At 42.9% G+C, this 144,179-nt stretch overlaps 1 protein-coding gene across 2 annotated transcripts; it reads right to left on the reverse strand.

Annotated features, from left to right (window-relative positions):
* Positions 1-16,681: 16,681 nt before the first annotated feature.
* TNFRSF21 (TNF receptor superfamily member 21) lies at positions 16,682-81,699 on the reverse strand. Of its 2 annotated transcripts, none has more exons than XM_027127455.1 (6): positions 81,169-81,699; positions 62,364-63,015; positions 60,323-60,817; positions 42,310-42,575; positions 19,472-19,700; positions 16,682-18,130 (listed from the first exon to the last, which is right to left on the reverse strand). In XM_027127455.1, exons 1-6 carry the CDS (start codon positions 81,253-81,255, stop codon positions 17,901-17,903), a joined length of 1,959 nt encoding a protein of 652 aa, XP_026983256.1. In that variant the 5' UTR covers positions 81,256-81,699; the 3' UTR covers positions 16,682-17,900. The 2 variants fall into 2 exon arrangements, with proteins under 2 accessions (XP_026983256.1, XP_026983255.1); XM_027127454.1 differs by lacking the exon at positions 81,169-81,699 and adding an exon at positions 66,020-66,268.
* Positions 81,700-144,179: the final 62,480 nt, after the last annotated feature.

Consider the following 144,179-nt stretch of genomic DNA (forward strand, 5'->3'; position numbering starts at 1 on the left):
AGTTCTAGAATTCTATTATTTCCTTCAAGTGTATACATCTATCCAAGGCCCAAGGAAATCATTATTATTCACCCATGTTGTTCCACAAACATTTATTAAATCTCTCTTTATACTGGGACCTGGGGATAAAAAGAAAAACAAGACATAGCCTAAGGCCCGAAGTAGTTTCCTGTTCATCTCATGACAATTTATACGTTGAAAATCGTTATTCGTACAGTTTTCTGTATTTGTTCATGGACCCTTGAGGTTCACTATAAGAAAACAATATCTTTTAAAAAGTATTTTCTTGTAGTTACAATTTGAGGAAGATGTTAGCTAAGTGACCTTGAATCTCAGTTTCTTCAATTCTAGAACAGGATTAATAATATCTCACTAATTTGTTGTGAAGATTAATATGATAAAATGTGATGACATGTATGAAATGACATAGTTGGTTACAGATGCCCAGTAACAATCAGTAGATCTCAATTTGAATGTAGTTTATAACTAAGTATAGTTGATGAGCATTGATTTGCCTTTATGGTGTATATTACTGATATACAAAGTAGAGGAAAAATAGATCAATTCATGATACGTTGAAATCTAGCTCCTGAAAGTTCTAAAAAGTGTCATCATTTTCACTTTCTTTTTTATAGAATTCAGGCAATTAAGACCCTCAGAAGAAACTCTGTACTTCAGAGATGTCAGAGAACTAGCTGGTGTTTATCCAAAAGGACTTCTGATTAACCAGACAGATGAGTTTCACCCCTTTTGTTTAAAATCCAGAACCTACCCAGAGCTTGAACTGGAAATGAGGTTCCTTGCAGTTTCCAAAATTCAATTCAACAGATATCAGAGACCGTGATGGACTGCCTTTGAAGTCCGCAGCTTCTTCAATGGGAGGGCTCACTCAGAGCCTGAAAGCTTTCTACACGTGGGGACAAAGAGAGCAGCAATCAATCTGTTGATATGAGGCATTGTGTCTGCTTTTTGTTTATCCACCAGAGCTACCAAAGGGTGTTTCTCTGGAAACTCTTCAGGTAGAGATTTGAAATGTGAACCAAGATCTCACTGTGTCAATAAGTACCAGGCAGGGAGGAAAGTCTGCTAAAGGTTATTCTGTCACCTTATCTACAGATGGGGACATTCCTGCTATTTACTGAATCATCACTTCTCTGGGCATTAGAACTTCTGCCCTGTTCCTCACCCTTCCCCAGCCCAAATCTAAGTGGCTTCTCACTTGTCTCTGAATCAGGTAAGCCTTGGAGTTCTAACAAGGCAGTATAGTCCCAGGTCCTATGAAGTGAGATAGCAAATCAAAATAAGAATGTCATGAGCACTTCGATGTTGAAAACTTCAGCTAAAGAAAAACGCACAACATGAAAGTTGTGAGTTAAGTTTTATTCGGTGACCTTACTGAGCACTCAGTCCAGACTTCAACCTCTCAGCGACTGGCATATAGTAAGTGCTCAGTAATTTTCCTGGAATGAAAAAGAGTGAGAGTAGTATGTGACAGGTGACAAGTAGGTTGTACAGAAAACAAGATAAGAAGAGTGACTGAAGAGTTTGAGAGAAGGAGGAGATCATAGTGGGCCGGAGCATCCAACAACATCCTCATTTTACGTAAGAGAAAACTGAGGCACAGGGAGGTTAAGTATGTTGCCCAAGGTCACACAGCTAGTAAGTAGTAGAGGTAAGATTTGAATCAAGTTGTCAGACCCCAGGCTCTACCTGTATAAACCTTTTGTATTTTAACTGTTATGTATTTAATTTACAGAATACAAAAATACAAATATGAACCAGTGATTTCATGGATATTCTTGTTTAAAATGAGGATAAGAAAGCAATGAGTCCATTTAAAGAAAATAACAGAAGGAGAGTGGTTGTCTGAAAGGACAAAAATCAGGAAGGTGGAATGCTAATGAATAATTAATGATTATTTTTATAAAACACACAATTAACTATGATAAAATGTAACAGACCTGTAGTTTACATACCTGCACAGATAGCTGATGAGGTGTGTGCTCTATCTTCAGGTTGACTTGACTCAGTGAAAATGTATGGACTGGTTAAACTTTGTTACTGTAACCTTAGGACCTCTCATTCCACTGTCAGTAAATTTCTTTACACTTTGGACCTTGGCCTTAAACACTTCCACCTTTTCCTCCCCTTTCATTTCTCTGCACTACTGAACACCCACCTTTCTCTTTAACCTAGCTTTTCACCCTCTCAAGTAAAGTTTGCTTCCTAATTTCTCCTATATCTCAGTAAAGAAAGGGCACATTCTCATTACCCTCCACTCCACTGTTGCTTCTGGATCATCTCTGCATAACTTTCTACCTTTTAAACTCAACAGTCTCTCCCCTCTTGAAACGCATGTCAGACTATAACTTTCTCTCCATCTTTGCCCTGCTGTCCACCAACTTTCAAGTTACTTTTCCACACTCTGAAGACTCTGACCCCAACAATATTTGTGACTACCCTTCTTGAAAAACGTCTTCATCTTTTCTTTGCTGACTTTGTGTTTCTCCACTGAAAAGGAGAGATTTCTTCAAGGTCCCCCTCTTTCTCCTTTCTCCTCTCTCCCTGGTGACCTTCATGTCTTCAAACATTATTTCTTGTCAAATGTCTCTCAAATCCACATCTCTTGCTCAAACCTCCTCTGAGCTACAAGCTGGAATTTCCAAATGTCTCTTTGAAATATCTCCAAAATATCCTGTCAGCTCAAACTGTATATGAAAAAAAAAAAAAAAAAAAAGAATGAGCTCACTCTGTTCCTTCTGATCCTGGCTTTCACTCTGTGCCCCTTGTCCCAGTGAATGGTAGTGGTATAGAAGAGAATACATCCTCTCTTTCATCATCCCCCAACATACCTCTGGTCACTATGCCTCTTCAGTGCATCATCGTCTTTCTGTTCTTACAGTCGCTCAACCAGACTACCCTATGTGCCTTACTTCTCAGGTCATACTGCACCAGTTAACAGAACAGACTACTAGACTAACGCTAGAACACGGCATACTCTTTCTCAGCTCTCTTCCAAGTGTCAATTTTGTCTATAGCACGCAGTTAAAATGTTTTGATTTGAAAGCCAACAATCTCTCCCAACCTATTTGTCCCCTCCTCTCTTTCTGCATACACCCTATTGTAACCAACCCAGAGTTCCTGATGTCACCTGGAGAAACCATTCATTCTTCAAGAAGTACAAGAAGTATTTATTAAGTGCTTGGTATTAGCCCACATCTGTCCTAAGTGTTGGCAATATAATGGTGAACATGACCTCTGCGTTTAGATTTAGATGATACAAGCAATGAAAATACAGTGCTGTAAACACCAATCTAGGAAGATAGCTGAGTGCTATGGGCATTCATCTAGAGGTTCCTGACTACACCGGGGCAAGATCTGGGGAGTAGGAAGATACGGAAGACTTCCTGAGCTGAGACCTGAAAGGTAAATAAGAATTATTCAGATATAATATGGGAAGGGAGTGTCTACTACAGGAGAAGAAAGTGTATGCATAAAGAATTGGGGCAAGCAGGGATGGCCAGAGAAAGGGAACTGAGAATAGAGATTAGAGAAGAAGAAGGAAACACAAGGTGTTGTAGAAACCAAAGGAGGAGTGAGAAGACAAGAGCAGACCACAGCGTCCATGTTGCCAAGAGGTCAAATAAGATGAGGATTAAAGAGTGTCCATTGGATCTGGAATGGAGAAATCACTGATGACCTGGCCAGAAGCCCTCTGAGCAAGTATGTAGACAAAGGCTAGAACACAGTGGAGAGAGAAATGAATTAAAAGCGAGGCATTGGAATTACAGACAAATCTGAGGAAATTCAAAAACCACTACATCTTTATGCTGTATCCTCATTTACACCACTTTCCTCCTCTCCTGCTTCTTTCCCTATTTTACCTAGACTGTCATCCCCAATTCTCTTCCTATTGAAAGCCTAGCCATTTTTTTAAAGATCAAATCAAATAAAATCTTTGAAAATTTTTTCCATCTATTGTATTATTTTATTTTATTTATTTATTTTTTAAATAACAGAACATACTTTTTAAAAAAAATTTATTTATTTATTTATTTTTGGCTGCTTTGGGTTTTCGTTGCTGCACGCGCGCTTTCTCTAGTTGCAACGAGCGGGGGCTACTCTCTGCTGTGGTGCACGGGCTTCTCATTGCGGTGGCTTTTCTTGTTGCGGAGCACAGGCTCTAGGTGCGCGGGCTTCAGTAGTTGCAGCACGTGGGCTCAGTAGTTGTGGTGCACGGGCTTAGTTGCTCCGCAGCATGTGGGATCTTCCCAGACCAGGGCTCAAACCTGTGTCCCCTGCATTGGCAGGCAGATTCTTAACTATGCCACCAGGGAAGTCCCCAGATACAATTTTTTTAAACATCTTTATTGGAGTATAATTGCTTTACAATGGTGTGTTAGTTTCTGCTTTATAACAAAGTGAATCGGTTATACATATACATATGTTCCCATATCTATTCCCTCTTGCGTCTCCCTCCCTCCCACCCTCCCTATCCCACCCCTCTAGGTGGTCACAGACCTACTAGAGAATGGACTTGAGGATATGGGAAGGGGGAAGGGTAAGCTGTGACAAAGTGAGAGTGGCATGGACATATATACACTACCGAACGTAAAATAGCTAGCTAGTGGGAAGCAGCGGCGGAGCACAGGGAGATCAGCTCGGTGTTTTGTGACCAAATACAATCTTATTTTGAGCTTCCCTGCACTCCTGCCAGTTAAAATGGATTACTCAGTACAGGCTACATAAATCTTTGCTGAATTAGCAAACTGTTCCCATCGCACTGATCATATGGAATTTCCTTTGTATGTCTGTTATAGCACTGACTTCTTATTACCTCGTAATCTATTTAGTCATACACACCTGTCTCCCTGACTATACAACTTGATGATGAACTAGCTGTGTATTAGTCACCTTTAAACCTCTCATAGTTTCTAAGTGCGTTGGGCAGTGGCGTCATCCAAATTGAACTCTACTGACTGTTCTCTAGCTTGCATTGATGTAAGCACATGTTATGGATGCCATGATCTTTATCCTTGGAGACAGTGGTTTTTAATGGTATCTATAATCCTAGGATTTGCTAGAGTCATCTTTAGCCTCTCAAAATCTTTCCACGATTATTCATATGCTTTACATATTCTAAATTCTATACGATGTTATCAGATTGGATCTCTGTATGAATGAATACTCTACGAGCCAGCTTTGTGATTCAAGGGAAACAACCCACTCAACTTTCAAGCTCAGAAGATTCAAATAGCAACTCATTAATGAAATTAAGTTAATATTCACACATATCTCTCTTTCCAAAGAACAACCTAGGGAATGTTAAACCAAGTCAAAATAGAAACATGACATTGAGCTTTTGGGTTTCTAAGGACGAAAACCAAAAGAATAAGTCATATTCTTAAATTCTAAGTACCTGATGAGTATGTGGATTTGATTGATTTGAAAAGGGCAAGGACCATACAGTGTTCGATGGATTTATTATGTTGTAGGCTGAAAGACTTCCAAAACCTTTCAAAAATTTAGTAGTTGGGGAAATTAAGAGCAACTTAAAGACTGTTAAATTCATACAATTGATAAACTCCAGTTGTAAAATATTTTAGAATTTCTATTAACATGTTACATAATTCTTCTGCAATGGAATCTGGAACTCTTGTCACCTCCTCCCTTTCAAAGCCCCACCTTTCACCGCATTTTAAAGAAAAAGCACAGAAATAGCCAACTCATCTCATCATTCAATAGAACTGGGATTAAAGTCCAAAGCTCCATTTCTTTAGAAAACAAAATTAGGAAGCAACTATGGTTAAATGTTAATATCTGACAAAACTGGGTAGTGGGGACCCAGACAATTGTGATATTACTCTCTGTTCTTTTCTCTTGGTGTGAAATGTTTCATACCTTTAAAATGAGAGGGAATATATCCATGTCATCCAAAATTTCTGGAGAACTCAATAACAAAGAATTTCTTGTACTGATTCTTAGTTACCCAATTTCTGTACTTGCCCCATGAGCACTTAGGGCAGAGCTATTTCTTCAGTTTCCAGAGGAAGAGACAAAAGTAGTTAAGAGAAACCAAATGATTTTGGAGTAAGGGTAGGTACAAGTTCAAGTCGGAGTTAAAATTCCTGGAGTATCAAAGGACAAGAGGCTACCTCCAAATACTGAAAGCATAATAGACATTCAATTAGCACTTATTTGATTAATTGGTTGCTTGTTTAACAGGAACCAGAGCTCAGCTCCTTGAGAAAGATGGCAGATGTCACCTTTCATTCATCACTGACCACGGCAGTGCTGGACCAGACTCAGACAACCTTTGTGTAACTTCAGGAGTGGTGAGAGTTTAATGTGGAAGCAATCACACTCTCAAGGGGCCATGCATTTATAAGGTGACTTACCTGGGGTTATGGGTACTGTTAATAGCCTCCTTGTGGAGCAAAGTTAATAAATCCAATGGTAGGGGCTTCCCTGGTGGCGCAGTGGTTGAGAGTCCGCCTGCCGATGCAGGGGACACGGGTTCGTGCCCTGGTCTGGGAAGATTCCACATGCCGCGGAGCGGCTGGGCCCGTGAGCCATGGCCACTGAGCCTGCGCATCCGGAGCCTGTGCTCCACAACGGGAGAGGCCACAACAGTGAGAGGCCCGCGTACCACAAAAGAAATAAATAAATAAAAAATAAAAATAAATCCAACGATAGGAAGAACTACAGAACCTAAGGACAAGAAAGAGCAAAAATATCCCCAAGGAAATTAACATCCAATCTCCCTCATTTTGCAGCATTTCTGTTGCCGAAGAGGTGACTAGATGGTGCTGATTTGGTTGAAGAGTCCACCAAACAAGAGAGAGAATGCATGGTGGTCCCAGTCCAGCTCTGCAAATCTTCTCTGTCCTTCAGTTTAATACAGCAGCATTTATTCAGCACGAGGTTTTACTGAGCGCCAACAGTAAGATACTACACTGTCTTTTCTCCCTTACCTTCTCAATGTGTTATCTCTCTATCAGTCCTCAATCAATCCCAATCTCTCTCTCTCTCTCTCTCTCTCTCACACACACACACACACACACACACGCACACACACACACACACATTCCCACTATTGCTAGCAATTTGTTCTGCCTACAGGTAACCCATGTTCAAAGTCTATGAGGCATCACTTTAAGCAGCTGTAGGGAGTTGAATGAGCCAAGGAAGGCCAACCTCAACTATAAGGAAAGATATTGGCTGAAAAAACAAACTGAGCTCTAGTCAGTGCTCACTTCCTCGAGGCTGTCTTCTTAGGATTCCTTCGCCGTGCTAACTCATAACTAAGTCGCTACAATCAGCTGACCTTCCTCAGTGGCGACGCACACAACCTGGGCCCACCTTTCTAGGCGCCAGCCGTTCAGCTCATCCCCAGCGTCCTTGACTGATGCCTCCTACTTCTCTCCAACATCATCTCCCACTGCCCATGAAACCCTGCCTCAAACAGGCAAGGCCAGGCTCATCTTGGACGTCTTCTTTCTCACATGCCTCTCGGTTCATGTTCTCCTGGGAAATCTCCCTGTATCCACCCCACACAAATCCTCCCAGTCCTTACATCTCCACTGCAGGCACAACCTCTAGCAAACTTCCCTGGACCTATCAGCTCCTCGGCTGAAAGGAGGACCCTTGTGGCATTGACAGCCTCTCCCCCCTCTGGGGAGTTACTTCATAAGCCTCTCTGCAGGACTGGTCACCTGTCTCCCTTAACCAGACTGAAATCTTCCCTCAAGCTGAAACCCTGGCTTGCCCCAGTCTGGAACAGCACGGTGGGCCATCCCAGAGTCGCCAGTACTCGACTTACCCATCCCCTGTTGGCTATTGCTGCTGTGGGATGAGAATAGCAGAGAAGAGGGTGTGACAATTCAAGCATATGGGGCAGATCCGAGGATCCAGAGATGCTATGACTTAGGGACCACATGAGTCCATGATACATATAGAATTTCCCTTAGCTTTGTCTTAACCAGGGGCCATTACACGTTGCAGGAGGATTCTAGTGACAAGGGCACAGGTTCACTGAAGCTTCTTGGGAGAAGTGTAGTTCAAATGCATCCTCTTAGAGAGAGAGCGGTCAGAGTCACGAGAAGCAAAGATGTGCGTGTGTCTATGTGCGTGAGCACGTGTGTGACTGCTGTTTGCGGGAGTGGTTCTTACATGGAGGTGGCATTCATGTGCCCTCTCTGGGCAGCCACAGCCCTGGTTGGAGCCAGGATTCCACCCCGGCCAGGGCTGAGGATGGGAAGGTCCTCAGGGAATCCTGAAGGCTGCAGCTGGAAAGGACTTAGCAAGAAACCCAGGCCCTGCCATTGCACAATGGAGAGGTAGGACCTGGAGATGATGGTGAGCTTGGACCAGACTCTGGGTGAGCGAGAATGTCAGCTCAGACTCTGTTCCTGACCTGAGTGGGGTGGCGCACAAATGCTCGCCGGGAGCCTACTTTGTCACCTATAAAACACCGCCAATGCCCGAGAGGAGGAATCATGAGGCTCGTGCTCTCATTAAGTCACCCTCCCAGGCTGGGCCGTATACTGTGTCTTTCCAAACCTTGCCCCTGGGACTGGCAGTGGAATTTCTCCTCCACAGATCCATGAGAAGGAGCCAGAGAAAGTTAGAGAAGGTTTCAAGAAGGGCAATGAATGAACAGGTAGGAGAAAGGGCTGCACAGAGGATAGGGGGTATAAGATGAGCCAAAGGGAAGCCAAGGTCAGCCCTGGACACATGACGGCAAAGACCAAGTTGAGCAATGCTTTTGTCCTCTCTGCAGGGGAAGAGAGCCAGACCAGGCAAGTTCTGGGAGTTGCCTCTGAACGCCCCGGCCTGCTGAGTCCTTTGGTTTCCGTGACCTGGAAATGGTGGGTGAGGGGGATGGCATGGAGGCAAAGCTGGTGGTGGGATGGGTCCCAGACACACACAGTCAGGGCCCCCGAGTGAGTCCATCCTTCCTAAGCAGGCTGCCGTCACTGTGTCTGGGGGACCAACGCTGGGCCAGACCTCAGAATAGGATACCTCCTTCAGGACTTCTCGTCAACCTTTGGTCTGAACTTGCCTAAGACCAAGACGTCCTATGCCTCCGCCAGCCTAATCCTCCTAAAAAATGCTTTCATCTCACTGCTCCCGGGATCAGATCACTCTCCTGGCTCCAGAGTGCCTCCTGCTTCAAGTCTCAACTTCTCTGCCCCCTTCCAGGCGCCCCTAGTTCAGCCCTGCCTCCTTCCCCATCCTCAGATCCCTCCCCTCGCTGCACACTCACTCTGTCCGCTCATTCCTAACTCCCTTGCCTTTCTCTCACCTCTCTTATGCAGGAAATCCTGTCTTCTCCCTCTGCCTAAAAATAATCTGCTTATCCATTCAAGCGTGGCTTGGGCTGACTGCTCCCATGAATCCTGCTTCTTTACGAGTTCACATGGATCTCTCCCTCCTCAAAATGTCATTGTAACAATCCGGAGCACACCCGGGAATGTAGACTCTGAGCTCTGGGGAAAGACAGCTCCCAGGCAGCAAGATGAAGAGTCAATGGTCTGACTCCCAAGTCTGCTGCGCAGGTTCACACAGGGCATCTGATAGTCCGTATGACATCTTTGTGCCCATTAGAAAGAGGTGACCCCACCTGCACGGCAGCCCTGGTGCCAATCCCTCGCCTGCTGCCCACTAGCTGTGTGCCCTGAGGTAAGTGCTTAATTTCTATTAGCCTCAGTTCCTCATCTGTAAAATGGAGGTAATAGTGCCTACCCCACTGGGTTATTCTAAGAGTTAAGTAGGAAAGCTGATATAAAGTGCTCAGCCTTTGAACCCATGGAGCAGTCACTAAATGTTAGCTATTACTGTCGTGAGCCTTCACTACCTCTTTGATGAGCTGTCTCTAGAAAAAGGAAAGGTCTTCAGTAATTTTTTAAGACAGCAACTGATGCCTCTGCCTCTTTCTCTTCTTTTTTCTTTGCCATCATATCACCACATCCCATAATTGGCAATTTCAAAGACCCTGGAACCCAAAATAATATAGCTGTGGGGAAAAATTACATCTGAGGAGTAAGAGGAATCAGATTTAACCTAAGACAATCCAGGCATCAGGAGTACAAGAGAGAGAAAAAATTAACCTCTAACATGGGAGAAAGGGAGTGAGCACATTGTCCCTAAAGCCAGTATTCGAGAGTGGGGAGGTATGAGCACAAATGAAATGGATGTGATTATAGGGCTGACTTGGGCAGTTCTTAACGAGTAAATGAATTGACTTTGGAGTTTGACACCATAGGGTTCACATCTTCAATTTGCTCCTTACTAGCAGTGTGATATCGGACAAGTTGCTTAACCCCTCTGTGCCTTAAATTTCCTTTCTAGGGATAGTAGATGAGTAGAACCAATTAAGAGAGATAGCATGGTAAGTGTCCCCATATCTGATAGCTATTGAATATGTAAGAGGCCCTCTGTGACATCCACTGAGAGGAGAAATCTCTGCCCATTTTTCGGCCATGGGATCATTAATAACCCTTACCATCTCCTCCAGAATAAATCATCCCTGAACTGAGTCAGGGTTCAGGACAACCAGGATTCACGTTGAGGAGGAAGCAGGAAACACAGGGACAGTTGCATTTACCACAGTAAATATGCGATGTCTTGTCAAGTATCGGACACATTAACTTTTGTTGAAGGCGTGCATAAACAAGCAGTTAGTATATAATTCAGCCTGGAATATTACTTAACCAGAGCAGAATTCATAATCCTGATGAGGATTTCTTTTGTATTTTTTATTATGAATAATTTATACAAAAGTAGAAAAGTTTCATAAACCTCAGCGTATTCATCACCCAGATGCAACAACAGTCAACTCATGGCCAGGCTTGTTTCACAGACATCCTACTCTCTCCCTGCCCAAAGCCAAATTATTTTGAGGCACATCCAAAATACCATAGCATTTCATGATGAGGATATATTTTTTGTAAAGGAAAGGGAGAAGGGACACATACCTTTTACATAAGTTTTGGGCTCAGAACCTGTGTCCCCTGCATTGGCAGGCAGATTCTTAGCCACTGCGCCACCAGGGAAGTCCCAGACCTTATTATTTTTATCTATTTCTTTTACTTGGTGCAGCAAAACAAATGCTAATTAGGATGGAAAGGAGGTGATGTGGACAAATCATTTTTATGGTGGCTGTTTTTATTAGGTTGACTGTATCTGTAATGCACCTGTGGAAATATATCTGGAAATGTTCACTTCATAGCCCTTGAGCTGTTTAATCGTGTAGCTGAGGCTTTGAGTTAGGTTTGTAAAACTCAAAATGAAATCCATTGACCACTGAATTGGAGTGTGTAGATATCATTGCCATGGAATTATCTATTCTTTCGTCACTTCCCCAATTTTCTTGGCAGTTGAAAATTCCACACTTTACACCTGAGTTGTTGCACTTGACTACTTTTAGAGCTCAGGGGCTGGAGGGTTGTTTTTAAGTTTCATGGGTCATGAATTTAAATTGCAGTGAAGTATGCAATAGAGCACTTTGGAGTGAGAAGTGTGATTAAATGACCTCTAAGGTTCCTTCTATTTACATGATATCTAGTTCCTGGACCATAGAGATCTGGAGCTACTAAATTTAACTATTTATAACTAGATCTACATCTATATCTATATATTAGTATTATCACTTTTAATGTTCTATAAAAAGGGAAAGGCTATTTGCTACCTAAGCCTTAGTGTGATCAAGAAGAGACCGTGTACCATGGGACAAGCTGCTTTCTGATGGAGCCCTCCCCTCCAGGGGTCGGGGGCAGAGCCAGAAGTGGGCTGGAGTTAGAATTAAACTAAATTTCAGGAAGATGACTCAACAACAAGTTTGGATGGTAGAGGTAAGAGTTTGACCACGTTGAGATCTAGTTTCATATTTTATGATATTTACATTCAGGGACCACAAAGAATCTTGTTCCAGGACAATCCCAGGTCCCCTGCATCCAGAAGTGACTTCATTTCCACTCACTTGCTCCCCCTTGGAATCAGGGGCTCACTCACCTGTCTCCCTCAATTCCCGTGGTTTTTTATGCCCTGCTTGTCTTGTCCTGCTTGCGTGCCGTCCACTCACCCCTCATCCTCATCTATAAAGGCAATTGTGTCCCCAACTCCAGAGATAGATCTGATCTTAGGGGAGGAAGGGCTCTTTGGGGGAGAACTTGGAGCCTAAAATCCCTGTCTTTAAATCCTCCACTGTCAAACCATCACGAGTGGGTTTCCGCCCCTATTTCCATCTTTGAGGGGCTGCTTGCCGAACCCATGCTGCTGGCCTTCTAAGTATTAACATCCTACTCTCTGGGCTTTGGCTCATCTCCCACCCTACTCCTGCTTCGGGCCACCACTGATTTTAAATTGGGAGGCCTTGAAAGTTGTCCTTGTGACCTACGAGTTCTAGATCCCTGGGACACACACCCTCTGGAACCCTCCTCCATCTGTCTCCCAGCTGGGCTCCCATGTGGACCTTCGGGTTCTGTCTTGACTCAAGCTAAGCTCATAATCCATAATTCCCTAGTCTGTCCCCACCCCTGCCAGGCCTATGACCCTGGACTTGGTTTCAGGCCAAGGATAAAGTGAAGGTGAAATCTCTGGCTCTGCCAAAGCCTTGCCTCGGTTATCAGCTCCACATTCTCACTTTCTAATTGCTTTTCCCTGTATCAATTTTCTTTCTTATATGTCCTGGTCTCTGGTCTCTGGTCTCTGACCCAGAGCCTGACCTGACGATCATGGTAACAGTGTCTGTCTTATGCTTCTTGCTTCCTTAGAACTCTCAGGGCCTCTTTAGCCACTGGGATATTCCCTTACTCTGATAGATGGCTCAGATGTGCTCAAACCTCCAGCAGCTGTGGGCTAAGGACTTCTGACCCCAAATCCGGTGTTCTTTCTAGGACGCCACAATGTTATGATTTATACCAGTGCCCTAACTTCCCACCTGAAAAACCACAGTCTCCCTGGATGATGTCCAATGTTCCCTACAAAGGTAAGGGCTACCATTCTGCTAAACAAAAGATCACATTGACTTTTCTCAAGTCAAAGGTCAAGATAGGACCTTGCTGCATCTACAGGACTGTACAATGAGATGGAAGCCCCAGTGGCCCAGGTGTTGTAAAAGTCTGAGATTCTATGATATAGTCAGTGCAGGTTTATGACTCATGATACCTTATTTCATTTCTTTGAAATTGGCGAACCTTCAATCAAATATACAGATAGAAACATAAATCAGGATAACATCACTTCCCAAGTGTTCTTGTTTAATCATATGTTCCTAACATCACTTCCCAAATATTCTTGATTAATCATACCTTATATATTATGCTCAAAGCCATGAAGAACTGATTAGTTGCAGGTGGGTTCTTCAGTGTAATTAAGCCATAAGATGTTGCCCCAACTATGCTTGGTAGTGTATCAATTCCTAGCAGTTACATAGCATTTTTAAAATTTAATTAATTAATTAATTAGTCTGCACTGGGCCTTTGTTATTGCACTGGGCTTTTCTCTAGTTGAGGCGAGCGGGGGCTACTTTTTGCTGTGGTGAACGGGCTTCTCATTGCGGTGGCTTCTCTTGTTGCGGAGCACGGGCTCTAGACGCGTGGGCTCCAGAGCGCAGGCTCAGTAGGTGTGGTGCACGGACTTAGTTGTTCTCCGGCATGTGGTATCTTCCCGGACCAGGGCTCGAACCCGTGTCCCCTGCATTGGCAGGCGGATTCTGAACCACTGCACCACCAAGGAAGCCCGCTAACAGTTACATAACATTTTACAGCAGGGTTATGTGTCCTAAAGCAAGTCTGCAGGGTTGAGTGGGACTGGCTATAGCAAAACCACAGTTGCAGATCCCCAGGTTACCTCCCTGTAGGATTTATCCATCAGCTCTGGGGTGAGGCTCCAGAAGCAGTCTCTTCACGAGCTCTTAAATCAGCAGTTGTGCGAGCTGTCTACACACCGGCATCTCCTGGGGAGCTTTAAAAAATGCTCATGTCGGGGTCCCATCCCTGAGAGGCTGGCATAATTGGTCTGGAGTTGAGCTTGGGCACTGGATTTCTCAAAGCTCCTCTGGCTGATTCCGGTAGATTCTGACCAGGATTGGATTGCCTGATGGTGGAAATCTCTTTAGATCATCCGAGATTTTTTCCTTCTCTCCTGTGGAATTGGTGCAAGCTTCTCCCATATCAGTGCTACTCTTTGTAAGTCCCTTTGAAACCGAAGCTTCATCTCAGGCTCCTCAGTGTGATCTGGGGGCCAGCAGCATCCATGCCACCCAGGCACCCCCTCTCCCTGGCCAATAACTGAAAAAGAATCTGTGCTGTAACAAGATCCCCAAGTGCTTCATGGCTTATTAAAGTTTAAGAAGCACAGCAAAGTGGCCTCAAACTATGCATTTCTAAGAGCTCCCAGATGTCGTTCGGCTGGTCCCCAGTCCACAGTGGCAAGGATCTAAAGCACTTTTCTCAATGTGACCCAATGAGGGTTTCCAGAAGAATCGTGTGGGAAGCTCGATCTCCACGTCACCACAAATCCCCTGAATTGAACTTTCCGGGAATCTGTCTACGTAGCAGCCTGCTGATTCCCAGACGACGCTTACTTACGTGAAAGGTTCAGAAGCACGGAAGCACGTCCAAGTTCTCCTCAGAGGAGGAACCATTTTCTCTGAAAACCAGCCTCACCTAGTTGTGTCAAAGCTCCTCTGCATTTAGCCTAAGTTGGCCTAGAGAAGACAGTATGACTCTCTAAAGAAAAAGAGTCTCTTGCTTAGCCTTTCAAATCACTGAAGGTAGCCTTTCCCCTGCCTCCATGGGTCTTCCTCATCAAGTGTAGATTTCCCAGCCATTGCTCCCAATTCTGTTTCTTACTCTTCCCCCCTAACCCCACAGTGGAGACCTTCCAGTTCAGCAGATCCCTCAAGGCAGGGCAGCTCCAATCGGAGAAAACCTCCAAAGTGATCAAGATAGTATACAAATGAGATTATCATCAGCTCCAATCAGAACATTCTATTTTTATTTTATTTTATTTTTTTTTGAGGTACGCGGGCCTCTCACCGCTGTGGCCTCTCGCGCTGCGGAGCACAGGCTCTGGATGCGCAGGCTCAGCGGCCATGGCTCACGGGCCCAGCCGCTCCGTGGCATGTGGGATCTTCCTGGACTGGGGCACGAACCCGTGTCCCCTGCACTGGCAGGCGGACTCCCAACCACTGCGCCACCAGGGAAGCCCAGAACATTCTATTTTTTAATACTGCAGTTAAAGGTTGCCTTTTTTATTTTTTTTTTAAGAAAAGCTATATGTCATGTTAATTCAATATTCAGCTTCTGTTTAACCACAACTCCTATGTCCCTTTCCCCTGGATCATCAAGAGATACCACCCCTTCCCTATATTTCCACAATTATTTATTGAACTTAGGTATAGGGCTTTCCTTATAACCCAGATAAATGTTATCACCATGATCTCTGTGTCCACTGTTTCAGCCTGACAAAAGAGTTCTGGATAAACAGTCCTGAATAAACAGTCTTGGGTTCAGATTCAAGTCTGATCTCTACAACTCTGCTGTTGGCCCTTAAGCAAGTTCCTTAGCCTTTAAAATAAGCCTATTTTTCATCTATAAAATGGGCACAAATTATAGTCCCTGTCTTATAGGATAGTTGTGAGGATTCAATAACATAATATGAAAAGTACTTTGTAAAGTATAAAGCTGTGTAAAAGATTAATAAAAGCATCTCCAAGCTATGAATAATTTACAAATTACCGTTAACGCTGCTTCATTCATTTATGATGTTCTCAACCCCACATAAAATAAGTGGCAGTCCTGAAATCCTCTGAGAAACAAAAAAATCTGTCTCCTCCACTACCATCCAGGACCCATTCCGGGTTGTTTTCCTTTTGTGAAGAGTTTCTATCTTCTGGTGACAAAGAGGAAAGGAAACTTGGCCCGAGAACCATGAAACCAAATCCCAGGATGGCGCTCTAGAAACCAGTCACATGGAAGTGGACAAAACCAGAAAACCCCTTTCATGTCACTGACATGGGTGTCAAAGTGTTCAGACAGGGTATCTACTTCCCATTTCTCACTGAAAGAGGAACTCAAAGTTGCTGAACCCTCAAAGGGTTCTGGCTGTGGGAATTCTGTGGAGCCAGGGTTCCCAAACTAAGGGAGATAAGCAATGAAATATAAAATATAACATAATAGATAAAATATAATGTAATATAGCCCACCAACATAAGATGCTACCCTGCCATACTGCCAAGAAAGCCCCCTGAGGTTAATCAGGGGCAATAAGGTTTCATATAGAAGCCTATGAACTTGTGTAGACAGGCCCATGAACTTGTATAGTATTAATTTCCAAGATGGAACTGAGTTAAGAAGAATATAATCCAAAGCCTAGTCAGCATTTATCCCTCTCCACCTCCAAATCCTCATTTCTTAAAGCAGAGACAATCTCAAAAGCAGGAGCCTCGGATTTACCCCCAACAAACTAGGAAATGCTTGTTCATCCTCAATGCTTGGAAGTCCTTCTCTATGAATCTCTAGGTACTTTTCCAAACACAAACCTTCGCTACTGTGCATGGTTCACAGATTAGAAACGCTCAGGTTTTAGAATACACTTTTCCAAGAGACTAATCAAAGAATTATAACATGAGCACACGAACAAGGCAGGGATTAAATACACTCAACTACTCAAGTAACAAACACCTAATATTTATTAATAAATTAGTACACTTGAAGGCAGTTTTCTGATATCAGTCCCTCACCACTACCCACAAACCCCACCCACACAAAGGGAGTCCACACCACCTTTGCATTAGAATTCAGCAACTAAGCATCAAAGAGCACGTGTATAAATGGGAGCAGAGTTGCAAATAGATCAGACAAGAGTTCTTAAAGCTGCAGCCATTTTTAACTAAAGTGATTGAATGAAGGAAACCCCCCAAGACCGAGGCCCTGAGGGCAGACCAGACCTATCGACTATGTGTGTATAAAAAACAAGACATCTTGTAAAGCAAAGCTGGACAAATTCCCTTTGGAAAAGGTGTCATTTGTCACCAGCACTTCAACTGTGACTTTCCAAAGTGCAGCAATATGTTCCAGAACAGCTCAATCTCTAAAAGTTGAAGTTCAAGTTCCTTGGTGGCCCAGTTGTCAAGCCACTCAAATAGCAAGTCATGATGGCTTGTGAGGATTTCATGTCTCCAGCCCAGAGCAGAATAGCGTAAGGGGAGCACACGTAATCAAGCATTCAACACGGTGTCCAGGTGAAGACCATACAATCAGCAACAGTGTGGTCAAGTTTCAGCCATAAATATGAACTACCCAACGAGGCATGTTAAAAAGATACTTCAAGATCTAATTGCGTTACAGTAACTCAATGGGGTCTTACGTTTCTTGAATCCTTAAGAAAATTCATAAATGGCAAATAATAAAATAGTAATAATAATAATAATAATAAAGCAGATGTGAATGTTGAGACATGAAGACAGCTTATAGCATTCACAAGATGCTATGACACTTTTAAGAAGTTAAGAGCCTCATAGTCCAGTGTGTGGGAAAAGCCGCACTGTATTTGTGATACATTAAGTGAATTTAAAGTGCACAGAACAATTTTGAGAATACATACGAAGGCAAGACAGAGAAAATATGGAAACTAAAAAAACTTCAGTGGTGGATATTCTGAAACAGTTGAAAAGGCTTATATGCTAACTTCCCAGGAGGGTTTTTAAAAAGAAAGAATGAACTCAAAACACTGGCCATATACTCTGTTAAACACACACGCGCGCGCGCACACACACACACACACACACACACACACACACACCAAAAAACAAAAATTAAAAAAAAATAAGAATAAAAACGCCACCCTGCCACTAAATTGAGTAATTTCCAGAGTGCAGTATTCCTCGTGTTCTACAACAGGTCGGGAAGATGGCTATAAACAGAGTCCAGGAGGGTCTGGCTGGCTTCCTGGCTCTTGACTCCAATGATCTCAAACAGCCGGTCCAGCTTGTCCTCGGCCTGAGGAATCTCTTCAATCACCCGCAGCTCCTCGGGATTCAGGATGTGGAGCATGTCATCAAAAATAGGCTGCAAGTCGCAGGGGTCCAGGCGCACCTGTCGCAGCACTGTGTCCTTCTTTTCTGCAGGGAGGAGAGGAGAGGGGACAGCTGTAACGGGACTGTATTGGGGGACGGAGGAGAGCTAAGGTGACAGCGACCCTCTCCCCAGGCTGTCCCCATCCCACCCTGCGAGGTGAGGCAGTGAAGCTCAGGCACATTTTTAAACACCACCGTGGTTTTTACCGACGTGGCACGTAAGATAACAAACAAGATGTGCGTAACAGAGATCAGACAAGGATCTGCTTATCTGCTTGAACGCATTGTTGATGGAACATGACATTTGCCTAGACTCGAATGACGTCTCCGAAACTCTCCTAAAACTCAGGAGAATGCTGAAATACTTAAAGAAACTTTAAAAAAACAAAAACAAAAACAAACCGTCACTACTTTCCCCATCTGTAACATGTTAGTAAGCAAAGATATGAGCCCAGCCTTTCCCCTCAAACATTCCAAGTCAATAATCGGCTTATCTGACTTCCTAATTACATTGTCATATTTTAAAATTAAACTGCTTGGAGCAAAAGCACATAAATAAGACAATATTGCTTCTTGGGTCATATCTTACAATGGAGTGAGGAACTATAACTTCTACTACCATTTATAAGATGTATTCTCTAAAATATAATATGTAACATAAATTATAAACTAAAATAGAAATCTTTATATAAGTATAGAGATATATGAATATATAAAGTATAAAATATAAATATGTGAAATAGAATTATTTTATAAATATATAAAAAACAACATAAAATATACCCCTTTCGGTAAAATATAACCGGTGTTACCCAAACTAGGAAATTCCTAACAAAAACCTGTCATCAGTATAGTGTACATGCTGATTCCCTACCCTGCTATTCAAAACTGCAAGTGGCAAATTATTTACCCAAAGTACCAACCCATGATGTTTAAAACATTGTTATTTGCAACCAAGCTTAACAGAGCGAAATTTAATTTCAGTCACTAAAACCTCTACCCCAGACTCTCAAGATAAGTTATACTTTAAATCCCTGGATTCTGCAAGCCTAGTAAATAATTTGCACACACACAAAAAAAACCTGCCAGACTACACATTATCGGACCTTCCCCGAAACACACACTCGATAGCATCATGAGGATCAAGGGTGACCGATACTCCTGGACACAGGCTCCCGGCCAGACAGTCGGGGCTGTAAAGATTTTCTAGGCAGGTCCCGACTGGCTAATGACGTCGTTTCGCGCAGGCCAGCCTCACCTCGAAGTCCAGGGCAGGTCATTTAGATGACCCAGCCCCTACTGGAATGGGGAACTGATGGAGGGAGAGATGCCACGGGCTCTTTGAGGGGAGGCTGAAGAATGAATGTGGGTCCGAACCATCCGTACCTTTGGTTATAAATGATCCGGTCCTGCTCAGCGCCGAGGAGCCGCTGGACGTGGAGTCGCAGCGAAGGAGGGGCTCGGACTCGTCCACGAAGAAGCCCTTGTTCTTATCCAGTGGGGAGGGCTCCACCGTCAGAAGCGTGGAATTCTCAAGTTTCGGGTTGGGGCTGGCGACCGGGCTCGTGCTAAGCGGGCTGGGGCTCCTCGGGAGAGCCAGCTTGTCAGTTTCCAGCTGTGGAAAGAAACCATTTTGAATTATATACTTCAAAGATTATAGAAACTGGGACTTCCCTGGTGGCGCACTGGTTAAGAATCCGCCTGCCATTGCAGGGAACACGGGTTCGAGCCCTGGTCCGGGAAGATCCCACATGCCGCGGAGCAACTAAGCCCATGTGCCACAACTACTGAGCCTGCGCTCTAGAGCCCATGAGCCACAACTACTGAGCCCACGTGCCTAGAGCCCACGCTCCGCAACAAGAGAAGCCACCGCAATGAGAAGCCCGTGCACCGCAACAAAGAGTAGCCCCGGCTCATCGCAACTAGAGAAAGCCCGCGCGCAGCGACAAAGACCCAATGCAGCCAAAAAAAAAAAAAAAACAAAATTATAGAAACCAAATGGAAAGCATCTGAAAAAGAATATACACATATGTGAATAACTGCATCACTCTGGTGTACATCAGAAACTAACACAAGATTCTAAATCAACTATACTTCAATTTTTAAAATAAAAAATAAAGATAGAAATAATTTTTAAATTAAAAAATTATAGAAAAAAATGAAATTAAAATCCCTTCTTGGATGCTTTTTTTGGGTTCCATTTAGTATTTTGTGGATAAATTCTCCCATTTTGACAGTCCATCACTTACATTATTGCTAGATACACACACACACACACACACACACACACACACACACACACCCTTCAAAATGCACGAGAGGATATGTGTGAACATTAAAAATTAGGAGGCATACGCACCAAGCTGTTACCTCATAGGAGTGAAACTGGGCAAGAAAGTGAGGAGGAAGATGTCCAACAAAAATATAATTTCGTACCTGCTGGAAATGGTCTTAGATATCATCCAGCATATTCCCCTCTGTTTTGGGATGAATTAAGTGCACCCAAAATTCGTATGTTGAACTCATAACTCCTTGTACCTCAGAACATGACTATATTTGGAGATAGGGCCTTTAAAGATGTAACTAAGGTACACCTGGGCCCTCATCCAATATGACTAATGTCCTTATAAGAATAGATTAGGACACAGACACACAGAGGGGAAGCCATGTTGAAGACACAGGGAGAAGATGGCCATCTTCGACACGCCCAGGAGAATCAACCCTGCTGACACCTTTACCTCAAACTTCTAGTCTCCAGAATTGTGAGAAAATACACTTCTGATGTTTAAGCTTCCCAGTCTGGTAGTTTATTATAGCAGCCCTTGCAAACAAATACACCCTCTCTTTACAAGTAAGGAGACGGGCCCAGAGAAGGTAAGTGACTGTCTTTAGGGCACCCAGCCAGGAAGTGGCAGAACTAAAACTAAACCCTCCATTTCCTGATTCCCATTTCAAACTAGCTCAGGAAGTAAATAAAACTGCTTGAAAAAAATGAGAACAGGAGAACACCAGAGCAAAAGCGGCTGGAAGGAGAGAGGGAGAACCACCCCGCTGGAGCCAATGGATAGGCTCTTCAGGAAGTAGGGGAGACCGTGAAGCTTGCATTCCAGGGCAGGGATCAGAGAGAAGATAACAAGAAAGCAAGCAAACAAGATGGTTTCAGATGGAGACAGTGAGCATCATGACCGCTCTGGCTGGTGCATGGAGGCTGGATTTTAGGGAGGTAAGAATCAACACAGGAAGACTAGTTAGGATGCTGCTACAGTGAGCGGGCAGGTGACGTGTAATCATGGCTTGTACCAGGGTGCACAGTGGAGATGAGCGTAAGTGATGAGTGGTATCACCCCGTTTTGCAGGTGAAATGACTACGGCCCAGAGACGGCACACAAACCCAGGGAGAAAGTCAGTGCTCAACTCAGGCCAGCTGGACATCTCTAGTTGCCCCTGTCATTTGACACCATACCCTAGAAATCTGGCAGACACTGGTGGCATCTCCTAGTCGGTTGACTTATATTTTTATTGGTTCTTCTGGCACAGAGGGAAATCTGGGAGTCAGGTGGCCAGATGACACGGGGCAGGGTGCAGACAGTGATGTGCACTCTTCCCGGAGCTGTTAATCACCGCTCATTAGAAACCTCATGACTAGACTCCCACTTGTCAAGAGAAACATTTTCAAGCTCCTCAATCAGGAAGACATTGCCCCTTGTTTCAAAGGATGACGTTCACCAGTTGTAAAACGCACAAAGCAAAGCACAACTGCCTCTTTTACAAGCTTTACAGCCTGAGAAATTCTTGCAACTGTGCAGATTCTGAAGGCCTCTGACACGGCACATCTAATGTTCCAACAGCATTTTTCCCTTGTACAACCACCCACATCCTGCTTCTGCTTCCAGTGCAATCTTAAGGCTTGGATATCACGCATTCCTACCAGCCCCCTTCTGATCCACAGACAAGTTTTATGGATACGTTTTTAAGATTTGAATTCATTAGGCCCTGGCATGCATGTGCCCCTCCTCCCTGAAAATGCACATGGCCATTCATGCCAAAACATGTTTTTTATTCACTCAATTAGACAAAGAACACTTGTCTACGCTCTGGTTCTCAGGGACAGTACATTGGATGACCCGGCCAGTCAATATAGTGCACTGTTCTTGCTTAAAAAAAGAAATTCCTGTCCACAAATCACATGCCAACAGCCTAAGAAATCCACCCACCTATTTCCTGAACTCAGTTCAAAACTTTCAATATTTAATATTCCCCCCAATTTTGCCAAAGGATATTATCAGTGGAAATTAAGTACATGACTTCTAACATAATTTGGAAGGCAGAATGCTGAACTGATGCTGTCCGATCATTAACAGTGAGTCAAGTGAATGGGAAAATGCCGCTAGGAATGGTTTTAGAAGCTCCACAATGGAGCTCACAACCACAGCTAAAGCCAGAGACCATTTGACAAGCATCTTTCTAGAAAATCTATTCCTCTACCAAGCATAGATATCTGTCACTATGTACAGGATACACAGTAGCTGGTTGCATTGCAGATTTCTCTAAAGTTACTTGCATTTTTTTCCTAGAAGGAAAAAAAAATTTGCCCCTAGAAACTTACTTCTTTCCTCCCTTTACCTTACTATTGACAATATCCATCAAAATTGTTTTGCAGGGCTTCCCTGGTGGCGCAGTGGTTGAGAGTCCGCCTGCCGATGCAGGGGACACGGGTTCGTGCCCTGGTCCGGAAAGATCCCACATGCCGCGGAGCGGCTGGGCCCGTGAGCCACGGCCGCTGAGCCTGCGCGTCCGGAGCCTGTGCTCCGCAACAGGAGAGGCCGTAACAGTGAGAGGCCCGCGTACCACCAAAAAAAAAAAAAAAAAATTGTTTTGCAGCACTGCAACTCAAGCATTGTGTTACCTGTGACTTCTCTAATAAGAAATTGAAGCCTCAGGATGTGTGGAATAAATTAATTCTTTATTTCCTTAGTTCAGAAAGTTCACGGTTCAGTATTGAGTTTAGAGCAAATAAAGAGCACTTATAATAAGATTCAGATACTAAAAGAGAAGACAAACGCTCTAAACAAGAAAGCTAGATGTCCACAGAATCAGGTTGTATCCTCTTGGAAAAGATTTGAACATAAACTTATCAAAATAGTCACAAAAGAGATCCTGAGTGGATGAATTTATTCCTTTTTTTCCTTTAAGCTTCCCCAATTCTCTACAGGGCCATATTAACTTTTATAATTAGAAAAACAATAAATGTTATTTTTAAAAGCAGTCACCACTGATAAGTATATTTTCCCTCTGTTAATTGGAAAATGTGGCCGCAACAGCTCTTATTTATATTGGTAGCCAAGGAACGGGACAGTTGGAAAATCATCTACTTGGCTGAGCTCCTCTCTTTACTTTTTTTAAGCATTCACAGGCACAAAAGGACAACACTCCTCCCAACTTACTGTGGTGAAGCAAATAGTAAGACTTAAACGAAAGGCCTCTGGGAAAACTTGGCCAGTGAAGGCAATGGATCCACCAGATATCTGAAGTCCCTTTGGAGAAACTTGAAAAGTAGAGTTCTTTTTGCTCTATAGCCATGTTGTAACCGTGCTAACTTAGAAGACTCATTTGAGAAATCAGGGTGAGACAGTAAGACAGACCAAAAAGGGGGCGAAGGCAGGGATCCTGAGGGGAGAGCTCCCTAAGTAACCCAAATCAGTACGAGTCTATTGTATGAACTTCAAGACCATGAAATTTATTTTGGCCAAATGAGCCCCAAATGTCCTCCTGATTAGTTTCCATACAAACACACTCTGTCCTTCCAGGTACTGTATTTATTGGTCTAAGCTGATAAGAAAAGAGAGATAAGTGGTTCACCTTACAGGACAGCTGAGTCATACCTAAAACTCCATTGCTGACCTGACTATTTTCCTTTCCAGATTCCCAGAACCACTGAGTATGAGGAACCATGCAAAGGGATTAGGTAAACAAGCTATTGATTAAAATTCATGGGCTTGAATGCCTCTGGGCTACAGAGGTTTGAGCAGTATCGGTGAGAACAATGATATAACTTGTCCTGGGTTGCACTGGAAAGAGCCATTTCCAGCTGTGTCCTTGCAACTGTCCACTCCTCCCTCAACCAGCTCCCCACACTGACATGCCCGCTTTGGGTGCACAATCAAATCACAACCTGAAACTGAACCTCAAAAATAACTCTCCTCTTAACAAATATACACTACTATAGATAAAACAGATAATCAACAAGGACCTACCATATAGCACAGGAAACTCTACTCAATATTCTGTAATAACCTATATGGGAAAAGAATCTGAAAAACAATGGATGGATGTATATGTATAACTGAATGACTTTGCTGTATACCTGAAACTAACACAACATCATACATCAACTATACTCCAATATAAAATTAAAATAAAATAAAATAACTCTCCTCTTTTAACATCAAACAAAATGCACTTCCCTGTTGACTGGACTTTCCGAGGATGACACACTGTGGAAGGCTGAAATGTTTCTCCAGCCCTGGGGATGGTGGAGCCGTGGACGCTGAAGCCATTGCCATGTCGAGGGTGGCATATAAGTGAAACAAGAGTGTGAGACGACTTTGCTTCTCTCCTATGATGGAGCAGCATTTCTGAGGATACTCTGCAAACAGGCAGGGGTGGAAGACTCCAGCCCCAGAAGCCTTCTTTTCAGCGTGTTTCATGATCTTCATAGTCAACTCCTAAAACTCAAAGTGATGACAATCCTGGAACATCATGGCAAAGGAAGAAAGGAAATCTACCACTAACTAGCTGTGTGGTCTTAGAAAAACCACACCCCTTTTCAGATCTGTTTCCTCATTTCTAAAAGAAGAAGGTTACTCTAGGTCATCTCTCTTCAAATTGTCTTATTGTTTGTCTCACTATGGCTCTTTCATTCTCCCCACTTCCCACCTACAGACCCCAACTCCCTTTCTCCTTCCAAGTTACTTCCACTGGTTCCTCAACTAAGGTTTACCACTGAGTTATTTTCAATTACTACCTAATTACAATCTCCCTGTGGTCGCACAATTTGTTTTCATAAAACTAATTAACAACTTTGATGCATCAGTGATCCCCTGAAATGAAGCCTTAATTACCCAGCCCTGATGCCCCTTGCCAATCTGCTAAAATGGTTCAACTTAACCCCTTGGTTCCTGGCATCACTCAATCAGATTCCACAAGATCCTTTTCTCTCCCCTCTGTAGCCAGATATGTCTGATAGACTCAAGAAGAAAGCACCTTATAATTAAAAATCACCTTCCTACTGAACTTTCCCTCCAGACCTCATCCAACACTTAGAAAGAAGGAAGAATTCTTATGTTACATTTGTGAAAACTTCTGTCACTTTAATGATGGTTTTCGAAAACCCATTTGCTAAATTCAACGGAAACTAATTGCTATTCCATCTGAGTTGACCCGCTTGTTACTCAGATCCAGTAAACAAAAAGGGGCTTTAAAACATAAGCCATCATCAGTACTCTGCTAAACAACTCAGCATGAAATATATGGAATCCATTTGATGTTAAGGTAGCTCTTATTAGCTCCATTTTACAGATGAGAAAACTGTGGCTTTAAGAGGTTTAAGTAACCTGCCCAAGATCACAGAAGCCAGGACTCAAGATCAGAGGTGGTCTAGTTTCCAAGTAATCCTCTTTGCTGAGTCATGTCACTTCCCTGTCTGGACCCACTGCAGTTACAGAAATTGACAAACCCTGTAAACTCAATACAAAGACATCACATGACCACAAGGGGCTGCCCTGGCCCATACAATCTGCAAGGACCTGTAACTCAGTGGCAGATCTTGAACCTCAGCTGGATGACTGCCCTGAGATAAAGATGAGAGATTATGTAATGAAACTTAAAAGCTTTTGCACAGCAAAGGAAACCATAAACCAGACGAAAGGACAACCCTCAGAATGGGTGAAGTCATTTGAAAATGAAGCAACTGACAAAGGATTAGTCACCAAAATATACAAGCAGCTCATGCAACTCAGTATCAAAAAAACAAACAACCCAATCCAAAAATGGGTGGAAGACCTAAACAGACATTTCTAAGACATACAGATTGCCAACAAACACATGAAAAGATGCTCAACATCACTAATCATTAGAGGAATGCAAATCAAAACCACAATGAGGTATCACCTCACACCGGTCAGAATGGCCATCATCAATTAATCTACAAACAATAGATGCTGGAAAGGGTGTGGAGAAGAGGGAACACTCTTGCACTGTTGGTGGGAATGTAAATTGATACAGCCACTATGGAGAACAGTATGGAGGTTCCTTAAAAAACTGAAAATAGAACTACCATATGACCCAGCAATCCCACTACTGGGCATATACCCTGAGAAAACCATAATTCGGAAAGACTCATGTACCACAGTGTTCACTGCAGCTCTATTTACAAGAGCCAGGACATGGAAGCAACCTAAATGTCCATCGACAGACGAATGGATAAAGAATATGGGGCACATATATACAATGGAATATTACTCAACCATAAAAAGCAACAAAATTGAGATATTTGTAATGAGGTAGATGGACCTAGAGTCTGTCATACAGAGTGAAGTAAGTCAGAAAGAGAAAAACAAATACCGTATGCTAATGCACATGCATGGAATCTAAAAAACGGTACTGATGAACCTAGTGTCAGGGCAGGAATAAAGACGCAGATGTAGAGAATGGACTTGAGGACACGGGTGGGGGGAAAAGGAAGCTGGGACGAAGTGAGAAGGTAGCATTGGCATATATACACTACCAAATATAAAATGGATGGCTAGTGGGAAGCTGCTGCATAGCACAGGGAGATCAGCTCGATGCTTTGTGACCACCTAGGTGGTGGGATAGGGGGGTGGGAGGGAGGCTCAAGAGGGAGGGGATATGGGGATATATGTACACGTAGAGATGATTCACTTTGTTGTACAGCAGAAACTAACACAACACTGTAAAGCAATTATACTCCAATAAAGATATTAAAATTAAAAAAATAGATAAAGATGAGAGACTATGTAAATAACCAGACACTTCAACTGTGGCCAATAACTGTTTTCTATTAGAAAATATTTCCGATCCCAACAGACCAGTGACTATTTAAAAAAACACAAATTCAATTTCCACTAAAGGTTTATCTCAAAGGAATTACAGTCACAAATAAAGACATGACTACAGCTATTTAAGGATGATGATATTATCTGAAGCTTGTTCCCCCATTCTCCCAGCTGCCCGTGTAATCAAGATCAAATTAGATTTCATGACCTCCCATAGGTCCATGTAGGTATGTAAGATTGGGCTCTGATAAAAACGAGCACTTTCCTCCTTGCTATACAAATATCTCTTGATATCTGGATCTATGTAGTTCCTACCTTGAGAGAACAGGATTTCGGATGATAAGAAACGCTTTGTCATCCAAAGCTATGTGGTTCCAGGACTTCAGATCTACATGAGGGTTCAGATAATGCTGGTTACCAGCCTTATCACAAAACATGTACCTGAATCTATTCAATTCCTAAGTTCAGATACTAAAGAATACCTGTATACGAGGATTTCTCCCTAAAAAAAATAAAACAAATACACCGCCTCCAACAGAAAAGGGGGAAAATAGGAGGGTTTCTTTAAAGTTCCAGCTGATAGGGGACAGACTTTAATAATTCTTCCGAGTGTGAATTCTTGTTCAATCCAACCCAGAGAAACGGGTCTTAAGAAGAACGACCCAAATTTACTCAGCAAAATTTTTTGCAAACAAAAAGAAAAAACTTAAGAGGAAATTGAGAAGACGCTGATTCCTAAACCTTTAAAAGAAGGGTTATCATTTATAAGAACTTTGGAGGGAAGTCTTAGAAACAGGAATATGGACTGGAAATATATACACACATATATAGATAAAGCAAAGATGTCAAAATATAATTGTTGAATCTAGGTGGTAGGTTCTGGGTGTTTGTTGTACTGTGTTTTAACTTTTCTTTGTTTCCTAAGTCTTATTTTTGAAAGTTAGGACAATAAATAAATTAACAAGAAGGCTAAGGGCCAAATAACCTGAAGACAGAAATTCCCCAAACTTTTCCTAGGCTTCTGATTATTTAGTCTTTTGTTGACCTTCCTTCTTTCTTCTCCGGCCCAGCCCAGAACACAGGAAAGGGAAGCACAGAGGGGCTTCCATTGCATAAGTAGGGAACAGTGCTAACACTTAAACGTAAATCATCAACTGGCAAGCGGACACTGCAGCGTTATGCTGTCTAGATCTCCCTGGGTTCACTGGAGGTCACGGGATGGAAGCAGGAACAGGAGTACAATGCCAAGATGCCCTGTTCAGCTTCCCTGGGAACCCCTGAGCTAGACCACAGAGGCAACAGAGCTGAGTGAACACTGAGCTATGCACTGCCCAGGTAAGCTGCAAGCCAACAGCAGCACCTGCAGAACCAAGTCACCCACCCTCAGGAAGCTCACAGGATTCACGTGACCAAAAACTGCCCAAACCACTGGGGAATTATTTTAAAAGACACCCTGCACGCCCCCTACATCTGTCCAAGCACAGGATAATTCAAGAATTTTGCTTCAACTGCAACCTTACTTAAGATTCCATTTAAACATTAGCCCAGGCGAGCTGGCCATGGCTGGGTTCTCCTTTAAGTATCTCAAGCCCCAATCAAGGCAGTTGTCAGAGTCTTGTGTATATATGTCATCTGCTAATTCTGATCATGTCTAAGAGTTCATTTCAAATCCACCCACGTTTAAGCCAAGGTGTGGTTGGTGGCCAATCCTTGCCTAGCAAGAGGACTAGGTGCACGGCGGGGCGAGGGGGCAGCCACAGGAAGCCACAAGCAGTGCTGTGCAAAGCTGTCAAAACTGGTAAGAACCAGCTGGCTCCGGAGGGAGGAGAGGAGGGCGTGGCCACCAGCTGCTGGCACATGTGTCTGCCAAGCAGTCCAGGCTGCTGACATCAACCGTAATGTTGCAGCCCTGAGCTGACTCACCCGCTAGCTTTCTCAAAAAAGGAAGTGAGGAGAGATAAGTCAGGGGGCCCCACCATTATAGGAGAAGATTGTGCTGTTGGAAATGCCTCGGGTTTTCGTAAACTTCACTCAATGAGACCTATTAGGAAGCCTTTCCCACAAAAAAGCCTTTGGACAATTCTAATCATGAAAAAAGGTTGCAAGAATCATAAGCTTGCCTTAAGACAAGATAGAAGTATGCAACTATATAAAAGGAGGTCTTGTGCATTTCAAGTTTGCAAGGCACCTGTGTACTTAAGCTATGTACAGACACTAACTGTACAGTAGCTTTGACCCTTTATTTGGGGTACATTAATCTTACAGTATTTATCCACCCAACCCCAGACTGAGATACTGGTCCAAGGGGCCTTCAGTAGCTGCCAGTAAGTTATTTTAATGGCTGTCTTGAAGTTAACAACTGTTATAATGAAATAGCCTACCTGGTGCTAAATAAAGCCTTTAGAATGTTTTTTTAAAAAGTATGGAGGATAGAAAATAATTTCACAGGAAATGCATGACCTTGAAATAAGAAGGCTCAAGCCGACCTTTGTGACTCAAGTTTTCTGAACGTCCCAAATTTGATTAAATTAGTGTTGTTTAGTAAAATCATTAATTGGATTCATGCCACTAGAATTAGACTATACATGGTACACAATGCCACAGGTACAAAAGGGGACCCTGAAACTACTTCCCCCTCACTAAACCCTGACTTTAGCTTCTCCGTACCTACCCCCCCAGTGTTAACTGTTACCAATTCCCCGTGTATTCTTCCAGACATTGTCTAAACTTATACCAGTTGGTAGGTACACATATTCTCCACCCCACTCCAGACCTTCTCTTTCATGTTTTACAATTTTTTTTTACAATATGGGGTTAAGGTATACAAACACACTGTCCTGTACCTTGCCCGTTTTTGTTTAAAAACACTTCTTGAGGTTAGCACATAAAGAGCTGACTCACTGTTTTTGATGAGTGTATACTGTTACACTGTATAGATGTTCCACAGCTTACATAACCAGTTTTCTATTGAAGGGCATTTGTGTTGCTTCCACTCTTGTTATTAATGAGGGACACTACAATGAATACTTATACTTGCGTCACTCTGCACACATGTGGGATGTATATAAGGATATATGTAGGATGGGGTCAGGAAGGGAAGGATTGGGAGTTCGGGATTAGCAGATGCAAGCTATTATACAGAGAATGGATAAACAACAAGGTTCTACTGTATAGCACAGAGAACTGTATTCAGTATCCTGTGATAAACCCTAATGGAAAAGAATATGAAAAATAATGTGTGTATATATATATGTATAATTGAATTACTTTGCTGTACAGTAGAAATTAACACAACATTGTAAGCCAGCTATACTTCAATAAAATAATTTTTTTTAAAAAACAATATATGTAGGGCTTCCCTGGTGGCGCAGTGGTTAAGAATCCGCCTGCCAATGCAGGGGACACGGGTTTGAGCCCTGGTCCGGGAAGATCCCACATGCCGTGGAGCAACTAAGCCCCTGCGCCACAACTACTGAGCCTGGGCTCTAGAGCCCGCAAGCCACAACTACTGAGCCTGCATGACTAGAGCCCGTGCTCCACAACAAGAGAAGCCACCGCAATGAGAAGCCCAAGCACCGCAACGAAGAATAGGCCCCGCTCGCTGCAACTAGAGAAAGCCTGCGTGCAGCAACGAAGACCCAATGCAGCCAAAAACAAAAATAAGTTAAATAAATTTTAAAAAAGAATATATGTAGGACGTACTCCTAAGAGTGGAATGTCCATGGTCAATGGACACGTCCTTAGGTAGAAGATGCCAGATGGCCCTCGGAAGGGGCAGGGCTGATGTACACACCCATTGGTGTACACACCCTTATTCCCTTCACAGTACAAGAATGGTGTCATACCTTTCCCTCTTTGCCAGTCTAAAAGGTTAAAGTTGTATCTCAGTGTAGGTTTCAATTTGAATTTTTCTTATTTGAGCAAGGTAAAAAATAAATAAATAAATAAAAATCTGTATACCTTTAAGAACCTTCAGTGTTTCTTTTCTGTGCACTGTCTTGTTCACAGACTGCCCATTTTGCTTTTGGATGGTTGGTTTCTTAATTAATTTGCAAAAGCTCTTCATTATTAAAGGAAATTAACCCTATATTGCAAACAACTTTCCCAGTTATTATTTTGTCTTCGATTTACATATGGTGTTTTCTGGCTTGTATATATATTGTTAAGTAGTTGAATCTTTCTTGTATGCCTTCTGTGTTTTATATCATTCTCAGAAGAGCCTTACTTATTGTTGTGGTTATAAAAATAAAAACTTTCCTCCATCTTTTTCCCTAGTACTTTTTTCCCTAAGCCAATTCAATGGTTGGTCATTCCAGCCTGCCCCCTGACTCAGCCCAACTATGGATAAATCAAAGTTCCTTCTGTAAAAAAAAAAAAAAATTAATGAGGAATTCACTAGTGACAGCTGTCTCTCCTAAGGAACTGGTGAGGAATAAGTGATTAAAATGTTGAAATTAACTAGTGTACAATAAAACCTACTGCCGACTGAGATACAATTCCTTATCAGTAAGTGTACGTACTTTTGGAACTTGGGTTATAACAGATGAACAGACAGTCTCACAAACACAGGGTGGAGAAGCTAGGCCAAAACTGAAAGGTATTAAGCTTCGTCTGAATATAAGTTTTGGCTTTAAAATGAAAATAAAATATGATATCCAGCACTGGTAATTGATTGAGAAAATAAGCTTCTTTTCACAATATTGATTCTGATTTCCTTCCAATGCACATTTTGAGAAAGCCAATAAGGGTGTGGATTAAAGGGGTAGAAAATGTCATCAACTGATAGACGCAGACTTTTCTGAATGTTGAGACACTGTGTCTCAGGAAAAAAAGAAAAGCCCACTGCAAGTCCTCTATGAGGCAGTCTCACAGAATGTATTCTAAAGTTTGGCTCACATACGCATCCCTCCTATAAAACGGCCAGCATCCTGAGAGATGATTCCTGTTGTGTTTTCGCTTTGTGTGTGTGTGTTTTCTTTTCTTTTTTTTCTTTTTTATACTATTTTGAAAGGTTACTTTCCATTTACTGTTATTACAAAATATTGGATATATTCCCCATATTGTACAATGCAACCTTGAGCCTATCTTATACCCAATAGTTTGTACCTCCCATTTCCCACCCTTATATTGCCCCCACATTGGTAACGACTAGTTGTTGTTGTTGTTGTTTTTGCGGCATGCGGGCCTCTCACTGTTGTGGCCTCTCCCGTTGTGGAGCACAGGCTCCGGACGCGCAGGCCCAGCGGCCATGGCTCACCGGTCCAGCCGCTCCGCGGCATGTGGGATCCTCCCGGACCGGGGCACGAACCTGTGTCCCCTGCATCGGCAGGCGGACTCTCAACCACTGCGCCACCAGGGAAGCCCTGTTGTTATTTTTTTAACATCTTTATTGGAGTATAATTGCTTTACAATACTGTGTTAGCTTCTACTGTATAACAAAGTGAATCAGCTATCATATACGTATATCCCCATATCCCCTCCCTCTTGCGTCTCCCTCCCACCCTCCCTATCCCACCCCTCTAGGTGGTCACAAAGCACCAAGCTGACCTCCCTGTACTATGCGGCTGCTTCCCACTAGCCATCTATTTTACATTTGGTAGTATATATAAGTCCATGACACTCTCTCACTTTGTCCCAGCTTACCCTTCCCCCTCCCCATATCCTCAAGTCCATTCTCTACATCTGTGTCTTTATTCCTGTCCTGCCCCTAGGTTCTTCAGAACTGTTTGTTTTTTTTTTTAGATTTCATATATGTTAGCATACGATATTTGTTTTCCTCTTTCTGACTTACTTCACTCTGTATGACAGTCTCTATGTCCATCCACCTCACTACAAATAACTCAATTTCATTTCTTTTTATGGCTGAGTAGCATTCCATTGTATATATGTGCCACATCTTCTTTTCCATTCATCTGTTGATGGACACTTAGGTTTCTTCCATGTCTTGGCTATAGTAAATAGAGCTGCAATGAACATTGTGGTACATGACTATTTTTGAATTATGGTTTTCTCAGGGTATGCCCAGTAGTGGGATTGCTGGGTCATATGGTAGTTCTATTTTTGTTTTTTTAAGGAACCTCCATACTGTTTCCCTGGTGGCTGTATCAATTTACAATTCCCACCAGCAGTGCAAGAGGGTTCCCTTTTCTCCACACCCTTTCCAGCATTTACTGTTTGTAGATTTTTTGATGATGGCCATTCTGACTGGGGTGAGGTGATACCTCATTGTGGTTTTGATTTGCATTTCTCTAATGATTAGTGATGTTAAGCATCCTTTCATGTGGGTAACGACTAGTTTGTTCTCTATATCTGTGAGTCTGCTTCTTTTTTGTTATATTCACTAGTTTGTTGTATGTTTTAGATTCCACATATAAGTGATATCATACAGTATTTGTCTTTCTCTGTCTAACTTATTTCACTAAGCATAATACTCTCCAAGTCTATCCATGTTGCTGCAAATGGCAAAAATTTGTTCTTTTTTATGGCTGAGTAGTATTCCAATGTATATAGTGTGTGTTTTCATTTAGTATATCCGGTGCCTGGTACAGGGCTTGAAACAAAATGGGTGTTCCATTAATGAATGATAAATAAATGCTTGTGTTAAGCTGTCTCATCTTTAAAGGCTACTAAAAAACACAAAAAGCATGTGTAAGTCTGTGTGTGTTGGGGAGGGAGGGTATATCAATCCCAAGATCCCAAGAATCTGTTTCCCAGACTTTTCCCCCAATAACCTGTACTCTTCAAGCTCAACTACCATATTTCATTAATTCTACAGTGGATATTTCTTTTCACATTTTAACATCTCTGAAATAGGGATGTATCTAACAACTATAATTAGCAATGTTTTTATTGCTTTCTTAGTGGTACCTATAACAACGGTACATACATGGTTGCCATGGCATTCAACGAAATACAGAAATATATCTTAATTCTAATACTGACCTATATCTCACAGGGCCATGAAGCTTGCTAGATAAAAGCAGATGCAAAGCACCCAATGTGTTTGGGACACAATAGATACTCAGCAAACACTGGTCCCCTTTCTCCTTAATCTCCTTTCACAGAAAGTAGAGTGGTATTGCTCTTGAGTCAAAAAAGGAGAGTGTAGAGTTCAAATTCCAACATGGAAAACAGTAGCTATGATTCACTGAGCCCCCCTAGTAGATGTCAAGTGCAGGACTGAACATCTACAATCATTACCTCTACTATGTACACTCTATCTCACCAGATGCTTACAAGACGGCTACGATTTCAAGAAGTAGGGAATTCCCTGGCGGTCCAGCGGTTAGGACTTGGTGCTTTCACTGCTGTGGGCCCAGGTTCGATCCCTGGTCAGGGAACTAAGATCTTGCATGCCGCATATTGTGTCCAAAAAAAAAAAAGGAAATGTATATGTATCTGTTCTTATTTTCTAGGTATATTTGGGTGGGTCGCATACCCCTGCCTTCTGACGCTATCTTACAATTCCTCGCGCACACTTCTATTATACATTTGCTTATCCCACTGGATTGTCATTATTTGCACGTGTCTCATCTCAGTGAGTGAGCTATTGAAAGGCACACACCTTTCTTCTTTACATAGTACCAGGAACACAGCTGGTGCTCGACAAAAGATTGTTGACTAACTGAATGAAACCTTGGAATATGATAACAAGTAGAATGGCCTGAAATGTCATTAAAAGTCTAAAGGCTTATTCATAGACATGGCTCCTTTGTACACAATAACCACCTAAAACACAAGCATCACTCAATGTACTCGGGCCTACTGTGTGTCAGCAACGCCTTTACAATGTCCCCTTCTCACCACCTCACAAGTTCCCCAGAGCCCACAGTCACACCCTGCAAATTAAGTAACTTGACCTGAAATGACCTTCCACACAGTGGTCACACAGAAGTCAGGGGCTCGACACACATGAGTTTAGCTAACATCTTAAGGCCTTAGGACAATAATCCCTGTTTTCTAAGAGATGATCAACTGGCAAGTTAAAGACAGATTTGAAAAGCCAAAAAGTCAACAGCTAAAGGTACAGCTGGTATTTGCCTCCACTCACCCTCGCTATATTAAATTTCTGAAAAGAGCTGGTCTCAGTCACACTGTAGATAAAGACAGCTGCATCCTGCAGCTGGTAAGAAAAACAACAAAAAAAAAAATCACGTAGTTCCCTTTGCAGCAAAAGCAGTGGTACCGTCCTCGCAAATAGAATGCCCACTGCTTGCCTCACTGGTAGATTCTCCCTGTTGATTATACAGAGCAAAACCACTCAATCTCCAACACAGAGTCCACTATAGTTGAGAGAGAGAGAGAGAGAGAGAGAGAGAGAGAGAGAGAGAGAGAGAGAGAGAGAAAACTCTGTCCCTGGGATGTAGGTTTCCTATGTGGTTTCTGGAAAGGATTAAGAATCTCTAACAAAGAATCATTCTACTACCATAGAAGTTAACCACAACAATACTGGCTTCAGAGTCACTGGTTGGTACATTACAGTGTAGTTTTAATCTAGCTAATCGAAGGAGGGCAGGGGGGATGAGCTACCCAAACCCCCTGCCTGATCAACACCAACTCTTTTCATTTATGAATCTCTGGTCAAAGCAGGAAGCTAAAGTAACACTTTATATTATTTTAAATGACTGTGGTTGTTTTTAATATGATCATTTCTTTTTATGGAAGTGTAGTTGATTTACAATGTTGTGTTAGTCTCTAATGTACAGCAAAGTGATTCAGTTATACGTAGATATATTCTTTCTCATATTCTTTTCCATTATGGCTTATTACAGGATATTGAATATAGTTCCCTGTGCTATACAGTAGGACCTTGTTGTTTATCATTTTTAAATGTACCTAAAATTCCTTTTGCCTCCCTTTCTCAAAATGAAACTATAAAGGAATGCTGGAAAATTCAAATCACCACGACTTCCGAACCTAGCCAGTAAGCATCACTTTCATTACCTCATTTTTTTTACATCCCACAGTTCAACAAGCCGTTATCTGATTTAATTCTGAAAAGCACTTGAATTCCCATTTTAAATAGAAAACTCTGAGTCAGAGAAATCATTTGCCCAAGGTTTCCTAGAGAGAAAAAAACAAGTCCAAAGTGAGGGGGAAAAGAAAAGAAAATGACAGTACTGGGTAAGCCTATTTGAATATACAAAGTCCCCCCCCCAAAAAAAAAAAGAAAAGAAAGTAAGGAAACCTAGAAATCCAGTTGCTCAATTTCATGTCCTTTTTCTGACAGCCATTGAGAGCAGACCTGTCTACACACACACCATCACCTTTGTTTCTTCACTAGAGAAAACATCCCTGCCAGCCTAGGAACGCTCACTCAGCCAGTAAGGAATAAATATCTACAACTACTAGAATTTCCAGTTCTTGGGCACTGAACGCAGATGGCAACTCTGGTGCTCAACCATCTACCTGTCAAGCAGTCTTGGACTTGGCTGTCCCTTCCCATCCGACACTGAGCAACCCTTGGCGTTCAGGATTTAAAGGATCCACCATGTGAGTTGGAGCTGGTCAGGAACATTCTTCCACCTCTCTTGCCTCTAGAGCCTGGGAATAACTGCAATGATTCATGGTAAACATTCACCAAGAGCTTTCTGTGGGTCACACTGACCTAATTTCACAACAACTCAAAGGACAGGCACTAAGGGTGCTCCCATTTTCTCAGGAAAAAACTGAGGCAGAGAGGTCAAGTAATTGACCATTGAGTCCCCAGTGTGACATGCTGCCTGGACAGAAATTTAACCCGGTACACATCTCCACACTGACATCCCGATTTGCAGCCTTCATGTCGATAAACTGTATATCCACCAATTCCCTCCTCCCTCCCTCCTGGGTTTACTCCCTTAGATTAAACATTGATATGTATACGTTTCTTCCCTTCAACGGTAAGCTTCCCTGACAGCAATGACTCTGTCCTCCTTGTCTTTGCATTGCCCAAAGTCCTTGGTATAATATTGCACACGTAATTCGTTATGTAATATAGATTTAAAAATAAAATCACATTCCCCTCCTTTGCTATTTATTTAGCAGGGGAAACTTAAACCCACGCAAGAAAGTACTGAAAGAAAAATAACTATCAAGCTTAAGTTCTACTCTCCAGCTCACCTTCAAAAACAAAGGGCAGATAATGCAATTTATTTTAGTCAGCGGGCATTTTCCAGATGAAGAAAAACAGTTTACTGCCGGAAACCTACACTGCGTATTATTTAGGCCAAAGAAAAATGATCTCAGGCAGAGATGGGGAATGAAGAACAACAGAAAATATCAGTGAGCAGGTGGGTCATGTGGACCTTGACTGTGTAAAACCGTAATAACTGTGCCTTTGGGAGGTTTAAGAAATGTGTAATGTTAAAACGTATGACAACAAAAACACAATACCAGAGAAGGAATAGGATTAAAGTCTTTTAAGGCTGCCGTGTGGTCTGAAAAGTAGTCGAAAATACACACTTATAAAATGGCTCATAATTTAAGTAGGCGTGTTGTAACCTCTGGGGTATCCATTAAAAGTAAAGAAAAAATGTGTAACTAAGAAGTTAAGAGGAAAAGTAGAATAATAAAGAAATGCTTTATGAACAAGAAAGGAAAGGGGGAAGATAACAGATAGGACAAATACAAAACAAATAATAAGACGGCCAAATACACGGGTAATGACGTTAACAATGTAACCACACTGAAATTCTCTAGTTAAATGACAAAAACTGTCAGAATAGATTTTTTAAAAGCTTGACTATATGCTCCTTACAAAAGACTTTCTTGAAATAAAGCCACAGAAAAGAATCAAAGTAAAAGGATGGAAAAAAAGAGAGAACATAAAATTGGGAAGGCTGTGTTAGGTTTTTGTTTTGTTTTGTTTTTTAAAGAGTTTCGGCAAAGTCCCAGTAACTTCTAAACTATTGTCCCACTGCTTTACTGCTTCTCCCAAAAGCTCATGACCAGGAAGGAAAGAATTCAGACGATTCTGGAAGGCTGGGTTCAGTTTTGATGTTGAACTTGAAAGAAGAGCAAACTGAAAAACCCAGCTCATACCTCAGAGAAGGAAAGAGTCGGGGAGGTCAATGAATACATAAAACTGATATATCCAGACAACTGAATATTATTTGGTGCTTAAAACAAATGAGCATTCAAGTCATAAACAGACACAGAGGAAGCTTAAATGCATATGACTGAGTGAAAAAAGCCAACCTGAAAAGGCTACACACTCTATGATTCCAACTATATGACATTCTGAAAAAGGCAAAACTGTAAGAGACAAGGAAAAGGTTAGTGGTTGATGTGGGAGAGAGGTGGGTAATGGGGAAGAGAGAAATAGGGAAAGCATAGAGGATTTTTTGAGCAGTAAAAGTATTCTGTATGATAGTATAGTGATGGACATATGTCATTATACATTTGTCCAAATCCATAGCACATGTACGACACCAAGAGTGAACCCTATGGTAAACTATGGACTTTGGGTAATTATGATGTGTCAATGCAGGTTCACTCTTGGTAAAACTGTACTATTCTGGTGAGTGAGATTGATAACGGGTGAGCCTGTGCATGTGTGAGGGGAGGGGTTGAGGCTGTGCATGTGTGAGGGGAGGGAGTATACAGGAAACTCTGTAACATCCCTCTCAATTTTGTTTTAAACCTAAACCTGCTCTAAAAACTTGTTTAAAAAAAAATGCAAAGAACAGTACACCAAAAAGTAAATTTTACTGTATAATTTGTTATCCATAAATTTTTTTTTAAAGTAAGACTCTGGATGTGTTTAACTCAAAAATGGCTAATAGGCCACCATGGTTAATAATGGACCAGCTGTCCCTGAGAGAGGTAACTAAAGGGAACACTGGGGCTAATCCTTCGAGTGGAACATAACATAGGTGTTCTCAGGCTCATGAATAGGAAAAAACATTAACCATTTTAAACACACACACGGAGTCATTTTTGCATATTATGAGCCCATTAACTCCTGGGGCAAAGTCTCAAATTGTCAGCAGTACCACCGTACACGCAGAATACAGGTCCACTAGAAAATGGAAACTAGGTCTCAATTATGCCCCCTGCGTTTTGATTCTCTTGTTTGACTCCACAAATCTCAGAGATAAACTATAAGCAAACTGTGCAATCAATAATAGCTGGCAGCCAGAAATCCATGCTCGTTGGCTGCTAAAATTAGGGCAAGAGCTGGGTCCACAACACTGCCAGACAATGATGGACATGATTAAAACATGGAACAAGAAGCTTAATACCGCCTTCTCAGCCTCCATCCTAACATGCAGGTTACACTAGAACCAAGAAGAAGGCTACAAGATATCTTGATGTCACTGTTTCTTACAAAATAAACAACAAAAAATAGATACTAGAATCTTTTGTATATGGAGGAGATAAGAGGAAGGAAAAAACTAAAAGGAACAGGAGCTTGGCACTTGGGGACTAAGGGTTTTGGTCTCTTATTCATTGACCCAGTGATTTTTGCTATAATCACTCTCCCTGACATGTAGTCTCCTCCATGGAGTCTGCACCTTTGGCCCACTTTTCCCAGCACCTAGGACAGTGCCTGGAATAAAGCAGGTACTCCATAAACATTGATGAAACTCAATGGTACTGTAAGAGAAACATACCAACGTCATTTGGTATAGACAATATTCTACCACCATCATTACCACCATTAAGAAGTACCTTAAAGACTAGGCCCAAATTCTAAGTGATTGCTGAGTGTACACAGAGAGAGGAGACAGATCTGCAGAACCCGAAAGTAAAGTATGTTTTAGGCAAATATGACCCAACATAGCAAACCTCAGCCAGTCCTCAAGGAAGAATGGATGGCGCGTAAACCCCTGTCTGCTTCTCCTCAATTAAAATGAGGATGGTTCCGTCTTTTAATTCAGCACAGTAAAACAAAGCCCTACCTATCTTTCCTCGTGGGCCTTTTCAGCTGTCATTTAAAAAAATGTTTTAAACCACAAAAGTAATGTTTTCATTATAGAAAATAATTTTTAAAAAATCACTGCTAATTCAACCACCTAGATTTAATAATATTAACATGTATGCATTTTCCTATGTTTATATTTGTTTTTTCTAATGACAAACCTTTGAACCTTTAACAATACATCACGAACCCTTAACAATACATCATGATCATCCTTCCACCTTATTGAATATTCCATTGAACCGACATCAATTACATTTTCTCTTTTTGGAGGAACATCGCATCGATTACATTTTCTCTTTTTTGGAGGCATTATCAAGGCGATCCAGTGGCTTATTCGCAAGCATCTAAATCCTTCTTCAAATCTTCTGCTCGCCCTAGCAGTTCTTTCCTTAAAGCCAGCACTCCAAGGAAGCACGATAATGTTTTTTTTGTTTTGTTTTTCTTTGTTTTTTTTTTTGCGGTACGCGGGCCTCTCACTGTTGTGGCCTCTCCCGTTGCGGAGCACAGGCTCCGGACGCGCAGGCTCAGCGGCCATGGCTCACGGGTCCAGCCGCTCCGCGGCATGTGGGATCTTCCCGGCCCGGGGCACGAACCCGTGTGCCCTGCATCGGCAGGCGGACTCTCAACCACTGCGCCACCAGGGAAGCCCCACAATAATGTTTTGCCTCTTGAGATCCTTTGTTTGAACTGCAGCCATTTTATTCAATTGGGGGCCAAGCATCTCCCCTCTCCTTTCCCCAAATCCAGCTACTCAAAGCCTCGTTTTAGTTGTGAACCATACTTAATTGAGATCATTTCGCAGAAAGTCACAAGACACTGGTGTGTACCTTTGAATAATTACCCCCGACTCTATTAGTAAGTCTCTTTTCTGAAATTCCACATTTCAAAAAAGTTAAAAATACACCAGGGGCTTTAAAGACTACCTTTAAAGTCAATTAGCACCGATGAACTTTTATCTAGTCACTTAGATAAAAGATCCACCTGATGAATGTTTATTTCAATAATGAAGAAACACTACACTGTTAGTATAGAAAGATAAAGGCACTTGGACTTCTTAAATGTATAAAACTGAGTCCCTTGATACACAACTGTGGTACAGAATGATAGTAGATTAGAGTGGACAGGGGGAACATCTCTCCCTTGCACTTTTAGGTAATGAGTTTGGACCACTGGAAAAGAACACAGGCTGAATTGCCTTTTAAATTTTAAGTGGGTTTTATCAAGGCCCAAGGGCAGCGTTTTTCCTTTGGGAACACGTTACAAAACTTCAATCGAAGTCTAAGAAATATGATTCAATGGCCGAATTTGTATTTAATTCACGGCCTTTCAGGGAAGCACCTTATGATTAAGGAAAGGCTAAGTAAAATGAGTTACATCATGACCATAACTACAATTTACAGAACACCTTCAATGTGTCAGGCATTTTATATACTTTATTTCCAGTCTTAATTAACCCTATAAACCTGGCTTACAACGGAGAGAACAGAGGCAGAGAAAGTTGAAGTAATGTTGGTCACCCAGCTAGTAAGTGTCAGAGCCAGGATGCCTATGCAGTGCTGTCTGACTCCAAAGCCAGGGCTCATGGACCAACGATTATAAATAAATCACACTCCGGGGTCCCCTCAGTTTCATCTGAGGCACTGATTGGACAAGCCCAAGAAGAAATATCAATCCTATTACTAAATACTGCCAGTACCACCTGCATCCTTGCGGGTACTCAGGAGTAAGACAGAGCGTTCTGAAACCACATCACAGAAAATATCGTCTGGAAGGGAAAGGGAATAGAAAAAAGTCTTCCTTCTTGCTTTTGTTCAAAATGTGTTATGCAACATGAAACTGTAAATTGGGTAACAAGGAATAGATCTAGCCATACAGTCTGATGACAGAATCCACTCCAAAGGCAAAGATTCTCAAGTTTGCACATTAGAATCACTTGGAGAGCTTTTAAAAATACTGATTCCTAAAAATGCTGGTTCCTAGTCCTGTCCCTAGAGATTCTACAGTGACTGGTCTACAGTGGGGTCCAAATACCAAAATTTTTAAAAAGTTCTCTAGATGATTAATGGAAAACCATTGAGAAGTACTGCCCTAGAAGAGGGGTGTGTGTGTGCGTGAGTGAGACAGAGAGACAGAACCTAGACACCGACTCTCAGTTCTTTCTCCTTATTACATATACCTGGTAAAGTCTGGAGCACAGGGACCTAAAGGTTAGTGGGAAAGACAGACAATCCGGGCTGCATTACCTGGGCTGTATCTTCCATCAGGCCACGGATCTTCTCCACGACATCGTTGCGCCGGTGCTGGCGCAGGGCGCTAATTAACTGGGCCAGGCTGGCCTCGGGGCCCCGGATGGTCCAGTGCTGCAGTGCTGCGTAGGCCCGCTCGTGGTCCGCCGTGTACCCGTTGGAGAAAGCGGCCACCTCCCTCTCGCTGGCATTGCACAGAAGCTGATAGATATCCTTCCACTGGCTTCCCACTTGGGCTGCTACAAGCTTCAGGATGTCAATACCTATACCAGACACAAAATAAAATAAAACACAAATACAGATATGTGAGGTCTTTACAGAAGGGCAATCTGTTTTAATGAACTTCAAGAAGCACGCTTTCCCATGGCTCTCGTCCATCAAAGGGATGCAGGGCCTCCTACTGCACATGCAGGCCATCCTGGAGACTAGTTAGGTACCCTCCTGCAAATGTCACTTCCAGAACGTGGAACCAGAGGAGCAACCTGGAAGAAAAATAAATCGCCCCTAAACAATATTTTGAAAGTCAAACCCAAACAAAGTACTCAGAGTGATTCCTTTATCGCTGCTAAAAACTGGAACCAAATAAACTAGAGACTCTCAGATGAAAAAAGTGGCGACTTTATAAAATCTAGGAAAGGTAAACCACAGGTTCAAACTGCAGTGGAGTTTGTCCAGCAGGGCCTGGGTAATGGGTGGTGAGGGTCTGGCTATGGTGTCTTGTGTATCAACTGATGAAATTCCCAACTGATCCAGCCCAATGGGGGCATTCCTTCAGAACTTCTAACTTCCCATGCTCTAAAATCCTATGCTCAAGAGGCAACTTTCTGATCTATTAGTCAGTCTCCTAAAGTTGACTTGCACAGTTATAATGAAGACAACAGCAAAATGACAACATACTAACACTAGCTATTATCTTCCAGGTATTATGTGAAGGCATTCGCTCATTAACATTCCAACTGCCCGGGTAAGAAAAAAAAAACAAAACAGAAAAGTCAGGCAACTTGCCCAATATCACAAAGGTAGGTGCGTTGGGTTTTGAACCCAACTCACTGGATAACGTTATAAATGGAGTCATTCTGGCTCATCAGTTACTTATAAACTCAATCAGCATGGGTCTGCAGTCCCCAGATCTGATGAACAGAGGGTGAAAATGCCAAAATCAAATCTTGGGATTTGACAACTCAGGATAAGCGCCTGGCACCGACCCTCTGTGAGGTGGGGTTTTCCCTGAGTGGCACACTTTGGTGTCTTCCTCTTTAAGGTACCGTCTCTCTGCAATTACGTATTGGCTTTTCCCAAATTTATCCAGGGAGTGTATATATAACCCCACAGTAAGGGCTCTGGTAGGTATCACAACAGGTGAATGAGTCTTCTGAATCAATACCGCCGTATCTTTGAATGAGGCCATACTCACAAACCCAGATACCAGAGTTATTATAGTTAACAACGTCTTGGCTAACTATAGCTAACAAAGAGGATACACAATGGAATACTATTCAGCCATAAAAAAGAATGAAATAGGGACTTCCCTGGTGGTGCAGTGGATAAGACTCCGAGCTCCCAGTGGAGGGGGTCCGGGTTTGATCCCTGGTTAAGGAACTAGATCCCCCATGCATGCCGCAACTAAGAGTTCACAAGACACAATTAAGGAGCTGGTGAGCCGTGACTAAGGAGCCTGAAAGCTGCAACTAAGGAGCCCGTCCACCGCAACTAAGACCCTGTGCAGCCGAATTAAAAAAAAAAAAGAATGAAATAGTGTTATTTGAGCAACATGGGTGGGCCTAGAGATTATCATACTAAGTGAAGTGAGACAGAGAAGACAAATACCATGTGATACCACTTATATGTGGAATCTAAAATATGACACAAATGAACTTATTTACAAAACAGAAACAGACTCACAGATGTGGAAAACAAACTTATGGTTACCAAAGGGGAAAGGGAGTGAGGGAGGAATAAATTAGGAGTTTTGGATTAGCAGACACAAACTACTATATATAAAATAGATAAACAACAATGTCCTACTGTATAGCACAGGGAACTATATTCAATATCTTATAATAAACTATAATGGAAAAGAATCTGAAAAAGAATATATATGTGTATAACTGAATCACTTTGCTATACACCAGAAACTAACACAACACTGTAAATCAACTACACTTCAATTTAAAAGGAAAGTTGAAAAAAAGTCTTTAAAACATTTACTACTCAAAAAAAAAACAAAACAGGGGGGTATTCCCTGGCGGTCCAATGGTTAGGACTCGGTGCTTCCACTGCAAGGAGTACGGGTTCGATCCCTGGTCGGGGAACTAAGATCCCACAGGCCACGGGGCGAGGCCAAAAAAAAAAAAAATGAAGTCAAGTTCCCAAGTGAAACTTGGGGAAGAAAGCAAAAGAAGAGAAGAGGAGCTTACTGTGATGGTTAATTGAATTTTTCAATTAACTAGAGGTTAGTTGGGCGGGAAAGAAAAAAACCTTTTTTGCTCCAATCAGTTATTGGGGAAAATATTTATAAAATGAGCTATCAACTTTTGCCTGAGAAAAGAGCAATAACAATTCCCGAAGTTTCCTTGTAAATGGAGGAATTTGTGGTTCCTCCATGGAAACCCTTCCTCTGCCACGCAATCCCATTGAAGCAGATGACTTGGAAAACTTGCGTGTACATCCTGAACCAACCCCCTGAAAATGGTTTCGGAAAGTAAGTTCTGGGTAGCAGGCTGCTTTCTTGTCAACTGTAAAAGTAGAATGCCACAGACTGAGACCCGACTGTACTTCCCACACTATTTTCCCCGGCAGTGTGAAATACACTTGAACCCGCTGCTTTTCAGTTTTCATAGCAATGTTTAGCCAGATACAGAGCTTCTGATTTCAAGCAAACAGACACCTCAAAAAACAACATATCTTATTTAAAACCCCACAGGTAACTTTCAGAAGCAAGCCAGCTCTTGGTGGTTGGTGTGGTCGATTCTTCCAAACACCAAAAGGTTTCTTAGCCCCCGAATCTTAATTTAGGTCAGGTTAACGAAGGCCCACAGTGTCTTACATGGAAACATGACTGTTTTCTTGTATGTGGGCCCTTTGCTCAAATCTTCGTAGTGCCAGTGACAGTGCGGCTTTGGGCAAACCACTAACTGTCACGCTCATTTCCTCATTTGTACAATGCAGATACTCAGTGTGGTCCCTGGGGATGAGCTGATTAACATTTTCTATAGAGTGGATTTATTTTTGGAAGTACCCCATCATTATAAATGTTCCATACACTGGGCACTACAACTTAAGACTAAATGCATTTCTGATGGAAACACACAGGCTTTATAGAGTAATTACAGCGTTTAAAAGGCTTACGCTTAACAATAGCTCCTTCTTCCAAAAGCCAGTATTTATACTTTTTTTCTGCCACAAAATTTTAAAAAAAAAAGGAAAACATGAAGAATGGGTGCAATGAGACTTTCCTTCAACTAAAATTGACTGGAGGCTAAATTTTAGGTCCACGAATCAGGTTTCACCTTATTCTTTTACTACGTAAACATGGAGTCAACTTTTGTGAACCAGCCTGGATCAACAAGGTTCCTCACCACGGGCCCCTCCCCCTTCGGAGCTGATAAATACAAAGACAACCACTACCTCCGGAGACCCCAGCCTCTCAGCCCAGCACAGGATCACAAACAGCAGGAGGAGGGAAGACCAGTCTGAACTAGCCCACGACTTTGGTGTCCCCTGCCCCCGACCCCACTATCGCCACCAAAGGGAAAAGAAACACCTGCGGAATATTTCCAGAGTATTTGTTGGGCAGCCACTGTGTGTGTTAACTTTGTTTGCTGGACTGAAAGCCCTTGGGAGATTTTCAGACAAAGAGTTTAGCACCAAGAAAATGAAGTCACACTGATGAAGTACAAAATCTGATGGGATCTGAAAGTGCTCTTCGTTTAGAAAACAAGTTTCAGGCGACACTAAACAATACAACTATAGAGCAAAGCAGTAGAATGATTAAACTAAATTGAGATAGCTACCGTTGGGGAGGGGGGGGGTACGGTAGCTGTCCCCTCCTGGATAGGTGCACAGAGGGGACTTCAAAGGTATTCCTGAGGTTCAATTTCCTAAGCTGGATGGTGGGGAAATGGGTCTTCTTTTTATTTTATTATTGTATTTGATATTTATGTTATTATTCCTTTTAAAGCTACATACATATATATAACACACATATATAGATATATTTGCATATACTTCATACCTATACATACTATGATGTGGGATACGTAATTTTTTTAATGTTTAATTTTATTGGTGAGGAATCTCAGGTAGAAAGGTTAGTGACTAGTTCAAGGTTGCCCAGCTAGTTAGTGGTACCTCTGTTGTGGTTAATAGGGAATATGGTATCGCAGAGGAACATTGCTATTCACTGGAATGATGCTCCTAGGGCACAGTCCACATATGAATGCACTCGGCATAGACCATGGTGTGTGTACTTCTTCCTGGCCTGTTATTACTGACCAAGCAGATGCCTGGAAAGTTTTTCTTTAGGGCTAGCAAGTGTAGCTCTTTCCTTTAAAACTATGGTACCCTTTTTTTTTTTTTTAAAAAAAAAAGGAAGTTTCAGCAAGCTTTTTCTGTACAGGGCAAGAATAAGTATTTTAGGCTTTGAGAACCATACAGTCTCTGTTGCAAGTTCTCAACTCTGTTGTTAGGTGACAGCGGCCATAAGCAGTACAAATGAGCCCACGTGCCAAAGTTCTCCAACCCCTGAAACTGTAGCAATTTAAAGAGACCACAGCTAGACTGTCAAACGGCAGAAAGATTTAGAAAAGCATTGTTAAAGAAACACAAACACACACAAAGCCCCCAAAATGAAAGTTCCTACCCCAATGATCAATCTCAATGTGAAATCCTAGTAAAATAGAGACCAAATCTCTGCGTGGCCCGGTGCCCTGGTCACCTGTCCATCAGCGTTCCGACAATTTTCATCTAGAATGGAGACAGTCACCATGTGTTGAATTAATCTAACTTGTTAAGCGTGATGCCAAAAATCTCTTTTTTCTTAGGTTGAAAAGAGGTTGACAACCGTCAACCCACAGAAGTGCTGATTGATAGGCAACGAGCTTAACTTCGCTTTTCTTGTGATGGCAGGTCCTGGAGCTCTGGAGAATGGCTGAAGTTTCCAAAGGAGTCATGACGCAGCCCAGCCCTATAAACCAGGGGCTGTACTTGCCAGGGACTGTGTAGGAGAAGGTGGTTCTGGCACCAGGGAAATGGCTTGTGACTTTGAAGGTGCAGGTAGTAGAAAGATCATAAACTTGCTAATCCCAAGATACAGTTTCAAACTCCATGACTTGTTAGTTGTGTGACATGGGGCAAATGACCTCTAAGATTTCAGTGTCCTCATCAGTAAAACGAAAATACCACCTCTTATCTCACAGGCTGGGTAAGGAGATGTACGGGGTCAAGTATTAAATCTGTAAAGCACTTTGGTTCTCCTTCCTCTGTCCCCTCCACTTCTGGACAAGAGTCACTGGGGCAACGAAGCTGACAGGCGGAAGGAGTTCTGCATAGACATCGGTTTTAGCACCAGGACCACAGGCGCTGAACAATGAGGCCGGGCACCAGCATCCTCGCCTCCTGGGTTTTTCAGAACCTCACCAGTATGTGTCCGAAGGGGCACCTCTGCACAAGAGGGGCACCACGCACAGAAAGTCACATGTGAGAGGTCAACACTGCCCCCCGCCACACACAGGGCATCATAACAGGACTCGGGGGGTTCTTCCGAATGAGCGGACTCTGCCCAGCTCTGCTGTGAGGGAGCTCAAGGAAAAGGCACGAGGTGAGCAGTTGGGTTATTGTGGAAGACATGGCATTTTCCCATGCGTTATAAAACCCTGAATCAGATATAATCTGGGTGACAACCCTCATCGGAGGCTCAATGTCAACGTCAGTATGCAAAGAAAGTTCCTCCTCTTTTAATACGAACCTGAATTGACCTTTTCAAGAGAAGGTATTAACGCTCCTTCCTTTTGGAGATAAATATCTGAAATGAGTGCCATCATTAAGAACCCATGGTGGGGCTTCCCTGGTGGTTGAAAGTCCACCTGCCGATGCAGGGGACACGGGTTCGTGCCCCGGTCCGGGAGGATCCCACATGCCGCAGAGCGGCTGGGCCCGTGAGCCATGGCCGCTGAGCCTGCACGTCCGGAGCCTGTGCTCCGCAACGGGAGAGGCCACAACAGTGAGAGGCTCGCATACCGCGCAAAAAAAAAAAATAAAAGTCTGGCTTTAGCATGCCATGATGGCCTTCCCTGTACAATGGTCATGTCCTCAGAGATGCCTTTTCTGGCCACCTTCTGCCCGAGCCCCATGTCTGCTTCGATCACCATTATCCCCAGCTACTCCCGGAGCCTAGCACATAACAAAAGTACAATGAATATCTCTGAATGAATGAATGAGAGCCTTTTTACATCCCTCCCCTCTTGCCTGAACCTCCTCCCCACCATTTGTTACCCCATTAGCCCCTGTAACTTAAGTCCCTGAAAGGGACCAAATGCGCATCCTTGCCGTGTAGCCCTGCCGGATCTACAGTCTCTATGACAAGAAGAAAGGCCCACGTGTGGCTGCCAATGGGGGAAACGTGGGCTTCCTGGCACAGGAACCCAGCCGTTGTGCAATAACCTCTCCCTCTGCTGGCGCCCTCTTCCCATTGAGGGCGGTCCACTGAATCCATGTGAGGGCCCAGAGCGCACGAGGCAAAGAGGTCCCACCATGGCGGAAACCTCCTCCAGAGATAAGCTATCCAGGCCACGGTCTGGCTGGCCTGATAACATAGTAAATGCTCCTAAAAGCAACAACCCCACATGTGCATGGGTTTTTTTTTGCAGTAACCAGCATGTCATAGGATGGTTAAAACATGCTCTATCAGGACTTCCCTGGCGGTCCAGAGTTTAAGACTCTACGATTCCATTGTAGGGGGCATGGGTTCGATCCCTGGTCAAGGAACTAAGATCCCACGTGGCCAAAAACAAAAGACAAAAAACATACTATATCTAAAGCGATCACTCCCAAAGCATCACACAGGAAACTGCTTCATCCACGCCAGGAACTTGGTTGGCCCCAAGTTAAAAATACTCCTTCCCTATTGAGGTAAAAAGTTGGAGGAGCTGTTTAGATTTCATCTGAAACCCCAAAAGTGATTTCCAAAGCTGAATTCATCAGTATCTTGTTGAAGGTTCAATGGGCAATCATTACAAGCTCAGATGAATCTCGGGAGCCGCTAAAGCCACCGTGCAAAGGTCTCGCGGTTAATGGAAGAACTGTTTACCAAGGGCAAACTCTATCAAAGCAGTAGGAATGGAAGATATAAATTTCACTGAGGCTGTGAGGACAAAACTAATAACCTTTTCTTTCATTCCAGGAGGAAAACAAAACAACACAAAATGCCCTCTTCCTCCCTGTCTCAGCCTCTGTGTGAAGCTGTTCATTTATTCATATAATGAAAATGTACTGAGCCCTTACTGAGCATCAGACATGATTCTGGGCATTGCGGACGTGGCAGCGAATGAGGCAAAACAAGATCCTTTTTCCTGGTGAAGTCTGCATTCTGTTGGGGAACGCGGGAAGTAATAAAATATTCCATACGTTGCACAGCCAGGAGTGCTAAGGAGTAAAAGACAGCAGGGGAAGGGGACCGAGGGGGTAGGGCTGCAATTTCAAATATGGGGCCTTCTCCCTGATATCTCAAAGAAGGCTCCACTGAGCTAACGTTGGAATCAAGCCCTAATGGAGGTGAGGGAGCAAGTCCTGCGGAGGGAACCGCAGGTAGAAAGGGAGGATGGGTGCTGGCATGTACAAAGAGGGCAGGAAGACCAGTGTGGCTGCAACAGTGAGTGATGGGGAGCGTGGTGGGCGTCAGAGGCTAGATACGAATGGCCAGGAGGGGAGTACAGATTGCACTGGGCTTTCAGGCTGCCGCTCCCCGTGCAGTGAAAAGTCACTGGGGATTTTGACGTTTCAAGGACAGGACTGCCGCGATGTGACTTACATGGAACAGGATCACTCTGGCCGTTGTGAAAAGAATAAACTAAAAGGGGCACAGGCAGAAGTGGAGCAACCAGTTCAGAGGCCATGGCAATGATCCAGGAGGGAGGTGACAGTGCCTTGGGGCCAGGGTGGTGGCTGTGGAAATGAGGGCAAATGGTGGCCTTCTGCATCTATTTTGAAGGTAGTGCTGATTGGATTGGCTAATGGCTTGAATATGGGGTGAGAAAGCAGGAAAGGAGTGAAGGATGATGCTAAGGTTTTGCTCGGAGCAGCAGGAAGACCAGAGGGGCCATTTTCTGCGCTGGGCAATGGATGTGAACAGCACGGTTCGGGATTCAGGCTTTCACATCTTAAGTGGGAGGTGCCTCTTGGACATCTGGGTCCATCAGGCAGGTGGGAGGCTATCTGTATGTTGAGTTCGGGTACAAGATCCAGGCTGGGTAGATGCACTTGCGAATTAGCAGAAGATAGATGGCATTTAAAGCCATGGGTCACCCAGGGAAGGGGTGTGTAAGGGTAGAAAAGAGGGTTGAGTCCTGAGCCCCCGGGCTCTCCATTATTCAGAGGTGGGGTCCAAGAGGAGGAAATAGCCAAGGAGCTGGAGAAGGAACAGCCAGAGAGGTGGGAGGAGAGCAAGAGAGGGTGGAGTCCAGGAAGCCAAAGGAAGGAAGTGTTTCAGGAAGAAGGGAACCAAGGGACCCAGTAGGCCGTAGGGGAAAACTCAGAACCGAACAATGCAGTGAGAATCGTGCTGTCAGACTACGTGGAAAAGAGGCCAGATTGGGGCTAAAACATTGCTACCATATTTTAGAGGTGCTAAAACATCTAAATACACTTTTTAAAAACCGAAATAAAGTTGATTTACAGTGTTCCAGGTATACAGCAAAGTGATTCACATATAGGTAGATTGATAGATAGATAGGTATTCTTTTTCAGATTCTTTTCCCTTATAGGTTATTACAAGATATTGAATATAGTTCCCTGTGCTATACAGTAGTAGGTCCTTGTTGGTTATCCATTTTATATACAGTAGTATGTACCTGTTAATCCCAAATTCCCAGTTCATCCCTCCCCCACTCCCTCCCCCTTTGGTAACCACAAATTTGTTCTCCAAATCTGTGAGTCTAATTCTGTTTTGTAGATAAGTTCATTTGTATCAGCGTTTTAGATTCCACATATAAGTGATATATATGTTTTTAACCAATGCCTTTCCGTAGCTTGGTTGCAGTGTGCTTTTTTCCTTAGTGGTGTATAAAATAATGGTGCGTCTTAGATTTGACGAAATATAGTGAGAACTATTATTTTTTTAATTTATAAACTTGAACTCGCCTAACTTTTACAATCTGACATACCATCAACAACCTAATACGACAAATTCTGTTCATACGCTGCAAGGGTAACGACCAATTACTCGTGAAGAACCATCAACAGAATTAGAGAAATTCCTCCTTCTCTGCAACATCTGCTTACATAATACCTGACCAGGTTGATTCAAGGACACTCATTTGTAAGGATTTTCTTTTCTACTTGTATTTTAGCCCTAGGTGGGGAAAATGCTTATGTGTTTTTCAGTATCCCAAACAACTTAAATTCAAAAGCTGTTCGATAAATTAGAGAAAAAAATATACATTTAAAACATAAACATCTGTCCTCTAAAGCCTAGAGGAAGAAGCCATTGGTGGGTGGGCCTGGGGAGGACAACAGCCTTCCAAGGGCAAAGGCCACACCTTTCTTTTTTTTTTTTAGTGCTTTATTTTTTTACATCTTTATTGGAGTATAATTGCTTTACAATGGTGTGTTAGTTTCTGCTTTATAACAAAGTGAATCAGGTATACATATACATATGTTCCCATATCTCTTCCCTCTTGCATCTCCCTCCCACCATCCCTATCCCACCCCTCCAGGGGGTCACAAAGCACCTAGCTGATCTCCCTGTGCTATGCGGCTGCTTCCCACTAGCTATCTTACCTTAAGTTTGGTAGTGTATATATGTCCATGCCTCTCTCTCACTTTCTCACAGCTTACCCTTCCCCCTCCCCATATCCTCAAGTCCATTCTCTAGTAGGTCTGTGTCTTTATTCCTGTCTTACCCCTAGGTTCTTCGTGACTTTTTTTTTCTTAAATTCCATATATATGTGTTAGCATACGGTATTTGTCTTTCTCTTTCTGACTTACTTCACTCTGTATGACAGACTCTAGACTCTGTGCACGAGATAATGCTTTTGAGGCTGTCGCAATAAGAGGCTTTTCTACTGCAGTGGTTGTGTGTGCTTTATAATTCTCAAACATCTTAGAGCTTCAACCGAAAGGTGCCGTCGGCTGGAAGTAGCATTACCGGAAGCAAAGGTGGCAAAGACCGGGGTTGGGGAGCGCGGGATGGAGAACAGCCCGCCTGTTCCTGCCTGCTCCCAGAAAATGACTGCGGCCCTGGGGGCAGAGCAAGGGCACAGCAACCTCTTAAATGGAATAATCTGCTCCCTTCAGCCCGGCTTCCCGGTGTTTACACTTCAAGTCTACTTCCCGTAGGAAATTTGGGCTGACAGACAGGATGACTGTCTAGAATCTGGAGTCCAGGAGCCTTTTGGCAAAGGGAGGAGGGTTTCTTCGGTTGCAGCTGCTGCTGCCTGGGGCTGAGAAAACTACCACCAAGTTCAACAGATGTGAGTTCCAATTAGCACGACTCCATCACCTCTGACTTATCTGAAACAGCCTTTATGTTTTCAAACAGCCCTCAGAGCCTTCAGCCATTGGGTATCTGGCTTTAGAATTTTTCCATTTCAAGCAATCCAAGAAAACAGTGAGAAGTAGGAAATCGGGGTGACTTCTATGGAGGAAAACTCATCATGGGTGACAATTTTTCAGTTGTTTTATTTCAGAACAAGCTGGGTTTTGCTAAGGGAAATAAATTTTTCTTGATTGAGCACAATTTTAAAAAATCAACCATAGAAACTAGAAATTTCTAACATTGGAAAAATTAAAATCCAGATTCCAAGAACCAGAAAAATAAATCCAGATTCTAAGAATCAAGGGGCAGTGTCCAGAGTCAGATCAGTGCCCTTTTGTAGCTGTGCGACCTCGGGCAAGTGATTCTCTGTACCTGAGTTTTCCCACCTGTAAAATGGCAATGATAGTGGCCTACCTCATATGGTTAAGAAAATTAAGTTAATATTTATAAAAAATGCTTAGAACAGGATATGGCATTCAGTAAGCACGATACAAGTCTTTGTTAAAGAAAAGTAGACAATGAAAGCTTAATGGGAGCAGAAACCTTTCTTATAAGGTTAGAAAATTATATTAGTAAGTCACGGTTTATTCCATCTTTTGCACCCCAAAATCACCTCAAGACCTTGCCTATGTGGGTGGTAGCAAACACTCCCTAATCTCACTTTAGAAAAATGTAAAGTGGAAAAGTACTTATTATTGAATTCCTAATGCACTTCATTCGTTCTTCATTTCTCAACACTGCTTATAGTGGTTTTAATAATTCAGGCAAAATGTTATGTCATTCCTGAAACCTGACTGAAGAGTATATTGATGTTGTTCCAATGCATCCAAGGCACAGAGGTCAGTTACTCAGCATCTGTCCCTAACCAACCCCTGCAACCTCGGGGAAATATTTATAAGAGACACACAATCACAATTCCGCTCTTACAATTCCATGGCATCTTCCTGCTTCCCCTCGAAAGAGGATGAAGTCTGCAGAGCTGCAAAACTGAGGGATGGTTTTCCTTCAAAAGCCCCAATAATAACCGCTTCTCCCACATGCGGCCAATCCTAAAGAAGGAAGCAGTTTTTCTCAGCCTATTGCTGGGATTCGTAAGGAACCAGAATTCTGGGAGGAAAGGAAGCATTTATTCTCAGCCTATTGTTGGGATTTGTAGGGACCCAGAACTGAGAACATGGTCGTTACTGAGTAAAACCTAAAGACCACAGAGATGGGAGGGGATGTGTATCTGCTTGTTTGCTGGGTAAGGCAGGATGATGTCCTGTTTTGCTTTGCTTGAGCAGTGAGTTGTGGATGGGGGAAAGGATGGAAGAAATAAAAAGTATATTACCAGAAACTCAAGATCTAAAATAGAGCTCAGTGCCAGGACAATATGTGAACCTTTTAAGTAAGTGCACTAAGCCAGTTCTGTCCTGTTCCTTAAGCAGCATTGTTTTCCCTAAGAACAGTCTTTAGGTACAGATTGGGACGTCAAAGTTATGCAAAAACATGGATGGACCTAGAGGTGCTCATACTAAGTGAAGCAAGTCACACAGAGAAAGACAAATACCGTCTAATATCACTTATATGTGAAATCTAAAAAATTATACAAATGAACTAATGAACTTATTTATGAAACAGAAACAGACTCACAGACATAGAAAACAAAGTTATGGTTACCGAAGGGGAAAGGGTGAGGGAGGGATAAATTAGGAGTTTGGGTTTAACAGATACAGACTACTATAGGACCTAATGTATAGCACAGGGAACTATATTCAATACCTTATAATAACCTATAATGGAAAAGAATCTAAGAAAGAATATAGATAGGTAGGTAGATAGATAGATAGATAGATATAACCGAATCACTTTGCTGTACCAGAAACTAACACAACATTGTAAATCAACTATACTCCAATTTAAAATTTTTTTTAATTTAAAAATTTTAAAAAAAGAAAGAGCATCTTAGTATCTCGTTCTACAGAATGAGCCCTTTGCCTTTTTGCCGCTGCAGGTACAAAACAGTCTGCTTGAGAAAACATCCACCAGCTACCTTCACAATCCCTCTTGCAGTCCACTGAAAGGAGACGTTGTCTTTATATAACACGTGCTTTAAGAAACTACACAGGGAAGGATTACTGTCCCCGTCAAATGCTTCCGATCTCCCTAAGATCCAGGACTATGAATGTGCCCATCAGGAACTAAGTGCAGTTTTAACAAGGTAAGTCCAATTCCTTTGTCTCTCACCCTTCTTTCCCCTCATTTTTCTTCATAGCCTGAAGTCTGAAAGAAAAAGGGAATGTGACTGAAGAGAGACATTGTCCGTTTTTTGCTCCCTTTCTCACTATCCAGAACCTCCTCCACAAGTATTTCAGGGCAATTTCCACGCCTCACCTGCTTTCCAAACTTCCCCTCAAAATCCCAAGGGCAACGGGGCTGCTGGGAACCCAACTTCATACTCATCACAAATAGTTACAGGTCACAAATAGGAAGAGAGAGAAGTGGGGAAGGCAGAAGGGAGGAGAGGAACAAAGGAAGGAAAGTCAATAGCAAGGACCCATATTAGAAACGGCACCGAGAGAACGGCACTGGCTCCCGTTCTCAAGCCATCTCTGTCCTTAACTGGGACAGGACCACACTGCTCTGTATGATCCATAATCCTAACGAAGTGAATGAGGTGACTGTTTTAAGATCACTTGAGACTTTCTCAGTGCAATGGACGGCCAGTGCGTACACGCTAAGTGTCACTCTCCTTACTTTGGTGCTTTTTGTTTCCAAAGCGATCAGACAAAAAAAATATTGTTTTCCATGTAACTTCCCAAATAACATGAACCCACATTAATCTTTAAGTTGAACAATTTGGACCCCCACTTGCCCCATTATGCTTGGGTTATATTATCAAAAGAACTAAAATTTTTAAAAACGACAAAAAGGGACTTCCTTGGTGGCACAATAGTTAGGAGCCTTCCTGCCAATGCAGGGGACATGGGTTCGAGCCCTGGTCCGGGAAGATCTCACATGCCTCAGAGCAACTAAGCCTGTGTGTCACAACTACTGAGCCTGCGCTCTAGAGCCTGCAAGCCACAACTACAGAGCCCGTGGGTCACAACTACTGAAGCCCACACGCCTACAGCCCGTGCTTCCAACAAGAGAAGCCACCGCAATGAGAAGCCCGCGCACTGCAACAAAGAGTAGCCCCTGCTTGCCGCAACTAGAGAAAGCCCGCGCGCAGCAACAAAGACCCAATGTAGCCAAAAAGAAAAAGACAAAAACATGGCACATTAAGCATTAACAATAGACTTACATCTTGATGATACTTGGACCTAGTAATAAACTCTTAAATAAATTCTGAATGGACATTCAATTCCTGCTGCTGAAAAGGACATATTATAGGAAACCACAGTACAGTCCCAATCTACCAACAGAAAATTGCTATGACTCCAGAAAGGAAGGAAACATACAAAATGCCACAGCCCCTCAGTCTCCCATCCTCCTGGCCACATAAGGTCTCGTCATGTGTTTCCAACACTAGGATTCCATGGAAGTAGGGAGGCAGTTTCGTGGAGTTCAACTTTAAAACCGTAAACCCACGGAAGGCAGAGAGGGATGAGTGGAACCAAAAGAGGCTCTTGTTGGTGAGAAAGATGGGAACCACTGGGCTGGCTTCACAGTGCTGGGGGTCTACAAGGCATTCAGGAGCACGGCACCATCTGCTTAAGGCGGGTAAGGGTTAAGTGAGGTCCTACACGACCTCTTATACAGAATACACGGGACTAGGCGATTTTATCCCCACCCTCATCCTCTTGAACAATTCAGTGTGAAATGGACGAGGACCAGAAAACGATCTTATTATACAGGATTATCTGCTGCCCAGAACTCACTGCAATCAGATCAACACGGTATTGTTTCCAGAGGCCTCTCTGAGCACCTGGAATGGTTTTTCTGAAACAGAACCTCTCTTTGTTATGGGATTTTACCTGGGTGTACCTTTGAGAACAGCAATTTGGAAACAGACCTTCCTTAAAAAAACACCTTAAACATAAACTTCCCAATGCAAAATCCCGGGGAAAAAGGTTCAACTACTGGAAGAGATAATAACATCTGAGCGAGACGACTGTGATTTAGCTGGAAAAGTGTATTGCTGAAATACTGCTTTCTCGGAAGGTAGGTTCAGGTTTTGTTTAATTTAGCACTTCCATTCTTTCTACAAAATAGGATTGCTTCAAGGACACAGACATAGTAGTTTACAAGGTTACAGTGGCCATAAGAATGCCTAAGATCATGGTATTAAATTGCTTTCTGCTGCTGGACCAGATTTACTTCTACAACTCCCTGTGTTCTCAAGAATTCTGAAAACTGCACTGCAAGAGAGTTTAGAACTATAGCTGACCATAATCTAATCTATAAATCCAGCTACTAAAGCAATGGAGTCGTTTCTTTAATAAAGTGAGGGCTTCCCTGGTGGCGCAGTGGTTAAGAATCCGCCTGCCAATGCAGGGGACACGGGTTCGATCCCTGGTCCGGGAAGATCCCACATGCCCTGAGGCACCTAAGCCCGTGCGCGCCACAGCTACTGAGCCTGTGGTCTAGAGCCCTCAAGCCACAACTATTGAGCCCGCGTGCTGCAAATACTAAAGCCTGTGTGCCTAGAGCCCGTGCTCTGCAACAGGAGAAGACACCACAGTGAGAAGACCGCACACCGCAACGAAGAGTAGCCCTGGCTCGCCACAACTAGAGAAAGCCCGCGTGCAGCAACGAAGACTCACGCAGCCAAAAATAAAATAAATAAATAAATAAATTTATTAAAAAATAAAATGAATAATGAGAGGAGAGTTCCAAATATTTACATAATTAAGCACAATGTGAACATTGTTTTCTGCTAATTAGATATATTAGAACAAGTGTTCTGCCTGGCCACCTTAAAGGACAATTTAATGAAATATAGGATCCTAGGCAGAACCCTATACCAGAGGAAAAAGTATGCTGTTTATCAAGGGCCTTACTGGGTCAACTGACAACTATGGAATATGGACAGCAAATTAAAATACTGCATCCATGTTACATTTACTGAAGTTGAAAACTGTGCTGGTTTTTTAAGAGAATATCCTTATTGTTAGGAAATACATACTGAAGAATCTAGGCATAAATGGTCACAAAATGGTTCAGAAAAATTATTTTATGTCTGTATATATGTGCATATGCATGCTATATATTGTGTACTATGGAACATTATATAACATTATATATAACATAGATTATTCTACATGGCACATTTTATAATATAAAATTTATATTTTTATAAAAAGAGAGCAAATGATAATGCAAAAGGGCAAAATGTTAACAATAGGTCAATCTGGACACAGGTATATAGATATTCTTTGTACTATTTTGGTAATTTTTCCATACGTTTGAGATTATATCCAAATAAAAATTTTTTATTAAAAAGGAGGAAGAATTGGAGCCTCCCTTGCCCAGATGGTTGCCTGCAAAGGGTTGTTTTATTCAAGTCTGTATAGGCTCATCCCAAGTCGGAGGTTCACCCCAGTCTGACTTTCACTTGGTTTGATTGTTCATATAAATTAGCAAAAAGAAGCAAAATGAGTTGTTCTTTTAAACTTTCTCTACATTTCTGATTACAAAAGTAGCATGTACTTATCACAGAAAATTTGGGGAAAAGACAGAAAACTAAAAAAGAAGGAAAAAAATCCACATAAATCTCACCAAATCCCACCAAACTGGAAGAAACATCGTCATTTTGGCATATTTCCTTCAGTCTTTATTCCCAAATTTTAAGAGAACTAGGATAATATTCTATAAAGTGTGTAGTGTGGAGCTTTTTTTTTTTTCCCATTCTTTAACCTAGTATAAACATTTTCCTATGTCATGGGTAAAAAGTAAAAAACTTCATAATAAAATCTTCAGTGTCAACATAATATTCTACTATATAGATATGCCATAATTTACATAGCCATTTCCCTAAAACCAGCCCTTTGAGTATTTCCAGTTTTTATTTATTATAAATAATGCTGAATTAAAAGTTCAAGATCTTTGTGCTTAAATTTTTTTTTTAATATTTCTGGTTTATATCTTTACGATAGATTCACAAAAATAGAATTGCTGGGCCAAAGAGTATAAACATTTTTAAGACTCAATACAAAAGGCCAAACCACCTTTTAGGAAGTTAAGCTTACCCCTTTACCTCTTTTTTTGTTTGTTTTTTGTTTGTTTGTTTTGCGGTACGTGGGCCTCTCACTGCTGTGGCCTCTCCCGTTGCGGAGCACAGGCTCCGGACGCGCAGGCTCAGCGGCCATGGCTCACGGGCCCAGCCGCTCCGCGGCAAGTGGGATCTTCCCGGACCGGGGCACGAACCCGCGTCCCCTGCATCGGCAGGCGGACTCTCAACCACTGTGCAACCAGGGAAGCCCACCCCTTTATCTTTAAGGAAAACGATCCCAAATGGGATTATCAAAACTTTGAGCTGAAATATCATTTAATATTAAAGAAACGGAAGTTACTGCCACAGTCTGAAAACTGTAGTCTTCAGAACACACTTAGCTGCTAGGACAAGTTCTATAAGCTATTTTTTGCCCTCAAAAGAGGAAGAAATGAAATATTCCAGCCTATATCCGCACACACTGACAACTAGGAAAAAGATACAGGGCCCAGCCTCAGATGATAACCGATATACTAAGCTTTGGGTGTCTAAAACCCAAAAGACCTTTCGATCTTCCTGATAGAAATGCGATCCTAAAAATATAAGGGGGAAAAAGTACATGTGAGAAAAGTGATAGGAACCTAAAAGCAAGGCTCAAATTCAACAAGGCAAATTTAAGACAAGTTGTTTTTTTCCTCCCTCAATTTTCTGAGCAGTCCCCTGTGAAGACGCAAGGGCTCCAAAGTCAGGAGACATGGATTCAGTCCCATCTGTCCCGAACAAAAGACTCCCCTGGGTCAACGCAGCCAAACCTCTCTGAACTTGATTCCCTCCCTTGTTAAATGATGAGGTTGAACAAAGTCCGTAAAGGTCACTCTCACGTCTCTGATGCCAAAACACTGTCCTCTAAATGTGCCATGGGGACAGGTGACAGAGGAGTTCTTCTCTCTGAACGTTATTATGTCGAAGGCTGACCACCTCCTTTTTCGGAACACGACTGAGATCAAACAGCACTTGGTATTCAAAGGAGATTCCAGAAACTTTGCATTTCCCATTCCTTCCGCCCACAGGGACGAGGGAGGGAGAGGCGGGGGATCTGGAAGCAAGGGGAAAGGTGGGAGGCTTACCGTGGCCATTGCAGTAGTAGACCCACTTCTCCCGGTTCTGGGTGGGGGCCATGGATTTCTTGAGCCCCGCCTTTTCCACAATGGTGCTGGGATCCTGCCGGGGCCCCTTCTTCAGCGTCCTCGAGCTTTTCCGGATACTGCACACCACGATCACCACAAGCACCAGCAGCAGGAAAAGCACGATCATCCAAGGCAGATGCTCATTGATGTCAAAGTGCTTGTGTGGGTTCTGCCTGGGATGGCCCCTCTTGAGGCCTTTGATGGGCGTGCTGGACTTCTCGCCCCCGGTGGCCTCCATGGACGGCAGCAGCTTCAGGATGTGTCTGTGGTGGGGGCCTTGCTGGTGGTTGACTACCTGGAGGTTTGGGAGGGTCTTGTTCATACCTTCCTCCCCCTTTGCTGAGCTTGTGTTCTCAGGGACTGTCCCTTCCTGGATGCCACTCGGCACCTTTGGTCTAACAGAGGCAGAAGAGTTGGATTCTGTTGAGTTCACGCCTAGAAAAAAGAGTAAGGAGGGGGGAAGAGCTTTTCTATATGTGGGGCTCTATACATTCCCTCCTCTTCCTAGACATCTCCAAACCAGGCCAGATAATCCAAGAAAAGACGACCTCTGGAGCTTAAGAATAAACGGCATTGTACATTTTCATAAAGACCCTGACAGCACCTTTATGGAGAAGGTGAAAACTCAGCTTAACAGCTACGCTCACTTCCTCACGTCAAAACCAAGGGCATCCTCAGGGATCCAGTGTCTGAGCTTCACAGCAGCTTCTCCTGTGCTGCACATACTGAGTCAACCCTTAATTGTTTTGATTATTCAGAAAACTAGTTCCAATTGAATTCCTTTGTCCTTTAGTTTCGTTATTGCTACTCTCCCACCACTTGGCTATTTCACGGTGCAGTGGTAAAGTGGAGACTATGACTAAAATAAAGAAAAGAGCTCGAACTCCAATCTAAGTCTGACTAGTGAAAGGTTCGGTGAGACAGGTCAGTGAGTAAAATCAGGCGGGACTTGCTTAGTATGTGCTGGGGTAAGAGGAACAAGATTTGGGCAGGCAGCTCCGTGGACTGCTTTCGGAGAAGCTTCCACAAGCATTCTCTATTAAGGAGGGAAAGCCTGGGAATTTGTGTCCCAAGTGACAGGACCTGGCCTGAATCAACCCCTGAGGAAACCTGGGCAGGTGATGGGATCTCTCTGAGGTTGTTTCTTCATTCCAACTGGCGGTTGTGAGAAGGCCCTCCTTATGGAGTCATCAGGAAGGTCAAACGTCACCACACGTGAGAGTCTGCTGGAAAGCACAGCTCACACTGGCTGTCATCTCATGAAAATTAAATTTAATCAAAAAGGACATGAAAATAAAAAACAATGTTATTCTTGCCTGAGGTTCAAAATGAGTTCTGAGGAAAACTGGGATACACTTAATGGAGGACATAAAGTCCTTTGAAAAAAAGAAATTCTTTTCTAGATGTGAACGCTAGTTACCTTCAATGTGACACGGATGTGCTTGTTTCCTGAAGCTTCTGCCTTACTGTCCTTTTTCTGGCCCACCTCAGATCCAACATTCATCCCTCCCTTCCAAATGTCATGGTATTTTTCTCCCCTTCTCCTTCTGACCTTCAGGCTGTGTCTCCCCAGGATTGACTGGGTGTTGGAAAACTTTTCATCTAGAAGGGACCTTAAAACAGCTAAATCACTCATTTATGGTGTCATACGATTGACAAGTTTGCAACCAAGGCCTGGAGAAGTTCAGTGACTTCCATAAGGCCACACGCTGACCTCGTTTCTCTCAGTTTTGATTTTCTAGCTTGATGTCACCTAGTTCTCAGATACTTGCTCCCCCCAATAGATAACTTCTGAGTCTCAATGTTTCTAACAGGTCCAAAGAAGCTAGACTTTAAATAGCCACAAAATGCAAGCCCTTTCTTCAAGGGGTGGCTTTGGAATAGACCAGATGGAGAAAATATCCTGGGTCCAAGCCCATTCTCGGTACCTCCACGGGGCACAAAGCCTTCCTCACATACATAACTCATGAGGTTAAGTTACCTTTGGGAACATAAGTGGAGGAAGGGACTTCGTGGGGTTCCACGTGCTCAGGGCGGGAAAGGCTGATGGTGCCAGGGGAAGGAGGGGTGGTGCTGGAGAGGGGCGGGAGCGTGCCACAGACGTTGTCTGCCTCCTTGGTCCCCAGCCTGATCACCACCAGGTTCTGACTCAGACAGTCTGTGTACGCTCTGCATCTCATCACACTGGAAGGCACATCAGAGAAGGTCCCCCGAGCACACTGCTTACACCGCACGTCCTCCGTCTCCGTCCCCTTCTTCCGCACCCCCCAACCCACAGGGCACACCGTGTGGGGGGCGCAGGTAGCATTTGACTGGAACATGCCAGGTGGGCAAGTGCATTCTCGGTCAGTCAAGGCAGCACAAGGTAATTTCTCAATCATCGGCCGGGGGCACGGCTGACTACACTCGTGGCATTTCTCAATGCCGTTCTCGTGTCTGGTAAAGGTCCCCGTGGGGCAGCTGCTGCAGACACGCAGGCTTGTGTTGGTACAGTGCTCAGACACATAGGTTCCTGCCGGACACTTGTCGCAGGTAAGCACCTGGCCGGTGACACGGTCGACATGGTGGTATTTGCCAATGAGACTTGGGGCCTTCTGTTCCGGCTGAGCCCTGGTGGTACTGAGGAATCCAAGCTGAAAGAAGGAAAAAGCAGGTGGGGGGACAAAAACCAAGAAGGTGTTACACGGGAAGAGGAGGAGAAAGGATGGAAGAATCCCAACCCCACCATCATCATCATTCCCATGAAAGGTCTGACCCGTTCTGTACCCTTTTAACACTGCGGCTGCAACATAACAGAGAGAGAAACAGACTCCAGTTCCGTATGGGGGCCTGATCTCCTGGCTGTGAAGCTTTGGTTTTGTTGCCTGACCTTTGCCTCAGCTTCCTTTTCTTCCATCTGTAAAATGAAGTTGACAGTACCTCTCGAACTGATTGTAAAATCAATGGAGAATATGAATGTGAAAGCACTTTGGGACTCGCATTAAAAACGCTACACGGAAGTCAAAATCCTAATGCAAGAGGAAAATAACTTGCTGAATAGTGTCCTCCTTCTATGACCCAGAGGTTGCGTGGCCATTTCTTGATACCAGGACAAGTCAGCTGAGAAGCAGCGCGGCAAATATTTGAGCTGCTACTTCCCTAACAGGTGACCCGGTTGGAGTTGACCAATAGACAAAGGTAAATGTTTTTTGCTTGTATTTTGTAAAACAGAGGCAGGCCCTTGGCATTCTTAACGAGCTTTAAATAACAGAATTAATGTTTTTAGATGCACATCCTGTTTGTTGAGCCTCTGAAGGCCACAGTCAACCTGCAGCCGCCTAGGAGCCCAAGCACAAAGCTTGGGGAGGAGGACAGTCAAGTTCAAAAACAGTATTTAAGGGACTTCCCTGGTCGCACAGTGGTTAAGAATCTGCCTGCCAATGCGGGGGACACAGGTTTGAGCCCTGGTCTGGGAAGAACCCACACGGCGCGGAGCAACTAAGCCCATGTGCCACAACTACTGAAGCCCACGCGCCTAGAGCCCGTGCTCCGCAACAAGAAAAGCCACTGCAATGAGAAGCCCATGTACTGCAACAAAGTGCAGCCCGCTTGCCACAACTAGGGAAAGCCCACACGTAGCAACAAAGACCCCATGCAGCCAAAAATAAATAAATTATTTAAAAAAAACCAAAACAAAACAGTATTTAAGAATGTTCCCTATAAAATGTAAAGACAAATTTAGATGATACCGAAAATCTGATGTTAGGGAAAACACCTGCATCGAGAGACACAGTCACTGAGAAAAGTTCAGGAGAACAGGAGCCAGAAAACCCGAAGCTGGCTCTCCCTGATCAAGATCCTTACTTCTCTCCTTGATACAGAGGCAGGGAAACTAAATCAGAGCTTCAGACAAAGACTCGGGCCTCAAACGCAGCATCAAAATTACCTGAGAAGTTTTTTAAAAGTCCACATCCCTAGCCCATCACCTGGTATCATGTGGATCTGCAGTGTGGCCAGGAATCTGTTTTGCTTTGGTTTGGTTTGCTTGTTAAGCTTTCCAAGTGATTCTCATCCCCAACTAAGTTTTAGACCCCCTGAACCATGACGGGCCTCCTGGGGCTCTAATCACCTATGATTCTGAGACAGCTCAGTCCCACGGTCAGAGCCCTTCCCTCTGCCTCTCACCCAACGTGGCACTTTTTACTGTTTTAATATTACTCTTTTTTCATGATTCTTTTTATAACAAAAATAAACATTCTTGTCACAATTTTAATAATTATGAAATAGAGTGAAATGTTTAAGTCTTTGCTCAAATCCACCCATTCCCCAGAGAAACGCACTGTTCATTCTGGTGTGCACCATTCCAGACCGTTTTCTGAGCATTTACGCACAAAACACACATACGTGCTTTCAGCTGGCCAGTTCAGCTACTTTGGGTTTGGGTTTGCTTTACGTATAGAAAGGGGACAGGCCACACCCACTATTCTGCGACTTGCTTTTGTTCACCTTCTAATACTGCATCACCGAAATCTTTCCCTGTCTGAACACATAGGTACTTCCTTCTCTGTAACGGTCAAGCTCTCTTCAACAGTATGGCTATACCTTTGAACATGCGCGTGGTAAAGAATAGAGATACTTCCTACTAAGGACACGTAGACTGCTTCTCTGTCCATGTGTCAGTGTACGCATGTGTCTTTCTATAATCCGTATTCGCCTCCTTCCCTTCCCACACAACACCCCAGTTTCCCTCTTCTTTCCTTCTCATCCCAAACGACAGCTACAACTATGCTGCCCTCAGTCTTTCGAGAACCCCTTTCTTCAAGGACCAAAGAACTAGGAACCTCTCACTCCTTCCCCTCTTTATTACTATGAATTTACTAGATACGTATTTTCAGCCTACGAGAGCACCAGACCTGAAATACGAAGAATACCTGGGCAAAGATTTAGAGAACGGAGGACTTGTGTTCTTGTCCAGACTCTGCCTTAAGATCAACTGGACCCGGTTTTACATGCTTGTAAAATTATCAGGTTGGACTAGGTTGTATTCAACTCTAACCTCTTCAAGGTGTCTGTGATTGTTTATCAAGTTCCACCTTCTCTATGAAGCCTTTACAACCATTCCTAGACACCCAGATGCCAAGCCAATGAGCAAATTCTTCAACACATTTCCTGCTTCTTCTGTTCATCGTGTTGGTGCCTAACGGACATATTGCCTTGTAATGTTAGTTGACGGCTTCCTCAGTGTATATACTTATCTTCCCATAATGATTATAAGCAGCCCGAGGCCAGGGTCAACCACGTAGATTGCATTTCCTTCCTTGCTCAACCACCTGTGACGAAGATCATGGAAATGATAAACAACGTATCCTCTGAGCCAAGGGTCAGCAAGCTACATGCCCCCTGTTCCTGTAAATGAGTGTTATGGGAACCTCGGCATTCATTCAGGTACTGTCTATGGCTGCTTTCATGTTATTCACGGCAGAGTTGGAGAGTTGCAATAGAGACCATATGGCTGCAAACTTAAAGTATTTACTATCTGGCTCTTTACAGGAAAGAAAAAAAAAAAAAAGAAGAAGCCTGCCAATACCTGTGCTCAGCCGTCAAAAGAAATGTCAAAAAATTCAGGGACCAGGAGCTCACTCACAGAAACACTCATACCTCCTCGGAGAGTCCAGCAGAGTATGGAGTTCGTGGCTTCCTTTCTTGACACCCATTGCAACGGACACGCCAAATCTGATCCTTCCACCCCCTGCTTAAAACTCTCAATGGTTCCCCACATGACTTACGATGGCATGCAAAACCTTTACCAGAGTTAGGGCTTACTTGGAAATGCCACCCCTGCCCTCCCCTCCCCAACTTAAAACTGGTCTCATATTCTCCCCTCATATACATTTTTTTAGGCTAATAAATGTTTTATTTTTTTAAATTTATTTTATTGAAATATAGTTGACTTACTATATTGTGTTGTGTTAATTTCTGCTGTCCAGCAAAGTGACTCAGTTATACATATATATACATCCTTTTCCATATTCTTTTCCAGTATGGTTTATCACAGGATATTGAATACAGTTCCCTGTGCTATGCAGTAAGACCTTGTTGTTTATCCATCCCCTCATTCCTGTTTTTCCTATACGACTACCTTTATTTTGTAGTTACACATTCATCTGCTTAGTGTTGTCTTCCCCTCTGGACCACAAGCTCCACGAGGATAAGAATAGACTCTGTTACATTCTGATGCTCTGCAAGTCCTTGAGGACAGTACCCAATGTGTGGTATAACTGGCGAGGGTTTGTTGGCTAAATGAATGAATGGCTTTGCAGACCGTAAGTAATTAGAAGCAGCAAAGTAGAAGGTGGGGATGGAAGAGGTTGCTGGGCATGAGCACGGATATAAAGGCAAGTGAGAGAAAACCAAAATGCCTCCACCACGTAGCCATCATCACTCAAGAGATAAAGCAGGTTGGCACCTTTCGGTGGAAAGGCAAATAGTTTCGCCTCCAAAGCCCCTGAGGATATCACTCTGTTTTAACAGAACCAAAACTGGCTTATAAGAATTATGCTTTGTGTGGTGCTTAAGATGACAAGCAAATGTAACGAAGAATTTAAAATACCTCCCCTTCATTTCATAAAAAGATTACACTAACTTGGTGCTTGGAATTAGAAGCAGTGTAATGAGATTATTCTCCGCAAGTCACCTATGTCCCATCTTAGCTTCAACTTTAGTTATTTGAAAAATTTCATGTACTTAGGACACTTATTTCACCACCAATCATGGTTAAATGAGCAAATATCAGTGTACCACCCCAAACTGTACAGGATATGGGAGCACTGTAAATACTTATGAAGTGATTAAAAGGGAAAACCCAAGACAAAGCAAATTTCAAAGGAGGGAAGAGGTAGCTCTAAAACGACCAACTATAAAGGCCTCCACACTCACCTTGGTGATACACATCACACCTGTCCTGTTATATCGCTTCTACTCTAGGGCACAGAGATGGACCCAAGAAGCACCAGCTGTGCTGATACATGTCAGAATACTGATGCCTGTTTCTCTAACAATTCTTATCCCGTGACGTCGTCCTTCAAACAAATGGGGAAGAAATTCCACGCAGTTTATAAGTACAACGTGTTTATGTCATTCTTGTTCCCTATCAAATTCCAATCACTTTTCATGGAAAATGAGCAAACTCAAGACAGTGATAAACTTTTGTCTATTCGTAAGGGATCAGCAGGAAGACCACTTGTGAGTTTGCTATAGAAAATGCTTCAATGCTGCCTAAAACTAGTACATCAAAAGGAATCTCCGCTACTGTGGTTACGATAACAAGGAAAAGGGAACCAAGTTATTCCTGAGATGGTGACTATAAGACATACTAATAGATGCTCAAACAGCAAAAACCAGGCAGGGTAGAAACACCCCCAGAAGTTCTGACCATTTTATTTTCAGCATCACATTAAATTTGTAATCGCAAGACACTGACTGCTGGGAATTCTCTAGACTTGAAGAAAGAAAAAGAATGTACAAAGAGAAAGGCACCAGGGATAAAGCTTCTACAAAGCACGGACAGACCTGTTCTCAGTTGTGTTATATAAATGTGGTTGGCTCTGGCACTGTCTACTATCCTCTCTGATATAAAAAAGCCTTCTGTTGCTAGGGTAAAAGCAGGGACTGCTGTTAAAGCTGGCAGATCTAGAGAATGCTGAGGCTAGAATGTGCTGACAACAGGACCGGAAGGAGGCAAGCTCGGGGCACACAGGGGAAAAGGGAAAAAAATGGGTAAGACTGAACTAACCCGGATGCTGTCTTCCCTGGAACCTACAATGCAGAAGAGTGTGTACTCAGCCTTCAGGCCTTGGACCACAGAAACGCATCTCCCTCCATCCATCACGATGGCTAATTCTATAGGCTAAGACCCCACCTACGTGGAGAAGTCAGCTTATAAATAAGACAGGTAAAGGTGTAGGGGAAACATGCCTCTGGGCTCACTAAGAATTTATAGAATCCTCATATAAACCAAGGCAAAACTAACACCACCAGCCAGGCCAGCAACTCCAGCCTGAAAGTATAAACAAAACCTAATTTAGCCTGAAGCATCTGAGCAAGCCCAGCTCTACCAGATCCTGATTTGGAGCTGGGGGTGGCAGGGGGGGAGGGAGGAGGGGGGAGGGTATGGAAGTGGTTTGACCTGTGTCTCCATTTCCTCATTAATATAATGGAGATAATAATAATACAATTAAATAATTTTAATAATAATGCAGTAAAAATAATACATAGGATAACAATCCTAGGGTTGTTTTCACAATTAATTGTTACCACACATAAAGCAGGTAGAACACGCAAGACCCAAGGAAGTTCTCCATGAATGTTAGTTATTTTAATCATCACTCCTTCTACTGTCATTTTACTCTAGTTTAGCTTCAGTCCCTTGGGATTAGACAACTTTTTAAAACACCTCAATTAAAACACAAATATCCAATAGAGAACAAACTAGTGGTTACCAGTGGAAAGAGGCAAGGGGGAGAAGCAATACGGGGATGGGGGAAAAAGGGTTACAATGGGATTATATGAATACGAATCATGTGTATGAAACTTTTGAAAATTGTAAAGCACTACAGAATTTAAAGAAACTTTCATTCAATAAAAAAAAAATAATACCTGTTTTTTTACAACACTAAAGAATAAATGTGTAGCCTCCTTTTTATTAAAAAACAAAACAAAACACGGGAGTTCCGTGGAGGTCCAGTGGTTAGGACTACGTGCTTTCATTGCAGAGGGCACGGGTTCCATCATCCCTAGGTGGGGAACTAAGATCCCACAAGCCGTGAGGTGCGGCCAAAAAAAAAAAAAAAACACGAAAATATCCGATTCTTGATAAGTGTGTCAAAGACTCTAGATTAAAAAAAAAACCAAAAAACACTGTAATCCTAAAACACACGCTACTAGGCTAGGAGCCCACACAGAACAAAACATACAGACCGCATGGCAAAGAGGTAAAAGACAAGCAAGGACCAACTGGCGTTTCCAAACAGATTTAGAAGATAAACTTACTATACAGCAAATGAGAAAACACAGAGGAGAAAGGATGTGTTACTAGTAGGTACCCTGGAGACAAAGGGAGAAGAAGTTAAGTCAGAGGTTCCCGATTCTAGGGTCTACAACACCGGTGAACAAACTCCGGCTTTTACATTTTTAATAGTTGGGGAAAAAATATCAACAGAAGAATAAAATTTTGTGACACATGAAAAAAATCATTTGAAATTCAAATTTCGGTGTCCACAAATCAAGTTTACTTGGAACCCAGCCACACTCATTCCTCTGGGCATTGCCTAGGTCCGGCTTTCAAAGTACAGAGGCAGAGTTGAGTAGTTTCCACAGAGATCACAGGGCCTACATGGCCGAAAATACTATCTAGCTCTTTATAGATAAAGTTCACCAACCCCTGGTCTAAAAGTTTAGGAAATGCTCCTGACTGGAGCCCTGTCTTGCAGAGGCACAATTAATTGCAGCCTGATGATGGCCCCAGGAGGACCAGAGGGAGGGCTGCAGAAAATGGTGAAACTTATTTGACCATGAAATCCTTTACTCACACTAGGAGTATGAACATTCTGCAGAACACACTGATGTAGGTCTCACCACCACCATGATGCTGAATTCCAGAAAGGTTAATAAACCCAACATTAAAAAGATCAAATATAAAATTTAAAGTAATAGCAATAGTTGATTTAGCCCATCTGTAAGGAGATCGATGTCTAGGAATAAAGACACAGACGTAGAGAATGGACTTGAAGACACGGGGAGGGGAAAGGGTAAGCTGGGACGAAGTGAGAGAGTGGCATGGACATATATACACTGCCAAATGTAAATAGATAGCTAGTGGGAAGCAGCCGCATAGCACAGGGAGATCAGCTCGGTGCTTTGTGACCACCTAGAGGGGTGGGATAGGGAGGGTGGGAGGGAGACGCAAGAGGGAGGAGATATGGGGATATATGTCTATGTGATTCACTTTGTTATAAAGCAGAAACTAACACACCACTGTAAAGCAATTATATTCCAATACAGATGTTAAAAAAAAAAGAGATCAATGTCTGACTATGAAAACAAAAATCAACAACAAAAAAGAAGATACTCTCAGACACAAAAGAAGATACACTCATTTTCTGATACTCTCAGAAAATAGGTTTAAGAAATTAACCAAGGGAAATCCCTGGCAGTCCAGTGGTTAGGACTCCACACTTTCAATGCCGTGGCCCGGGTTCAATCCCTGGTCAGGGAACTAAGATCCTGCAAGCCGCACGGCACGGCTGAAAAAAAGAAAAATAAAGAAAAAGAAAAAAAAACATTAACAGAAATGTTTGCATTACGAAATATAGAAACATTAAAAGCAGACTGGAAAAATATATGCCACATATAGCTAATAAAAGCTTACAACTAAAAATGTAAAGCATTAATGCAAAGGAGGTTAACACAAATTCCACTCAATAGTTGAGACAGAAACATTACAAGGGAAATTATCCCATGGATAAATTGATGATATCCCTAGCAACTACTGAAATGTAAATTTGCACAACCAAGGACCTTTACATGTCTATATTAAAGCAGCATAAATAAATTAAAATGAGAAACTTCAACGTTGGCAGGCTTGTGGGGTAGAAGGTACATTTATAGGTTGCTGGTGATGTTCTTAATGAATGTAGTCTTTCTAAAGACAATCTGGCAACATGCAGCACGAGCCATAAAACGGTTCATTCATTTCCTGCGACCCCGCAATTCCACTTCGGGGAATACACTTCAAATGCACCTCACTTTTGGGAACAACCCAAAAGGGAAAAGAGCAGCTCGTCTGTACAGAGACAACTCTATTACTGCTGCTCGCTTGCGGTAGGAAAACAATGACAATAACCTAAGTGTCCAACAACAGGGGGATGACTCAACACACGGCCAACCAGAGAAGAGGTGGGCTTAAAAACTGGCGGGCATGAAGATTGCACTGACATAAATCACAGCACCTCAAACTCACATCCAAACTTTGGGTGCCCCAATCCCACCCACTCCTTCCCCAGCCTCCCCTTCAAAGGAATCAGACCATCAAAGACTAAATTCAAGAAGCGGAGAGTCATGGGATTTCCCTGGCGGTCCAGTGGTTAGGATTCCGAGCTTCCACTGCAGGGGGCATAGTTTCGACACCTGTGCCCCCCCAGGGAACTAAGATCCCACAAGCCACAGGGTGCCAGGGAGCCAGCCTTGATGACTGCTTTCTTTTCACTGCACCTGCCCGCTCGTATTTCACCAACAGGAAACTCTCTTCAAACTCTTGCAGATCTAACTGGTAGCCCCCCATGTTCACTGCCACCACCCCAGAACCATTATCTTTCCCCTGAACTATGGCAACAGGTTCCAACTGGCCTCCTGCATCTACGTTTCTCCTTTCCAACCCATTTTCCACAGAACTGCCACGGTGATCTATTAAAAAAAAAAATCTAATTAAAGCCATATTATAACCCTGCTTCCCACTGTACTCTGAGTGATATCCTGACGTATTCGTATCTTTAAAGATCTTGTACAGTCTGGCCTCTGCCCACCTCTTCAACCTCAGTCCATGCTCCCTCTGCCTCTATTCGCTGAGCACCAACCACAATGGCCTTCTTTCCAGTCTCTGAACATGTGGGCCCTTTCCTACCTCTGGGCCCTTCCACGTGCTGTTCCCTCTTACTGGAATATTCACCCTTCTGCTCTTTCAGAGGATTAGTCCTTAAATATCAACCCTTCTGTCTTCCCTGATAAACTATAAACTTCAAGAGGGAGGACCCATTAATAGCCTTTTACCATCACATACCCAGAGTCTAGCAATGCCTGATGTTTAACAGATGCACCATAAATATTTATTAAATGAGTGAAAAATATATCCCTGTAAGATCACAGAAAAATAGGTACAGAAAGAAACGCAGAGCACAAGCACATACATATTAGTTTTAACTGTACAGGAATGGTTGTGTAACATCCAAGAATAAGAATGAATTGGGAAGGGGCTTCCCTGGCGGTCCAGTGGTTAGGACTCCGTACTTTCACTGCCAAGGGCCCAGGTTCAATCCCGGGCCCAGGTTCAATCCCTGGTCACAGAACTTAGATCCCACAAGCGGTGCAACGTGGCTAAAAAAATAATAATAATAAATAAATAAAATGTTCCTTGTTAGTAACTTGAGATGTAGCTCAAAGTATTGAGAGATAGATCAAGCTCTCACTACCCTCTAACTTGTCTAGAATGAATGAACAGTTAGTTTACAGCAAAATCCTTCTGGAATTCATTCAACAATCATTTATTGCTTAACTGCTATGTGTCAGGGCACTGAGCCAGGAACACAAAGATGAATAGTACATTGTCTGTCGTCAGTAAGAAGCTGAAATGGAGTAACGCTGGCCCTGAGCATCCCACATGGGGAGGGAAGCATACCCAGATCTTGTCCAATTTGGTATTTCTCCTGGACCAGGTACACAAGATTTCAACCAAAGAGAGAAGAGCCATGGACGTCCAGAAGTAAAGGAAGAGCAAGGAGTGACTAACGCCCAGTTAGATTATTCTGGGAACCTGTCACCATTTGCCTTTGAGTACTTTTCCCCCTTCCCATCCTCTTGCCTCTATTAACCCTGATTATGCTGAACTGGCCATACCTAAGTTGATATCAGATTATGGTCTTGTCTCTAAAGGATTCTTTGGGAAACCAGAATGCCAACCTCTTTCCTGGAACCAGTGATAACATTTCTTCTCCCCTTATGCCTTTCTTTAGTCTACTCAGCACCTACAATCTATGAAAACCTTGCTCAGGAGAGCGCTACAAGCGTGATAAACCAAACACAAACACATCACCTACAAGACCACGCAAATCATGGAGCCCAACCAGTTTCTAAGAGACCTGAAATGAAAAGTTAACAAAGAAAATACTAATAACAGATGAGGCAAACCCATGCACTGATCCTATACAAATAATCAGGCTGGCAGCAAAGAAAAAACCCCAAGAGGTCCTCAAGTTCTCAGGATGAGTTGAAACTGCCATGCTAAGCAGAACCCACGTCATACTGTTACTCACTAAGCAAATATTTTTCAAAATGACCCAAGGAGCAGGAAAGCAAAGCGTCTTTTCCCTATTTATAACATTTCAATTTGCAAGAGTATCTTTCCATCTTAACCATAGCATCATTCCTTGTCAGAATCACACCATAGGAAAATGCTTGCCAATGGCTCCATGCCCTCCCCTTTCAATACACACACACACAGGTTGCTTTTACTTTATAATCAGCCCTTTGGGCTAAACTTCCAAATGCCATCGTGGAGCAGAAATGCTCACCCAGTGGAAAGAGAATGTTCGACTCCCAGGTAAAAGCATTCCTTTAACGGGAAACAAAATTCCAGTCAATTAAGGTTACTTGTGCCCCACCCACATCTTGGCAGAAAGGGCAGTGTGTAGGAAGCCAGGTCGGCCTAGATCTGAACTCTCTCTCTGGCAGTTGACAACTGCTTGACCATAACTTCTCCTAAGCCTCATTTCCTACAAAATGGGACTAATGCTACTACCTCAGGGACTTGAAGGTTTTATTGAGATCATTTGTAGAAGGTATTCAACACAATGTCAATGGTACATGCTCGATAAATAGAAGCTTAACGATACCAACATCGATGATTCATATTAAGAGCCATTACTATTCCTTCCCTCTGGGCTGTCAGGGCCAAAGCCCTCTTAAAGCCATCACTGCTCATTGGATTCCAGAACCCATGAACTCACTCCTTTCCTTTCTCCTAAATCCATTCAACTCAGGCTCCTTCTCCCAAAACAGACTAGCAAATGGCTCCAAGAACTAGAGCCACCAAGCAGTCCTGGCGGCAAAAGAGCAAACGGAAAATTATATCGGGACTTCCCTGGTGGTGCAGTGGCTAAGAATCCGCCTGTCGATGCAGGGGACACAGGTTCGAGCCCTGGTCCGGGAAAATCCCACATGCCTCGGAGCGACTAAGCCCGTGCGCCACAACTACTGAGCCTACGCTCCAGAGTCCATGAGCCACAACTACTGAGCCCACGTGCCACAACTACTGAAGCCCACGTGTCTAGAGCCTGTGCTTCGCAAGAAGAGAAGACACCGCAATGAGAAGCCCGCGTGCTGCAACGAAAAGTAGCCCCCACTCGCCACAACTAGAGAAAGCCCACACACAGCAACGAAGACCCAACGCAGCCAAAAATAAATAAATAAAGTAAATAAAATTAAAAAAAATTATATCAAGATAAGCTCACGAGCCTTGCTGTGACTTCGTTTATGAAGCCTCCTCTTTTTTATTTTTATTTTTTTAACTTTTTGGCCACGCCATATGGCATGCAGGATCTCAGTTCCCTGACCAGGGATCAAACTCCTGCCCCCTGCAATGGAAGTGCAGAGTCTTAACCACTGACCACCAGGGAAGTCCCAGAAGCCCCGTCTTTTTTAAATTTGCTTTTGTTTTTTTTCGTTTAGAATGAAGCCTTGGGGCTTCCCTGGTGGCGCAGTGGTTGAGAGTCTGCCTGCCGATGCAGGGGACACGGGTTCGTGCCCTAGTCTGGGAGGATCCCACATGCTGCGGAGCAACTGGGCCCGTGAGCCACAACTACTGAGCCTGCGCTCCACAACAAGAGAGGCTGCGATAGTGAGAGGCCCACGCACTGCGATGAAGAGTGGCCCCCGCTCGCCGTGAGAAGATGGGGCTATAGCACGCTGCCCCGACTCCCCACCCATGCCCCGCCCAGTCCCACCCCTGCTTGAGGACCCCCTGAGCGCAACTTTCCCACCACTGCAAGCATCCATCATCTCCAAGGCCAGGGTGCTAACATGTGGAAAAACTCCAGAGAGCCAGAAGCCAGGAGAATGGACCGTTCCTGGAGGCCTTCAGCAGCTCTTACGAAGCGTGAGGTCACCACTGCTTTCAAGCAACGGCCTAAACGTCCGTGAGTGCCAGGTTTCTACAGCTCTCGTGAGCGTTCAGCAGACACTTAAACATCTGCCAGGTTCCTCCCTACTTATAATCTCTGCCTGGCTCCTCTCCTCTTGGACTCAGGCTGGAAATGGGAGGTGGCAGAGTAGCCAGGTGGCAGCACACAAGCCGATTTAGGATGCCTGTTTACTTTTTGGTATTTGACAAATACAAACACTGGGGCTGGGCCAGTATTTATTCACGACCTCATCCCGCCCCTAAAGAATCGAGGCTCAGCAGCTGCTATCCCAGCAACGGTAATGCCCAGGGTCCCGCTACCGCTAAACGGGGATTCAATTTGGGGACCAGGTTAACTCCGATCACGGCTTCCGTTTTCATTCTGTCAAGCAGACATAGCTGCGCCTAATGTTCCAGACCGCATCCACTCCAAATGGTCGTCGGGCACACGCCCAAGGGCGATGAGAGGCTCTTGTCACCGAAGAGAAGCACCTGAGTTTTCCAGGAAGTTGCCGGGTGACCTGGCATCACCAGAGTCTGCCAGGCCTGCTTGGGGGAAGAGGGCCAGCAGAGCTAGTGCTTACCGGAAAAAAAGGCATGGCAGTTGACAGAAAGAAAAGTCACTCAATTCACACTGGCCCCTGAATGATCTGATGATGCATCTGGCCATTTCCCATCACTCACACACACACACACACACACACACACACACACACACACACACACACTCACACACACACACACACACACACACACACATACACACTTAATAAAGTCTACTTGAGCCAATTATAGTTTGAATGCTTTATAAAGGGCCGGCTGAGTACAAAACCCATTTGCAACTTCTCTATGGAATCTCCGAAGAGACGTTACCTCTCATCCTCACAGATGGAGTCAAGTGTAAGGTGAAATGTGATGTCTTCTGATCTACAAGCAGACTGAGCCCACGCACACTCACCCCATCCACCTGGAGAAAGGGGCCTTCTGCAAACAGTGCTGGAAAAGACAGCATTAACTGTGCTAACCACATCCAGCTTGAAAGACTCTGCTCACATTTAGCCACACGAAAATATGTAATCTAGCCGGTTGGTGGACCTATGCCGATTTAGTCCCGGGTACTTCCTCAACTTAAGGTAGCATGCATTCCATGACAAGGAATCGTTTTCTTGCTGATTTGGTGCGCCTGCGTGTTTTCTTTACACGGCAGGTTTGTTTATTTGTGTCGGACTGGGCCTGAGACAGATTCAGCCATATGCCTTTAGAAACAGTTGAGATGAGAATTCAGATGAGAAAGCTCGATCCCATTCTATACATTTTGACAACAGGGATGGGAGATTCCCGGGGTACATGAGAAACCCTGCCTTCCAGGACAGGTCTGCGTTCCCTACTCTTGAGTCATAAGTCACTTTCCCTACCAAGGCTAGTAGATATCATTCTGAGAGTAGGAAGACGTTTCTTCTTCTGACTTTCAGACTAAAAGCCAAAATTATTTCAAGTAGTTTAAAGATGTTAACATCTATCACATTTTGTGTATTACCTTGAGTATAGTACATTCATCCACTGGTTCTTTCTGAACGCGTGTAACCCAACCAGCACTACTGATAGCCACGTACATTTATACACCAAACGTACTATCAAATTATCAAATTAACTTTGATAAGCAAAGGTCAGGAGATGGCATTAAGCTAGACATCTAGTCTCAAAGACACTGACAAACACCATACTTGGGACTTTCTAGACTAGCACAGCTGAAGGATCTTACAGCAACTGTCCTATCTGGAATTCATAATCTGTGCAGATGAGTGGTTTCTAAAATTTCAGACCTCATTTCCTTATCAATTACGGCTCCCTTCTTCTCACTGTCCCACTGCCAATATTCTATCTGTCCAGTCGAAGCAACTCCCTGAGGGCAAGAGACACCTTTGAGTGTGTTGTGTCATGCTGGGCAAGCCCTTCTAGGGCATTCCTTAACTCCGGCACAAACCTTAAGGTCTCATTTATCTGCTCTCCAGACTTTTGGCCTGAAACACGCAATATTGTTTTTGGGGTTTTTTTAAAATATATTTTAGTTATTTATTTTTGGCTGCATTGGGTCTTCGTTGCTGTGCGCGGCTCTCTCCAGCTGCGGCGAGCAGGGGCCACTCTTCGCTGAGGTGCGGGGGCCCCTCATTGCGGTGGCCTCTCCTATTGCGGAGCATGGGCTCCAGGCGTGTGGGCTTCAGCAGGGAAGCCCTGAAACACGCAATATTTTGCCTTTCAGTGTGTGGTTCACTTTCCAATATCACACAGACATCTCAACGCATCAGAAACAGGGGGCTTTCGGACTTCCCTGGTGGCGCAGTGGTTAAGAATCCGCCTGCCAATACCGGGGACACGGGTTCGAGCCCTGCTCCGGGAAGATCTCACATGCCACGGAGCAACTAAACCCGTGCGCCACAACTACTGAGCCTGTGCTCTAGAGCCCACAAGCCACAACTACTGAAGCCCGCGAGCCTAGAGCCCGTGCTCCACAACAAGAGAAGCCTGAACACTGCAACAAAGAGTAGCCCCCACTCGCCGCAACTAGAGAAAGCCCACGCACAGCAACAAAGACCCAACGCAGTCAAAAATAAACAAATTAATTAATTAATTAAAAACAAAAAAGAAACAGGGACTTCCCTGGCGGTCCAGTGGTTAAGACTCTGTGCTTCCACTGCACAGGGCGTGGGTTCAATCCCTGGCCAGGGAACTAAGATCCCACAAGCCACGTGGTGTGGCCAAAAAAAAAACAACAACAAAAATAAACGCATCAGAGACAGAAGTGCAAGGAGCGAAAACACTTTCCTCCAAAGGCACTGGTGTAATTCTCATCAACGTCCTGCAACAGACCAAACCACCAGCCTCAACTCTCCCCCAGTGAGCCTTCTCTCCTGTTACATTTCATCATCAGGCAATTTGGAGTTGTGAAACCTGCAGAGTGGCACAGGAGGGAAGCATGAAGGGGGAGAGGGAGTCAGGCTGTCCTGGGTCCCAGCCCCAGTGCCATCATCCCTTGGGAGCTGGGTGGCCCAGGACAATCAATGAAGTTTTTGCAGCCTCCATTTTCCCAACTGTAAAATGGAAATCATCCCACCTGCTTCAGAGATGTTGGGAGTAAGAGGGATACTCTCTATAAAGCACCTGACACATACAATAATAATAGTCATATTATATGTTATATGTATACATATTATATATTATATAAAGATTTTTTAAAGCTTATAGTAAGTTCTCTTTCAGTTAGCCTGTCATCACAAGAAAGAAATTGTCAAAAGTCATGACAACAACAAACACTGTCACCCCAAAAAGGAGATATTTGAAAGAAGAAGAGTGATGGAAAGCCATAATAAAAAAACATTTTATTGGGTTTATTATTTTTGAAGCTAACGGCAACGAATGGGTAGGGCATTATCTCCCCACTGGCCCCGGTAGTGTTCTGAGCGTGCTTCCGTGTCTACCTGAGCTCCAGTACCTGGAGTCTGTCATTTTCACATGGCCAAGAATCCCAGTGGGATAAAGAATCCTTATAACGATGTCATGGAGTCATCATTTTTTTTTTTTTGGCCGTGACTTGCAGCATGCAAGATCTTAGTTCCCTGACCAGGGATTGAACCCGTGCCCCCTGTACTGGGAGCGTGGAGTCTTAACCACTAGACAGCCAGGGAAGTCCCATGAGATCATCATTTTATACACTAACAATGCCTGGGCTGAGGACTGGAGCTTGCAGAGCGGGAACGGGAAAAATAAAAGACATTGCCTCCCCACCCTGGTGACCCCTGGTCCACCCTCTCAGTTTCCCTTCAGGACAAAGGGGTCAACTCTAGGCCATTCCGTGAACTGAAGTGGAACCTTTCTTATCATAATTAGCAGAAGAATAAGGACTCATTTTAGTTAATATCTTGAGATTGCTTCTAAACATGACTATAAATTTCTTTTTTTTTTTTTTAAAGACAGCCAAACTTACATTCTCAAGTCTTCAGCTGCAAATCCAGTGCACAATTTTTAGGTCAACTGGACTTAATGATTTCGGAAAAGGAGCTGGGCTCTTTCCCCGGAGGTTAAAGCAAGCTGCACTTTGATTACGTTCTGACCTTACTTTAAGCATCTCATGCAGAAATGGAAAGTCAATGAAATACTGCACTGACTTAAGACTTAACCCAGAAATGGACTCTGTGGGGAGCTTAATGATCAGATGTGTTGGAGGGATCGGACAGGCACGTAGTGGGGTGGCCCATAGCGGGGCACAGTAGTAGATATAAGGCTGACAAGGAGGCAGCTGAAGGATGGACCTACTTCATCTTAGGATCAATGTTCCCTGGGCCTTAGATGGGCTTTTCTCCACACCAAGACTGTCCAATCCAGGTTCCCTGCTTTAAGAGACCTTCCCCCTCTACAGCTCATCACCCGCCACCCTTGAGTCAACGATAAAAATCTTGACTTTGCCATTTCTATAAAATGGGCAGAAAAGGGTCTTTGAAGGAAGACTGGGACTTGCCTCATTATAAATGCTAACAGCACCGAACTTTTCTTTAGCCTCCCTCTTCCCCTTTAAAACACACCCTCACACAGGGAACCAGAGTGTCTGTAGGATGAATTCCCAGGCCATAGCAACTGCAATGCCCTGGGATCTAAGAGATCTTGGCTGGCCAGGCATTAAGCCCTTTGCGAGAAGGAGACAGCAAGCCTGCCTTTCCCTGACACAGCCCTGCCATGAAAATAGGCTCTTGTTTTTTGTTTTTGTTCGGCCTTTAGCTAAGAATCTCCATCCTCCTTGAGGAGACAAAAAGATATGCACGGGAAGCTTGTGGTGGCTCGGGCTTGATCTTAAGTCAACTTTCTTCCCCCTAACTCATCCCATTCCCCCCAACATTTGCAAAGAAGGGGAAGGGTTCTGGGGAAGTTGGGGATAAGTTTTGGGTCAAAGGTGCTTTCAGGCTCTGACCAGATAAGTGACAGAAGGACTACCTACAGAGCACGCCCTGGAGCTGAATGCAGACCGAGTGCCCAAGGAGGAAGCTGCCTCACCCTGCAGGCTCACCTGCCCGGCCACAGGTAAGCGAGCGATAGGAAAGACTGGAGAAAATTCAGCTTCCTTTATGGAGAGCTCTCTCCCCCTCCCCCCACTCAAGTGCCAACGCGCTGGCTGCCTGGCTGCGAGCCGGCGCTTTGGAGGCGCCTCAGAGCGGGTCTCAGGGCTCTTCTTTGGCGTGCAGAAACCGGGACCCACCCAGCCAAAGCGGAGAGATGGGGGGAGGGGGCGAGGCGCCCGCGCCGAACGCTAGGCGCGGATGCACGCGGCGGTCTTGGGAGCCGGCGCGCACAGGTCCCGCGCTCTCCCACTGCGGTAGCATCCCGACATGACACTGCAGCTGCAACAAAGCGGCGGCCGCCGCCAGCCTCGGCGCCCACCCCGCGGCTCCAGCCCCACTCCACGCGGCGGGGGCAGCGGCCGGTGGCCGTGGGGGTGCGTGGAGGGGGTGGAGGCCCCCGGAGGGGCCGAGGAGGGGGAGAAGCCCTGAAATGCGCAGGAAGCCCGGTGGACACCTCCCGCACCTCGCCCGGCGCAGCCAGACTGCAAGGAAAACAATTCGCCTTCATTCCGGAGTCCCGGCTGAGCCCTACGGCTCCCCCAAATGACCCGGTCCGAGCCCTCCGCTGTGTTGCCTTCCCTCGGTCGCAAACCTCCCGACCCAGCCGGCCGGACCCCAGCCCCCCGCAGCTCCGGCCCCCCGCAGCCCCGGCCCGAGGACCCGCCCGGCTCCCGGAGCGCGGTGCCTTCTGCTCCCACGCGGCCGCCGCCCCCGGCTCCCCCCCCCCGCCCCCAGCAACCCCGAGCTCTCACCAGGAAAAGGCAGCCCGCGATCATCGTGGCTCCGGCGATGCGGCTGCAGGAGGCCGGGGCGGTGCTGCTGCTCGCGGAGATCCCCATGGCTGAGCCCGGGGCTCGCAGGGCGCCCGGGGCGCGTGGCCCCCCGGCAGCTGGAATCAGCGGCTGCTTCTGCCCAGCGCCGCATCCACCGCCGCCTCCCGAGCCGGGAGCCCATCTACCTCCAACACCCCATGTGCACTGCGGCAGCCGGACAGCCCGACAGAGGAGGGAGGCGGCGAGGGAGGCTCCGGGGGCGCTCAGCACCTGCCCAGCTGCGCGGCTGCCCGGGCGGGGAGAAGCAGCCGCGGCTGCAACCCGCGCCTCCCCGTGCTCTCCTCCGACAGCGGCTGCGGAGAACCAGGGAGGAGGGCTGGGCGCGAGAGAGCGAAGGAACAACTTCCCATAGCGAAGCCTCCAGCCGCTGCCAACCACCCTCCTCCGCTGCCCAGACCGGCCGGCGAGGGAATGAGTCGGGTGGCCGCCGGGCGCGGGGACACACGTGGTGGTGCTGAAGGGGCGGGGAATCGGCCCTTTGTGATGTCACCGCGAAGGAGGCCGGCTCTTTGTGCGATCAGAAGTGGGAAGGCGGTCCAGGAGGAGCGCGGAGGGAGAAGTTGCCGCCTGGCGTTCGCCGAAGAAATTGCAGCTGCTTATTGACCCAGGGAAAACTTTGCGAAGGTATGCACACCCTTGACCCCAATTTATTTCCTTTTTCTAAGATGATTCTCAGTAAATTATTTCCTGTGACAGACGCCTTTCTATTGCTTCTGGCTCAATGATTAAGGACAGCAAACAACCATAGAGCATTAGATCAACTGTATGCCATAAAGAGACCAGCAACTTGGTTCTCAAACGTAGCTGCGCTTTAGAATCAGCTGGAGAGTTTAAAACATACGCGTTGCTGCCTGGTCCTACCCCAGAGATTCTGCTTTACTTGGAACAGGATGTGGCCTGGGCATTGGGAATTTTTTCAATTCTCCAGGTGATTTGAGGAGATTATGGGGCAAAGTTTGAAATCCTCTGGGCTAATGAATGCAGTTAAGGAAATCCAGACTAAAGAATTCCAAACCCGGAGTCCGCGGAAGCTGGGTCTGTGGATGGTCTTCCAGAGGTCTTGGAAATCCTTGAAATACGTGGGCCGGTGCATTTTCCTAAATAAAGGATCCAAAGTTTTGAATCAGACTATAACAGAGATAAGAAACACCCTTCCCCTCAAAAAAAGTGTTAAAAAATTTTGAGTTGGGTTCCAAATGCCTTTGTGGGATGTGAGTGGGTAGAGAGGGAGGTAATATTCTGCCTCAGAAGTAAGAGCAACCAGAGCATTCCCTTGGTTGGCTGGCATCTCCTGCATTTCTCAATGTGAGAGAGGACCTAGCCTTCCTTTCTTTGTCTCTCCTGGTGGGAGGCAGAGTCTCCTGAGAGCTGCCACCATTTCTGGTACAGTGTCCATCCTCTAGGTTCTGCCAGCACAGGGCACGCTGTATTGAAATTACCTCTTTGGCCATCTGGCTCATACCACTCATTTGTGAACCCTATGGTGCTGGGCTTCTTCTAGCTTTCCTTGACCCCTTCTACTTCAAGATAACACAGTTTCTCAATTATCTGCTTCAAGACTCAATACAGTACTCCTGAAGGTAACTTACCAAGGCAGTTGCGAGAATAGTGGAAGAAAAGTGGTTACCAAATGGAAAAAGATGAACTGCTGAGTTAAATAAAGAAGACCTAAAATTGATGAGAGCTGGCTACTAAAAAGCAGAAGGTTTTTGCCAGTCATAGCATCTTTGTGTGCTACGGGCAAATAGCAATTTTGGACCTTGAGAAAACAATTTTGAAAAGTATATTTCTATTAAAGCCCTGCTAAGAGGAAGTGTGACAAAGAAACCCTCAGTATATTAACAGAGGCTATGTTGCAAGAAAGGGAGCCTCAGAAACGACTGCACACAGGTCAGTAATTAAATGTATTATAAAATAATCCACTGAAATATGTAAGTACTATTAAGATATATATTTGGACCCAACACTGTAGAATTCCTACTATGCTATATAGGAAGTTTGCAGATTTAGGTATTTGAGGTCTGGTTTTGTCATGTATAAAAAGACTTTAAAATAGAAAAAAAAAAAAAGAATGTAAGTACCCACTTTTTACAATGAAAATAACAGTTCACATTCTTAGTAGTGCCTGCTTTATGGTCAACATCCCGAGCTGATCCATCAAGGAATGAATGACAGGAATTTGATGGGAAGAGGTGTGAGCATACAAAAGCTACAAGAATCAGCTTAAAGCCACACTCAAAGGGGAAAAAAAGCATGAAATTCATCTAAGCAACAGCAAGATTGTTTCATTTCAACACTTACTGAGTACCTCCTATGTGTTCGGCACTGTTGGGTACAGCAGAAACAATATTAAGAACTGATCCTGTCTTTGAGGAATTCACAGTCTCAGGGAGGAGAAAGGTTAAAAGATGACTAAAATAGTACAGCAGGTCTGGGTGTTAGAGACGGCTATCGTGCTCAATTATAGGTGCATACTTATTTCAACCAATCATGTGGCTGCCCAGAATAAAAGACTACTTTTCCCAGCCTCCAGTGCTCCTAGGTATGGCCATGTGACTAAAATTCTGGCCAAGTAGAATCGCCATGTGTGTCTTCTGGGAAGCATTCCCATTGGCTAGACCTTAGTTATTCATCATCCCTCCCATCCAAGGTCATGAAGACCTGCTAATTCTATCTCAATTAATTCTAATCTAATTCTATCTCTGTCACTTTTCCCCCTTTGCTCCTCCTCTAGATCTCTTCTGCTCTGGTCAAAGCCTCTTGTCTAGACGATTACACAAACCTCAAGATTGGCATCCCTGCCTCTCAGTCCTGCAATAAATCTCTTCTTCACACCCTAAGGATAATGAAGATTTTAGAACCTAAATCTGGTCATGTTCTTTCCTCACCAAATCCCCAACAAAGTTTCCTCGTTATTCTCAATTTGAAGTTCAAAATCCTAACAAAACAATTCATTCTGATCTCTGTTTATGGTTCAACACTCCCCACTGCTACAAGGTTGAGTAAACATGTACAGATATGGCACATAGAGCCTTTATTTCCTACATCCGGCTTAGTTTCATCCCCAGTACCTGCCAGTCCCTACAAACCCCAGGTTCTACACACTAATCCCATTAGATCATTGTGTTTCTTAACTACCTTGTCCTTGTCATACTTCTGAGCCTTTGTTAGGTGTTGTTTTCTTTTCAATTCCCCTCCTCTGCTTATTGAATCCTTATGAATCTACCCTTTAAGACCAACCTCAAGTGGTACCTCATCTCAGAAGCCTTTCCTAATGTCCTCTCCTCACCTTCTCTACCCTCATATGGAAAGACAGTTGTTCCTCTAGTTTTATCCTACATGTCTCTGTTACAGCATGTATGACATTATACTATAGTTAGTTTACCTCTCTGTGTCGCTGGCCAGATCTTGAGCTCTTTGGGTCCAAAGTTTATGTCTTAATCATCTTCTATCTCCGTAGTGAAGATTCAAGATATTGACTTGACTCAATAAATATTTGTTGAGTGAAACAAACTTGGAAAGTTTAACAAACCATGGAACAGTTAACACACCTGACGTACCTTTTCCTTTTCCAAGCCTTAAATCAAACATCCTGAGTTGTGTTATACAAATAATAACAGGTTTAATCTTGTGTTTTGCTAAAGTGCCGTGTCCTGGACTTGGGTTAAGTGTTTTGTCCACAGCTTTGTTTCCTTAAACTAGTTCATTTCAGAACTTGCCGTTCTCTGGCCTAAGAAGGAGTATCAGCCATTCTGCAACAGATTGCAAGATTAAGTGCCTGGGTGTGGTTTGATCAAGTCTCCATGATGACATTCTACAAAGAAGGCATTCTTGGAGAAGATCAAATGGGAATAGGATTGCAAGGCAGGCACGGTTCTGGAAGCTTCCTTCTCTCTTGGATGGTAAAAGGGGGATGATTTGAAAAAATAAAATAGCCGATCATTTGAAGGTATGACATCTTTGTCTCACTCCCAGGAACAGTGAGGTGATTAAATTAGTTCCTTATTCTTTTTCACCTGCAGCACTATGAAAAGTGGCCCTGACCTTGAATTGCCCATCATACATGTGCCTTAGGAGTTCACACCTGTAATGTTCTCATTATACCATAAGCTCTTCCATGCAGGGGAATGGACAGAGAAACAACTTCATTAGCAAGAGAAAATTGGACCCAGAATCATTTAAGCAATGGAAATTTAGGCAGTATAATCACATACCCCCCAATTCACCATCCCACACACACCCTGCCTCACCCCGTCAAGGGCCTTTAGGGTTTTTTAGATGATTGGTCTTTGGTGCCCTGCCTACATCAACTGATCTAAGGAAAAAGGGATTGTTTTTCTTTAGAGGGAATTTTCCCTTCTGATTCGATCTTTTTCACTTTTATTCTCCACAGCACTTACTATGTATAGTATTTGACAAAAGATGTCCCAAAGGTCTTAGTGCAATTTTAAGTGTTCATCCTTTCAGAAGTATATACATTACAAACTTTAGAAACCATTTGAAAGTTCAGTTTTTTTACTTCTTCATGCAATTACTACATTTTTAACGTTTTAGAATAATTCATATTTAATTTTAATTTTTGTCCCTCTAATTGAAGTTAGCAAATATTGACCAAAACAAACAAACAAACAAAAATGAAAACATTAGTCATTCAAGGGAATTCCCTGGCTGTCCAGTGGTTAGGACTTGGTGCTTTCACTCCCATGGCCCAGGTTCAACCCCTGGTCCGGGAACTGAGATCCCACAAGCCGCCTACAAGCCACGTGGTACAGCCAAAAACACAAAAAACAAACAAAAAACAAAGTCATTCAAAATGCACCAAAATGCATAAAGGTAAAGAAATTGAAATACTAACACTTTCAAATGATTTTTTTGTTGTTTGTAACATATATACTCTTGAAGTAATGAAAGCTTGAAACCACTTTAAGGTTTTGGGGACATTCTGCTCACACTATGCCTTAGGCTCAATTGAAGTAGCTTGCTTGTATCTGAAGTCACTTTTAAAGCAGCATGAACTTTGCTTGGAAAATAATCATTTTATGGAATTATCTGAACTATTCAAAAGCCTTAGAGTAATCAACAATGTGGTTGTCACTTTGTGAGATTTTCAGCCGTCTCTCTTCACAGCACTAAAACTAATATTAAATAAAAGATTCATAATGATGAACACCATGGATATTTGTATCCTAATGTAGTCTTTTCTAGAACTGATTTATGAACGGGGTTGTTTGAAAACCCATCCTCCTCTTATGTCTTTTCCCAAATCAGTTAGACCCTGTTTTTTATATAGAAACATTTACTGCTTTTAAAATTAAGGATTGTAAATGAGTTGATTGGCTGCTAAAATGGTATTTTATGCAATTTTTCTCTTAGAAGTAAGTGTAAAAATGAGTTTCATTTTAAGGCATTAAATTCCTGTTTCCCTAATAAAATAAGTGTATCTGTTTACAAGCAATTAAAAAAAATAACTGCACCCTAATTCCTATTGCTTTTTTTTCTGGCCGCGCCACACGGCTTGTGGAATCTTAGTTCCCCAACCAGGAATTGAATCCGAGCCCTTGGCAGTGAAAGCGCCAAGTCCTAACCACTGGACCACTAGGGAATTCCCTATTGCTTCTTTTTCCAAATTCTCCTGTCAGGTGGGCTGAAGACAGAGGGATTTGCAAGGCAGAGAACAAAATTTAAGGATGGGGAAGCCAGGGGTAGAAGGTTGAGTGTTATCTCTGTGGAACTCAGAGAAAGGTATAACTTGAAATTTCACAGGTCATAAGCTCTTAGTTTGAGTGATTACTATATGCCAGACGTTTTCACAAATATCATCCTACATTAATCTTATGAGTCAGGAATCCTTAATCATATTTTACAGATGAAGAGACAAATTTTCAGAGGCAAGTGACTGGTCCAAGCTCACACGGCCAAGTAGTAAAGCTAGAATCCTACCCAGCTGCTTGGCAATGACTCCTGCTGGTGGCAGAAACTAAGACCCAGTTTGAGAAATGCAACTTTATTCAGCTCAGATCAGGAAAGAACCTGAGATCCATCCTCCCTTTACCTCCGACCCTCGCTGAAGACAGATCTCTAAATTCACTATGTACACTGCCCCTACCCCCAGCCATTATATATCCACACTATTGAAAGTTTTTCAAATTTGTTTGTTTGGCTTTTTCTACCTTTTGACCCCATTCACCCATTTCTCCCACCCCTACCCTCCACCTCTGGCAATCACCAATCTGTCCTCTGTATCTACGTGCTTGTCTTTTGGGAGTTTTGTTTTGCTTTTTAATTTATTTTTGGCTGCGTTGGGTCTTTGTTGCTGCACGCAGTCTTTCTCTAGTTGCAGCGAGCAGGGGCTACTCTCCGTTGCGGTGCGCGGGCTTCTCATTGCAGTGGCTTCTCTTATTGCAGAGCATGGGCTCTAGGCATGCAGGCTTCAGTAGTTGTGGCGTGCGGGCTCAGTAGTTGTGGCCCACGGAGCTCAGTTGCTCTGCGGCGTGTGGGATCTTCCCGGACCAGGGCTTGAACCCGTGTCCCTTGCATTGGCAGACGGATTTTTAACCACTGCGCCACCAGGGAAGTCCCTGTTTTGTTTTTTTAGATTCCGCATATAAGAGAGTCATACGGTATTTGTCTTTATCTGTCTGACTTACTTCACTTAGCATAATGCCTTCGAGTTCCATCCATGTTGTTATATTGCCAATGGCAAGATTTCCTTCTTTTTTATGGTCCATCCATGTTGCTGCAAATGGCAAGCTTTACTTCGTTTTTACACACATACTAGAATTTCCTTATCCATTCATCCATTGATGGACACTTAGGCTGTTTCCATACCTTGGCTATTGCAAATAGTACTGCAGTGAACATGGGGCTGCAGATATCTTTTTGGATTAGTGTTTTCATTTTCTTTGGATAAATACCCAGAAGTGGGATTGCTGGTAGTTCTTATTTCTTATTCGTGTTTGTATTACCTCACAGCACTTGGAACAATACTCTTCAAACAGGGGCTTGAGAAACATTTGCCTGCTTAATTCAAGATTAGTAGTAAATCCAAACTTTTTTCTGGGATACTTTGACTTGAGCTGATATAAAAACAAGAATATGTTTGGGAAACTTACCCCCCAGGAATTTATATTCCAAGAGAGAAAGGAAGGGGAGAAAGAGAATTATGTAGTCTTTTCCTTCCTTCCTTTTTTCCTTCCTTCTTACTTTCCTTCTCTTCTTTTTCTCCGTCTCTCTCTCCTTATTGTTTTTGGTTTGGTATGACACCTGTTATACACACTGAAACTTTTCCTTAGAAACATGTCAACATGTTTATTAAAATCTTTTTGGTATATCTGTACTTTCTAAATATCTTTAGACTGTCATAGCACTCTTTAAAAAATCAGAAGGAAGGGGTGAAGGGAGGGACCGAGGGAGGGAAAGCTAGAAAGGAAAGAGAAAGAGCGCTAACTACAGGCTAGGCAACTTGCTAGGTAGATCTCATTTGTTAATTTGTGCATTTGTGAGCTGGATAATTTTATCCACATTTACATGCAAGAAAAACTCAAGTGTGAAGAAATGTAACTTCTTACATTGTAAGAAGTAAATCTTCTTTCGCCATATAGGTCATTACTCCAACTCCTCTTTCTAAAATAGCAATCCGTGTTATTTTCTGTACTCTTCCCTCTTTTATTTTTAATCAGCATTTTTCTTTACCTGGCACTGTATTTTATCTTTATGTGTTTACGTTATCGTGTTCTGTCTCCCTGATAAGAATTTAAGCTTTGTACTTACATCTTACAATGTACTTAGATACCTAAGTTACACAGGTGTGAAGTTTCAGAATCAAGACTTGAACCCAGGCTTGCCTAGCTGGCCTACTCTTTGGATTATTTTGTACAATAAACCAGAGTGGTGAGATTTGTCTCAAAAGTTACATTCGGGGAGTTCCCTGGCGGTCCAGTAGTTAGGTCTCCGTGCTTTCACCACCAGTGCCCAGGTTCAGTCTCTGGTTGGGGAACTAAGATCCCACAAGCTGCGCAGCACGGCAAAAAAAAAAAAAAAAAAAAAAAAAATTACATTTGGTTTTTGTAATTATGTTGTTGTTAATATTGGGCTTTGCCTTTTCAGTCCTCAATTTTGACCAGTGTAATGACCAGATTTAAAACCTGTGGCCCATTTTCAGCCTCAAAGATGAGCTCCCCAACCCTCTGGCATTTCAGCTGCAAGAGCAGGCAGGGCTGGGCCACCTGGTAAGGACAGTCAAGGATGTCCCCTCTGGCCCCTGGACCAGGCAGAAGGTGCGAGCAGCGGTGGTGTGGAAGCTGATTCCCAGGGGTGTCAGACTCTCCTTCTTTGCTCTGTTTTGTTTCTTTACCCTTCCTTGAATCACATGTTCTCAGCTTCACCTTCCAAGCTTTCTCCCACCTCCCCCTGACCTCACTTACACTTTGGAGTCCTTCTTCATCCCCTATGTCCAAGATGCTAATCATGGAACAAAAGCAACAATAGGAGAAGTGAACCAAACCAGACAATGGAGAAGAAAGCCAAATATCTTTCCAAATGTAAGAGGAAGAAGCAAATCCTCTGAAAGAAGCTGTCATGGGTTGATGACTTGGGTATCAGAACTTGGGAAGGGATGGTTCCTTTCGACTCCCGCAGGAAGATTGAGCTGGTCCGATGCAGAGGCTGGGATCTTGAGAAATAAAGACTTGCCCGAGGTGGGGACTCTCAGGATCATGGAAGGATGCAAGCGGCCATGATCAGTTACACCTTCAGGGGATACAGGAGGGCTTCTCAGCAGAGATGACACACGAGGATGGCTTTCCTGAAGCCAGCTTAGCTGTGCCGTTGGGACGAGGAGAGGGGCATCTGTCTCCCCCACCAGAGGAACAGCCAAGCAAAGACAGAAGGTCCTCTAAGACTCTCTGGGGTACAACCCCTGGAAACCTGCCCACTTTCACCTACCAGTCCTTTCCAGGCTCACTCCTCTCCAGCCAGACCCACTTCCCTGGCAGGTTCTCAAACTCACTACCCAGATCCTGCCCCAGGGCTTTTGCACTTCCTCCCCTCCTCCCCTGCCTCTCTTTCCCCCTCCCTCACTGCTCACATGCCACTCCTCAGAGAAGCCCTCTCCAACTCCTCTTTCTTTTTTTTTTTAATTTTTATTGGAGTATAGGTGATTTACAATGTTGTGTAGTTTCTGCTGTACAGCAAAGTGAATCAGTTACATGTATACATCTATCCCCTCTTTTTTTAGCTTCTTTCCCCATATAGGTCATTACTGCAACTCCTCGTTCTAAAATAACAATCCTTGTTATTTTCCGTACTCTTCCCTGTTTTATTTTTATCAGCATTTTTCTTTACCTGGCATTGTATTTTATCTTTATGTGTTTACCTTATCATGTTCTGTCTCCCTGATAAGAATTTAAGCCCTGTACTTACGCAACATTTTCCTCTAACTTCTTAGCAGACCTGGAAAGATTCCCCTTTTCTGCATTGGCCACGTAACTTTCCCTCTGCCTTAGAATTCCATCACCCAGAGGGCTTTGCATAAAAACTCTTCCCACTCAGGGCAAATGGTCCTCACAATTCATTTGTGAATCCAAAGGAGATTGCCTTATCCCCATTTAACCTTTGCTATCTTTTTTTCCTTGGACTTTATTATCTCAAAATGAATCATTCTACCTCTCCCTTACCTGTCTGTGCCCTGGTCTGTGGCAAGCTGTCTGCTCTAATGCTGAGGGCCTGCCTCAGATCTGGGGCAAAAAACATAAGGTGGGACCCGCTGGCACGGTTGTGTTTTTCTCCAGACTGGTCGAGCTGCTTGGATGCAAGCACGTGGAGGACTGGGTGAAGTTGTAGCCTACAACAGAAGGGAGAAGCAGGGTGTGGAGGGTGCCTGCAATGGGGGCCTCACAGAGGTGGGTCCCGGAATCTACGCTGAGGAAGTGAGGGCATGGGGACAGGTGGCAGGTGATTGGGGTAGGTGGAGGAGCCTCTCCGCCCCACCCAAAGCCACATCCTAATTCCCAGAACCTGTGATGGTTACCTCATAAGGCAAAAGAAACTCTGCAGATGTGATGACGTTAAGGATCTTGAGATGAGGGGGAGATTACTCGGGGTTGTCTGGTGGGTCATAAATGTGGTCACAAGGGCTTTTAGAAGAGGGAGGTAAGAAGGTCAAAGGATCGAGGAGGAAGTGTGATGGCAGAAGCAGAGGTTAGAGTGATGCGCTTTGAAGATGGACGAAGGCCATGAGTGCAGGAGTGTAGGTGGCTTCTAGATGCTAAAAAACACAGGGAAATGGATTCTCCCCTAGAGCTTCTAGGAGGAACCAGCCGTGCTGACACCTTGACTTTAGCTCAGTAAGACTGATTTAAAAATTCTGACTGCACCATTGTAAGAGAAGAAATTTGTGTCGTTTTAAGCATCCTCCCTCCAAAAAGAGTTCTGCCCTAAGGCTGTGTGAGAACTGTTAAGTCCCAGGGTGTCCCCGAATTTAATCAAGAAGCCACTTTCATTGCATCATCATCCTCAACCTCGTTCTTCTCACCATCCTCACCATTAGCATCTTCAGGCTTACCTTCACTGCCCCCAACCTCAGCAACAGTTAGTATTTACTGAGCTCTTGCCATATACCGGGTTCCTTGATAAGTGTTTTATATGCATTATTTAAATTTCCTATCTATAATAACCCTCCACGGAAGATACTATTATTACCCTTATTTGAGAGATGAAGAAAATGAGATTGAAAGTTAACTTACTGGACAGAGGTTTCATAGGCTGTCTACCAGGTAGAGAAATGCACATGTTTCCTGTTTCATGGTTTGCCAAATTGTGCTAAACAGGGTTCGAGATCGGAAGTAGGGGAGCCAGTGGGGTAAAGGATCTGATCCCTTAGTATATCCCTTTCTTATGTCTGCCTCCCTTTTGAGGATTTGGGGTGGGGGAACAAACACCCCATCCATTAGAACCAAGCTAAGATAGAGCCCTAGTCCCTGATCCATGACTCTGGCAATGGGTCCCTGGAAGACACTCCAGTAATAATAATAATCACCATTTGCAAACCTACTATGTCCTGGGCACGCCATAAATGGAATTTCTAATCTTCACAACTATCCTGTATAGTAGGTGTTTTGACTGACATTTTATCGATGAGAAAACTAAATCTCAGCTAGGTTAAAGGACTGCCCAAGTTTACCTGGCTATTATACTTAGGAAGTGGCTAAGTCAACATTCCAGCCGAAGTGTAATATCACAGTCCATGTTGTTTCAGTTACATACTTTCTGTACTCAACTCCCACAAACAGGGTATATCTTGAGGTCCATTCAGGCTTACACTCACCTTTGGCTTCAGTATCTGGTCTTGTCTTGGTTTAACTGGGGCCTCAGTGGGTGCTGGGACTACTGTAGTTCAGATTTCTGCTGAACTGGACTCTTCATAGGTGGTGTTCTAGCTTTTGAACCCAGATCGTAACTACCCCAACATTGGGGTTGGTTGCTTGGCTGGCTTCTTGGCCAAGCAAACCTCAGTATTTCATTCTGAGATAGTCACAGGTTCCAGGAATGCGGACATGGACGTCTTTTATTAATTATTCAGCTACCACCAAGGTGGGGAAGGTGGGAGGGGGTGATGAATTGGGAGACTGGGATTGACATATATACACTAATATGCATAAAATGGATAACTAATAAGAACCTGCTATATAGCATAGGGAACTCCACTTCGCTGTACAGTAGAAACTAACACAACATTGTAACACAACTCTACCCCAATTTAAAAAGAAAAAGGAAAAAAGAAAAGGAAAATTATTCAGCTACCACGGCAGGTAACGCAGATCAACTCAACCTTGGACCTGGCGCCCAGGTCCCTGCTGTCCAAATGTGGCTCTGGAGTCCACATCTCATCTTACTGTACACTTTGTCCCCCTGTCACAACCGGCCAAACTGTCCAGAAATTCAACAGTAAATAGTTACAGAATGCCTACTACGTGCCAGTCACTGCGAGAGGCTCCAGGGATTCCAGAGAACCCACTCTTCCATCACGGGTGGGAAGCAGAGGGTAAAAAACAAGTAAAAAGAGAATTAAGTAAAATAATTAGACGTTTTAATAAGTTCTACAAAGTAGCAACATTCTGAGTGACATGGGCAAGAACTCTCTGAGGAGGTATGCTTAAAACTGAGTCCCAGGGGCTTCCCTGGTGGCAGTGGTTGAGAGTCCGCCTGCCGATGCAGGGGACACGGGTTCGTGCCCCGGACCGGGAAGATCCCACATGCTGCGGAGCGGCTGGGCCCGTGAGCCACGGCCGCTGAGCCTGCTTGTCCAGAGCCTGTGCTCCGCAACGGGAGAGGCCACAGCAGTGAGAGGCCCGCGAACCAAAAAAAAAAAAAAAAAAAAAAAAAAACTGCGTCCCAAAGGAAGAAAAAGAGCAAGAGCACATAAAGAGTGTGGGGAAGAATATTCCAGACAGAGAGAAAAGGATGGACTAAAGCCTTTAAAGAACGTGGCCCCTTCAAGGCACTGAAGGAAGGGCAGAATGCCGAAGATGGCCAACGGGGTGGTGGGGGGCCAGATGCTGTGAACCCCGACAGTCCTCTGGATGTTATTCTCAGCAAAGTCCATTGAAAGGAGAGTACGGTTTAAGCCGAGAGAGGTTGTCAACGATATGAAAGGACTTACTTGCCCTCCAAACTCGGGCTGTACAATTCTCCAACAGCAAAATGGAGGACAAAATGCAAGCCACGCCTCAATGCAGGCGCCCTTCCCTTGATGGAGGAAACGGAATGTTCACTCAAAGATGTTTCTCCGTACTTGGAAAGGGGTTCCTGGCCTTGTTCCTATGTCTGACACTGCAGCTTCTTTACAACTCAGCCTCAAAGATAGCTTTTTTTGCCTTAAACATCATCATGCTCTTTCACTATTTCCCAATCTGGGAATCTATCCTAAGGAATAATCATCAATGCAAACGAGAATTTATGTAGGAGGCTTATAGCATCATTGCAACAGTGAAAATTTCACAACCTAGATATCCACCAGGAGGGAAATATTTAAATTATGTTATATATTGAAATAATGGAATATTATGTAGTTATTACAATAATATGTTTTGAGAATAATGTCTTTCCATATGTTTAGTTATGTAAAAATCTTTGTAATATAACATGAAATTAATGTAAATATTAGTTAAGAATATTGTACATATATGCATATACATACACACGTTCTCAATTTTATTTGAGGTATTGAAACCAGGCAAGACGCTGTGGAGCCCTCCTGGGTACAAAAGCCTTTCCATGTCCCCCAGTTCTTGTTTCTGGAAAAAGACTTTATTCCCCTAGGCCTTCCCTGGGTTCCAAAGAGCAAATTCAAGCAATTGCTAATTATAGAAGTGAGTGAATGCAGAAACTGAGGAAAAGCAGTCAAGAAACAATAGTGTAACATAAAACCGATAAAACCTGAGTCCTAGTTCCTCCTCAAGGGATGTCCATAACAATCTGATACTGTATCTTTGAGTTGTTCTGCAGGAACTAAGGCCCCCACCCAGGTGAAGGACGCTAACTACCTGCAAAGATCCCAGACGTTTGGAACCAGAAGGTTGATGATTGAGATTCCCGGTAACCACCGTTACCTCCCAACAACCAATCAGAAGAAAGTCATGCCCCCTGCAGCCTTCACCCCAAATGTTTCCTTTAAAAACTATTCCCAGGGCTTCCTTGGTGGTGCAATGGTTAAGAATCCACCTGCCAATGCAGGGGACATGGGCTTGAGCCCTGGTCCGGAAAGATCCCACAGGCTACGGAGCAACTAAGCCCATGCACCACAACTACTGAGCCTGTGCTCTAGACCCTGAGAGCCACAACTACTGAGCCCATGTGCCACAACTAATGAAGCCTGTGCACCTAGAGCCCATGCTCCGCAACAAGAGAAGCCACCCCAATGAGAAGCCCGCGCACCGCAACAAAGAGTAGCCCCTGCTCGCTGCTACTAGAGAAAGCCCATGCACAGCAACGAAAACCCAATGCAGCCAAAAATAAATAAATTTTTTAAAAAAATTATTCCCTAAAAGACATTGGGGAGTTTGCGTCTTTTGAATATGAGCCACCTGTTCCCCTGCTTGGCCCGACAGAAAACCTTTCTCTGCCCCAAAACTCCGTTTCTGTTTGTTCGGCCTTACCGTGTATCAGGCACATGGACTTGGGTTTGATAACAATAAGGTAAAATGAATGTAAAAATAAAAATATTTACAGTGGATATGTAACTGGCATTTTAAAAATGCCAGTTTTTATCACCCAGTCCCTAATAGGCACTATAATAATATTTGTTGATTAAAAAATAATGTTACCGAACAAAGTTCATGTCCCTGACACACAGTGAGGCCAAACCAACCAAAAAGTCAGAGTCTGGAGCAGAGAACGGTTTAGTGCAGGGCCAAGCAAGGAGAAGGGGTGGCTCATGCTCAAAACCCCCAAACTCCCTGCTGGTCTGGGGGAAGAGGTTTTTATAGGCAACATTTGGGGTGAGGGCTGCAGGGTGTGTGACTTTCTTCTGATGGGTTGGTGGGGAGGTAGTGGGGAGGTGCTCCAGGAATCTTGTGCTCAGCCTGAAGTCGCCATCCTCCACCTGGGTGGGGGCCTTGGTTCTTCAGAAGGGCTCAAAGATATTGTTACGTCTATTACTTGAGGAGGAACCAGGACCCTGCCCCAAGGCTGCACTGTTGTTTCTTGACTGCTCCTCCCTTGTTTCTGCATCCCCTCTCTTCTCTGATCAGCAACTGTTCGAATCTGCCCTTTGGAACTCAGGGAAGGTCACGGTGGCTGAATGAAGCCTATTTCCTACAAATAAGAAACGAGAGACGCAGAAAGGATTTGTACCCAGGAGCTGCACAGGGTCCTGCTCCGTTTCAATAACTCTACAGGAATACAAGAGAATTAACTTCAGGTCCGTGAATGACAACTTACCTCTCCCTTGCAGGAGAGTGCAATGGGTAATGGAAAGTTTGAGAATTCTTAAATTAGAACCTTTTTCCCTTATAAAAGGACCTTCCCATCCTTCACCTTGTGACTTCTGAGCCTTTTTTAGAGCATAAAATGTGCTTATTTGTGCCCATCTCAACATCCTTAATCTGGCTTATGCCCAGAAAAGTTATTCATGTCTTAATCTTCATCAGTGAAATAAAAGTGGTGACCGGGGAGATAATATATGTAAAAGAGGCTGGAAGCTATATTTATTGGCACGCAGAATAAGTTGTTGTTTGTATGGTAATTGGAGTAGCCCTGGGAAATTTGCTCCCTCCCAAATCTTTCTTTCCTTCTAGCACAGCATGAAATGCTGCATTAGAGGGTAATTTTTTCGGCTTAAGGCATCATTAAAATATAAATACCCAGGATACAGACTAAGCCATTCTCAGTTATAATTAGTTTATCACGTCCTTTTCTATAATTCCAGGATCTGACCCTGGGTCCTGCTCTATGGAAGAGTGGATGCCATGAGGAGTGGGAGCTGGTGAGGAAGAAACACACAGGACCAGTGAGAACCAGGTGAGTTTGGCATGATGAGAAGGGCACAGAGCAAGGAGTCTGAACACCTGGATTTGAGCCCTACCTCAGCCACTAAAAGTTATGGGAGAGGCTGCTTGGAGAGGGGGTTCAACCCTGCCACCAGTGCAGTCCTGTCTAACAAAAGCAAATTACTGCCACCCTGGGCACAGGCAATGAGTCCCAGCACAGCTGTTGCCCAGGCCAGGTGGCAGTCTTCGAGATCTGACACAAGAATATTGTCCACGAAGAATAACTATGAAACTAAAGAGGGACTTCCCTGGTGGTGCAGTGGTTAAGAATCTGCCTGCCAATGCAGGGGACACAGGTTCCATCCCTGGTGCGGGAAGATCCCACAGGCTGCGGAGCAACTAAGCCCATACGCCACAACTACTGAGCCTGTGCTCTAGAGCCCGCGAGCCACAACTACTGAGCCCTCGTGCCACAACTACGGAAGCCCGCATGCCTAGAGCCCGTGCTCCGCAACAAGAGAAGCCACCACAATGAGAAGCCTGCGCACCGCAACGGAGAGTAGCCCCCACTCGCTGCACCTAGAGAAAGCCCGCATGCAGCAACGAAGACCCAAAGCAGCCAAAACTAAAGGAAGGGAGGGAGGAAGGAAGGCAGGAGGGAAGGAGAGAAGGGAGGAGGAAACTAAATGAACCAATCAGCCCCTCTCTCGGGAACTTTTTTTTTTTTTTTTTGGCAGCGCCATGCAGCTTACAGGATCTCAGTTCCTGACCAGGGACTGAGCCCAGGCCACAGTAGTGAAAGCCTGGAATCCTAACCACTTGGCCACCAGGGAACTCCCTCTTGGGAACTTTAAAGGCTAGACTGAGAGAAGGACTTAGCCATGGGCAACAGCCGATGATCCACAGAGATGCAACAAGCAGAAACCGCAGTCAGGAGAGGCCAAGACTCAGCATGAGCCATAAGGAAGACAGACGAGTTGGTTTTTATCTTCTCAAGTCATTAACCTGTGGCAGCAGAAGTAGCAGGAATAGCAGAGGCAGAGATAAGAGGAGTGAGGCTGTCACCAGGTGTAACGCTTGGGTGGGACTAAGAATTCCCTAATTCTGGGTATGTGGCCCGATGCCTGGTTTCTGTGCTGTATCAACCTCTGCAGAACCTTAGAATGTTCCAACATCCATAAAGCCTGGGTGTACGGCTGCTGGGATTGCGTCTTACATTTTCCACTTGCCTGCATGGACCAGGGTCTCCTACCACACGCTCTTCTCCAACACACACACACATGTACATACACACACACGCACACACACATGCATATCCCCCATCAGAGTAGGGAACCAAGATGTGCCTCTGTTGCTTTCAGCTCCAGAGTCTTGTTAGCTTGAGATAAATTCCCCTGATCTGTTTTTTTCTAAAATGAAGGAGCTAGATTTCACTAGACGGTCTCTAAGGTCCCATCCAGATCTTGCCTTTAGAATTGCATGAATCCAACAAAGATGTGAAGAGATTAGGATTGAAACATGTTTTTATTATAGTACCTTCGCCCACATTAAGGGAGATGGTGTCTAAGAATTTACCCCTTCCTTGCTGTGGAAATCCAGTGACTATCATGGCTTGCCATGACAAGAGTCAAGACAACAGGGGAGAGCCTGAGATGACTGAAGTGTGTGTGTGTGTGTGTGTGTGTGTGTGTGTTGGGGAAAAGGAGCTGACGAGTGGAGAGATGGAGAAGTAGAAATTAGTTTGGAAGACAGGCTGAGAAGCAGAGTGGGCTGAAACAGTCAGGACTGAATTAAGAAAGCTTGAGGTTTGCTGCTTTCAAACTAGTCCTAATTACATTATTTGAGTGTATATAATGGGTCTGGTGCCTTTTCTCCAAATGATGTTGACACATGTCTGCTCAAATAAATCAGCGCTCCTATCTCTATGGACTCATTTGGTGGGAATGACAAGCACACACGCTGACTGGAATAGAGATGAAGAGAGGGCACAGCAGCAGGAAAAAGAAAGACAGGGACGTTGTACAATTGATCAAACCTACCCTTTGCCACAGGATAGTATCCAAACTCCCAGCTATATGCGTGCCTGGCCCTGCCTCCATCTTTGCCTTCCCACTGCATATCCTATGAGCCAAGCATATTAAGTTTCCTAGTGCTTTAGTTGTATTTCATTTTCTTTCTTGCCTTTATGGCTTTATGTATCCTGTTCTCTCTGCTGGAAAAGTCTTGACTCCCTTACCTCTGCAGTGAATGCTTCTTCTTCCTGCAAAACATGAATCAAAATTCATAGCCCCCAACTGGAATATAAACCCTGATAGGGCAGAGCCCTTGCTGTCTTGTTCATGACTATATCTCCAATGGCTAGAGCGGTATCTGGCACTTAGGCTGGCACTCAGTCATTGTTAGATGGATGGATGGATGGATGGATGGATGGGTGGGAGGATGGATGGGAGGATGGATGCAGGCATGCATGGACGGTTCATAACGCTTTCCCTTAATCCCCACAGGGCCCTTTGCATGCAAGTCTTCCCTTTCCTGATGTCCTTTCAGCACTTTGTACATATCTTTATTAGGTGTTATTCCCAAGAGACTAAAATCTCCTAAAGGGAAGATAACATGCAGTAGTAGAGGCAGAGAGTAATGAGAGTTGGGGGAGGAGGAAACTTGCTACTTACAACCACAAATTTCCATTTACCAAGGCTGGATTCTGTTAAATAGAGATCCCCTACTGTGCTGTTGAGCTCTCAAATACCCCATTAGCCTGGGACCTGGGACCTGGGTACCTTCTCAGAAAGCAAAGAGAAGAATTTTAAGAGGCATGAGGAAGAGAGCAGGAAGGTGGCGTCACTGGGTGTCTGTGCTGGGACTGTGGAAAGTCACTGTTAGTGATAAGGTTGGATGACAGTAGATTTGAAGATATTGCCTTACTGCATTGTAAACCCTCCCTCTGTCCCCTTAAGTCTTCAGGAAGTCCTGTATCACATGTTTGGAGTGAAAGTTTCAGCAGGAAGAAGGGGCAGCACCTAGAATTTTGCCAGGTGATTCATCAACCTGTGAACTCAGGAAAAAACAGGAGCTCAGATCAGAACAAACTCTAAGCTTCCTGGGAATGTGGTTATCTCAGGATGGGCTTTGCACTCCCATGGGGCATAGAATGGGGTTCAAGACAATCATGTCTAGATATTTGGGACCAGGGAAGGTCCAGCTGATGGCTAACTCCTAGAAGGCTCTGAACAAATTTGTTGGGGAAAAAAAAAAGCAGAGATGAGAGGAAATGAGTATAGAGGAAAGGGAAAGATGTGAATATGTATGCCTTGTTTTAAGAACGGAATCCCTTTTTTAGAGTCAGATCTTTATTTTAAAATCTGATCTAACAAATAATAATTAATTGATTTTAAAAATCTGATGTGGTAATTTGACATTTTCCACCAACTCAGGGAGCAGAAACCTTCACGGGCTTCACAATATTTTTCTTAGGTGCTGCCTTCGAGGGAGGCTTAGCAGCAGCCTTTGCTGTATTTTTAGGTGCTTTCTTAGCCCTCTTTTGCTTCCTTGGCAGCCCTGTTAGATTGTTCTAGTTGAGCCTTTCTGATTCCTCTTAGCCCTTATATCAGCAAGGGCTATACCGGTGATGGCCTCTGGAATTTGACTATACCGTGGGCTCTTATTAAAATTTCTTCAGCTCTCCCTTTTTGTGCTTTCTTCTGGAGAGAACAATCTAGTTTACCTGCCAAGGATTCCTCTTGGAAAGGAACGCCAACTTGCAATTTGCATTATGAAGTTGGAAAACCTTCCAGTAGGTCCTGGTGTAGAGCCTCTGGTGTCCAGGGTAGATTGTATACCTACCAAAACTGCAGAGCTCGACCCTCTTGTCTGCGGCTGCTAGGGAAGAGGAAAGATGGCAAAGGGAAGAGCTGGGTCTTGATTATTTAGTGCAAATATGGAAATGAAGATAGTACCCTTGTAATAATAAGAGCTACACAAAATTAGAATTTTCTCTCACAAACTGTCCGCAGAGTCTTTAGCAAAATTAAAAATGGGAGAACATTTGTCTTAACCTCTCATCCATTTCATCTCAGATGTCAGGTGCTCTCCCAAAAGCATTTGCACTGCCAGAGGACAACTTTCTAACCCCAGAAGACCTCTAAAGGAAGGAATTGTGTGTGTGGGAAAAGGGAGGGAAGGTTTTATGCATGAGAACTTTAGGATTCTCTTCCTTTTCTCTGGGTCAACAAAGTTCCCCACTGAATCAAGGAGTAATTAGAGGTTCCACCTTGAGCCCTCACGCCCTTTCCCTCTATAAGTCCTCCTGCCCAGTGTTGAACGCATTGGTGGACTTAATAACTAACTGATCACTGATCATCTTTTTGGGCTTCCCCTCCAAAGGACCTTTTTCTGCACTGGAAGCCTCCGCACCTACAGATCTTTGTGCCACATGGGAATTTTTTTTTTAAGAAAAATCTGTAGGTGAAAAATTACTAGTGAAACTGTGTGCGTATATGTGCATGCAACATGAAAGTATAGCAGCACCTAAGGAGCTCAAATCTTGGTTCCTGTAAAACTGCAAATGGATGTGGTATTAATAGAAAGAAAACACAGTGGAAAAAACATAACTGTGTGTTTGCTGTGCCATCTGTCCCCACCTTCCCTTCTCTGTGTTCACGGCTCTAACTTAGGATCCCTGGTATCTCGCATCTTGTTCCTGACTGACCTAACAATTTATCTCCTCTCCATCAATTTCTATCCTCCATCAACTAGTCTTAAAATGCTATTCTGATTCTGCTCTCAGCTGTGCTCTATTAAGAGGAATTAAGACTAGACTCTGTCGGGCTTCCCTGGTGGCGCAGTGGTTGAGAGTCTGCCTGCCAGTGCAGGGGACACTGGTTCGTGTCCTGGTCCAGGAAGATCCCATGTGCTGCGGAGCGGCTGGGCCCGTGAGCCATGGCCGCTGAGCCTGCACGTCCGGAGCCTGTGCGCCGCAACAGTAAGAGGCCCGCGTACCGCAAAAAAAAAAAAAAAAAAGAATAGACTCTGTCATCAGCAATGTCTCCTGGGCTGCTGCTTCAAGTTTCTGCTTTCTTGGGTGGAATTTAGTCCTTCCTATTCTCCAAACAGAGTACTTTTTACAGGTTCCTACTGTTAGAATTCATTGTTTTCGTGTCTGTTTCCACACAAGATTGTGATGCCCCAGGATCCAACCATGCCTTAGTTCTCTGTAGCTCTGTGGCTCTAGCCCAATTCACTCACTACATGACTGTTTGTTGAATGAGTAATGGGCACGAAAGAAACATTTTTAAAGTAATTGGGAAGCTACAGTATTCAAAGCTCCCCACAGTTTGCAGTGAGACCAATGTAATGTAGTAAAAAAGTAAAGGTTTGGGAATAGACAAACTCAAAGTTTCAATTTAATCACTGTGACTGAGTAGCTGTGTTGGACAAGTTCTATAGCTCCCTGAGCCTCAGGTACTTCCATCTGGTTGTTACGAGGATAGGATGCAGGCTGTCATGTTTCACATCCTGACTTGACCTCTTGCCAGCTACGAGATATTAGGCAAGTTACTTCACCTCTTTGTGTTGTACTTCACTTTTATGGGTATGCAAAGTAAACCTCAACAAAGCTGTTTTTATTTATTTTTTAAAATTAATTAATTAATTTATTTTTTGGCTGCATTGGGTCTTCATTGCTGTGCATGGGCTTTCTCTAGTAGCAGGGGCTACTCTTCGTTGCAGTGTGCGGGCTTCTCATAGCGGTGGCTTCTCTTGTTGCAGAGCATGGGCTCTAGGTGCATGGGCTTCAGTAGTTGTGGCCCGCTGGGTCTAGAGCGCAGGCTCAGTAGCTGTGGCGCACAGGCCCAGCTGCTCCGCAGCATGTGGGATCTTCCCGGACCAGGGCTCGAACCCGTGTCCCCTGCATTGGCAGGCAGATTCCCAATGACTGCACCACCAGGGAAGCCCAAAAAAGCTGTTTTTAAAAAAAGGAAGGGAAAGCTACCCAGGTCTTGTCTTCCCTCCACGGGTGAGGATTGCTCTGCTTAAGCATTCAGGTAGTACTTTGTTCATCGTGACCGCTTGGCACGATGTGTGCATCAAAATGTAACTGGATTGATTTCAATGTATGGAACAAATGGCCTCTATGTTAAAGCCAGGTTATAATTACTTTAACTTTCTTTGAAGGCTATAGCCCTTCATAGAAACTTGTATTACATTAAAAGGCGTAGAGTCCTTTGGCCCAGGTGCCTTGGCAGTCACCCTGGAGTGATTGGCTTCCTGGGGACGACCATGACATGGAAACTAGAAGGGCACTCCCTGTGCACTCCCACCATGCAGGGCACACAGCTCCCTGCACCCCCAAAATAGGAAGCACCCCTTTTCCCAGTGAATCTTGGGGAAATGGGCTGGTAACATAGCCATGAAATTGTCCATTTGGCTTAAGGAGTTGAGATGGACTTCTGCTTTCAGTACCCTCCCTTACCAGCTAACCTGTATTTTCTCTGCATGGGAGCAGTAGGATGAAACTGAACTATTTGTGTGGTTTGGTGTATCATTACGGGCCTATGTGAAATTATGAGTTTAAATGAACTAGAAAGAGAGAATCCTCTTTGACTGTGGGTGTTGCCTGGTTATCTAGAGAAAAGAGTGATTACCTACTTTAGATTTGTCATAGGAAAAATAAAGTGTCCAGCTCCCTTTGTGACAGCAGAATAAGGAGCGATTGGGTCACTGATGTATTAGTGGAGGGTGAAACAAAGGATCTGGTTTCCCCCTGCTGACACCCCGTTTAAAAACATAGAGATAAATGAGTGTAGCTTCTCGGGCTTCCCTGGTGGCGCAGGGGTTGAAAGTCCGCCTGCTGATGCAGGGGACACGGGTTCGTGCCCTGGTCCGGGAAGATTCCACATGCTGCGGAGCAACTAAGCCCGTGCTACTCAACTACTGAGCCTGCGCTCTAGAGCCTGCGAGCCACAACTACTGAGCCTGCGCGCCACAACTACTGAAGCCCGCACGCCTAGAGCCCGAGCTCTGCCACAAGAGAAGCCACCGCAATGAGAAGCTCGTGCCGCAACGCAAGAGTAGTCCACACTCGCCACAACTAGAGAAATGCCGCGCAGAGCAACCAAGACCCAACGCAGCCAAAAATAAAAATAAATAGATAAATAAATAAATTTATTAAAAAGAAAAAGAAACTCATTGGTATGGAAAGGACAGATATTGAATGCCATGAAAGGAGTCGCTTTGTGGAGTCCCAGGGGATATAAATGCATACACATAAGGCTTCTGATATGTTTGGGAACCACAACAGCCAGTATAAACAAATCATCTTTAAAACTGTAACTTGAAAAAAAAATACAAAAGGAGACAGGAAAATGAAGAAATTACTTTTGCCAAAATGCTTCTCAAACAATGAGAGGGAGGACGAGGGGATAAATAATAGATTGGATGGTTTTAAGAGGCCTTAGTAACCATTTAAGTACATTATTTGAAAGTTCTGAATATTTACCACAGAAAGCCTGTGGTAAACACAATCCATGTTGATTATTTGCCTGCCATTAAAATTCACACACACACACACACACACACACACACACACACAGTGTTTTCAGGCCAGGTCTTTTTAAAATACCCTCTTGAGAAGACTTACTCAATGGAAAACAACATTAATTATTGGATTACTTCATCCAAGCAACAGAAACCGTGCAACACGCTCAACTTTTGGGTGCAGACATATTTCTGGAGTCATGCCCTCAACTTTGAATGCAATGGCATTCACTGATGCAGTTCTGTACACAAAATCTGAAACGCAGCCTAGGTGATAGTATTTAACGAGCTGACTGCCTTTAACAGAAGCCACAGAAATGGAGTAACATGGATATCATATCTATGATTTAAAAGTGAGATCATTGCCGTGTTTTCCAGTTTGGGAGAGAAATAGAAAAGTAGGAACCTGAATGCAGGAGAGGAGTATCCACAGAAGCTAAGAGGACCATATTAACTTTTGGTTCTAAAGGGGTACAGGTCAAATGACGTTTTCTTCCTTCTTTCCTTCCTTCCTGTCTTCCCTCCTCCTTCCTCCCCTTCTCCTTCTTTCCATCTCACAAATTCCCTGTTTGTAAAGTTCAGGCAAGCTTTTAATTTTTTTCATGTAAAGTACCAGGAAGTTGCCTGTCTTTGAAACCTAGAGCAATTGACCAATTTGAGGGAAGAATGGAATTCAACTTATTCCAAAGCCATCTGGAAAATCAGCAGTGTCCTTACACTGCTGTCCATACTGCTTTATGAGAAAATGAGACATGGTAACCAAATGGCCTTTTATTAAGCAGTCTATCCGTTTCCAAAATATTATCCTAATAGCTCAAGAAACCACTGAGAGTAAGAAATAAGTCTTGCTTGAATCAAATGTAAGGAATATGAAAGCCGCGTGCATCCTTCTCCTCTGGGATTGGTCCATGTGGCACATTAGAAGGGTATATTTTTTCTTGCCCTTTTAACTCATGTAGAGCTGTGGTGTCAGAACTGGTTGTAAGGGGTGTAATCCTGAAGAATCTTATGCAGAAGAACAAGATGCTGAAGGGTCCGAAGGGTCAGACGTTGTCTGGGATGCTCCAGAGATGCTTTTCTTTCCCTGTGATTCCCTTAGCTCTCAAAGTCAGTTTCTTTTAACCAGTTTTAATCCAATTCCTTCTTTCCTTGTTCAAATTTACTCTTTTTTTTCCTTTTTTTTTTTTTTTTTTTTTGGCTATTGGGTCTTCATTGCTGAGCATGGGCTTTCTCTAGTTGAGGCAAGCGGGGGCTACTCTTCATTGTGGTGCACGGGTTTCTCATCGCGGTGGCTTCTCTTGCTGTGGAGCACGGGCTCTAGGCGCGTGGGCTTCAGTAGTTGTGGCGTGCGGGCTCAGTAGTTATGGCGCATGGGCTTAGTTGCTTCGCGGCATGTGGGATCTTAGTTCCCTGGCCAGGAATCGAACCCGTGTCCCCTGCATTGGCAGGCGGATTCTTAACCACTGCGCCACCAGGGACGTCCCCAAATTTACTCTTGACTAGGGTAGCCAGGAGCTTTAATCTCCTTCTAAAATTACCTCATGCTTTAAGAGTGTCTTTAAAATCTCCATGTCTTTAAAAGGTCTGCATGAACATCGAAATGTCTCTATTTCTATTTTGCAAATCTAGTAACAATGAGTCTCGATCAATGGCTCTGATCTTACAATGATCAATGTGGTCAGCAGAAGCAAAACCCAAATGCTTGACTAAGTGTTCCTAATAACATGAAATGTCACAGGACAGTGAGTCGCTCGTACTTTGCACTTGGAAAGTATACTTAGTATCCTTGGTGCCTGCTTTTATTAACTAGATTTTTATTTACAAATGTGCTCTCATTTTAACAAGTAAAAGCATAGTGAAAGTACGCTATAAAAGTACAGTAAACGTTAATAATCTCTCCCCTCATTACCTCATCCCCACTCCCCAAACTACACTCCCCACTTTCAAATGAACACTTTGAATTCCCGTCAAGTCAAGGGCTCATGAGTACCTGCGAGCATCCTTTAGTGCAGGCTGCGACTCAGGGAAGAAAGGAAGCAATCACAGGGGTCCCTTCTCTTCTGTGGATAGAAAGACTGGGCTATAGATGCTACCAGACATACCCTGGGGCTGTGTTCCAGAGGAAGGATCCCACCTCTCTGTGACTCTTCCTTTTTATGGGGCACATATTGGGATGTGCTTGCAAGTAGGGAAAAAGAGCTTTGCGCTTGAGTACCAAAAGGGTGAGCGTGGGTGCCAGCTGTTCCCAGGCTTCTAGGACCATTATCTGCTAGCACCTGATAGCCTTGTGAGAAACTGAGTTGGAGTCTCACCTCCCCAACCCCAGGGAGGGGCAGTCCCTGACCCAGCCCACTTACTGCTACGGACACTAAATGAGACTCAGGGGCCCAATATTCAAGCATTCTGCTTGTCTCTTTAGAATAACTTATGTTCAAAGCTTTCTTTGTGTTTATCCATGTGTGCGTATCTATATCTCTATGTAGATGTACACATATGTATCAATGTATGTATAGGTATGCATTCTCCATATATATCTATACAGTATATGTATGTTATGTGTGTGACACATAACACATATATAAAGTGGGGATTTTTTGGTTGGGCTTTTTTTTGTTTGTTTGTTTTTTGGCCGCGTCATGCAGCTTGTGGGATCTTAGTTCCCTGACCAGGGATTGAACCCGGGCCACTGCAGTGAAAGCACTGATTCCTAACTACTGGACCACCAGGGAATTCCTGTAAAGGGTTTTTTAGTATCAAAACAAAAAAGGAAATGAAATCTTACTAGACACGTTATTCTGCAACTTGTTTTTTGTTTTCATTCCGTGATTAAAGTTGAGGAAATTGAGGGCCAGAAAGGTGAAATGATTACAGTCCAGGACTAGGACCCATTTAGTGACTGAACAGAATTGAAATCTTTATGTCTTCATCCCCTACGCTGCCTGGTCTCGATGCTACCCTCAGAACAACACAGACCTTGCCTGAGATGGGATTGGTAGATGCAAGACCCTTTGCTGGTGCAAAGCTGCACCGTTTCTGTTCCTCTACAGAAGTGCAGTTCATTCCAGATCCTGCAGAGCTGAAGCATCTGACTAGGCGAGTCTTCCTTTTTGTTCCTGTCTAATGAAGAGACAACAAGTCCCAGGGAGGGTCCTCTGGGCCTGAAAGTGGCAGATGCCCTAGAGGCAGAGTAAATAAGTGACCCAGAGAGATCAACTCTAAAAAGTCTGTCCTCTCTAATCCTTATCACAAAGTCTGTTTGTATCTAATAAATATTTATCTTGGTGGAAGATGGTGGCTTTGTTTCATTATGAGGACAATAAATCCGTCTCTTCTTGGCACAATGCCGTTTCTCAGTTTAGGGGAGTGTTTTCTAAGTGTCTTTGTCTGTTATTCTGTGTTATTTAGATGAAAAATTCTGGGGACAATTGTCAGATATTACATTGTATTTTTCGGGATTGTTTAAGAATAGAGAATGTGTGTACCGTAACAAACTCCAGGTACATAACAGTAAATGGATAAATGATATTAATGTGTATACAAGCTCTTCTAAATGAACTGTCAAGTATTACACTGTAACACCTGAGACGGTATTCATGGCACTACACGATTTGATATAAGGGACTTGAGCATCCTTGGATTTTGGTACCCACAGGGTCTCCAGTCCCCCAGGGGATACTGAGCACATCTGTATAGTGCTGGGAACGTTAAGTACTTTGAAGAAAAACAAAACTAGGATGGGGACAAGAGAGCAGTCGGGGGTGGCATTTCAGGTAGAATCGTCAAAGAAGGCCTCGCTGGTAGATGACATTGGAAATAAGCCTGAATCAAGTGAGGGAGTGAGATGGTGGATATATTAGGGGGCAGAAGGAAAGGCAAGATTTGGATACATAGCAGGTAAATATCGCTGCCTCGGTGACCTACTTATAGAAATGTTCTTCTACGCAAATGAGCGCAAAGTATTTTCATTTCCTACACATTTAGCTATACCATTGTACCCTTCCCATCTGCTCATCAAATTTTTTATTAAATAAAAATGTCTATATAACAGATGCCACTGACCCTCCATCTCCTTCAGCGTTAAGTGTCAAAGTATCATCAGTGGCCCCAAAGTTCCACCTACTCTGCCCTGCCTGTAACCTTCTCCCTCCCCTCTGCAATTCCCTCTCTGACCCCATTTCCTACTACTGTGCCTCTCCCTCACTCAATTCAGCCACTCTGGCCTCCTTCATGGCCTTGGAACTTTCCAGTCACACTTCAGCTTCAGGACCTTGGTACTTGCTTTTTCATTTGGCCAGGATGCTCTCCACCCACAAGGCTTTTATGAGTCACTCCCTCACCGCTCCCTGGTCCTGACCCACATGCTGCCTCCTCGAGCATCCTTTCTTGACTAGCCTTTCTACAATTGCAGCCTCACCCCACAAACAAACTCCTTATCCCTCTTCCCTGCCTTATTTTCTCCTTAGGGTTTAACATCAGCTAACACACTATAGTCTAAGGTCTTATCTAATTTTCTTGTGTGTCCATGAGGTCAAGGATTTGCGGGGGGTTGATTTTGGGGGAGGGGTTTTTGGGGGGTGTTGCTCACTGTTGTATTGCCAGCACCCAGGACAGAGCCAAGCAACCCGGTAGGCACTCAGTAAATACTTGTTGAATGAATGAATGATGGACAACTTACTTGGCAAAATGATCAGCTTTTTCACACTGTTTAGCATTTCAACAGGTCACATCAGAACCATAAAGACATAGTTAAACCTGGGCTTAATCTAGGACAGGTCAAACTCACTGTGCATTCCCTGTCAGGGATAGTCAGGATCCAGGATTGAGATATGAAGCAAGCCAAATGCTACCAGGAGAGCCAAGGTCAGAATAGACAAAGCCCTTGCACTGGGAGCTGTCTAGATGAAGGGCTGTTGTGATGCTGTGATTTATAAGAAGAAATATATATAATAAGGATATGTATATATATTCAAACTTCTTTCTGGCACAGAGCTCCTAAAACCCTTGGAATTTCCCAAGTGAAGGGAGCAACAAAGGTGTCTTGTTATGTTGATGGGTGACTTTTGGAAGGAACCTAAGGAGGCTAACTTGCCAGGAGAACCAACCATTTAATTAGAGGGTTGGAACATTCAGTCCCAATTCGCAGCCCGCTCCAACCTCTGGAAAGGGGAGAGGGGCTGGAAGTTTAATCAATGGCCAATGGCCAATGATTTAATCCGTCATGTCTGTGTAATGAAGCCTCCATAAAACCCTAAAAAGACAGGGTTTGGAGAACTTCCAGGTTGGTGAACGTGTGGAGGTTCAGGGAAAATGGTGTACGTGGGAACCATTGGTGCACATGGAAGCCCTGTGCCCTTTCCTCATATCTTGCCCTATGCATCTCTTCCACCTGGTTGTTCTTGAGTGATATCTTTTTTTTTTTCAAAAGTTGGTAATCTAGTAAGTAAAACGTTCTGAGTTCAGTGTGCTGGCAAATTAATCAACCCCCCAAGTAGGGGGTTGTGGGAATCTCTGATCTATAGCCTGTTGGTCAGAAGCCCAAGTGACTGCCTGGACTTGTAATTGGCATCTGAAGTAGGAGGGGAGACAGTCTTGTAGGACTGAGTCCTTAGCCTGTGGGATCTGGTGCTATCTCCAAGTCAACCCTCTGTATCTGCAGGGGGATTGTTTCCAGGACCCCCTCGTATACCGAAATCTGAGGATATTCAAGTCCCCTGTATAAAATGGCATAGTATAGCAGGCCCTCCACATGCACGGATGCAGAAACCGAAGACAGAAAGGACCAACTGCAGCGTTAGAATTGGGTTGAATTGTAGGACACGCAGCTGGAGTCAGAGAATTACTTGGATGTACAGGATCCCCCTGCCCCCATGAACACACACATATATGTTGGAAATTCACTCTAGAACTTTAAGCTGTGTGACTCTCAGGACGGAGAAGTTGCCTCCAGCTACTCAATGGAGACTTGTTGGAGGAAGGACTGGACACTGTTTATGGGTTAGCTCACCATACATAGCTGGTCTTTAAGCCGCCCATCCAAGAACTCCTATACCCACTCTTTTCCCTTCTCCTCCACACCTGGCAACCAGCATCCTCTCAACTCAGGGAACGTGCTGCTGTCCCTCCAGTGGAAGGGTAGATGAGACCTATTTGTCTTCACTGAAATGTGAACTAATCCTTATGGCTTCATCACTACTGGATGGGAAATTGACCCCACCAAGCCGCTGGGGGAATCCCTTGAGAAGTTTCACCACTTAGTTACCATCATGTGGCCTATCTAACACTCAGTAATGTTCAATGTGCTCAATAAATGCTGGCTCATGAATTAATTATCTATTATTTCTGTCTCTGGTCAATATAGAGCATTTACTCTAGAGTTCTCTACAAGACTGTGGGCATTGTTGGTAATTAGATTATGCCCTAGGGATTGGTAGATGAAAGTAAGCCTGTCCCAAATGTCATATTTCAGAGTCCTAAGTGTAAAAATCCATAATCGGCTGCCTCTTTAGGAACAAAGAGAATGATGGCTTGTCTTCCCCGAGAAGGATATGCAAGATGGACACAAACAAAAAGTCATTGCTGTAGGGACATGAGATTTTTAAATGACCTGGGAAAACCCAGTGGTATGGTGCCCCGGAGTTAACCCTGTGACTCTAAAAACCAAGCTGGGAACAAGGCTCTCATCAGCACTTACGCAAATGCTCTCAGGAGAGAATGCTACGACTGATGTTGGGTCCCCCAGGATGCTGCGGAAGTTTGAAGATAATCACCTGTGACACTCAGGCTTTCCTTGGGACACAGTTTTAAACAACTGACCTTATTTCTGAGCTGAGTGGATGCCAAAATTGAATTTCTGCTCAGTTGGAACCAGATTCATTCCTAGCCATCTCTCAAGTGAGTTGGCAATACTTGCTTTGCATTCTTTGTCCTACTTATGCAGAATTAATTTGGGGTCATTTTGAAGTCTTTCTCCTTTGGGCTGGGAAGGGGGGAGGGAAGCAGCACGCGGCATTCCAGGCCCACGTGGCATTCCGGACTTACGTTAACCTTTGAGTGTGTGTCTGCTTTGCTCTCCACTTCCTGCAAAGTCTTGTTCAAGTAATATGGTGAGCAAATCTACAATTAGAGTTCACATCAATTTCACAAATATTTGTTGAGTGATCACCGTAAGGTTGGGTACCCTGTTAAATGCTGGGGTGGCTGGCCTGGAGGAGGAGTACGGTTTACAGAGAAATTGATGGAGGAAAGAATACAGCTCTGGAGTCAGACTCTGGCTTCTAACCCTGGCTCCGCTACAGACCAGCAGGGAGAACTTGGGCAAGTCGTACACACACCACATCCCCTCCACTGCAAAATGGGGTCATAATCCCAAATTTGAGGAAATTGTATTTGCAAACAAATTCAAATCATATATATCTCTAAAATAGCATAATAAACACACACATACATACAACACGTAATAATAAAATCACTTATTATATTCTTTTCAGTGTATTATTAATCCCTAATCTCTAGAAGTGGGCAACTGAGAAAGGGAAATAGGCCTCACACACTCAAAACAAGTACAGAGAATCACAGACGGCAAGAGACCAGATTCACATCGCTGTTACAGGGAACAGCCAAAGTAGGCACATGTTTCAAAATGTACATTGGAGGAAATAAGTGCTGTGAGCAATAAGAAAGCACTGCTTTCCTGCTTAGGGATTTGTTTCCCCCATCGTCTATCATCCAAGCCTCAGTGCTTATGTAATTAGAAAATGCAGGGTGTTTTGCTCTCACTGTGGTGAGTGTGCCTAATTTAAATTCCATTGCATTCCAGTCCGGATCAACATATAAATTAAAAGCTGTTGGACTCTCTGAGATGAGATACAACTTTTGACTTTTCTGCTTGAAGGAACAGTACCATTGCCACTCTACTAAATAACCGAAAAAAGAAAAGCTTTTTTATCTACCCTCACCCTCATGGACTATAAAATCAAAAAGACAGGGAAGGGGCTTCCCTGGTGGCGCAGTGGTTGAGAGTCCGCCTGCCGATGCAGGGGACACGGGTTCGTGCCCCGGTCCGGGAAGATCCCACATGCTGCGAAGCGGCTGGGCCCGTGAGCCATGGCCACTGAGGCTGCACGTCTGGAGCCTGTGCTCCGCAATGGGAGAGGCCACAACAGTGAGAGGCTCGCGTACCGCAAAAAAAAAAAAAAAAAAGACAGGGAAAATCATGCCTAAAGTTTGACCGAGGAAGAGTCTGATTTATTAATAAAATTGCTTCCAATAGTTATAATAATGTGCATGTAATAATAAAACATATTGTAATAATGTGTATGCATGTATATGTAATAGTGATGTGTATATGTAATAATGTGTACGTTCACGTGGGTATATGTATCAGTATAATTCATATATGTGTATGTGATATTATAATAACATAACAACTATCATCAATGGCCAATCTATAACCTCTACAGAGGCTCTAACTTTTTGCACATGTGAGATCTTTTAAGGTCAGTGACCCTCTAAGTATAAAAACAGAACGTGTGAAACCCCACGTATGGGTGTTCAGAGCTTCAGGAAACAGGTGACATGTGAGTGAAACAGATATTTAAGGCATCCACTATCCTCCAGAAGTGAGCATTTCTGGTTTTCTGACTTGAAGATGTAGATATTTTCAACCTCTTAATTCTAGGCTGCCTTATTCTTGTCTCCTATGGTGGGGCACACACCCTATGAATAAGGCCTGTTTCATCCAAGAAAAACAGCCTTTGACAGGACACTTCCTCATCTCTCACCTGATGCAAAGCAGTTGGCCTATCTTTGCGTGACATCAACACCTGGAAGTGTGTACAAATGGTCACTTTACCAAAACGTCTAAAAGGTCCACTAAAAACTAATTCTATCTTAATTTAATAATGACAGTCTCTCTTTGAAAACCAGTTTCTGGTCATTCAGTCAAACGATTATGTGATCAGATTCTTCCCATATCCTGCTAACATAGCTTGATGATTTTAATTCATGATCATTTTTAACTATTTCATGCAGACAGGTTTGTTTTTTTTTTTTTTTAACCCCTAAAGCGTTCACGATGCCAAGATTTTAAATAGAAATGTATCCTTCTAGGCAGCTTTGGCAGACTATTCATTTTTTTTTCCCTTCCAAGGTGAGCCTGTGTGGGCTGGATTTCAGAGTATTACTGATACAGTGTTCCCTTTTTAAGGAGGTTCCCTAATTGAAGGTGGGGAAAAGTTGGTTGTGTAAAAGGAAAATATTCTCTTTTTATACAGTTATTGAGTAATTTGGAAGACATTGTAGAAATCATCTAAGTCTCCTCTGTAAAATGCGGGGGCTGAATCGAATTTCCTGCGTATCTCCTCCCGGTTTTAGCATTCTGTGAGTCTGTCACTCACTCAGCTTTGAACTGGGGAACAATCATCTCAGGATGTCCAAAGCCCCTCACAGGGCCTGGCCCACAGTAGGCCCCCATTACTGGTTTGTTAATAAATGAATTAATCATCTTGCTTTTTTTATGCTTCGTTCTGTCGACTGAAAAAATGCACAACGTAAAATTTGAGAATTATGTTTTATTCAGTGGACTTGCGAGGACTTAAGGCCAGGAGACAGCCTCTCAGATGGCTCTGGGGGACTGCTCCAAAGAGGTAGGGGGGGAGCCAGGATATAGAGGAGTTTTCCCAGGTAGTCAGAACCTCAAAAGATTACTGCTAATTAAAGAAAATCATACATCTCAAGTGAATGAATAATTTAGTGCTTTTCTCTATTTGGGAAGATGCAAGAGTCTGGGTTCATTGAAATCATTCCTTTGATATGCACCATAACTATCTAAGGCCAGTATCCTGTTTGTTGTTGTTGTTTTTTTTTTTTTTTCCCCATCCTGAATACCCTCAGGGTGAACAGTCAGGAGGTGGCGTGGTGGCTGATGGCTTGATGGCCACAACATCCTGATATGGCAGGTGACATTTTTCATCCACAATTCCAATACCTTCTGAATATAGCAAGAATCATACTTTGCCAGTAATGGCTCACAATTCTGTTGTTTAGGACCACAGAATCTTAAATTTTCCCATTTTATGTTTTATTCTGTTGCTGTAGGGCACATACACATTCACTAACTACTTCTCAGTGCTGATGATTTTTGCTTGAGGTCCTTCATTCATTCAGTAAATATTTGCAGAGTGCCTCCTAGGCACTGGTAGGTGTTACAGTGCTGAACTAGACACACTTCCCTCTAGCAAGGAACTTACAGTACATGAAGGAGACAGACAAGTTAATATAAAATAACATAGCTACTATGAAGGATAAACACAAGGGGCTGTGAAAATGGAGGAGTAGCTGACCTGGTCTGAAGAATTTAGGGAAGGTTTCCCAAAGGAAATAATTTTTTTTTTTTTTTCGGTACGCGGGCCTCTCACTGCTGTGGGCTCTCCCGTTGCAGAGCACAGGCTCCGGACACGCAGGCTCAGTGGCCATGGCTCACGGGCCCAGCCGCTCCACGGCATGTGGGATCTTCCCGGACCAGGGCACGAACCTGTGTCCCCTGCATCGGCAGGCAGACTCTCAACCACTGCGCCACCAGGGAGGCCCCAAAGGAAATAATTTAAAAATTCAACCCTTAGAATTAGATAGGAGTTAGCCAAGTGAAAGTGAGGAGGTAAACAGCATTGAAGGCAATGAGAACTAAGATTGCTGCATTGGTGTTTATTTAAAGGGCAAAAGAAGATTCTAGAAAGAGTTTAAGCAGGGGAGTGATAACGATCTAAATTGTGTTTTAGAAAGATCTTTCTAGTTGCAGTTGGAAAATTGGAAAAGGACAAGATCAGAGGCCGGAAGTGTAGGCAGGCTTTTAGAGGGGCAGCGAGGATGAAGATAGTAGCCGCAGACGTGAAGAGAATTAGATGGATTCTGGATACACGGAGGAAGAGAGACAATGGGTGTATATGTGTGCATGTTGGAGATGCTGGAGGAAAGAAGTGAAGTGTGATATTTGCTTGGAGAAATTGGATGGATGGTGTGTCACTCACCGAGATAAGAATCACCCTCCAAAGCAGCAACATTTTGGGAGGGGAGGGAAGTGATGACGAATTCCATAGGGTAGCCAAGAGACATCCAAGATGAGATGTCCGATAGCCAGATGATTCTATGGGTCTGGATCTCAGGAGAGAGTTTGGGGTTAAAATGATAGAATTGATAGTCATCAACATATAAATAGAAACTGAAGCTATTAGAATGCATATCCTGGGGAGGAGAAGAGGACTGAGGAAACCTAGGAAATACCAGTCCTTAAAGGTCATTCAAGGGAATCCCCTGGCAGTCCAGTGGTTCTGACTCTGCACTTTCACTGCTAAGCGTCCAGGTTCGATCCCTGGTCAGGGAGCTAAGATCCCACAAGCTGCGCAGTGCGGCAAAACAAACAAACAAACAAACAAACAAACAAAAACCTACGTCATTCAAAATACTCAGCTTCCTGAGTGGGAGGTTGGTGTTAGCAGATGTAAGCTATTATATATGGAATGGATTAACAACAAGGTCCTACTGTACAGCACAGGGAACTCTATTCAGTGTCCTGTGATAAAGGATAATGGAAAAGAATATATAAAAAAGAATGTATATGTATGTATAACTGAATCACTTTGCTCTACTGCAGGAATTAACACAACATTGTAAATCAACTATACTTCAATAAAAGAAAAAAATTAGCTTCCTGAGTGATGTCACTGGCTCAGTCTCCATTGCTAACGACCAAATTCACTCTAGGTGGTAAAGAATCTGACGAGGTACTTTCTCGTCCCAACCGGGAGCTCCCTGGAGGACAGAGCCAGGCCCGAGGCACTTAAGGATGTCTCGCATAAATGATTACTCAGTCAAAAGGATTGGCAAATATTCCTTGGTCACATGGGTGTGGAGTAGAGGAAAATTATTGTGAAGTATGTGGGTGCAAAGGTGTCCTCCTGAGATGAACGCAAGCATGTTTTCATAGATTGCAGTGAGCACTGCGGACATAAGATACAATATCATAAAAATCCATCTAGGAGGGGTGTGTCTTGTGTTTGTCTCTAAGCCGTTACTGGGACCAGGGCAGGGGCAGCACAGTTCTCTGCTTTCGCCATCTTCCCAAATCACAGACACAACCTGGAGAAGATGGCAGCCGTGAAGGTATCAGCAGAATGAAGTCTGTAAAGAGCTACAACTACAAAGAACACTATTACCCCTGGTAACAAACTGAAAGCTAGAGCTTTGGACCCAAGACTTGAGTCACAGACATATGATATCTGGGCGATCACAGAGGCTGGTCTCAGAAGTATTTCTGCAAACAGGGTTAGGCAGAAATCCGTAACTAAGCAAATCATAGTTTCTTTTATAATTTTATAAAGCCCTGGGAAGATTGTAATGATTTTTTATTTTGTTTTGTTTTTTTGTTTCACATAATCCAGAGCTATTTGAGATCCCATCTGTTGAAAGCTTCCAAGCTTGTTGTCAATCTTAGAACAAATGTTTTGATTTACTAAGGAGCTTAAATCAGATAAGAGATTCTGGAGGATGTGGAACCATCCAAAAATTGTTCTCTTAAGAGATTTAGTTACTTCTTAATCATGCATCTGCTACAAACTTCATGTTTTAAAAAGCTAACTTTCTGCCGGTGCTCCAGTTCTAAGAATATAATGAATCCCTGAGATTAGACCTCTTGGTAAAAATAGACTTGTGGATTAGTGGCAGATAATAGGGTACCCAAAATGGAATCATATATACTGCTTAAAAGCCTCTCAAAGTTTTAAGCTATTTGAACTTTAATAGCAATCTGAATATACGTTGGCCCAAGATGATTTTGTAAATAAAAATCCATCACTTTTAATTTCCTTTGTAGTGGAATATTCTAATTAAAATGAAGCTCTGTGTTTTCACTGAGTATTTTTTAATTGAGATATAATTGACATATAACATTATACTAACTTCAAGTGTACAACATTATGATTCATTATTTGTGTATATTGTAAATGATCACCACAGTTAACATCCATCACACGCATAGTTTCAAAAAATTTTAACAAGAACTTGTAAGACCTACACTCTTAGCACCTTTCAAATATGCAATACAATATTATTAACTATAATCACCATGCTGTACATTACATTCCCATGATTTATTTATTTTATAACTGAGATTTTGTGCCTTTTGACCCCCTTCACACCCATTTTGCCCACCTCCAATCCCCGCCTCTGGCAACCAACAATCTGTTCTCTGTATTTATGAGGACTCAGTGTTTATTACATTTAAGGCACTTTGGTGGATTTGCTGAGCTGTTAGTGAATATCGGAAAGAAAGCCTGGTTTAAGTTCACCCTGCAGAAGTCTTGCTTTTGACAGTTTCTCATATTGGCCACGAGGTGGCAGCATCCGCCCAAGACAATGCTGCTCTTCTAAGAAAGGAGAAAGGAAAGCAGGGGCATAGGTAGGTGTACATACACAATAGCTGAACATACAGTTCATTTTTTAAAATAGACTTTATTATTTTTTTACAGCAGTTTTAGGTTCACGGCGATTTTGAGCAGAAGGTACAGAGATTTCCCATATACTCTGTGGCTCCACACATGCGTCCCTCCTCTATCCTCAACATCTCCCACCAGCATGGTACATTTGTTGCAACTGATGAACCTACATGGCCACAACATTATCACCCAAAGTCCTAATTTTACATTAGGGTTCACTCTTGGTGTTGTACATTCTATGGGTTTAGACAAATGTATAATGACAAGTACCCACCATTAGAGTACCAAACAGGGTAATTTTGCTGCCCTCAAAATTCTCTGTCCCTGGCAACCGGTAATATTTTTACCATCGCCATAATTTTTCCTTTTCCAGAATGTCATATAGTTGGAATCATGCAATTTGTAGCCTTTTCAGATTGGCTTGTTTTTACTTAGTAATATGCATTTAAGTTTTCTCCATGTCTGTTCGTGGCTTGATAGCTCATATAGTATACACTTTTTTACATTTAATTTTTATTTTATATTGGGGTGTAGTTGATTTACAATGCTGCATTCGTTTCAGGTGTACAGCAAAGTGATACAGTTATGCATATACATATATCTATTCTATATCAGATTCTTTTCCCATATAGGTTATTACAGAATACTGAGTAGAGTTCCTTGTGTTATACAATAGGTCTTTGTCATATAGTACACTTTTAACTCAAATATCCCTACCTCTGAAAGGGCATGTGTAAACCTATACGTGTATAAATCTAAAAATACAAGCCAGGCAGGTAAGTGAAAGCAAGATCTCCTCAATGGTTAACATTAACTTTTCTTCTTGCTAAATCTTCCAGCTGAGGAATTTCCTGACATGAAAATGGGTTTGGTCCCCAAAGTGAGAAATGGTAAGTCATTATTGTCTTAAAACCACAAAACTTATTTAAGCTGTAATTTTGCTGTCAGCACTTCAGGACCTAACCATCACATCTAAAAATGTTTCCATGGGGAGTGTTTTGATTCGACTTAGTATGCCAAAAGACTGTCTTCTAGTTTTCCCACTCCCCCAGGTAGTGGGGATTTCTTCAGCTCCAAGCCAGAGTGTCAAGTTGTAGCTGGAGGTCAAAGATAAAAAGTTTGGTGGGCTCTTTTTTTCTTCCCATCTCGTCAGGGTGGGGTCATCAGCTTCATTTTCAATGGTGTTTCCATGGGGACTTTAGCCCTCCCAGTGCACCATGCATCAAAAAATTCGATGTGACCCCATGACTGCCTTGAAACCACAGAAACTTTTTAAGATTTTCCAAGGACTTTTTGTTTGGTTAGATTTTGTTTTACTGTTTAATTATAACAGGAAACCCCAAAGGGGTCAAAACACCAAAGAGAAAGCTACAAAGTTTCAAACAATTCCACGATAAATTGTCTCCCAATGAGAGTTGTCCCTGGTATTCATTGAAACGTAAGTGAAATTAAGCTTTGATGGTTCTCACTACTCTAAAGTTTAGCTTAGTTCTTTTTTTCCTTTTTTAATTAATTAATTTATATTTTATTTTGACTGTCTTGGGTCTTCGTTGTTGCGCACGGGCTTTCTCTAGTTGCAGCGAGTGGGGGCTACTCTTCGTTGCGGTGCGCCTGCTTCTCATTGCGGTGGCTTCTCTTGTTGCGGAACGTGGGCTCTAGGCACACGGGCTTCAGTAGTTGCAGCACGCGGGCTCAGTAGTCGTGGTACACAGGCTTAGTGGGTTTAGTTGCTCCGCAGCATGTGGGATCTTCCCAGACCAGGCCTTGTGCCTTGCGTAGTGATTCAGTGTTATTACACTTAACCACTGCATCACCAGGGAATTCCTTAGCTTCGTTCTTGAGAGTCTTGCCCAGCTCTTGTCCTCCAAGACATTTCTCTGTCATCTTTGCCTCCCCTTCCTCCTTCATTTACTCAATACTTACAGGAAAAGCTGTAGATATATATAGCAGTTTGGGAATACAAAAATAACAAGATTTAATTACATTCAGAAGAAAACGTTTTTCTTTCTTTTAAATGAAGTATAGTTGATTTACAACATTGTGTTAGTTTCAGGTATACAGCATAGTGATTCAGTGTTATTGCAGATTATATCCCATTATAGATTATTACAAGATATTGGGTATATTTGAAGAAAACAGACATTTTTGTCCAAGTTTTCCTTCTTTGGAAAAGAAGGTCGTTGTGTGTCTTTTCTTACTAGAGAAGGGGTTCAGGAGCAGATTGGGAAGCGAAGACTTGGACCCAAGTTGAGGATGCTGCAGAGCACACAGTTCAAAGACAGACAGTCACCAGAAAGGGGCGATGTGATGCCTAATGTATACTTCACATCCAGTAGGTCCTACAGTACTTTATTCAGGATCTAATCAAGAAATCTCCTTCAATTTTAAATAATGTCATCCAGTTTGCTGCCAGCTTTAGGGTCCCTTTGCCCAATGACTTTCTCTGGACACTGGAGTCCACTCTGCTGCACCTGGCTTAAAGGACTTAGACACCTGGGTAGTAGCCCTTAAAAAAATGACTGATGGAGAATTCCAAATAACATATGAGGATACTCTCCTCTCTAGGATGTGGAGCTTAATTCCCTCTCCTTTGCTGTAGACTGGTCTTGGTGACTCAACTTCCAAAGAACATAGAAAGAACTTCCAAAGAGTATAGAAAGGGCAAAAAAGGAACTTTACAGTGTTCGAGAAGCCTGGCAGATACCACATGAACCAGGTCACTAAGGACAACGTCACCAGCATTGCCATGTTGCTATCATGCGCCCTGTGATGTGATGTGATGTGATATGAAGAGCACGTCACCTCTTCTCTAAAACCCATAACCCCAGTCCTACCAGAGGAGACACCAGACAAATGCAAACTGAGGGACATTCTACAAAATAACTTACCAGTACTGTTCAAATCTTTCAAGGTTATGAAAAACAAGGCAAGACTAAGGAACTGTCACAGATTAGAAGAGATTAAGGAGACCTGATGACTAAACGCAATGTGGGATCTTGGATTGAATTCTGGAACAGAAAAAGGACGTAAGTGGAAAAAACTGGTGAAATTTGAATAAAGTTTATAGTTTGAGTGAAAAAAAAAAAAAGACAGGTGGGAGCTAGTGGAGCAATATCCCATTTCCTTCATCCGCAGGGAGTTAGCTCTGAGGTCTGTGCTGCACTGGATCCCAGAGCTCCCAGCTGGATTAAGTCTCAGTTGTTCATAGTGGTAACTGGCTTGATGACACACATCTTGGTTGCTTTCTCTTCCTTGCCCCTTTTCCCCACTCACCAATATTACTTGGGATCCCACAGAAACCACTTCCTCTTAAATCCTTGTCCCACGAGGTCTGTTTTTTGGGGAAATCCAAATGAAGAGTATATAAGCAAATGGATTTTTTAATTGTGGTAAAACATACATAACACAAAATTTACCACTTCAACCGTTTTAAAGTGTGCAGTTCCATGGCATTACATCGTTGTGCAACCATCACAAACCATCCATCATCAGAACTTTTTCATCCTCCCAAACTGAAACTCTGTACCCATTAACAATTCCCCATCGCCTGCCCCTGCCACCGTCCCCGGACTTTCCAGTCCCTGGTAACCACTATTCTACTTTCTCTTCTATAAATTTGACTCTTCGAGGTACCTTATATAAGTAGAATCATACACTATGTGTTATTTTATATCTGGCTTATTTCACTTAACAGAATGTCTCCAAGGTTCATCCATGTTGTAGCGTGTATTAGAATTTCATCCCTTTTTAAAGCTGAATGATATTTCATTGTATGTATAGACCACGTTTTGTTTACGCATTCGTCCATTGATGGACATTCATTTCCATCTTTTGGCTATTGTGAAAAATGCTCTTATGAACACTGGTGTACAGGCCTCTCTTCCAGTGTCTGCTATCAATTCTTTGGGGTATATACTCAGAAGTGAACTTGCTGGATCACATGGTAATTCCATGTTTAATTTTTTGAGGAACCACCATACTGGTTTCCACAGTGATCGCACCATTTTTCCCACCAGCTATACACAAGGGTCCAAGTTTTCCACCTCCTTGTCAACACTTGTTATTTTCTATTGTTATTGTTGTTGTTTATAATAGCCATCCTAATGGACATGGGGTGGGATCTCGTTGTGGGTTTAATTTGCATTTCTCTAATGATTAGTGATTTTGAGCATTTTTTCATGTGCTTACTGGCCATTTTTATATCATTTTTGAAGAAATGTCACTTCAAATCCTTTACCCATTTTTGTAATCAGGTAATCTGTATTTTTGTTATTGAGTGGTTAGGAGTAAATTCTTTATATATTCTGGACATTAACCCCTTATCAGATATATGATTTGAAAATATTCTCTTCCATTCTCTGGGTTGCCATTTCACTCTCTTGATAATTTTAAATTTTTATAAAGTCTAACTTATCTATTTTTCTTTTGTTCCCTGTGCTTTGGGTGTCATATTCAAGAAATCAGCATCAAACCTAATGCCAGAAAGTTTTTCTTCTATGTTTTCTTCTAAGAGTTTTATAGTTTTAAGTCTTATGTTTAGGTCTTTGATCCATTTTGTGTTATTTTTTGTTTATGTTGTAAGGTAAGTGTCCAACTTCATTCTTTTGGTAAATAATGTGGTAAATTAATTTTTAAAATAAAGCCTCGGTTATTATGAATTAATATGAGTTGTTTTGCTAAAGGCAAGGGGGAATAGTTTATTGTCTTTAATAGTCCTCTCAAATTCTTATGTACATTGTGGAGTTCTGGGCAATTATCCATGCCTTTATAAGAGAGTTAATTCAATGGCAGGTAAAGAATGATAATTCTGAAATCTGTGGGATCTGAAAAATGAGGTCTGACTGGTACACAAATGAATGGTTTTAACTCAAGTATCTCTTTCCTGACTTTGGAGGGGCAAACTGACTTGTAATATTTAAGAGATAAGGATATCCCTCATAAAGAATATGAAGAAGCCACAAATTAGATGACATTCATTCCTAGTCCAGACATACATAACAGTAGCTTGAGATCACTTAAAACATAATTATCCATGGACAGAACCTGTTTCACCCCATTACACACAAAAATTTATCCAACTTTACTCCCAATACAACTATTGCTGGCTACCAACAAAATCATTTTCAAATACCTAAATGTCTTTACTATGTTGAAAAGCAAAATATTGTTTAAAAATGTAATCAGAATAGGGAGAAAATGTTTTTTTAAATCATGCTGGTCAAAGTCTTGCACTGAGGTCTGATTAGCAATAAAACTCAAGGCATTTTATTATTTTTTGATTTATTTTATTTTTTATTGAAATGTAGTTAATTCACAGTGTTGTGTTAGTTTCAAGGGCACAGCAAAGTGATTCAGTTATATATATATGTATGTGTGTATATATATATTCTTTTTCAGATTCTTTCCCATTATATTTTATTACAAAATATTGAGTATAGTTCCCTGTGCTCAAGATATTTTATTTTTTAACCTCAAATCATTCTTAGGTTTTGTGAAAAACCTATAAAATGCATTTAATTGTTTAGAACTTTGGAGCTGGAGCTTTAGAAAAACAGTTTGGTTTTTAAAACTCCTAAAGAAGGAAACGAAAAGAAAACTCTGCCTTTCAGCTTTAATAGGAAACACTGAAATGCATTTTCTAAGCCTGAAGGTACCTTACGAAAAATTAGTATTGCAATGAGTCGATAGGAGAGAGATAACGTTAAAAAAAAAAAAAAAGAATAGGAGTAAACACTCCAGAACCACACATTTCTAGTTTAACTAAAGCCATCCCCACACTGGCTTTTCTCTCCTCTCTAAAGTTTAAAAACAGTAATGTTTCCTGAAAAGGAAATAAGCAAAGGGACAGGTACACAGAGGCAATTCACTTCTTAAATGTCTTTCCTACATTAAGTACTATTATGCCTTGCATCCAATTAAAGAAGAGGAATTTCCCCCAATTATCAGGCTCCTTGGCTCTATTACTCCTTCTTGTCAAGAAATACTTTGGGTCTGAATAAGACTGGCAAACTCTCCTTGCCCATGGATAATCATTATCCAGCGTGTCAAATCCCCATCATTTACAATTAGATCACATTGACTCTCCATTCCCAGAACTACAGCAAGACAAAAGAAGGGCGGAGCAATTAAAAAGCAAATTTAATTTCTTACCGTTTTCTGTAACTGGATAACTTGGGCTTTCTTTCCTCATTTTTCCCAAGAAATAGCCCAAACGATTGTACAATTAGTTATCATATTGTTTTTAAACAACAATAAGCTTCCCTTAGAGATCCTAAGTCCCCAATTAATAACAAATTGATGAAAGGCAGGAAAATGAAACAAAAAGTCAACAATAAACCAACACACGTTTATTAGATGCAGTACTTATTATATGTTTAGCGATGATGCCAAAATTTTATATTTTGTTAGCTGAATTTGGCTCTAAGCTTCCTGCCATGGAGTTCAATATCTCCTGCTTTTGATCTTGGCAAATATTTTATCAACATGCTGAGAAAACAAACAGCATCCTCTGCCTCCAGCCCCCCTCTTTCTCCTTTGTGTTTTGTTTGTTATTCTCAGTCCTGTTAAAAAGCAAGCAGCCCAGGGCTTCCCTGGTGGCGCAGTGGTTGAGAGTCCGCCTGCCGATGCAGGGGACACGGGTTCGTTGCCCGGTCTGGGAAGATCCCACATGCCGCGGAGCGGCTGGACCCGTGAGCCATGGCCACTGAGCCTGCGCGTCCGGAGCCTGTGCTCCGCAATGGGAGAGGCCACAACAGTGAGAGGCCCGCGTACCGCAAAAAAAACCCCCACAAAACTATGAAAAACTTCAACCACTTTTGTTTCTGTACTCATATGATTTTGGTTCACACAATGTTTAATTAGAATCTATAGAGGTTCAAGTTCCAAATAAGAATAAGCACACTTCTCCCTGTCTCTTTCATTGATAGCAGCTATAAAATCTGGACAGAACGCATGGAGAAGCTATTTGTCTGAAAAGTAAATAATGGCAAACTGAAGGGAAGTTTTGGAATAATGGAAAATTGAAGGGAAAACCCCAGAATTTGAAGTGCCTCTGACTGAAGCAGCACTGAATTTACTGCATTTTTTCCTCTGGTCCTCCTGAAGCTTAGCCCCACAAGTGGGCCAAGTTGTACAAGTTGGCAGAAGAATGGTTAAAAAGAGCCCCACCTTTCAGACGTGAGAACCAAAATGGGAGTTCAGGAAACTGGAAAGTACCTGGATGTCTGGGAGAGAGTACAGCTCAGGAAAGTGACCCCATAAAGTTATTTATGAATCCTGAGCTCACTCCAAAGTAGCACATACATGGATCTGACTCAAGTCAGCATTTAAATTTAACAGGCAGACTACCTGCTCACGTCTCAGGTTGGCCAATGGGAAGTGCACACATGGGACAGGTCCAAACAGCACTGCAAAGGCATGAAAACTAAACTGCATTAAAAACATAGCCCACTGGAGGTGGGTTAGAGATTGTGACCTGAACCCAACCAGACTGATTGCCTACTAAAACAAAAATAGCAACATTCATTCTCCATAGAATTTAAACAAGACCCAGAATCTTATAATGTAATATTCAAAAAGTCCAGGATACAATCCAAAATTATTTGCTATCAAAGAACCAGGAAAATCTCAATCTGAATAGGAAAAGACAATTAATAGATGCCAAAGATGAGTGACTTGGATGTTAGAATTACAAAGATGAGTGACATGGATGTTAGAATTACCCAGTAAAGACTTTAAAGAAGCTATTATAAAATGCTCCAAAAGCAATCACAAACACACTTGGATCAAATAGAAAACTAGAAAGTCTCTGCAAGCACAGAGAAGATACAAAGAAGAACCAAAAGGGAATTTTAGAACTGAAAAATACAATAACCGAAATAAACTCACGTGCTGGGCTCAAGAGCAGAATGGAGATAATAGAGCAGGAGCCAATGGACTCAAAGATAAATCAATAGAAATATCCAATTTGAACAACAGAGAAAAAGAATTGAAAAAAAATGGACTTAGCCTTGGGAAACTGTGGGATATTAACAAAAGGTTTAACCTTTGATTCACTGGAGTCCAAGAAGGAAACAAGTATAAGTGTGGTGCTAAAAATATTTTTGAATGAATAATGGTTGACACTTAACCAAAAGAGTTATGTAGATGGCAGATGAGCACATGAAAAGATATTCAATATCTTTAGCCATTAGTGAGATGAAAATTAAACCATGATGGGATAACACCTCAAATCTATTAAAATGGCTTAAAAAAATACTGACTGTACCAAGTGTTGATAAGAACACAGTGCAATTAGAACTCTCATACATTGCTGATGGGAATACAAAATGGGACAGCCATTCTGGAAAGCAATTTGACAGTTATATAAAGTTAAACATACCCTTACAACATGACACAGCAATCCACTTCTGCTGTATTTACCCTACAAAAATGGAAGCTTATCTTCACGCAAAAATATGTACCTGAATGTTTTTAGTAGCTCTGTACATGGTAACCACAAACTGGAAACAATCCAAATGTCCTTCAGTGGGTGAATGGCTAAACAAGCTGTGGTACATCTATACAATAAAATCCTATATAGAGAGAGGAATAAACTATTGATATGAGCAGCAATTTGGATGAATCTCAAAAGCATTATGCTGAATGAAAGGAGCCAGTCTCAAAAGCTTATGGTACTATATAAATTAATTTATATCATTCCCAAGAGGACAAAACTGTAGGGTTGAAGAACAGATCAGTGATTGCCAGTGTAAGGATGGAGAGACACTGTGGTCATGAAAGAATAGCGTGAGGGACTTTTGCGAGAGGGCCATGGAATTTTTTTGTATCCTGATTGTGGTATACTAATCTATACAGTAGGTCATACATACAATATAATATGTCAAAATTCATACAACTGTACCCCCAAAAAGTAAATTTTAATATATGATCATTTGAAAAGGAAAAAATGTATAATTAAAATAACAAGTGCTCTTGGGACTTCCCTGGTGGTCTAGTCGTTAAGACTCTGTGTTCCCAATGCAGGGGGCCCAGGTTCGATCCCTGGTCAGGGAACTAGATCCCACATGCATACCACAACTAAGAGTTCGCATGCCACAACTGAGGAACCCTCCTGCTGCAACTAAGACCCGGCATAACCAAATAAATAAATAAATATTCAAGATGATCAAACCACAAAAACCCAAAAAAACAAACCAAGTGCTCTTAGCACAAGCAATTCAACAGATGGGAGTAGAAGAGAGCTAGAAAATAGTGAACTAGCTATGAGCAGTTTTCATGACAGCATGCCGTGGGCATCTGCCAGAATGTTACAGAGAGGAGGGAGAGGACTGGATAATCTGGACATTCGCTTAAATGGAGGTCTGTTAAGAGAGCTTCTACTGTACTTTCAAAATTTTACTCTTTTTCAAAAAATTCATTCTGATTGTTTGCATTCTCTAGATTAAAAAATATATATCTGTATAAATGTCTTTCATCTTTGAGTACTGAAGATCAGTAACACTTTTTCAGGGCACATGAACTCACAGATATACTTCCCACATGGGCTGTTTCCAACTCTCACCCAACTCAAAGTTCCCGATTCCTCCTCACTGCCCTCACTTAATGGTGATGACCTCTGTTACCCTCCTGTGGGGGGAATGGGGTGGAGGACAGCTTACGGAGTGCTAGGGTGGCTAAGCTCTCCATTGCCTGGAAGCAAGCTGCCAGCTCTGACCTTCACTGTCTCAGGAGCTCACTGATTTCACAAAACGCACGACAGATGATGGAATGGGTTAGGAGCCTCATGGGGCTGTTTACTTGCACTGGGAAAATCATTTTGAATATGGGCTCTACTGAGGCCAGATCTTGAGAAAGTTCCTTTTGAGAGCAAGAGACACCCACCATGGAAACTCTGGCTAACATTCCACCTTTCTATTTCCCTGTTTCCATCATCTTTTCTTTCTCCAAAAGTCTCAGAGAAGAGTGGACCCTTCTCAAAGGCTAACAATCCTCCCGTGTTCTAAATTCTACCAACTTCTCAGAGTCGAAATCTCCTCTTGTCCGACGGGACCCATTTTCCTATGCTCCAATTTTCCTTTATCCTTGCGTAATCATTTCTGTGAACCTTTAGATCATTTTCAAATGGACAAAGAACTATGGGGACATATTTTCACACCTCATCTGTTTGTTAAAACATTCTTCAGGGCTTCCCTGGTGGCGCAGTGGTTGAGAATCTGCCTGCCAATGCGGGGGACACAGGTTCGAGCCCTGGTCTGGGAAGATCCCACATGCTGCGGAGCAACTAGGCCCGTGAGCCGCAACTACTGAGCCTGCGCATCTGGAGCCTGTGCTCCGCAACAAGAGAGGCCACGATAGGGAGAGGCCTGCGCACCGCGATGAAGAGTGGCCCCCACTTGCCACAACTAGAGAAATCCCTCGCACAGAAACGAAGACCCAACACAGCCAAATTAATTAATTAATTGAAAAACAAAAAGTTGCAAAATGTAATTTAAAAAAAAATAAATAATTAAATAAAGTACCACCTTTTTTTTAAAAAAAAAAAAAACATTCTTCAGTTACCTCTTTCAGAAGAAACAAATAATTTTATCTTTTCCAAAGAGATTTATTTCCTATCTCTTACTATTATTGCCTTACTCAGGAGTTTTCTAATCAATATGTAGAAATTCCATCTAGGTATGATATGTTGTAAAGAGTATTTCTGTCTAGTTAAGTCAACGTACAGAATCTCATGCCATTTGAGGTATACAGAAGCAACACTTAAGAATGGAGTGTCCTTGAAGATCCTTGTATCGAAAGTTTCCCGGTATGACCACGGGCATTTATTTTTTTAATTTAATTTAATTTTTTAAATTAATTTATTTATTTGTTTTTATTTTGGGCTGTGTTGGGTCTTCGTTGCTGTGCGCGGGCTTTCTCTAGTTGCGGTGAACGGGGGCTACTCTTCGTTGCAGTGTGCGGGCTTCTCATTGTCATGGCTTCTCTTGTTGTGGAGCACGGGCTCTAGGCGCAGGGACTTCAGTAGTTGTGGCATGCCGGCTCGAGAGCGCAGGCTCAGTATTTGTGGCGCACGGGCTTAGTTGCTCCATGGCATGTGGGATCTTCCCGGACCAGGGATCGAACCTGTGTCCCCAGCATTGGCAGGCAGATCTTAACCACTGCACCACCAGGGAAGCCCATCATGGGCCTTTAAAGCATAGAGCTGCGGAGAAATCATTTAGCACCAGATCATTACTGGCATTTCTTCTGTTTCTGCAGAACCCTTTAAGATTGTGATTCTTACTTCTTGAGAGGAAGCTGTAGGAGGAAGTCTTGGACTGGGGAATTAGAAAGAGACCGCAAGAAATGCCCCACTGTCTCAATTATCTTAAGCTGTCCCAACCCTGATCTAAAAGGAGCCCAATATTAGTCTGTTAGGAGGCAGAGCATGAGAATGACAGCAAAGTTCTGATTGAAACACTGTGTGCCCGTTTTTAAATTAAGCATTTTGCATGGAGATATCTAAAAGTCCACACTAGCTAATGGTGACAAAGTAGCTTTCTGAAAGAAATGGAGAAGTAACTTCACGTCTGAGTTGACACCTTGATAATTTATACATGTACTCTGCCTAGCTTCCTTCAAGGGAAAAAAAAATTCTCTACATAATTCCCTTCTCCCCACTCTCCTTCTCCCTCCTTTAAAGGAATGGTGCCATGTGGGACATGGTCTGTCGTTAGCAAGGCAAATGAAGGGTTGATGCCTCAGAATATTTACTACACCCTTACTCTGTGCAAGACATTTCTAAACTTTGGGGCTACAATCTACAAGGATTCTGCAGCTCCTGCCCTTCTGAAGCTCATCCCCTAGAATAGTCTTTCTCTACCCTTTTCCATGCTTGCCCCCACCAAAGAAAATTTATTAGAAATGTTTTTTTCTGACTGGCTCCACTATGAAATTTTAATACTACAGATATACTGTATATCTGTTTATGTATTGTGTTTAATACTATAGATATATAGCTGTTTACGTATTGTGTATATCTGTGCTTTAAACATAGAAAGATTAAGATTTTTTTGTCCCTCAAAGAACCAAATTTTACCCTTTGGGGTGATATTATCCCTGTGAAAAATGCATACTGTAGGGGAAAGACAGAAGTCAGAAAATAAATAAGATAAATAATTGTGATGAATAAAATGAAAGAAACAAAAGGGACCGAAAATTGGAGTGTGTGACTTTGCATAGAGATAACCAGTTGCTTGCACTGACTAAAAGAGGGAAAGGAAGCAAGATGCAGCCTCTGCGTATCTTTCTTTCTTCTCTACCTCAGTTGTACTGGGAATATAGGACTGTTTCATTAGCCCTGTGTAAGCAGTGGGTAGGGATGCTCGTAACTTCCCAGTCCCATTTTCCCTGAAGCCCGGTGTTTAAATCCCCCATCAGAAACTTAAAAGGAAAAGAAAGACTGAATGTAATCCACGATGTACAAATAATTTCTCTCTTCCTGTTTTTCAAACAGACTCACGTTAAGTCATGCTGCCTCTCTTAAACAACCTATACATCCCCAACAGCAAGGCTGCCAAAAGCCACTCATTCGGGGAACCCAGTCTACCTGGTCATTGGTTCCTGTGCAGCTCTGAATGGGCCACTGTTCCTTAGTATGGGTGTGAGACTATCAGAGATACATTTAACTTGATATGTCTGTGGTGGAACAAAGCATGTATATTTGCATAATGCTCTCCACATATTCCAGCAAAATAATGAAGGCAAGGTAGCTGAATGCTGCAGAACAATATAGTGCCCTGGTTATACACTCCGGTACAGGTTTTAGAGTCCAGACCACTGTTTGCAAATTGGCAGGTAATTTAACCACTCTAAAACTCAGTTTATCCATGTGTAAAATGAGAATAATGACACTACCATAATGGGTTGTTATAAGAAATAATGTAAGTTATGTAAGTTATATATATATATATTTATATATATTTATATATTTATTTATGTTATTTAGTATAATACATGGAGCATAGAAAGCCCTCTATACATACCCGCTGCTATTACAACTATTTCTGCAAGACAACCATGTTTTGTTTTGGGTTTCCTACCTAGTTTTGCTATTTTTTTAGCATAACAAGATTAAAATTTGTTTAACATCAAAGCAGGATCTCTAGTATTTAATCATGAGTAACATTTTGCCTGATCTGCCTTTTAGTTACCCTTGCCCTTCAGTTATGTTTGTTGGTATTTTTCTAAACTAATCTGTTACTTTATTTTCTTTTGGCTGCCAAGTTACAGTTTATAACTGTAATTGTTACTACCCTTCATTCAGGGCTATGAATGAATGAGTTAATACTAGAAGATCTACTAACTTTAGTCTTTATGAAGGTTTACACAATCTGAGTCTTAGAATATTCAAAAACAAGCTCTGTCTTCCCAATTCTTCCCTGAATCTGAATCAGCTCTGAGATCTCTATCCCGGCTATTAGCATCGCCATCCTGATCACTATCTATGCTAATCCTCAGGGTCCTCTGGTGTCATGCACAATCTAATGTCTCACCATGTCTATGTAATATTTCTGTTACGAGTTCCTGACTCTCCATTCCTTTTCTAAAACCTATTTCCTCAAAAGAGGTGCTCTTCCCACATTCCATACACATGCTCAAGCACAATGGAAAGGACATTCATCATGTTTAGGGCCACCTGGCATGTTTAAATATGCTTCCTGTGTCTGGGGAATTCCCCATAGTTTTCTTAACCTGCTTAGTTAAGGTTCAGGGATTCACCCAGGGGCAGATCTTGGTTTCGTAGGGCTTGAAGCTAATGCAATTTAGGGGAAATTTCTTTCATAATAAAAAGCAGCCAAATTTTGAACTTAAAATTAGGTTTAAAAATTAAGTACTTATTTAGAATGAGAAAAAAAAACTAAAAATTAAAAAAAACTGACCACTACCATAAACATCACAAATCCCGAAAAAGAATGTAATTTCAATTGCCTAATGCACCTCTTTAATATTTTTCTGTATTATTCTTTATTATATATTTATTATTATTTTAGCTGCATAGTCTTTGATTGCCTCTTCATATGCAGAGGCTTTATAATATATTTTTAATAAACAATAGAAAGACACTCGAGACTGTCCTTTAGTAAGGTTGGTCAAAGTTTTTTTTATTATTGTCAATAGTTTAGAGAAGTTTCTTTACGCTTCACAACACATAGCTGGTCATGTTGTGTAAATTTAGTAAGTGGGACCGGGAAGGCAGGGCGGCAGTTACAGTATCTTTCTTGTGTAAATTTTCCAAAACCTATGACCATCCTAAGACTCTCCCAGGGCCTTGGAAGGGGTCTGTGCAGATGAGAGGTCCTGCGGCTGAAGCTTCATTAGCTCCGTGGTGCATCCATCTCTGGAGACAGTTAGGTTTCACCCATCAGACGTAATCATAAAGATTTCACTCCGGAAGTGAACAACCTTAGGAAGCAGGAGTCCTTGCAATCTACCATTTCACAAAAATGACAATAGAGGCATCGGCTCTTCCAGAACGTCCTTGGTGAAACTTGCGTTGAGTTCCCAGAATGACTGGCTCTGTGGTCCCTGTGCCCAGCAGCAGCAAAGCCCTCTCCCCTTCAGCAGCCCTCCCAGCATACAGCATGATGTGGCCTGTGGCTACGGATCCTGGCTGCATGGCCTATGGGCCAGCGCTCAGAAATTCCATGAGGTACCAAACATCCTTTATTAAATTAAAAAAAAAGCTTTTGTCCTAAACTCACTAGAGTAGTTTCCGTTTGCAGTCTTGAATCCTGACTCGTGTGCAAGGGAGGGCTAAGGCCAAGGCTGAGGCAGCGTGAACCTGCCTGAGGTGATGGCGTGACCCGAGGATGGAAAAGTGAATCAAAGCATAGCGCATGGGTGAAAACTAGTGTCCAAATACCAGGAAAGTAAGGATGAAGATCAAACACATGGGGCCCAGAGCTGAAGGCAGGAGTCAGGGGGCCAAAATTCTTGATTAGTGGAAGGAGGTGAAGGCAAAGGAGATTGAGAAAAGGCAAAGAAGTGTAGGTCAAGAGTCCATCTGATGGGACAGCAGTTGGGTGGTATGAATGAGGGTTGGGTGGGCTTAAAAAGAAATGGAAGCAGACTCACAGATATAGAGAACAAACTAGTAGTTACCAGTGGGGAGAGAGGGGGATGGGGCAATATAGGGGGGAGGGGAAAGGGAGATACAAACTGTTGGGTATAAGATAAGTCAAGGATGAATTGTACAACAGGGGGAATATAGCCAATATTTTGTAATAACTGTAAATGGAAAGGAGCCTTTAAAAATTGTATAAAAATTTACTGCATAGCACAGGGAACTCTACTCGATACTCTGTAATGACCTATATGGGAAAAGAAATCTAAAACAGAGCGGATATATGTATATGGATAACTGATTCACTTTGCTGTACAGCAGAAACTAACACAACATTGTAAATCAACTGTATGTCAATAAAAATGAATTAAAAATAAAAATTTAAAACTTGCATAAAATTTAAAAATTTCTGATAAAAATTAAATATCATAACTAAGAGAAAAAAATAAAATTTTGTCTTCAAGATATCATTAAAAAAAAAGAAATGGAAGAAGCCTACACAGTACAATCACTCAGGCTCTCATTAGCTTGCATTGGGAAATAAAAGCCTTCCAACCTCTTCCCACCTTCTTTTCTGCCCTGCAGTATGTTCTCTATGCAAAAAAAACTGTTGAGGCCATTGTAATTGCCTTAATTAAAAAAAAAAAATCAATTGTGGATCCCCATTCCCTACAGAACATTACAGAACTCATTAGCCTGGCATTTCTTACCCTCTCTCATCTAGGTCAATCCATTCCTCCAACTCATTCCTCGTTTATCTTCTCACACCTAATATTAGAGGCACACGAAACTATTTAATGTTTCCTAGACATGCATTGCATTTTCCCACTGTCTTGTCGTTCTTTCTGCCTGGGGTGCCCTCCCCGCCTTATCTCAGCACATCCAAATCCCTCTGTCTTCCAAAGCCCAGTTCAAATGCCACATCTCTTCTTCAGCAGCAATATTTCTTCCCCTGAAGCACACTGACTGCATTGCTCATGTTACTTTTCCCACCTTCCATTACTGTTATTGAGGCAAGTATTTTCTTTCCTCTAAGAAGCCAGAAGCTCACTTTGGGCAGAATTCTTGGCATGATGCCTCATATACTCAGGGGCCCAAATAGTGTTGAACAAAGGGTTTGAATGAAGTAACTCTTGACCTGTAATTTTCTCCAGAATCTAAAGCCTAAGTGACAGTGATGGTGGCCTAAGACGTGAAAGGAAAAATGCAGGTTTTGATATCAGAAAAGCAGCAGATGGAGTCACAACTTTGTCACTGAATAATGAAGAGTCTTGGGACAAGTTGCCTAATCACAAGAAGCCAGTGGGAAGATGGAGATAGTACACCCTATGACATAGGATTACTTTGAGAATTGAGCAAGGTGCTGGAAGGCACCTAATACAATTCCTGGCACAAAAGAGATGCTATTTGGATGTTAGTGGTTTTCTACCCCTTAGTCTTCTCTTTTTCAGCCTCAGCATCTCTCATTCCATACACTGTTCCTCACACAACTCAGTTTTCTGGTCTGCTCATCCACTTCATTTCATCAGTATTGCTCTTAAAAATTTGACTATTAAGATGTCCCAACTGTTGGGACTTCCCTGGTGGCACAGTGGTTAAGAATGCGCCTGCCAATGCAAGGGACACGGGTTTGATCCCTGGTCTAGGAAGATCCCACATGCCGCGAAGCAACTAAGCCTGAGCGCCCCAACTACTGAGCCTGTGCTCTAGAGCCTGTGAGCCACAGCTACTGAGCCCACGTGCCACAACTACTGAAGCCCGTGTGCCTAGAGCCCATGCTCCATAACGAGAGAAGCCACCGCAATGAGAAGCCTCCTCACTGCAATGAGAAGCCCCTGCTCGCCACAACTAGAGAAAACCTACCCGCAGCAACGATGACCTAACAGCCAAAAATTAATTAATTAATTAAAATTTATTAAAAAAAAAAAAAAAAGGATGCCCCAAGTGCGACCTGATTCATTCATAGAACAGTGGGGATGTTACTTGTCATGATCTAACATTCTATTTTTGCAATACAAGATAGTCATATCATACTTTGATTAATTTTAAGCTTTTTTTTTCTCTTTTTTTTTTTCCATATTTATTTGGCTGTGCCGGATCTTTAGTTGTGGCATGCAGGCTCTTAGTTGTGGCATGCGGGATCTAGTTCCCTGACCAGGGATTGAACCCTGGCTCCCTGCATTGAGAGCTTGGAGTCTTAACCACTGGACCACTAGGGAAGTCCCTAATCTTAAACTTTAGATTAATTAAAATCTACAGATTTTTTTGGAACAACCTACCTCCAGGTCACATGTTCATTTCATACTTGAACCTAAATGCAAACGCTTACCCTTATTTCTGGTAAGTTTCAACTAATTTATATAAGCCCAGAATTTTACTTTACCAAAATCACATTCAGCCTTGATTTTAATCATCTTTAAAAAGGTGTGGGGGGAGGTTGGTGGGAGAGGCACTAAGCAATAACTTCAGAACATTCTTCTTACTCTCATTTAATCGCAGAATAAATACCTCCCACGGTGAGCTGTAATGCAGGCCAGCATTTGTGTCTGTGTGGAGGAAAAAGATGACTTTTGCACTTTGGCTCTGACAATAAGAGCCACATAAGCAATTAAACTTCAACAAACTTAGTAACTGAATAACAGAAATGCATTTTTTAGAGATCACCTTAAGGAAAACGAAGAAGAAAAAGGTGGCATTCTTTAATTTCTCAAATAGAAAGGATTCTCCTGTGTTTTAATTAAACACTGTGTTGTTCTACCAACAGTATGGGCCAAAACTTTGATTAGCAATGCTCTATTGCAAAAAATCTCAGAAATTTTCTTCTCAAATAAAATTATTATGTTTTTCTTTGAGACCATGTAAAATAAACAGAGCAATCTAAATGTAGAAACTTTTACTGAGATTCTTCTGAATAACTTCTTCATAGAGAAGCCATAAGTGATGTTTTGTTTTGTTTTGTTTTTGTTTTGTTTTGTTTTTGCTGTACGCGGCCCTCTCACTGTTGTGGCCTCTCCCGTTGCAGAGCACAGGCTCCGGATGCACAGGCTCAGCGGCCATGGCTCACGGGCCCAGCCGCTCCGCGGCATGTGGGATCTTCCCGGACTGGGGCACGAACCCATGTCCCCTGCATCGGCAGGCGGACTCTCAACCACTGCGCCACCAGGGAAGCCCAGTGATGTTTTTTTATTACTGGAAATTTATAGGAAATGTTTTGGGGAGCTTTCCAATTTTTCCTTATCAATGTAAGTCCTAAACATATCAAACATCATTTTAAAGAGAGGCATATTAAATAATGAGAAACTTCTTCAGCCTAAAATTTCTATAAAAGTAAAAGAACTTTAGTAAAGAGGAAATATTCTTTCTAAAAAAATGTCTAAATATCTGCCCACACTTAGGGGAAAGAGAATAAGAAATAAGGTCTAAACCAAAAAATAATATTATAATAAGTTAGTGGGATTTACCTAGTCTGGGACCAATCTTTCTTTTCCATTAAGGACTGTCTGAGATCCAAACAAAACAAATGAGCCATCAAATAGTTGAGATTTCAGTGCCAATAACGTTAGAAGAGAGGGAAGGTGGAAGGTAAGTTAGGGGCCGGAATCATTTTTCTACTATTTATATAGCACTCAGAAAATCATATTTTCCCAGTTATAGCTGGGGATTCAGTTACTTAATATAAATAAGGAAAGATATCTAAGATAACCAAGACTAAAAAATGCTACAATTTTTGTTAGTTGTTCAGATGCTTTTAGATGTATTCCGTATTCCCCAGATATAGGAAACAGACCATGTGAAATATACTTATGCTTTTTCTCTATCAGTTAAGATTGTCATTATCAACATTTTATATTGTTTGGTAAATGGAGTCTATTGGAGGGGGAGCTATCACACTGAAAGGGAATGCATGTTCTGAAATATCTTTTCTTTCACAAATCCTTTATATTTGTTGATTTTTTTAGAACACATATCTTTAAGGCCTACAGGAACCATGAAAGTTGAACCATGAAATTGTTGATATTTAATTATTGTTAACCTATGAAACATCAGTTTCTCTGGCTTTAACCTAACATAATCAAAGATTGAGTCTAAAGCTGTAGAACTTTTCTGTCAACTGTCTTTATCAGCATCCTTTGATATTTACAGAACTCTTACCATATCCAATATGATGAAATATAGGCTATGCTGGGCCATCTCTTCCCCTCCCCCCTATACAACCCCTGGAGTCGTGGTCTTGTTCTCCATTGCCACTATCCACAGACAAGAGAGCTACATCTCTAAGAGAATGTCATCTTGCCCTGCTGGCTTCTCTGGCAAAATAACTTTTGACCCCGTAGTTCTGGTCTGTTGTCATCAAATCTCCACCTATTGCTTTGTATTAGCTTTTAGTACATTGCGATGAAAAGTACTTGGAATTTTCAGTCACTGAGTTTTAGAGCTAGAAGAGATCTCAGCAATCACTTAGCCTAACCCTCCTCTAGTTAACACTGCTGATTGCCAATTCCCTTTGTCAGCCCAATTTTCACCTAGTTTTTCACCCTCCCTGATGCTGCCAATGTGTTTTGGCCACGGGCTTGACTTCCCACTGGGGATGATCTCACTGGTTTGGAATCTTGGCCTAAGGCAATCTGCTCACCCAAGTCCCCGCTATTAGGATGGGTGTTATGGGCTGAACTGTGTCCTCCCAAAATTTATACATTGAAGTCCTAACCCCCCGTAACTCAAAACGTGACTGTATTTGGAGATAGGGCCTTTAATGAGGTCGTTAAGTTCAAATCAGGTCATTAGAGTTGGCCTTAATTCAGTATGACTGGTGTCTTTTTATTTAATATATAAATTTATTTATTTTATTTTTGGCTGCATTTGGTCTTCGTTGCTGTGTGCAGGCCTTCTCTGGTTGCTGTGAGCAGGGGCTACTCTTTGTTGTGGTGCGCGGGCTTCTCACTGCGGTGGCTTCTCTTGTTGAGGAGCGCGGGCTCTAGGCTCGCGGGCTTCAGTAGTTGCAGCATGCAGGCTCAGTAGTTGTGGCTTGCAGGCTCTAGAGCGTAGGCTCAGTAGTTGTGGCACATGGGCTAAGTTGCTGCGTGGCATGTGGGATCTTCCCGGACCAGGGATCGAACCGTTGTCCCCTGCATTGGCAGGCAGATTCTTAACCACTGCGCCACCACAGAAGTCCATGACTGGTGTCTTAATAAGAGAAAATTTGGACACAGACATGTACACAGGGAAGACAGTGTGAAGACACAGGGAGAAGATGACCATTTGCAAGCCGAGGAGAGAGCTCAGAAGAAACCAACCCTGCTGACACCTTGATCTCAGACTTCCAGTCTCCACAACTGTGAGAAAATAATTTCTATTGTTTAAGCCACCCAGTCTGTGGTATTTTGTTATGGCAGCCCTAGCAAAATAATACAACGGGACTGGGCTTTGGAATGGAACCAAATTTGAGCCAAAAACGAGAGACCCTTTTTGGAAACCACTAGGAAACCACTCCCTTGTTTAAAAGAGAGTACCAGAAGAGATACTCTTTTTTCTTCTCAACGTTGTGTGATACGGATGTGAAGCTTGTAAATTCTGCCATTGTTTTGTCATCAAAAGGGATGCTACCCTGAGAATGAGCCAATACTCAGAGATGATCATAGCAGGGGAAGTGAGGAAACAGGAGCTGGAGTTACTTAATTAAAGCAACCTCAAACCCTGATCAATCTCTGGACTTCCAGTTAAGAGAGCCAATAAACCTCAGTTGTTTAAGCCAGCTAAGGCCAAGTTTTCTGTTACTTACACCTGAAACTAACATAATGTTATATCCAACTATGTTTCAATTTTTTTTAAAAAAATAGCAAAAACTTAAAAAAAAAAAGAATATTAGTGGTATACCTAGGAAACAGAATCCATCCCTCTCCTTTGTTGGTGATAGAGTTGCCCACTGTACTCAATCAGCAATATTTTTAAATGTGAATAAATAAAAAAGAATTAGAACTATAAAAAAAAAGATTGAGAGTGCATACATAATTGGTAGGAATATTAAGAAAAGTACAAGTAAAGGGATTTATGAACACAATGAAGAAAATATTCACTCTTCTCTGAAAAATCCAGGAAGGCTAAAGAGACAATTGGAAGTATTAGAAAAGAAGAAAAAGGAGGAACTTCCCTGGTGGTCCAGTGGTTAAGACGCTACACTCCCAGTGCAGGGGACGTGGTTTCCATCTCTGGCAGGGGAAATAAGATCCCACATGCTGTGCCATGCGGCCAAAAAAAAGGAGAAGAAGGATCCAAACCTAGCTTTTTATGTCAATAAGTCAATTTTTTTTTGTCCTTCCCTGTAGCCTCATCTTTAGTCTCTTTAGAAGGGACTCTCCCCTCCAGAACATTCTTCCCCTTTATTTCTTTCATTGCCTTCCTGCTTATGTGCTGCTCCAAACATCCTTCCAGCTGGGAGTAACCCGCTTGCACCTCTGCCCAGTTTTGAATACCTGAGCTCTGTTAGGTATGCTCTCTCCCATGATCTGCAAAGCATGATTACATTTTCAAAACAGAGTCCATATTTGTTAAGTGGTTAAGACACGTGTTTTATGAGAATGTTGTTGATCCCCTACATAGAAAAATCATATTAACCATTTGGGGAAGTGGGAATTTTACCACATTTGGCCAATTTAAAACTTCTTGACAGCTTCAAACCACTCTATCACATTTACATTAACATTTTTGTTCCAGAAAGCGGAAAATGTCACACTGAGTTATTCTCATTTTATACATTCTAGGCCACGCTTTTGTAATGAATTCCTTCTTTTAAATCTTGGCGAGCTCAGCTATGACTAGAGATTATCAATCAAATTTAAATTTCGTTTATTAAAAAATGCTATAACTATAACGAAAGCAGGAAAATCTCCTCAGAGCTTAGTACTATATGCCTGGCATATAGTACATGATAAATAAATATTCGTTAAATAAATACTTTAATGAATAATTCTGGTTTTTTTTTTTTTTTGCCCTTTTCCCAAAAATGAATGCTTTCTGACACAACTCTGTGATATATTTGTGCATTGCAAGTTGTTGAATTATTTTATTTTTTAAAGAATGACCTCTCGGGTCAGTTTAATATCAAATCTTCAAATTTTCAAAATAATATATATGATAGAAAATAATAAGCTGTGCTATCAAGTTGATGGGGCTGTACATGGGGTACTATTATTTGAACCTACCAATTATTGACAGAGTTGGACAAATATAAGGCAAAGCCTTAACTTTTGGGGGATACCATTATGCAAGGAATCCATAGAAGGTATCCTTTTCTTCCTGGGAGTAGGAGAAGCAATTAGAGTTACAATTGACCTAAATTGCCACACTGTCCTCTTTTCACATGGGCACATCACTTTTCTGGTCTCCCTTTTGTATGCTGTGGCTCAAATCAATAAAACCAATCTGGGTTTTTACAGGATAGAGTACCACACCTATGTCTTCTGAATGTCTCCAGGTTTGCTGGGAGAGCCACACTAAGGAGTTAATCGAAACAGAAGTTGAAAAACCTGTACAGTCTGTGCTACAAAATTCTAAGCAAGTTTGTTTTTTAATAAATTAGGCATAGTCAAAATACTGCTGCTGTTTTTGTTTTGATAGCTCATAATCTTCTCACAGTGCTCTTTTATGTCATTGTCCTTGTTTTCATGATTTCAAACTTTGAATTGTTTGGGGGTTTAAGTTGCTTATTACCTGAAAGTACAGTTAGTATTACATCAAAATGTATGACCATCCCCTCATTATAGTGAGGAGCTTGAAATGGGAGAATTATCATGTTATTAGTGTCAATCTACTTGACCACTCATATTTTTCTAGAAACCGTAATCTAGAAATTGGATATGAATAGTCTAGAAACTGCAGTCCAGAATTTCTGCATTCTTGATTTAAAATCTTCAATATCCAGAACACCAACCTTTGAAGTTAGCCAAGAGCGCTCGCTGATGCCCCGGTTGATTTTGTATGTTAATATACTCTATGTCTCCTTTCTTCTTGACAGAAACAAAACAATTCTTTTAAAAAATGTTGCCTACTTGCTCAAAGACTGAGAAGGAAAATGCATTTAAGTTTCATTAACAACATTCATGCTTCACTCCCCCTAGTTCAGCTTTCTTTCCCTCATTTTGTGTATCTAGTGCCACTTTTTCACACAGTTTTGAAGACAAGACTGAGTAAAGAGAATGTGTCCCGTTTTTTGTGTCTCCAGCAAGGACTAAAAAGTGTGCCACTTGGCGGCCAGTCAACCGTAACTTTTTTTTCCCTTCACTCTCAGTGTTCACATAACATCAAGGTGAATTTGATCCTCTAACCAAGTTTTGCCAACTGTTACTCTGTCAGGAGAAGGCTCTCTCTGATCTCCGCCATCCTAAGAACTATTGTCATGGAGTAATTGCCATATTAAATGACATGGTAAACAGGTTATTTTTAGTTTTAGGCTATCAAGGAGACTTTGACAAAGTGCTGTGCATTTCCATTTGTTTTCCCGGGACCAGTGTTTTCTGCTCAGACCACCACTGTCATTTCCAATCACTGAGCTCTAAGAACTTAACGGAGACGAGAACAGTTTCAATGTCACTTTGGCATCCAACAAGTAGCCATTAGAAATCCCTGAAAGTGCATAAACCTGCCCACAGATTCTAGGAAATAGAACATCAAATAAAACTTCTATCCAGGATCGTTAAAAAAACAAACAACACAATAACAACAAAAATGAAAACAAATTAAAAAAACAAACTACAGCTCTTCATTTAACCTCCGTATTGGCAGCAGATTTGAGATTCAGTTGAACATGCCAGAAGCAGCCGGCCAGGTCTTATGACTCACAGACACATGATGCTTCTGCTGGGAGCACGGACAGGTGGATACAGACCTGATTTTTTCACCAACTTTGTTCTGGGATTTCAAATATATCACCCACGAGTTGGTGAGAAATGATGCCATTTGCATTATTTCAACAAACGCTTATAGATTCAAGATCACTTTGAAAAAGGAAAGAAAATGAACATTCAAATCAAATAGGTTGTATGGCAGCAGCTTCAGTGTGAAGGATTTGCTTTTAGGGATGATCTAGGTGACAGTTCTCACCCTCTTTTTGCCTCCAAATCACCAGGAAGTTCCCTACAACATCCTAGTGTCTGGGCTCCATCCCTAGAGATTCTGAATCATTGACTGAACAATTCCATTTCCAGAAGGGAAGCAGAAGATATTTTACTTTTTATCTTGTAAAATTTATATCCTGTTAGAATTTTCCATGTTTTATATATCTATTATTTTTAAAAATTAACTTGACAGGAATAAAGACGCAGATGTAGAGATTGGAGTTAAGGACACAGGGAAGGGGAAGGGGAAGCTGGGATGAAGTGAGAGAGTAGCATGGACATATATACACTACCAAATGTAAAATAGATAGCTAGTGGGAAGCAGCCGCATAGCACAGGGAGATCAGCTCAGTGCTTTGTGACCACCTAGAGGGGTGGGATAGGGTGGGTGAGAGGGAGATGCAAGAGGGAGGGGATATGGGAATATATGTACATGTATAGCCGATTCACTTTGTTATACAGCAGAAACTAACACAACAATGGAAAGCAATTATACTCCAATAAAGATGTTAAAAAATAAATTAACTTGAAAAGCATATGCCCTTAATATGGCCTTTCCTAAGTGCACCCCACTTGCTAGTGATTATAGTTCTTCTAGGTATTCAAAATACCAACCCCAAATCAAAACAGAAATCTATGTATAGATTTTAGTGTATTGGACCAATATTATGAAATTTTATGATAAAAAATGGATTGGAAACTCTGGTTCTGCCAATGCATAAATTTAGGCAAGGTCTGTTACCTCTCTGAGTCTCAGATTCTTCAACTGTGAAATGGGTACGTTAACCCTATACTTGTTGCTTGAGGTTGAGTGGAAATTAAATGATATCCACGTAAAGCAATTTTTATATAGTAGGTGTTCAATAATGGTTTGTATCCATTATCTACCCTAACCCCCATTCCTGCCCTGACATAAGGGGTAGTTTACAGTATGTTTAATTCATTTATTCATATCATCTTTTCATGCAAATATGTGAGTCATTCATTTATAAATGTAGAAAATATATGATCACTTCCTGAGCTGAACCCAAAGGCAAACAGTAGTTATTATACAGAAATTTTTTTGGTTAGCAGATGTTCTCTGATTCTTTTCTGAGAGCTTTTCCTTATCACCTGCCATTTGTATACCCATCTTTCTTCATTGGTGTTTGTTTATATATAACCACAACTTTCACAGCTTCACAAAACTCAAATGACGTTTCAGAGAGAGGTGTGTTTTTAGATAGGAGACAGATGGATTGGAGGTAGGCATGAGTCTTTATTGTTGTTGATGATGGCATTTCATGCTTGCCAGGTAGATATACACTCTGGGGACTGAAATGAGACAAGGAGCCAGATAGATTATATTAATATAGTGTGTGGCCTGTGTTTGGGGCTTTACACTTTTCCATATATTTTACCTCATTGAACAAAGTTCAATAACATTGTTATTTAGCATTCTCCTGCCAGCTCTGGAGAGGGTCTTGGAGTCCCTTGTGGCTGGACCAGCAGCATCAGCATCACCTGGAAACTTGTTAGAAATCCAGAATCTCAGCTGCCCCCTCCCCAACTACTGAATCAGAATCTGCATCTTCATTAACACTCCTATGTGATTTGGGTGTACAGTACAGTTTGAGAAGCTCTGACCTAGGGAACACATAAGTCTTTAACTCATCAGTTGCCTAGGACACCTGTCTCTCTCTCTCGAGATGTCTCAATTTAATTGAGATGGTAGTCAAGACCACAACGTTCAGAATAGGTTTACTACATCCTCTTGGTGGTGTACCATGTTAGTTACCTAGCAGCTGATTCTCAGTTGAAAAGGTAGGGTTGAATCATAGACTGAATTCTACTTGGCAAGGATACCTCAAGGACCTATATAGAAAACTCTGTACTTGCACTTTTCTATTACAGAATTACAGGGATAGTTAAAATACTAGCAGTAGTTAAAATAGTCAGAAGTACAGGGCAGACAGCAGAAGCAAGAAGAACTACAATCCTGCAGCCTGTGGAACAAACACCACTTTCACTGAAAGATAGACAAGATGAAAAGGCAGAGGGCTACGTACCAGATGAAGGAACAAGATAAAACCCCAGAAAAACAACTAAATGAAGTGGAGATAGGCAACCTTCCACAAAAAGAATTCAGAATAATGATAGTGAACATGATCCAGGACCTTGGGAAAAGAAAGGAAGCAAAGATCGAGAAGATGCAAGAAATGTTTAACAAAGA

Source organism: Aethalodelphis obliquidens, unplaced genomic scaffold (assembly GCF_003676395.1).
Source record: "Aethalodelphis obliquidens isolate GAN/ISIS:26980383/991018 unplaced genomic scaffold, ASM367639v1 scaffold31, whole genome shotgun sequence".
NCBI lineage: Eukaryota > Metazoa > Chordata > Mammalia > Artiodactyla > Delphinidae > Aethalodelphis > Aethalodelphis obliquidens.

Excerpts from the sequence above, each read along its gene's own strand:
- TNFRSF21 (XM_027127454.1), bottom strand. The coding sequence starts at position 66,253 with ATGTATATGAGGGGAGAATATGAGACCAGTTTTAAGTTGGGGAGGGGA. Across the intron at positions 19,701-42,309 it reads TGATGGAAGATACAGCCCAG|CTGGAAACTGACAAGCTGGC; the intron begins GTAATGCAGCCC and ends TTCTTTCCACAG. Across the intron at positions 18,131-19,471 it reads CGGATCATTTATAACCAAAG|AAAAGAAGGACACAGTGCTG; the intron begins GTACGGATGGTT and ends TCCTCCCTGCAG.